Genomic DNA, 144,179 nt, shown 5'->3' with positions numbered 1-144,179 from the left:
GAAGACATACAGAGCTGTTGTAAGTGTTCAGTGAGATACTATATGTGAAAATGCTTCATACAGACTCTGATATAGTAGGTGCTCAACAAATATAAGTTCAATGTAAAGATGATTGGTGAGCACAGAGATAACGCCAAATTAAAGAGTCGAGGGGTCGATATAGGAGGAAGCTGAAACTGGAGGTAAAAACTAAAGTGACCTACTGTCCCATCCCAGTTTGCCAGGGACTGTCCTAGTTTTTGCACTTAAAGTCCCGTTTTGGGAAAACTCTTCAGTCCTGGGAAAACTGGCATGGTTGGTCACCCTAACTCAGAATCCAGAATAGGTGTGCAAATGGCAAGGGTATGGACTGCAAGAAAAAAAACAGTGGTGAGAACACAGACACAGTCCGGGAACATTAGGAAGAATGGTGCTGAGATTGACCAATATTTCTCAGGCAGATGGCAAATCAGGCTCAGCATGTGAGTAGGGAAAAGCCCACAGGTGGAATGTGTCAGTAGATACACTTGACTCAATTGAGGGAAACTCAAGGTCCTATTCAAGTAGCGCCATACAAGAGAAATTTGACACAACTAATTTCTACAGTGAACAATAAAGAAGAGATAGTCTCTTCGATGAATAATGCCAGAACAATTGTTATCTACGGGAAAAAAGAAAACAAATTCGCAACCTCACACAATACACAAAAGTTAGCAACATAGAAGCCTAAATATGTAAATCAAAACTTTAAACATTCTAGAAGAAAATAAAGGAGAAAAGCTTGCAAAAGGATTTCTTAAGCTGTAAAAAGGGTAAGATAGATAAAGTTGATTACATTAAAAAGAAAGGATCCTATGAACATAGTGAAGAGCCGAGCCATAAACTGGGGAACAATATTTGCAGTGCATTAAACCTACAAAGTACTTATATCAAGAGTATGTAAAGAACCCCAAGAATTCGGTAAGGAATGTGCTAGTAATCCAATAGACACATGTGAGGTATAGGCAATTCACAGTAGAAACTTGGGTGGTAAAAACATATTTTTTAAGAAGCTCAGTTTTACTACTAATCAGGGAGATGCAAATTGAATATAAAAGTATATACCTGAGCACTACTTTCTTGGCATTCAGACTTACAGAAACTCTCAAACGTGTGCACAAGGGGTCAAATATGAGTGTTCACTGTAGCATGGTTTAAAAGAGCAAGGCACTGGAAACAACCCAAATGTCCATCAATTGTAACATAAATAAATTGTGCTATAATTTAGTCAATGGATTACTACCACACAGCAGTTAAAATAAATGACTAGAGCTAATGATCCACACAAATAAATCTGAAAAGCATAATATTGAAACAGAAAGAGCAAGCTGCAAGGATTTATACAGTATGGTATTATTTATATCAAGCATAAAAAGTGCAATATTATAAATTTTACAGGTACATAAATATGTAATAAAAAATGTAAAAACAGTCACAGAAATAGTAAACCAGATAGTGGTTACTTCTGAGGAGAAAAAGATGAAAATGAGTCAGGAGAGAGAGTTCACAGGGCATCAAATGTGTCTATTATGTTTTACTTTTAAGCTATCTGAAGCAAATACAGCAAAATACCAAAATTGGGTGATAGATCCATGAGTGTTATTTTATTCTCTATACAATACTTCTCTCTGTGCTTTGAGATTTTTTTATGAAAGTAAAAACAATGTTATCGACACTTAAATTCAGATTATTTCAAAATTACTCTAAAATGTAAAAAAGAATGAAAACAAAACTATGCTTTTAAGAGTTGGTCAAGCCAAGTTTAACATTATTTCCAAAGAATAAGTTAAAGCTACAGTGTCCTTATACATATTTCACTGCCACTTAACCAACACTAGATGTCACTTTACTTCATTCATTTAGTTTAATGTGAGTGCTTTTAGTTGAAATTAGATGAACTTGAGTATGTCTTATACATTTTTTTCCTCCAGTTGATATAGAGAACAAGGAAAACTGAGAGTGTCTTCTGCTCTATATCCATCCTGGAAGGTGAGGGACATGTCTGTTTTGGTTCATCGTTTTTATCCTCAACATCTGCACATAATACATTTGCAAAAATATTGTTAGCTGAACAAAGGATATAAGAGACTTTAACAGAAGAAATGTTTAAATATTACCAAAATCTATAACATTACATTTAGAACAGTTTTTCTTGCAAATGGCAGCTAGGTATTTGAAGGGTTTTCCAGGGAAAGTTTGTGGTCAACGGGGATGGGACATCATTTCAAATCTTTCTTTTTTTTTTTTTGGCCGTGCCGTGAGGCTTGCAAGATCATATTTCCCTGACCAGGGACTGAACCTGGGCCCTGGCAGTGAAAGCGCCGAGCCCTAACCACTGGACCACCAGGGAATTCTCATTTCACATCTTTTAATCCAAAGTTGTATTGCATTTTTGTTTTGTTTTGTTGTTGTTTTGGGGGGTTTTTTAAATTAATTTTTATTGGAGTATAATGGCTTTACAATGTTGTGTTAGTTTCTGCTGTACAGCAAAGTGAATCAGTTATACGTATACATATATCCCCTCTTTTTTAGATTTCTTTCCCATTTAGGTCGCCACAGAGCACTGAGTAGAGTTCCCTGTGCTACACAGTAGATTCTCATTAGTTATCTATTTATACATAGTAATGTATACATGTCAATCCCAATCTTGTGTTGCATTTTATTGGAGTGCTGGATCTTCCATGAACAAAGACTCCTTAAATCAATAATTGTTACCTTTTTAGGGGGATAATGACCTTTGATAATAACGAAAACCATGGACTCTCTAAAAATTTTCATATCAACACATAAAAATTTTTCATGCAGTTTCTGCAGATTTGCAGACCTTGGCTCATTAAAGCTCATGCATGGGCCCCAGATTGAGATCCCCTGCTTGAGATAGGCAAAAGCACTTGCCTAGGTGCTTTTCCCAAGGCTCTTAAACTGCTTTCACTCTGGCAATAACCAGAATGTGCGTCTGAGGCCTGCACATATGATGGGGGCTTAACGATTTGATCATGTGAATGAAAGGTATAGAAACAAACCCCATAAATTCAGGTATTAACCAATCATGGGCAATATCTACTTTGGAAATATTTGGCTTATAGATACGAATCAAAGTATTTGCATATATATATGTTTTTTCCTATCAAAATATTTAAGAAAAGAAAAAATGTAATATTTATTTGCTAAGATATTTATTGAAAGATTGCTCTTCCCTGAGGAGCAAACTAAATCCCAGGAATTGCTCCACAAATTAAAAATATTTCCTGTGCCCCCTTGTCCAACTCTTTTCATTTTATGCATTCTAAATGGAAAGAACTATTTTAATTTTTTATTATTGATTTTCTTGCATCATAAATAGTTCAAAAGTAATCTTTAGCTCAAACTAGGTGATAGTAGTTGATTTTATGAATTCAAGTTAATGAAATTTCACTACATAGTGTAAAGATACTCAAAATCAAATAAGTCTGAAACCTCTTTATCTTCTTTGTTTCAAATTCTTCCCTTATTCAAAAGGCCCCCTCTCTTTCTAGGAACTCTCAGTTCTGTTAGTCATTCTCAATCTACCAATATCAGGTGTTGAAAGGCAAAGAGGATTCTTCTTTAACACGCCAATTCTTTTTATTTAAACAACTTAGGCCATAGTTAACAATAGATATATTGGGCCAGTTTTTTAAAATTGTGGTTTTACTCAATAGAGATTATGTTAATGCCATGAGAATTGCACCAGACTTTATTTTCCTCCTATTATGCAACCCTACTACATGTGCAAGGTCATGGTAAAATAAACTAAGAGTATTTTAGAGTCCTGATTTGGTGCAATGACTCCGTATAGAACTATCAGGTTATAGCACCCATTGTGAAATTACATGTAGAAAATGGAAGCTGCTATAAGAGAACAGAATCTGTCTTGGGTTCTCATTATTTGTCCACCAAAAACTTTCACAACCCTAATAGATAGAGAAGAACATATGGCCTTTATCAGTGGTACAAAAGGCTGCATTGCAGCTGTTTTATTTGGGCAATTAAAAATTCAGAGCTGGGGCTTCCCTGGTGGCGCAGTGGTTGAGAATCTGCCTGCCAATGCAGGGGACACGGGTTCGAGTCCTGGTCTGGGAAGATCCCACATGCCACGGAGCAACTAGGCCTGTGAGCCACAACTACTGAGCCTGCGCGTCTGGAGCCTGTGCTCCGCAACAAGAGAGGCCGTGAGACTGAGAGGCCCGCGCACTGCGATGAAGAGTGGCCCCCGCTCGCCGCAACTAGAGAAAGCCCTCGCACAGAAACGAAGACCCAACACAGCCATAAATAAATAAATTAATTAATTAAAAAAAAAAAAAAGATGTTAGCTGTCATTAAAAAAAAAAAAAAAATTCAGAGCTCTGTTTCCTTAAAGCAAAGACCTGAATTCTGATCCTTCTTTATAATTGACAATGCCCCTAAGATGTTTTCTTAAAGAAAATGATCAATATAAACTTTTTAACTCTATGGAGAAAAACATATTTTCACAGCTAAATATTTAATCATTTACCCAATAAAATCTCTAAATTTCCAGTTATTGATTTAACTATTTCTCTCTGGCCTTAGAATTTAGAAACATTTGAACTTTTCTTCATAAAAACTATTAGCATAAGTGCTTAATTGAAAGACCAATCTTTTCCTTGGAGAAAATCATGAAGACTCGTATCATAGACTCGTATTTCTAGTTCTATAGCCAAAATCTTGTAATAACATTTGATCATTTTGCTTTTTGCTTTTATATTTTGCTTTTATATGATAATACCATATACTAAATTTGAGTGTTTATTTTACCATAATTATTGACACTTTAAAAATTATTAGCATGTTTTAAGGTTTAGAATTTCCCAGTTTGGGGAGTTCAGTGAGGACTGTTGGGAGATAGCATCAGACCCAGGCGTTCCTAAAAGCTGGCTCCACCTCCTCATGCTGCTCCTTGGAAAAAGAGACTTTCTTTCTGTTTCAAGTTATGCCTCCTTTTCCTTGAGTTGTAAGCGTATCTCAAGGTCTTACAGTCTTTTCTCCTTCTTATTAACATAATAGAAGTAATTGGGGGCAGATGGGACTCCAATGAAGTATAATTTTGGCCAAACAGAAAACATGTTACACTCCTGATTAAATCCCACCTGTATTCCTCACCCCCAAAGAATGTTAAACGTCACAAGAGCAGAAATCTGGTCTGTGTTATCTCCCACAGAATCCCCAGTGACTGAAAGAATGGCTGGCACATCGAGAGAACTGTCAGTATTGACTGAATGAATGAGTGAGCAAATCCAGTGTTTCGGATTGTGTGACTCTGGCTTTGGGATAAGAAGCCTCAGTCCTCGCAGTCTCCACTCGCCAAGCAGCATCATGATTTTTAAAGATTACCAAGAAGAACTCTTAACTTTAAACATTCTTCAAATTCACAGAGAAAGTTCTGCCTCTGAAGTGATCTTTATAAAATGCTCTTTATATATTTTCTGGTATCCTGAGTCACTAGGTTGTCTAAAGACTTTCACAAGTTAATAAATCAACTACATTTATTTTTGCATACAGAATCACTAGATTTTGTCGACTTAGATTCATTTTATATATTTTAAGAGAATTTTTAAAAAATCATAGACACCATTGGTTTTGGTATCAAACAAATACTAGGTAACTATAATTTGTGACGACTTTAACTCACTTATACGGAAGGTCCCCGATTTATGATGGCTGGACCTACGATTTTTTGACCTTACAGCAGTGTAAAAGCGATTCACATATAGTAGAAACTGTACTTTGAATTTTGAATTTTGATCTTTTCCTGGGCTAGTGATATGTGGTACAGTTTCTCATGATGCTGGGCAGCGGCAGTGAGCTGCAGCTCCCAGTCAGCCACACAATAATGCGGGTAAACAGCTGATACACTTAACAACCATCCTGCTTTTCACTTTCAGCACAGTATTCAGTAAAGTACATGAAATATTCAACACTTTATTATAAAATAGGCTTTGTGTTAGATGATTTTGCCCAACTGTAGGCTAATGGAAGTGTTCTGAGCACGTTTAAGGTAGGCTGGGCTAAACTATGATGTTCGGTAGGTTGAATGCTTTTTCAACTTATGATATCTTCAGTTTACAATGGGTTTATAAGACTATAATCCCATCGTAAGTCAAGGAAGACCTGCACTCAAATCCTTAGAGTTCCACAGTGTTCTTTGCTTGAAATCTGAATTTTTATGAGGCGAATCTATATCACAAATAATGCTGAAATATAAGAAAAATTTTAGAAGCTTCTCAACCTCATGTCTAATCATTTGAGCTGGCCAACAGTGGAAGGGCCATATACCCTGGAAAAGGGTAAACACCTGGCTAGAGTGTGGACTCTGCAGCCAGACCATCTGTATGAGGATCTTGGATCATCCACTCACCAGCAACGTGACCTGAGGCGAATCACCTATCTTCTCCTTGCCTCACTTCCTCATCTGTAAAGTAGGGATGAGGAACATACCTTGGTCATAGGGCTGTTATGAGACCACTTGAGTTAATGTCTGTGAACTCTTCAGAGCAGTACCTGGAGCATAATTAGTGTTTGCTAAACAAACAAGAAACATGTAACAGTAGATGTTAAATGGCTATCATCCAGAGATGTTATAAAAGAGATTTTTGCACGTTCAGAAAGATGACATCTAAGCTCCCTTCCAGGCTAAATTCTATTATTCTACTCATCTCTGTGTACCCTGCTCCTATGACACGCCTACCCAGTGTATCCCAAACATTCCTTATTCACTTTAAACCTTCACTCCTGCCTTTGGAGAATGTCTTCCCTGCCCTTCTTTAGCATATCCAAATCTTAGCTGCTCTTCTTCTTCTTCTCCTTCTCCTTCCTCTTCCTCTTCCACCTTTTCCCCTTCTCCCTTCTCCCTTCTCCCTTCTTCCTTCACCCTTCTCCTTCCTCTTCTTGGCATACCAGTCTCTGGTGTGTTTTATTGCTTTATATCATTCTCTCTTTGTTTTACGTGCAATTATTGTATTCTCAATCAGACGTAAGCCTCTTGAGAACAGTCTTATGCTTCACTTATGTTTCCCAGCACATAAATAAATATGTATTAAATGAATAAATTGTAGGGGGAAAGCAAATCAAAAATCAATTCTTCAGTGATAATTAAATGCAATTAAAGTGGATTATATATCCAGTGTTTATATTATATATTATATATATATATATAATATATATCCAATAAGCAGTTCTTATTCCTAAAGAAATGTTGGCTCATAACTCCTCCTTCACTTTTTTGTGGTCTGATCTACTGTTGGTGAAACATTTGTAGATTAGCTGGTTTCCCTTCATTCCTTCTCTTCTGAAATGTGTGGTAAAGTAAAAATGCCTAGAGCAATAATTTGTGGATAAAAAACAGCTGCACATGAAAAATAATTGATGTGGTTTTAAAATTACCCTGAGATGGAAATTAAAATGCCTTTTCAACCTATGCTCTAAAAAGAGTGCTGAAACTAATTCCTTGTTAATCATGAAATGGAAGCAGAGGAAGACACAAGCTTTTGAATGGTCAATTGATTTTGGATAAGTAGAGGTTTTAAATTTTGTTACATTGTATTTTAAAATCTTCAGTTCTATGAAAGGACATAGCTGTAGTTATGTATTCTTATCTATACTGTTAGTAATGTGAGTAAATTGTTTTCCATAATTATAAATAAGAAAGCTGATCACTCTGACTTCTTTATAAGTTAATTTTTAAAAAATTTTTTTGTAGTTTTAATTCTTTTTCCTATTATGCCTCTGATATTTTCCAGGAAGTGAACCAAATGGCAAATGTACTTTATTCATCTTTTTTCCAAGGGGAGGTTATCAGTGTGTGCTGCCTTCATGCCACCTATACCTGGTATGCAGGTATGTGAAAGATGCCAGACTTTGGGACAAGACTGGAGAATTCACAAAATAATATTCTATTAACATGACAAAGACATTTGACTGACTTTTTAAACTCTAGATCTACATAGACCTATCCTTTCTAAACTCATAAAAATACTTTTTTTCTATTCACTTTTTCCTTCATCTGAAATTCTTAGCTCTAGAAGATACACCTGTTAAGAGAATTCTAATTTCCTGGCTTTCTTTATATAGAGAATGCCTGAGAAATATTTAAAAACAATACTTTCCTTTAGAAAGAAATTAAGCAGGAAATAGAAAAGGTTTTAGTCATTATTATTTAAATTGCTGTATCTCTTAGCTAATTCACACAGGAAGCCTAAAAATTAAGCAGCATTAAAATGGGATGCAGGGCTTCCCTGGTGGCGCAGTGGTTAAGAATCCACCTGCCAATGCAGGGGACACGGGTTCGAGCCCTGTTCTGGGAGGGCTAGGTGGATGGACCTAGAGACCTAGAGTCTGTCATACAGAGTGAAGTAAGTCAGAAAGAGGAAAACAAATACCGTATGCTAACACATATATATGGAATCTAAAAAAACAAAAAGGTTCTGAAGTACGTAGGGGCAGGACAGGAATAAAGATGCAGACGTAGAGAATGGACTCGAGGACACAGGGTGGGGGAAGGGTAAGCTGGGACGAAGTGAGAGAGTGGCATGGACATATATATACTACCAAATGTAAAATAGATAGCTAGTGGGAAGCAGCCGCATAGCACAGGGAGATCAGCTCAGTGCTTTGTGACCACCTAGAGGGGTGGGATATGGAGGGTGGGAGGGAGACGCAAGAGGAGGAGATTTGGGGATATATGTATATGTATAGCTGATTCACTTTGTTATAAAGCAGAAACTAACACACCATTGTAAAGCAATTATACTCCAATAAAGATGTTTAAAAAAAATTACATAAACAAGTTTAAACCTAAGCATGGGTTTTAGGAAAAGTAACAGGCTAAGACAGTAAAAGGCAACTACTCTGAACTAAGTATCTAAGGATTAAAATAGAATTAAAGCAATAATTACAATATACTAAAATTAGACAGATAGAAAGGCTTGAATTTCAACCACATATTAAATATATTTTAGGCATTTAGAGTAGGGGAATTTGAATGTTTTCCTATGGACACTTTGCTGATACATTTTTAAAAATCCATTGACAAAATACATTTTTCAACTATATGGAAAAAGCATAAAAGAAATAATAACTCACGTAAGTGCAGACTATGTGCAAGGCATATTCCTAGAACTTTACTTGTAATGACTCATTTAATCCTCATAACAAGTTTATGACGTAGATACTATTACTATCCTAATTTACAGATGAGGAAACTGAGGTAAACAGAGGGTAGATAATTTGCCCAAAGTCACTCTGCTAGTGAGTGGAAGATCTGGGATTCTTCTAGAGTTAGAATGCCAGAGTCTGGTCTCTAAGCATCTCACTATTCTGCCTTTGCAACATGATCAATAATCTTTTAATTCATTTTTGTTAAAGCAATATGAATTCATGGTTAAAATCGTAAGTTAAGGTATGTTGTATTACAACATGAATATCCACATAAGTTCTATAGAATTTTAAAAAATATGAGTACATGCTAGAAATCACATTCTTGGGCTACAGGAACTGAAAACATGTAGTGATATTGTAATTTTTTTGTAGAAAAAAAATTAGAAAAAACAATCCACTGCCCCGATAGGAAGAAAATAAATAATAGTTAACTCTTATTAAATGCTTTCTATGTGCCAAGCATTATTCTCAGTGCTTTAATTAACTTATTCAATCCTATGGAAACCTACAAAATACATGTTATTATTTAGTCCCATTTTATGAATGAGGTTAAGCGGGCAGTAAAATGCTCACTGTCCCCTCCCACCTCTATTCTTTACTCCTGGAGATTTCTGGATCTTTGGTGTTTTCTTGTTTTATATTGTTAGGTAATTAGAAATGTTTAGGTGGCTTTTTCTGGTGAGGAAGGTTGGAATCATTGATTGAGTTGAAGGATAATGCTGCTTAATGACAGAATAGGGAAAAAACCCATGACAACTTTAAGGCATTTTGCTTTCTACCTGCCATGTAACTACTGCATAATCTAGTTTAGCAGAATGGTAATAGCCACAGGCTCTGGAGTCCAATTTTTCAAATCCTGGCTCTGTCTCTTCTTAGGTGATCTTGGGCAAGTTACTTCACTTCCAAAGATAGTGCTCCTGAGTGGATTACAGGGAAACATCCCTGCCTCGTAGGGTAGGGATGGAAGAGGGCAAGGGGAATAGCAGAAGTCAACATGTGAAAAGGAATGAAAGAAAGGAGGTTATAAATTATCTAGAAATGTCTCCTCCTATCATCATTCAACATTTTCCATTACCTATTTGATGTTTCCTATTTATTTAATGATGAAATCTGTTCAATTTCTGTTAGCGTCCTCTTAGTCATATGAGAACTTTCTAGAATGAATGTGCTTGTATGAGAACTGACCTACCAGGCCCACCCATGCTGCTTACAGTGAGATCACTTTTTTGCAGCTTGTTCTCAGTCTGTTTGCCATCTTTCCTGATGTGTCACCAATGCTGGCTGAACCACACCCACAAAAACAACTCAGAAACAGATTTTCTTTAGCCACATGTGACATTTGTGAGTTGGGATATTTTATTTTGTTTTATTAATTTATTAATTTATTTATTTTTGGTTGCATTGGTCTTTGTTGCTGGGCATGGGCTTTCTCTAGTTGCGGCGAGCAGGGGCTACTCTTCGTTGTGGTGCCCCAGCTTCTCATTACGGTGGCTTCTCTTATTGTGGAGCATGGGCTCTAGGCGTGCAGGCTTTAGTAGTTGTGGCATGCAGGCTCAGTAGTTGCGGCTCGCGGGCTCTAGAGCACAGTCTCAGTAGTTGTGGCACATGCTCCGCGGCATGTGGGATCTTCCCGGACTAGGGCTTGAACCTGTGTCCCCTGCATTGGCAGGCAGATTCTTAACCACTGCACCACCAGGGAAGTCCCAGAATATTTTAAATTAGGTCACATAGGTATCTAATTGATCATCCTTTTTCTGTTTTCAACAAGTATTTATTGAGAACTTATTCTGTGCCTGGCACTGGTGATATAAGGATGAAGTAATACAGTTGATGTCCCTGGCCACCTCATATTAGTGACAAGCCTAATATACCTTATACATTGCCAGGGCAGACTGTTCTTATTTTTTTCATTTAAGTTGCTTTCCAACTTTTGACTATTCATAACTTTTTCATATAACCTGTGGTCTCTATTTTAGCCCTCTGCTTAGCTTCTATGCTAGCATCATTATTTGCAAATGTGTCCAAGCATCCAAACTTTATCCTTTTCTATCAAGGTCATGACTGATCTACACTCCTCTTTTGGCTCCATCCAGTGCTTTTTTTCTGATAGCGCAAGCTGGTTGCATGCGCTTACTTTGCACCCAGCACATATTATTCCCTTTGTGGTATTACCCCCTGTGAGGTCTAAAACTGTGCTATCCAATACTGAATGAATGAGTGAGTGAAATATATATATAACTTGAAACTGCATATGTACAGCTATAAAGATGAATTGGCTACAATCTTTGCCCTTTTTAGTCTATAACTAAAGACCTGCCTTTCTAAAGAGAACTTTATGGGTTCAGTCAGATAAAATTAACTTTGACATTGCTTGGGCACGAGATGAGAGTTCAAAAAGTTGAGAATCTGGTGTCATTGTATGTTTGGCATACATCGTTAACACTGACATTTCTTAGTGAGAAAGTAGCAGCTATGCTATATAATCCTCTCTCTTTCTCTCTCTCTCAAGAACTTTTTATGGCAGAAACTAAGCCACAATGCAGTTTAAATTTGGAACTAAGCCAAAGTCTACAAATAACAAATGCTGGAGAGGGTGTGGAGAAAAGGGAACCCTCCTACACTTTTGGTGGGAATGTAAGTCAGTGCAGCCACTATGGAAAACAGTGTGGATGTTCCTCAGAAAACTAAAAATAGAATTACCGTATGATCTAGCAATCCCACTCCTGGGCATAGACCAGAAAAAACTATAATTCAAAAAGATACATGCATCCCTATGTTCATAGTAGCACTATTCACAATAGCCACAACATGGAAACAACCTAAATGTCCATTGACAGATAAATGGATAAAGAAGATGTGGTACATATATATATACAGTGGAATACTACTCAGTCATGAAAAAGAACAAAATAATGCCATTTGCAGCAACATGGATGCAACTAGAGATTATCATACTAAGTGAAGTAAGTCAGAAAGAGAAAGACAAATACCATATGATATCACTTATATGTGGAACCTAAAATATGGCACAAATGAACCTATCTACAAAACAGGAACAGACCCACAGACATAGAGAACAGACGTGTGGTTGCAAGGGGGCTGGGGGGTGGGGGGAGGGAAAGACTGGGAGTTTGGGATTAGCAGATGTAAACTATTATATATAGGATGGATAAACAACAAGGTCCTACTGTATAGCAGAGGGAACTATATTCAATATCCTGCGATCAACCATAATGGATAAGAATATGAAAAAAAGTATCTATATGCGTATGACTGAGTCACTTTGCTATACAGCAGAGATTGGCACAGCATTGTAAATCAACTATAACTTCAATAAAAAAAAGGGAACTAAACCAAACAACTACGATTCATTATTATCATTACCACCTTACCATTATCTAATCACAAATATTATTATTACTACTAGTGAGATTTGTAATTTATTAGTTTTATGTTGACTTTCCCCCAAGCAATTCACCCAACTTTCCATTTTTTTACCTCATCCGAATTGTGTGTTTATATAAACGGAAGTGGCAATTTACTTAATCACATAATACTAAAGTTAAAGAACACTGAATCAATACTGATTTGGGGTGGAAGAAGAGGCTACCTAACTAAAGCTGTATTATAGTAACCTATCTCCTAGACATAGTATTTTTCTGCTTGCAGCCAAAGAATCTTTTTGAAACACATTTATGGTTATTTTTGGAGCCAGACATTTGCAGATTATCACTACTTGCTTGAGAGAGAACCCACAGTCCTAATTACAGAAAAGTGAAACACACAGGCAAGGCCACTACAACAGCCTTGCAGGTTGTGCACTGCAAATTTCAGGAAATGCCATTCACAGAGACAGTGATGTGAATGGTGCCTCTGATGTTGTGCAACAAAGCAAGCTGCACATTTGGAAGTACTGGAAATATTGTAGGAAGATATAAAGAACACTTCATTAATGTGCTAGGTAGACCCATGGTCATCTCATTGTCTTTGAAAGTACTTTCATTTTTTAATTAAGTTTTTCCTGGAAGCCATGAATATTAAGAAGTAATTTGAATGTAAAGAGAAAGATAATTTCTCAATAGGTTATTGATTTCACAATCAATATTCAATTTCAAAAAAAAATACACCATTGGAAATGAGAAAAATGATTTTAAAACAAGGACTTAGAAAGTGTATAAAGAGCAATTCACCTAGTAGAAAAGGAAGGTAAGGGTATGGGAAATGATTAAGGTAGGATATGACTCTAGCAATAGGGCAGATTAGACAACTTGATTTCTCTCAGTACAAAACACCTAGTGCTGGGTTAAAAATAATCTTTTAAACACATTGCTTACCTCACAAAATAATAAGGGAAATCACCGGTCTTCCAGTATTGTGACTATTCAAAATGTACTAAGTGTTCTAGCCAGCATAATTAGCAAAGAAAAACAAAAGTTTTAAGGTTTGGAAGTAAACCATGTGTATACACATATGATATGATTGTTTATACAGAAAAATCCAAAAAGTAAAAATATCAGAATTATGAATTTAGTAAGGTTGCTAGATATAAGATCAATACACAAAAAATCAGTTATGTACCAATATACCAACAACAACGATTTTTAAAATATTATTTTTAAAAAGATATGTATAAAAATAACCAAAAATAGTGTCTAGGAATGTCTGATTAAAGATTGACAAGATTTTTATGAAGAAAAGTATAAAACTATTGAAATGTCTTAAAGAAGACTTAAATACATGGAGAGTTATACCATACCCATAAAAATGTAAATTCAATTTCCTAAAAAAGTAAATACTCCTAAAATTAACTTTTAATGTAATACAATTCCAATTCAACCCAACTCAACAGATGTGAGTAGTGGAATAGAATTGAGCTTCTGGTATTTGAAGTGAATCTGGAATTCTCTGGGGAGCCTAATATAATTAACGGTACCTCTGATAGAAAAAAAAAAAAAATCCCTGTAAAGTTTGTTATCAGAAAGATGAATGCTCAGATATATGTATACTGCAAAGAGAAAAGCTGTCTTATATATCAAGAACTGGATCGTAATGTCAACATTAGGAAGTTAGGAATGTGATTTCTTGGCAAAGGAATTGCTATCTCAATTGCAAGATGGCATTTTTCATCTATGACTCAGAAGGGAAGTCTGGAATACCAGCCCAGTGCCTAAGATACAGACTCTAGGTTTCCAGATCTAGAGAGGAGAATGTTTTAGCAAGTGTACCCTGCCACACATGAGAGCATCCAAAGCATCCAGAGGTATCTGAATGACTATACCTCACCCAAAGGCCACTTGTTAAACTATAACAGACATGCCACCTGTTCCTTCAGAGGCCAATAAGTGATCTTTGAACAGGGTTGGAGTTAAAAAGTAAACCTATGGTTCACGTTTTTGGATTGCTATAACTAAAATGCAACAACTGACTTGATATAAGTATGCAGTCAGTGTTTGCTTCTAAGATTGGCTCAGTGTTTACATTTTAAAGGAAGAACACATATATTTTGAAAGAGGTTTTCCAAATAGTCTGATTGCTTCTGAAGGAGCTCTTAAAACTATAATACTATGTAATCAGTCAAACTTTCTGTACTACAGTTACCTTTACAACTCTATAACTGTGATTTTCTGGTATTTTACAGTGAAAACAGGGTCAGTTCAAAATATGAGATTATAGATGTTTTTAAGAGTTATTACTTTTTAATTAAAAATTATGAATTCTCAAGAAGACAAAGATAAAATAAGCTTTTTTTTTTTCAATAGGCGTGAAACCATCATTTAGAATATGGAGAAATCTCAGACTAGTGACGTGATTGGTGTTTCCTTTCAACATTTTCTTCTGTGTTTCTGGCTTACCCTCTCACCCAGCTTTTCCTCTCATACATCCTCTTCATTGTTAGAAAGAGGTAATAGGCAAAAATGAAATACTTCATGAAAAGCATGCATGGAAATCTGTTTCCTCCATTATAAACTTTAAGTGTAATTAAGTTTTTTAATTTACTTTTCTCTTCTGTTGTTTTGTTCACTAGTTGTAAAAAGTGAGTATAGGGGCTTCCCTGGTGGCGCAGTGGTTAAGAATCCGCCTGCCAGTGCAGGGGACGCGGGTTCGAGCCCTGGTCCGGGAAGATCCCTCATGCCGTGGAGCAACTCAGCCCGTGCGCCACAACTACTGAGCCTGCGCTCTAGAGCCCACGTGCCACAACTACTGAAGCCCACGCACCTAGAGTCTGCTCTGCAACAAGAGAAGCCACCGTAGTGAGAAGCCCACGCACCACAATGAAGAGTAGTCCCTGCTCGCTGCAACTAGAGAAAGCCCGCGCACGGCAACAAAGACCCAACGCAGCCAAAAATAAATAAATTTAAAAAAATAAATAAATTAAAAAAAAAAAAAAGTGAGTATAGGACTTCCCTGGTGGCACAGTGGTTAAGAATCCGCCTGCCAATGCAGGGGACATGGATTTGAGCCCTGGTCCGCGAGGATCCCACATGCTGTGGGGCAACTAAGCCCGTGTGCCACAACTACTGAGACTGCGCTCTAGAATCCGCATGCCACAACTACTGAAGCCCTTGTGCCTAGAGCCCGTGCTCCGAAACAAGAGAAGCCACAGCAATGAGAAGCCCGCGCACCACAACGAAGAGTAGCCCCCACTCACCGCAATTAGAGAAAGCCCGTACACAGCAATGAAGACCCAACGCAGCCAAAAATAATAAATAAATAAATAAATAAATAAATAAATAAATAAATAAATAAATAAATAAATGTATTATTTTTTTTAAAGTGAGTATAATTTTTAAAAGGTGAAAACAGTAAGGGTATAGATGACCTGAACAGATCAGTCAATTTGATCGAGTTGACATTTACAGAATACTCCATCCAACACCAGCAGACTCACAAGAAGCATACACCAAGATAGACCATATTCTGGGTCGTAAGACACACGTTAAGAAACTTGAAAGAATAGAAATCAAACATGGTATGTTCTCAGACCACAATGAATTAAAGTAGAAACAAATAACAGAAAGATAACTGGAAAATCCCCAAATATCTGGAAATTAAACAACGTATCTCTAAGTAACTCATGAGCCAAAGAAGAAATCTCAAGAGAAATTTTAAAATATTTTGAATTAAAGAAAAATAAAAGTACAACTTATCAAAATTTGTGGGACACAGCAAAATCAACTTGCTTAGAGGAAAATTTATAGCATTAAATGCATATGTCAGAAAAAAAGAACTAAAAACAATAATCTAAGCTTCCACCCTAGGAATCCAGTGAAAAGGGTAAAATAAAACTGAATAGCAAGCATAGAAAAAAATGTTCAATTTTGCATATAATCCAGTAAAAGAAAAGCAAATAAAAAATCACTTTTCGGGTGGGAGGGAGGGAGATGCAAGAGGGAAGAGATATGGGAACATATGCATATGTATAACTGATTCACTTTGTTGTACAGCAGAAACTAACACACCATTGTAAAGCAATTATACTCCAATAAGATGTTTAAAAAATAAAATCACTTTTCACATACTGAACTAGGAAATTTATATTTCTAAAGTATAATACCCAATGCTGGTATGGGTGGGGTGAAATAGGCACCATATTAGTGGTAGTTGTACAGATTGATGTAACCTTTTTGGAAAACAAATTTGGCAACGTGACCTTAAATGTATTTAACGTGGCCTTTAAATGTATGTATTTGACCTGGTGTTTCCATTTTAATGATTATAAACAAATAATCCCAGATTAAGAAAATATTTAATTCACATAAATAGCTATAAAAGTATTATTTATAGCAAAAATCTGAAAATAGCCCAAGTGTCCAAATAAGTGTGGCATTAAGTTGAACAAGGAATATCCAATCACTGGAATAGTTAATGGTCATGAAAATTGATAATTTGAAATAATTTCTAATAAGTTAATAATAATAAGTGAAAGTATGGAACAAAAATTGTATGGATAGAAATACAATCAGAAAGAAATATACCAAAATGAAAACTGGTTTCTTGGTATGATGGGTTTGCTCTTTTTGCCGCTCTTCCATATTTTCCAAAGACCCATGATGGACACAGTGGCTTTGGAGAACAGTGGTTTGGATTACGGTCTCAGCTCTGCTGTGCGAGTCTCAGTTCTCATTTGTAAAGTGAGGATGATGATTGAAGGTCTCTCCCTAGTGTGACTGTGAGGACTGAAGGTGATAATGTGTGTCACGTGTTTAGCACAGGGCCTGCCATGCTTTAAGTCCCCAGTAAACACTAGCTATTGTTACTGGTTATAATAGTTTAAAAAACAATGTCCCATCCAGAGTAAGCACATTAGGACAGGTTCATCCAAATTTGCATAGGAATTTTTCTTTCTATTTACTGATCCCTTTGGATTACATGCATATTCAAGATATTTGTTTACTGATTGCAGGATATTTTGAGTCTATAGAGGGGCAATTAAATATCCTTTTGTATACAAAAAAGAAGTACATACTAGAAAACCACAAATGTATTTGACTCTCTTCGTGTATTTAAAAGTATGCATATAGCTGATTCACTTTGTTATATAGCAGAAACTACCACTACATTGTAAAGCAATTGTTCTCCAATAAAGATCTTAAAAAAATAAATTAAAAATAAATAAATAAACAAAAGAAGCATCAAAGCATCATGGGAAAAAATAAAGTACTATACCCAGGACCACACCAGTGAGACTGAGAAAAGAATTCAAAGCTACTGTTTAGCTATGTATTACTTCAAGTCTGCAGGTTTTGATTTTTCTTTTTTTCCAGAGTAAGAGATAGTAATCTGTACCTCTTTCTTTTCCCCTGTTGGGTCGGTAGGAAGCCAGAGAATATGATAATTTAACAGAGCAAACTTCCTATAGGGTCATTAGTAGACTGAGAAATCTCCTACTGCTTCAGGATTGTTTTTAATATAAATTCTAATACTGCTTGAAAAGTGTTAATATAATTCTATATGCTTTCATTACCAAAAGCAGAGTTCTGCCCGTAATAGGGATATCATGTATTCTAACAATAATCAATCATTTTAAAAGAGGATTCCTTCTTTTCTGTTTGTAATAAAACCTGCCTTCATTCAAACATTCTTCTTTTTTTTTTATAATTTGTTTAATTTATTTATTTTTGGCTGCGTTGGGTCTTCATTGCTGGCACAAGCTTTTTTTTCATGTGGCAATCAGGGGCTACTCTTTGTTGCAGTGTGCAGGTTTCTCCTTGCAGTGGCTTCTGTTGTTGCAGAGCACAGGCTGTAGGCGCACGGGCTTCAGTAGTTGAGGCACGCGGGCTCAGTAGTTGTGGCTTATGGGCTCTAGAGCACGGCCTCAGTAGTTGTGGCGCACGGGCTTAGTTGTTCTGCGGCATGTGGGATCTTCCCAGACCAGGGCTCAAACCCGTGTCCCCTGCATTGGCAGGCAGATTCTTAACCACTGCGCCACCAGGGAACTCCATTCAAACATTCTTGAAGGAAGGAAGAAGGTGGGAAAATGATGTACTATTCCTTTATGATGAAGGAATCTTCTACAGTTATGTTAGAGAGACTAACTGCATACATGAAAAAGTGCTTAGACTTCACCAGAGCAATGACTATTTTCATATTAATTTTGTATTAACTTTGGCTTTAAGGCCTTTATTCCTCAAGTTTAATAGGCACTATTTCTGTGAGTAAATAGCATTTATAAGTAGAGAAGGTTTAAAGTAGAACATTGGAGGTGCTATTTTGAATTTTGCAGAAACATAAATGAAATTATTTTTACTGTAACCTTGAGTGGCTATGGCCTTCCAATTTCTTTTACTGCTCAGTTTATAGGCTTTCGAAATGTATTAATACCCTGAAGCTGTTACCTTGAGCTCTGAGGATGGTGTTATGGTTCGACATTATTTAATGAGGTTCTCTGATGTTCCTGGTAACTGAATCTCTCTTCTACAATGAGGTCCATTATACTGAACTTAGGGTTAAAGCAAATTATGTCACCATTTTGCCCTGTAAATTGCATTGTAATCTTGTGAGATTTGAAATAAAAACATACAGAAAAGTGCTCGTGTTTGAAATCGCAGCCCAAGTTTAGTATTAAAAAATATCCGGTGAAATTAAGATCTATAGGTAAAACTTAATTAGAAGCATACCTAGCTTAATTAGCAGCTTGAATACATTGTCCTATATTATTTATCTTGAATCACACTTGCAGACAAAGTTGTTTTTTTTTTAATTGCTGCTTCAGGATGCAAACTATTATATATACAATGGAGGTATATATAAATAACAAGGTCCTACTGTATAGCACAGGGAACTCTATTCAATATCCTGTGATAAATCATAATGGAAAGGAATATGAAAAAGAATGTATATATATATGTATAACTCAATCCCTTTGCTGTACAGCAGAAATTAACACAACATTGTAAATCAGCTATACTTGAATAAAATAAATTTTTTAAAAATTGCTGCTTTAGGAGACTATGGGCTCTTTAAAATCAACTTTCTAATTTTTGGACACTAGTTTATTTGATTTTAAGCTAAATAGCTAGAAAAATTGAGTAGGAACTTTGTGCTCTAGATTGCTGATTTAGGAGTACTAGGCACAGAGAAGGCTCAAGCCCAGCTTAGTCACTGGTCCTAACTAACTGTGTAACCTTGAGTGGACTGGGGCCCATGGAATAATAGATTTTAATGTATAATTTCAGCAGACCTCAGCTTTCTCATGTCAAAAAAAGGAGGTTGGCCTAATAACATCCAAAGTCTTTTCCTATGCCAATGTTTTGTCATGATAATTATGAATTAGGTAGTTACAATACTGATGGAAAATGTTCTTAAATTATCCACTTTTCTTGGGGATTTCAATTTATGGTTTATTGCTTATTGTTTCATCTGTATCTTTTTTTTCTGGCCACGTGGTGTGGCTTGGGGAATCTTAGTTCCCCGACCAGGGGTTGAACCCAGGGCCTTGGCAGTGAAAGCAGCAAGTCCTAACCACTGGACCGCCAGGGAAGTCCCTCAACTGTATCTTTATGTAAATCATTCCTAAACCTGTATCTGGACACTTGACTGCTCTGCCATTCTCTCTAGTTCAACCTGTTCAAGGCCATCTTCTATTGCCCCACCTCCTAAACCAACTAAATTTCCTGATTCTCCTATTCTTGCTAAATAAACTATTATTTTTTTCAACTAACCAGATTCAGAGTCACCAAGTCATTTTAACTTCTTCTTCCATCAATCCCATGATCAATTACAAAATCCTGTCAATTCCTTAGTTTTTTTGTTTTTTCTTCAACCCCTCTCTCTCTTTCCATTTTCCCTATCATCATCTTGGTTTATATCCAAGCCTCCTCATAAAGTAGCTCTCAACACTCCTTCTAGGTCTTCCTTTTTCTAATCTATTATATTATATGCCACATCTAGATAATAACAGCTGTAATCATGAAACTTTCCAACACAGATCAGCTGGATTCACCAAAGCATTTACTGTTTGGCCCTAGTCTATTTTTTCTCCTCATCTCCTACTGACCCTATAAATCCCCTCTCCTATTAGACTCCACCCACTCTCCCAGAAGGCACTTTGTGTATTTACACCTGACCATTACAAGCAAGGCTCACCCACACTGGCCACCACGTCCGTCCAAACCAGTCCAATTGTTAAGAGCTCAACTATGTCCATATCCTCCATGTAGCATTTCTAACCTCCTGGGCCCACAGCGTTCCACCTGCTGCTAATCACCTATTTATATGTCACTAATCAGGTATCACTTTATCATATTCTGCCTTAAGTTGTTACAACTTTAGGGACTTCCCTGGCAGTCCAATAGTTAAGACTTCGCCTTCCAATGCAGGGGTGCAGGTTCGATCCCTGGTCAGGAAGCTAAGATCTCACATGCCTGGCAGCCAAAAAACCAAAAACATAAAACAGATTGTAACAAATTCAATAAAGACTTTAAAAATGGTCCACATCAAAAAAAATCTTTTAAAAAAATTTGTTGTAATTTTAAAATAAAAATGTGATCATAACAATTATATGGTATTGCTGAACGTTTCGAAGCTAGAGAAACATTCATCTCTAGTATTTTTGATACATTCCGTGCCTTTTTCATATGGATGTTTCCCATAGTTCTAACTAAAGCATAAATATAATTTTGCTTCCTGTTTTCCCCCACTTAATATATAAGAAAAAAACTATAATTGAGGATAATGAAGTGATCCATGGGATGATAGAGGGGGCAACTAACCCTGTTGGAAGAGGAGAGAGCAAGAGAGAAATGTGTCATGGTAGTTATTGTCTGAACTGAATTTCCGAGGACCTGCCAGAATTAGCCAGAAGGAGAAGAGAAGAGGAGGCAAAGGAAGGGAGAGAGTATGCAGAAACAAGAGGCATGAAGCCCGTTACCCACTCAGAGACTGCAGGAAGTTCACTCTGGGTGGAGCCAGAGACCCTGTGGCAGGAACTGGTACATCATAGCAGGTTTGGGTGCCAAGCAGCATGAATTCCATCTGTCAACGATGTGGAGCCATGAAATATGTGAATAGGTGCTTGGGCCAGATACACTAGTGAAATTACTAACATTTGATGACATACACAATATGTCTACTTGACATTCAATCTCCTCTTCCTTTGAATAGAAGAAGTCTGATTTTTTAAGGGTGGCAATGTGCCCAGTTAAAATATTCACCTCTTCAGACTTCCTCAGGGTCTGGAAAGGCCACATAACCCAGTTCAGGAAATTAGATATAAGCAGGTGGGTGGGGCTGCTGGGGAAGCTTTTTAAGACTCAGATGGCATACATCTTTTTTCCTTTTCTCTTTTCCATTTCTCTTGCCTAGAAGGGGGATACAAGTCCTGGAGGTGGAACAGCCATCTTGCGACCATGAGGAAGAAAACCACGCAAGTCCTGATGACTTCCTTGAGCAGCTGCACTTGTTCTGGACTGTCTACCTCCTGACTTCCTGTCATGGGAAGAAAATCAATCTCAATTTGGTTAAGCTAGTGAGTTGAGTCCACGCAACTGAATGCAATCCTATGTAATATAATGTTATGTCCATTTCTTAAAGATTTGCAATGAACTTAGCATATGAAAGATGCTGAGAAGTCCTATTTAATTTTGTTTAACCTAATATTGATATCATTTGACAATAGAACTGTTTGTCCTCAGAACACTTAGTATATCTCACCGAGCATGAGTATTCTGCAGAAGCTTGGAAAATACTACTCATTTGTGTTGATCCAGTAGATGGATAGTTGTGATCTTCTACTAAGATAGGAAACACAGGAGGAGTAACCTGCTAGGGGAGAAAGATAGTGAGTTTGAATTTGAGATGTCTAAGTGGAGCTGTCCATTGACAGCCCTGAGGCCCACGAGTGACGTTAGAGAGTAAACAAGGTAGGTGGTAGTTAAATCCATGGCTCAATGGGTTCAACTGTAATTGTTAAGGTAGAAAATATTCTATGAGTGTTTTTACCAATGAGGAAATTGGCAATCTAGTCTCACACCCTTTCTTTTTTTTTTTTTTTTTTTTTTTTTTTTAAAGATTTATTTATTGATTGATTGATTGATTGCTATGTTGGGCCTTCGTTTCTGTGCTAGGGCTTTCTCTAGTTGCGGCAAGCGGGGGCCACTCTTCATCGCAGTGCGTGGGCCTCTCACTATCGCGGCCTCTCTTGTTGCGGAGCACAGGCTCCAGACGCGCAGGCTCAGTAGCTGTGGCTCATGGGCCTAGTTGCTCTGCAGCATGTGGGATCCTCCCAGACCAGGGCTCGAACCCGTGTCCCCTGCATTAGCAGGCAGATTCTCAACCACCGTGCCACCAGGGAAGCCCTCACACCCTTTCTTTAACTGCCTTGCTATGCCACCTCTCTTGAAAGAGGAAACGGAAAGAATACTGTGCTTAAAGTCAGACACACTGGGGGTTCAAATCCTGCATTGTCGGTTTACTTAGCTGTTTGACCTTGGCTCAGATATTTAACTTCTATGAGCTTCAGTTTTCTCATCAAGTGGTTGACAACCTAACCATATAAAGTTGCTGTGAGAATTATGAAGTATTCAACATTGTGCCTGGTAAATTGCAGCTGCTCCATCAGTGCCAATCCCTCTTTCCCTCTAGTTAAAAAAGATTTGTTGCTTCATACTTTCATCTCCTGTGCAGTGCCTTTTATACAGCTAAAACAGCATTTAAAATTAAGCCAGGGCAACGATTTCATTTCTGCCTATTAAATATCCATATATAACTTGAAGATGGAATTCTAGGGCAGGTCAAAAGAGATTGTATGTACTTGATGGATGTGTACTTTACTGTATTACGTATTTAACAAAACTTAAAGTGCTTCCAATGTGTCTTGCTCTTTTCTACCATTTCATAAATATAAACTCATTTAATATTCATAATTAATTAGATTCTGTTATTATTTCCATACAGCAAATAAGGAAATGGTTGCACCAAGAGGTTAAATAACTTGCCCACACTCACACAGCTAGCAGGTGGCAGAGCCAGGCTTAAAATATGGGGAGTCAGACCCCATAGTCCATGCTCCTAATTACTATATTGCTATATAAAAGATATAAATAAGAGAAATTACCCATATTGCTTACTGTTCTTTCATCCTCATGAGGCCTTTGGTAGACTGTTTCTTTATCTATTTCCCTACGTTTAAAAAAGTAGTTATTTCTCTCTGAGCATCTTTTCATTAATGTCAGAAATAGCAATATGTATAGAAAGTTTTAGCTAAGAGCTATTTTGAAGAGAAAATGTTTAAAATTTGTGTCAATACAGTGTTGTCCAGAGTAGCTATCTCTGTAACAACAACAGAACTGTTCTTGTTTGTTTGAGCTTTCTAGACTCCATATAATTAATTTGAACATGAGAGAGCATGTGTGCATTTTTTTTTTTTTTAAGGAAAGTACTGCTTACCTTCCTGGAAGAGCACATGTATTTTCAAAGGCTCTTACTCCCTTCCTAGGAATGAGCAGCTGTAGCCAGGAAGCAGATGAAATAAGAAACACAGTGCCAGTGGCAGGAGGCTTAGATTAAAGCTTAAGGAAATTCCCAGGACGGTGTTTTTAAAGGGCATTTGAAGGGCATAGACCAGGTAGAAAACAAAATATAGGATTATTTCGATGGAAACAATTCTCCATTTCATTTTCTCCTAAAAGTCTTCTAGTTCAAAAAGAGAAGATTGTACTCATGGAAAACTGATGGATAAGCAATGATTAAAACAAACAAACAAACAAATCTGGAAACCCATGTCCTATCTCTGGTGTATATTTATTGGATGATCTTAATTTGGCATTTATATCTTTCACATCATTTTCTCTCTCTGAAAATGTGCAAAATTATACCTGTTCCTTCCCACACATTGATGCTTCCAGGATAAATGAGATAATGTTTATAGTTCCATGGAGGAAAGATAATAAGTATACTAAAAATATCACTATTTCAAAGTCCCTCCTTTCCTTGGAAATGTATAGTAATACCAATGTATACTGTGTTATTGAATCAAATTTTCCATAGAAGTGATGATTTTTTCAGAAAATAGATACTTATCCCATTCAGGAGTAACAGTTTCCTTTTAAAAATTTAACCATTTTTCAAATTCAGCATTTTGAATTTGTTGCTTTTTTTCCTTAATATTTATTGAATGCTTGCTATCTGCAATGTATTTTAGTGGAACTCTTTCCTTCTGTTAAACAAAACATGTTTTATGTTTTATTAATGACTCTTTAAGACATCAATATATAAAAAGGGGATTTTAGTTTGCTTCAAGCATAATATCAGCTGACATCATAAAGCTTCTAATACATTTTTAGGCTAATGAAATATAAGCCCTAGACCTAAGTTAAAGGAACTACTAGTTCAGTTTTATTCTACACCGATTCAGACAAACCTGGAGTTGAGTTCTAGGTGCACAGTATAAAAGCAACATTGACAAACTGTAGTATATCTGAAAAGGGGTGAATAAGATGGTTAAAGGTTTGGAAATCATGCTACATGGGCAATTAAACACTTGAAGAAGAGAATAGTTAGGAGGAGCAATAAAACTTGACTTCAAATCTTCAAATACCTATTAGAAAAGAGATTGGACCTATTCTGTATTGTTGCAGACAACTAAACTGTAAACATAGGTAGAATTTTAAGAAGAAAGATGTCACAGTTAAACAAAATAGTACCAAAAATGAAAAGGGCTGCTTCTGAGGCTTTTGTTTACTGAGGTTTCTAGAACAGAAACTGGATGACCATTGGACAGAGATTTTGTGGAGAGGATTCATGATGGGGTAAGAAGTTGGCCTCAAAGACCCCTAAGGTTCCTTTTGATGCTAAATAATCCCATGATCCATTAGAAACCTCATTTACTGTACTAAGTTATACTAGAGTGATACCTTTGCAGCCTTTTGGTGCTTTGCGTCTAAACTAAAATTCTTCAGATGGCTGTGGGGTTTTTGGTCCTTATGGCTACTTTTTTCTTACCACTTTGCAACTCATTCCTTGTTTTAACAGGATTCTGCTTCATTCTACTTTGTTACTTCTAATATGCTATGGTCTAGGATAACAGCATAACCAAACTTATTAACATTGCATGAATAATTTAAGTGAAGACCTAAAGAGCTCTCCTGTGAATAATGTATTTGGTGCATGGACTTTTTGCCACCTATTTTAGTTCTTAAAGGCCCTTTTATCTTTCTTTCAAGTTCTCAGGAGTAGTCTAGATTTGTCAATTATGTGGCTTCTGAAAACTGGTTATCAAATTCCATGCTAAGCTTCCTACTAATTCATAATTTTTAAAAAAAATTCTAAACTAATTACTAAAATTTTCAAAAACACTTAATCATAGGCAATATATGCTTATCACTGAACAAGATTTTCCTTAGGTAGGTAAACATTTCCTGTATAGTTTCTTCAAAATGAAAATAGAAAAAAAGAAAAAAGAAAAAAAAATTTTTTTTAATGAAAGTAGAATTTATAACTAAATTAGACTATACAACCAAATGAAATTTATTAGAATGCTAATTACTTTTCTCTCCTGAGCTGCTTCATCTTGGTATAAACGTACAGATTTCTTTAGAATATGGAGAATCATTCTGATTTCACTGGTTTTCTTCTTAATCCCTGCTCTTAGTATATAGTAATAGTTTTAACATTACTCAGTCAAAAACATTTAATGAAAATTTATTATATATCTAGCAGGTGTTCTCAGTTAAGAATAAAAGAAAAACATAATAATGTTTTATATAGACTAAGTATAAAGACTGCTTGACCATTAAGGCACTTACTCTCTTGTTAAAGGAAACAGGAACCAGTTACAGAGCAATCAAGGAAGTATATTATCAGGCAGGATTGGTGCAGATATTATGCCCCTAACACTTGTAATGAGAAATGGAGTTCTGCCTCAATATAGTAGAATCAGAAGTTAGTAATAAAAGTGCATTTTCTTTCTTTTTTTTAAGATTTGCTTTGTTAATTAGGTTAATACTGGTGCTAAGAGCCTTTGGTTGTTATAATTTCCTATCATTTATTTGGTAAGAAGAATAATTTGGAGACGTGTTTCACTGACTTCATTGGGAGCATGTCTATAAGATATGAAGAAAGCCCTAACATTGCCAATATTTGAAAAATTCAGAGGGTTTATTTTCTAAAGTGTTACATAAATGGCTGTTCCACACCTTTTGCCACTTCCCAGTGTTGGCCAGAATAATTTTAATGTCTCCCCAATGGATGACGCTGACCTTGCCCCAGTCCCTCCTGGGAGATATAAACGTCTTACATGTCCCCAGCTGAGTCATAAATAATATCTACATATGCCCCAAAGCCCTGAATTGTCATCATCAGTAATACACACAACTGAATGGTATCTATAAAGTAGATAATTTTCTGGAAAATATTTAAAGGCACAAAATGAACACTGCAATAAAAAACTGCTTTCTACTTAACTTCAACCAATTTCCCTGGATGTATACGTAGAATTATATCTTCATAGAACTCGCAAAAGTCCCAGACTCAAGGGCTGTGTAATCGTCTTCCATAAGCAGCAGCCCTGAGCAATCCTATCCACAATTAGCTGCTTGTCGTCGCTACTAAATTGTTCCCCATACATTATTACACAACATTATTGTTTCGCAGCACAACTGGAGTGAGAGTGCTTGGAAGGACCAAAGAGGTTGTCTTTGTCGTGCCCCTGCCCCTAGACAAGGATGTTCTTAAACTGGGCACTAGCTAATCCTGTGACCCTTTTCTTTTAGCACCTTGAGTTTGAATTCGGGAACACGTTTTACATCAAAACGGATACACCTCGGATAAAGTAAGCATTGATTGTTTAGCCAAGATGCCCTCCCCCACCCCCGGAAAGTCAGCAGAGAAGCGGCGAATGCCACTTAGCACTTAATGAGCTCTCCCTTGCCCTTGACCCCGGACTGGATGAGGGGTTCCATCCCTGGGTCGTTAGACTCTGGGAGAAGGGGTGGCGGGAGAAGAGGAGGGCTTGTTTTTGTTGGGGGATGTGGGAAGTAAGAGCTAGCCTGTTTCGCGGTTTTTTAAGCCCCTTGGCATGCCCTGACCTGATCAAGAGGGAGTCAACTGCTCTCTGGAATGTTCCGGGAGAAGGTGGGAGACTGCTTCCAGAGGAGGCCTGTGGGTGCTGGAGGGCACCGGGGGGGTCACCCAGGGAGATGCAGGGCAAGAGACGGGAGGGGCACGAGGGAAGCTGGGGTGCGAGGTGACGGACGCGCGCGGGGGCTGAGGCGGGCGGGTGCAGCTGGCAGCGAGGCAGCGGGGGCGGCTGGTCGGGCGAGAGGATCCCTCCCCGGGCGGCGGCGGCGGCGACACGACCGCGCGGGCTACTGCGCCCAGGCTGTCAAGCGAGCGCGGGGGGCGGGCGGGAGGAAGGGGTGGAGGTGCGAGGGGAGGAGGGCTGGCACCGGAGCGCCGCGGTGTCGGTGCAATAAAAATGCATCCCATGGAACTGCCCATGGAGAAGGACGGGACCGAGACGCAGCAGCAAGAGGACGTGGTAAAAGCGGAGGAGGACGCCCAGGAGGCGGTGGCGGCGGCGGCGGCGGAGGCGGCCGGGAAGTGAAAGGTCTCGCAAAGTTCAGCGGTTGCTGCGGGCGCTGAGCCCCGGGCTAGCGGCGGAGGAGCCCGCAGGACCGCTCCGCGGGGCAGCGCGGCCAGGCGGGCTATGGTGCCGGGGCTCCCGCCGCCCCCGAGGTGCCCGCGCCCCTCCAGGCCGGTGCGCGAGGGTCACGCCACCACCCGGCGCGGCCCCAGCCCGCAGCTCCCCGCCGCCGGCGCCCACTGACCGAGCCTGGCGCCCCAGGAGGAGGAAGAAATAAAGAGCCACGGTTCCTCCCGAGGACTGCTGGCGCTTCATCCCGCAGCCGCGAGGGCTCGACTCCCTCCCGCACCCGCCCGGCCCGGGTCCTCCCGGCTCCTCCCGGCCATGGGGAGCTGCGCGCGGCTGCTGCTGCTCTGGGGCTGCTCCGCGGTGGCCGCAGGTGGGTGGTGACGCTGCCGGGCCCCCAACCCCCTTCCTTCGCCCCTTGTGTTCCCCACCTCGGGACTCGGGGGTGCAGGCGAGTGCAGGCTGAGAGCGCCGAGCTCAGCTCCCAAGGATGAAATGAGTGGCCATGTTCCGCCTCCTTTCCCCGGGTCTCAGCAGTTTAAAATACTGATTTTTTTTTTTTTTTTTTTTGCAACTGCGATACACATGCCTTTGGATAACCCGATATCCTGGGTGCGCCCTGCCGGAGATAGCGCGACCTTGGTTTTTTTCTCGGTTTGGACTTGTAAAAAACTGCCTTTCCATTTTGTGAGGGAACAAAGGACCAAGCTCGCCATCCCCCGGCACTTCATGGCCTGAGGAATGATGGGGAGGGGTGGCCCAGCGACCCTGGGCGCGCGTGGGCCGGGGCCGCCCTCTTGTTGAGAGCGATCGCCGTCGTCCCCGACCTCATGCTGCGTACTAGGGAGCCAGGTAGGGACACCTGGGGCGGGGTGAGTGGCCTCTCCCTGGGCAGTGGCTAGAACTCAGTGAGACCCCGGGCTGGGACGATAGGTAGTGATCGCCCCGGGTTGCAAGGAGCCGGCTTGCCGCCCTTGGGGAATTGGTACCCTGGCCGAGGCTCCGCGGGAGGTCGGAGGCGGGTCTGCTTCCTGTCTCGGTAACTGGACGACCGGTAGAGGCGTCGTCAGATGCGCTCTCCCTCCCACTCCCATCCCGGCTGCCTTGGGCTGCCCTTGGCCACCCGTTCCTAGCTTGCCGTTTCTAAATTCGGGAACCCCTTTTGCTCCTCTCCCTCCTCTTGCAGGTCACCTGGTTTCCAGTTAGGCGTAAGTGCGGTTCAGGGTGTAAGGGGGAAAGAAAGTGAGGGACTCTTTGGCCACTTGGTCTCTCAAACGCATCTCGCTTGCTCCAGAAAGGGGAGTGTGGGCTGGAGGGACGGACTGGTGGAGAGAGAGCATTGGCACACTTCTCCCTTCCCTTCGGTTTCATCCACTCAGCCCCCAGAGACGCTAGCATGAAGTAAAAGCCAGGCTTTAGAGTCTGCATCCCGAACGCGTCGGACTCCTAGGAGCATCCTTGCTACACTTGGATGGTCACTTCTTTAGGGATCTCTAAGTATTGTGTCCACCGATTACTCATCTGGCTCGTCTTTTCTGGATTTCTTCCTAGTTTGTGGGGAGGGGCATCTAAAATTATTCAGTACTTTTCCCGAGGAGCCGTTAAAGGTCTAAGCTTTTACTTTAATTCTTGCTACTTATGCACCCCTGCATGCACTTGTGCATGCTCCCCCAACCACAAAGTGAACTTTAATAAACCTTTCCCTTTTCAAACCGTGTTATGGCAAAAACATGCAAGCAATCAAGAGGTTGTAAATAAATATCACAAGGCAAGTGTTTCAAGTCAAAAATACTTGTACGGGCAGTATATGATTTTCCCTGAAATGCTTTACAGGTGAGTCATAGCACACTGTGTGTTTGGGTGATCCTGGCCACAAGCAACTGTTGCCCCAGCTAATCAGAAAAGTGGCAAACAGAGTCCAGGCATAACACACACTTGAATTTGACATTTAAAAAATATGCCTAAGGAAGCCCTTTCTTATGGTTGCAAAGAACCGTAAGGCTCGTGAGGCTCGTGATAGTCAGTGAGTGTGTGAAATGTCTCTCTTTTAGTCTAAGCTGTCATTTGGCTTCTCCAACAGTATAGTGATAACAATTCAGAGATGCTCCCTCTTAAGAAGCAGAAACGTGCAATTAGCCGGAATTTGGGGTTTGACTTCTTTTTCCTTTTTTTCCCTCTCTGTTTTAACTTTTAAAATAGATAATTTTGCTTCAGGTATTCATAATTAAAATGACAAGCCCAAATTAAGGATTATATTATGTAGTCAGGATGTTAGTAGGTGTATAATGTTTATCATTTTAAGTAATTTTGAAACATTAAAGTCCGTTGGACCTTTGTTTGGGTGGAAGCGCATGTTTCTTTAGGAGGGTGTTTTAGTTCACAGATTATGTTTAAAGGTCCTGTTAGTGGCTGCCAGACTGTAAACATTCTCCTGTTAAGCAAACAGGTAACTACTATAGAACCTGTCATAGGTAGAAGCACTCAAGAGGCAGAGAGCATGTCAAATAAGCTTTTCTGTCATTTGGCAGTTCAGAGGGTTTTTTCTTAGTTACATTTACTTAATATTAAAAATAGATATTGCACATCTTGGCTCCAATGGTCTCTAGCTTTGTCTCCCTAAATGAGATCCCATTGTATACCAATATCTCATATTGATTTTCTTAGGGAATTGGTCCTTTCATGTTTTCGTCTTAAAAATATAGTAGAATTCTACATTTCCTCCTTAATGCATTCTCATAAACATGTTAGATAATGCTAAAGACTCAAATTATATTTGAAAGACTAAATTGAGTGATCTTAAAAACATTGTTGGTTTTTGGTATTATGTCATGACTTCAAAAGCAAATGAGTGTATTTCAAAAATAGAGACTGTTAGAAAGCAGTCCCATTATCTTTAGGCCCATTATCTTTACCCAATGTTTCCACTTTCCTTCCTCTCGCCCATTACCCAAAGTGATTTTATTTTCTTCTATGTGAATTTTACATGAAACGGGCACGCAGGCACACACTCACACACACACATGCACATTCACACACTTGCATATGCAAATAGTATAAATGCAGAACAGTATTCATGCTCAAGTTTGGTAGCATTTCCTCTTTACTGAAAGCCTTGGGGCAATATGGGGATAACTCGACTGTTGAAGATGACTAGGTGGCCAAAAGAGGTTTCCAGATGGGTTTGTCTTGAATAACATATGCTGTCCCATCTCTAGGACTGAGTGGAGTGGCTGGAGTGAGTTCCCGCTGTGAAAAAGCCTGTAACCCTCGCATGGGAAATTTGGCTTTAGGAAGAAAACTCTGGGCAGACACCACCTGTGGTCAGAACACCACTGAACTGTACTGCTTCTATAGCGAGAACACTGATCTGACTTGTCAGCAGCCCAAATGTGATAAATGCAATGCTGCCCAGCCTCACCTGGCTCACCTGCCAGCTGCCATGGCAGACTCATCCTTCAGGTTTCCTCGCACGTGGTGGCAGTCTGCTGAGGATGTGCACAGAGAAAAGATCCAGTTAGACCTGGAAGCTGAATTCTACTTCACTCATCTGATTATGGTGTTCAAGTCCCCCAGGCCGGCAGCCATGGTGCTGGACCGGTCCCAGGACTTTGGGAAGACATGGAAGCCTTACAAGTACTTTGCAACTAACTGCTCGGCTACATTTGGCCTGGAAGATGATATTGTCAAGAAGGGAGCTATTTGCACTTCTAGATACTCCAATCCTTTCCCGTGCACTGGAGGAGAGGTAAGGGCACATGTTTAACTCTACACTGTAAGTAAGGTAGAAAAATGTTACCAGCCCACATTTTTTTTAAAGCATGAAGGTATACTTGTAGCAACATGAATGAAATTAGAATTTTTCATGAGCTTTATTTGTCATAAATTATTTCTCACCCTTAGACATGGATGTGTAGTCATTTTCAAGCAGGTTGCCCACTGGCTAGGTTTAAGTCAGATTTCTAAGATTTTAATTTTTTTCATTTTAAGAAAGAGTAAATATGCAACATTATCATTTTACCTTAGAGGTTTAAAAGGCTACTGATTTCTTCAGTTAGCAGGACTGCTTACTGTGCTTCTGAAGAGGCAAGAGTTACTGAGACAGCCTATTCCTGGAGCCCATGCTGGTATCTTCCTGAAACTTTTACCGTAAATAGGAAGTAAATAAAAACAAAGCCAAGGGAGAAAAAAATATGTTTGTCAGAAGGATACTTTTATATAACAGAGGAGTTTTACTGTTAAGATTGCAAGAGTGCATAGCAAACAAATGAAGGTAGTTTCTTTTAAGATGCAGAAATTCTTTTTGGACACACATACACATCAGTTGCAGCTTAGGGTCTTGGGTCTATCCTGGGCGCAAGACCATCTCAATATCATTCTGCAAAACAGCCTCCTTAGCTACTAGTCCAATTTCTGTATGGAATGTTTACTCTTTGTTTCATATTTCCCCTCTCCTAAGGGGGAAACATGTCTTTTTTAACTTGCACAGATGTACCTAGAAAGCCCTCCCCCACTGAGATATGTGAAAACATGGAATTTAGAGGCAATTGAGAGAAAGCAGATTAAAAGAATAAAATACCTCCAACGTGTAGGTCAAGAAATATCAATGCAGAAAAAAAGAGAAGAGAGAGTATAGTATTTCTAATTCTAGTACATGACACAAACACACAGAGTAGATAAGTGGTCCTCAACAAGGAGTGATTTTGTTACCCCCCCATCACGAGGGGGACATTTTTGCTGGGGTGAGGGACACTGTTGGCATCTAGTGGATGGAGGCCAGAGATGCCACTAAGCCTCCTACAGTGGGCAAGATAGCATCCCTCCCACTACTGTTCCCAACAAAGAATTATTAGCTCAAAATGTCAATAGTGTCAAAGTTGAGAAAGCCTGGACCAGGTGTTAAGCATATATCCAATGCATGTATTACAATGGCTACAGAGACTAAGATAATCATTCTTCTAGCAGTCATTTATATTACTATTCACAGACTTCCCAGATGATTATATTTAGTAAACATTCACTGAGCCCCTACTATGTGTGTCAGGCATCGTACTCAGTGCTGCTAATTCTGTCTTTGGTTTGGGGGACAGGGGTGCTTGCCGGGGACTTGATGGAAGGACTGGTGTGGAAACTTCTTCTCCCTCCTACCATAGACCCATATGGACTTTTGCCGTTGTTACCCAGCTACTTCTTCTTCTGTGTACACTCCTCAGACCAGGAACAGAGCTGCTGGCACCAGAGCCAAGCAGGATGTGGTACAAGCAGCACACAGACTATTTTCCATTCTTAGTCTTCTTTCCATTCTTCTCTAAAGTTGGCTTAATATTGTAAAGCTGCATGCACCCTGTCATGATGGACATTTTTAAAGATACCAGGACAGGAAAGAGACAGATAAGTTAGACTCATTGTTTTCTTCTGTGGAGAACACTTTGTGTTGCAAACAAATGAATGGCTTGAACTCTCAAATTGCTTTGGAATTGATCCACAGGCTCCTATCAGTTCCCTACATCTCAGTGCTACTGTGCCATGTGTACCTATGAAGTAGCAAAAATAGAGTTTCAGTAACCAGATGGCAGGCATGCTTGCTTAGCAAATATCATATTGAATGTATTACAATGGCCCAGCAATTACTTAGAGATGACTAAAGTAACATTTATTTAACCTATAGCAGAGCAAAATCTTGTCTTCTTTAAAGCCAAACTACTTATTGTCATCAATGCTTACATCAAATTTCAAGCAGAGACTAAAATTTACATTAGATAGATCTTTCAATGTGCAGTCATCTTTTATATCCAGTTAAAAAATTTTTGTTTACTGTAGCTGTTATTTCAGCAAACATATTTCAATGGCAAGAAAAACATCAAGTGCTACCTAGTTCTCTCTAGAGCATTATTTGCAAGTGTACATTAAACCATCATAGAATTTCTTCCCTTCAGAGACAGGTTTGGGAACGAATCTTTCCCTCCTGAGTTAGAGAGTAGAAGAGAGTCTTCCTCAAAGGTAAGGACCAGAGGAAGCCCCCTAGGGAATGATTATTATCTACCTCTCGTATGTTGCTTTGGAATATAAATTAGTGCTGAGCTACAAATTAATTTTTCAGTACAACCCTGTATCCTCAATCACTCTCTTTGAAAATTGAGTGATCAGAAAAATAAGCCAATTAATCTAGCATCAAATAAGTAGTCTCAAATTTCATTTACTCCTTATTTATACTACTATAGACCTGTATCTTCCTCCATTCTTTTTTTTTTTTAATTTATTTTATTTATATTTATTTTTGGCCGCGTTGGGTCTTCGTTGCGGTGCGCGGGCTTCTCATTGCAGTGGCTTCTCTTATTGCGGAGCACGGCGCGCAGGCTTCAGTAGTTGTGGCACACGGGCTTAGTTGCTCCGCGGCATGTGGGATCTGCCCGGGCCAGGGCTCGAACCCATGTCCCCTGCATTGGCAGGCGGATTCTTAACCACTGCACCACCAGGGAAGCCCTTCCTCCATTCTATATAAGACTTCTCAGGCTTTCTCTAGGTATTATCCTACTACTCAGACTAATATAAATATATCCCAGACTTAATTTGTTTCCATTGTTCATTCTAAAATATTTCTTTGGGCTTTTAGGGCCCTAGAGAGTCCTGTAGTTTCATGTCTAAGAAATCAGATACGCCCATCTTCAGAGTGGAAGGCACCAGTCATCTGAAAGAGGACTTTAAAAATATAGGCCTGGGGGCTTCCCGGGGCTTCCCTGGTGGCGCAGTGGTTGAGAATCTGCCTGCCAATGCAGGGGACACGGGTTCGAGCCCTGGTCTGGGAAGATCCCACATGCCGCGGAGCAGCTAGGCCCGTGAGCCACAATTACTGAGCCTGCGCGTCTGGAGCCTGTGCTCCGCAACAAGGGAGGCCGCGATAGTGAGAGGCCCGCGCACCGCCATGAAGAGTGGCCCCCGCTTGCCACAACCAGAGAAAGCCCTCACACAGAAACGAAGACCCAACACAGCCATAAATAAATAAATAAATAAATTAAAAAAAAAAAAAAAAAAAAATATAGGCCTGAAAAATCCACCCAGAAGAATACTTTTTAAATCCAAGAATAATTTTTAAATTTAAATACTTTTTAAATCCAAGTCAAATCTACTACACAGAAACTTTCTAAACTGGTCAGCAGTTTCAAAGAATAGGATATGGTTATCCTAAAATGTGTCTCCTTTACAGGAGAGGAGATTGAGGCTCAGAGGTAGGGCGATTTGCCCAATGACATACAGTTAGTTAGTTATGTGACAGCGCTAGGACTAAATCAAAGTCTTCTGACTTTAAGTATAGTATTTGTTTCATAAAACCATGTTCTCTCTCCATTCCCTCTAAGAATTGCTAGCAAAGAGCTATCTGCCTTTCTCCTCGCTCACTCTCTCACATTTGCTATTCATTTGTATGTGACATGAAGGTAAGAAAGAATTTGCCAGATGGCTTTCTCCTGAGCAGGAATGTCCTCTGAGATGTCAGTGGTGTTCTGGGAATAAAAGTTTCCATGGCCAAACCAGATTGGGAAACACTGACTGGGTTTAACAAAATTAGACATTTATAAGTATTTTATAAGACATTTATAAGACATTTATAAATATTCTCATTATGTGTCCTCTGTCTCCAATAGGGTGGGACATTCCCAAACTTATTTGCCCATGCAACCCTCTTTTTGCAGAACTCCGATTACTATCTTTCAGAACTCTAGAGATCCTCAGAGCACAACTTGGGAAATGCTGGGGTGGAGGTATTAAGTGCTCCCAAAATCCTGGTAAAAGGCACAGATGGGGGGAGATGTTGTTCAAGGGGAGGTTTCAGTTATGCAAGATGAACAAGTTCTGGAGATCTAATGTACAACAGTATGACTATAATTAACAATATTGTGTACTTGAAATTTGCTAGGAGGGTGGATCTTGAGTGTTCTCACCACACATACCGAAAAGTGGTGACTATCTGAGGTGATGGAAATGTTAGCCTGAATGTGGTGATTATTTCACAATATTTATGTATATCAAATCATCAAATTGTATACCTTAAATATATACAATTCTTAATTTTCAAATATACCTCCATTTTTTTTAAAAAAAGGCACAGGCAGACGTGGTGCTTGGCATGGTACTGGGAATGGGGGTGGGGAAGGGAGAGATAGAGAACAAATAACTAAGTAAAATATACAGTATGCCAGAGTGTGATAAGTAGTAAGGAGAAAATAAAACAGGGTAGGGAATGGGGAATGCTGGCAGGGGAGGGCTTGCTGTTTTTAAAACAGGTTGAAGGATTTGTGTTTGATGGAACAGACAGTGACAAGAACTCTGAGTTCCTGGCAAGTTTTCATGAATGAACAAAATCTATACTTAAGGGTTCCATTTCTTTCAACCTGTTGATATGGAAAAATGAAGTTGTGTATTAAAATGACAAACACTGGTAAAAATCCCTCTTGCTAGTGTTTCTTAAAATGAGAGCATTTGAAAAGGAACCTGAATGTCATTGATGGAAAAGCACATGACTGATGAGTAATCTGAAGCCTGAAGAGAGTTAAGTGACTTGTCTACAATTACTCAGCTGAAATTCGTGTTTCCTGACTTCTAGCCCAGTGCTGTTTCCACTCTACTAGTTTGAAATTCCTTTGTACCAAGCTGTGTAGTGTGAAAGATACAAAAACTATATACATTCCTTTCCTTCGTAATCCTTACAGTCCAGTGGGTAAGAGATTAAATGTGATAATTTATGGACTGATTGATTAAATAATATGAGGTAGTGCATGATTAATTCCCCAAGTATGTTGTGAAAATAATATGCTTTGCAAGATCTGAGTATCTGTTTGTCTCTTTAGGCCATTGAAAAGGATTATATTTTAGTACCTTGTGATAAAGTCAGTATGGAACAAATGTGCAGAAAATGATAAATTAATCAGGTTTTTACAGGTATTTATATGTATAATGTCCTAAACAATATTTAGGATTTTTAAACTGAAAAGATAAAACAAAGTAATACATGAGTAGAAATGCCTTCTAAACACTATTCTTTGGTTAGCTACTTGTTTTCTTCAATCATTGAAATGTGCTCATGCCTATTTTTTCAGCAGCATCAGTCATGAGTCACAGTGGCAGCTCTTATCTACTGAAGCTTTCCCATCTGCCAGGCATTCTGTAGAGTCCTCTGCATCCCTTATTTTCACAAGAACCCTGTTAGTTGGGTACCAGTATTGACCCCATTTTACGGACAAAGTACCTGAGACTTAGTGAGTCAGAGTAACTTGGTCAGAGTAAGTAAGTAATGAGCTAACTTGTGCCAGAGCTGGGATGATTAGCTTGCCTTAAAATTATTTATATGATTAGGTTTTATTATAACTCCAAAATTAAAAACAAAACAAAACTAAAACTAAATTGCTCTGGTAATTATTAAACTGTAAAACTTACAGTTTTATTGATAATTTGTAATATGGGTATGTGAACTTTGCATAATAAAGTCAATTTTTTTTACATTAGATAGAAAAATAACAAGTAAAGATTCTTTGCACTTAATGTTACCCAAGATCATTTAAAATAAACTATATGGGAATGAGTATTACAGTCCTTCAGTACCATTTAGCATACTTTTTATTTGATTGATTTGTTTGTTGGGTGGAAGGGAAATACTTTTTATCTAGTTGGTAACCGCTTTAAGTAATTCTTCTAAGTTATTAATGTTATGCTTTGAAGCATATTCTCAGCTCTAATTTTGTTGAACTTTTTTGAAACTAAAATGTTGTATATATTTGTTTAGAGTGTTTCAATTATCCACACCCTGGGGCTACTCCCTTCCTGTAGGGGTGGGGCTAGAGACTTATAACAGCACATTTTAAAAAATGGCTTTAGTTTAAGGAAAACCCACAGGATGGTTATCAAGTAAAATTATTCAAAGGAGCTGCATTAAAAATTTGAACAAACCCAGAGATTAAATCAATAAACTTTGATTTATTGATTTCAATGGGTGAATACCCCCCCCACCAAATACCTTCTTTCTGGCTATTAAAAAAAATCTGTTTAGCATCTGCTTGCTTCCTATTTGTTCTATTTGATGGTTTAACTTTGCCAGTATTTGGTTGTAATTTTCTGGAAACTTTGAGAGATCAGATTGCAAAATGCTGAGTTAGTAACTGATGATTCATATTGAAAAATTAAGGCCAGACAGTGAGGAACAGACACCTGAAGGTCAGGTATAACTGGGCATACAAGGTAACTTCCTACCAAGGAGTGGAGAACACAAACCAGACTGGGAGTATTAGAGGCTGGGGGCTCTGGAAGATGAGGAAAATGAATCATGCCAGAGAATATGGAAGTTGCTGCTTCTGATCAGTAATCAGAATTGTCTGAAAAGTCACTGAATGTAATCTCTCTCTCGTCTGCACTCCCATGCCCTCTGGTCACTCACATGTAACTATAATATCATGTCCCCCATCTCTTCTATTCCTACAGTGTTCACTTCTTGAGGAACTTTGTCTCCTCTCTCGCTGTATTCACTCTGTGGCTCCCAGACCCCCAACCTCTGCACCTAGCACAGATCCCCACAAGGCATAAATGTCCAGAGTACATTTGGAGAATACTTCAGGACAGTGAGGAGGCTGGTGCTGAATTGAATTATATGAAAATAACAGTAAAATGATAATACTGTTTACTAATTGTGTTGGATGTTACACAACTCCTAAGTATCCTTTCAAACTAGTCATCATTCGTTCATTCTTCTTACAAATATTTATATAGTGTCTCCTATGTGCCAACTATTTTAGGAGTTGGGGACACACAGCAAAAAGTCAAAAACTGCTGCCCCTGAGTTTACATTCTAAATGTAAGGTGCTAAACAAGTTAAGTAAGTAAAATATATGGAATGTTAGATAGTATCAATAATAAGTGTAAATTAAGAAAGAAAAAAAAAGCAGGGAAGGGGGCTAGGAAGTAGGAAGGGGGTTTTAAATGTTTAGACAGAGCTCCCAGGGAAAGCCTCACTGTGACTTTTAAATAAGGACCTGAAGGGAAGCAGAAATGAGTCATGGGCATGTCTAGGGGAAGAGCAAAGGCCCTGAGGAAGTCTGCCTCCTACTGATAGGACAGTGAAGAGGCTGGTGCTGAAGCAGAGGGGTTGAGGTGTAGTATAACAGGTGAGGTCAGAGGTCAGAGGGATAATGGGGAGGTGTGGGAGATTATGTGGGCCTCATAAGTAGGTGCCCAGGATGGCCCGAATTTACACCTAGATCACTTAAATCCTGTTAATTATTTGTAGCATCCCCTTTCACTCTCCAAGAGATCCCAGTTTGGACAATAAGTTATTATACAGTCATTGAGTTTTACTCTGAATGATATTGGAAGCCACTGGAGTCTTGAGCAGAGGGGCAATATGATCAATTTATTTTTAATAGGATTTCTCTGGTTTGTGTGTTAAGGAAAGACCAAAGGGGGAAGCAGGGAGACCAGCTAGAATGCTATTGCAATAATTCAGGCTAGATCTGATGGTGCATGGACAGAAGGTAGCAGTGGAAATGGTAAAAAGCTGTTGAGTTCTGGATCAGTTTTATGGATAAAAGCCAACAGCATTTGCTGACAGGTTGGATGCAGGGTATGAGAGAAAGAGAGAAGTAAGTATGTTTTTAGCCTGAGCACCTGGAAGAATGCGATAGCCAATTACTCAGATGAAGAAGACTCTAGAGGGAACAGATTTGGGGAGGAATGCCAGGAGCTTATATGTGGACACGTTAGGTATGAGTTGCCTGTGAGACATCCAAGTGGAAATACCGAGTAGGCAGTTGGATCTGTGAGTTTAAAGTTCAGAGGAGAGGTCTGGACTAAATATATAAACTTGGGAGTCATCAGTGCAGAGATGATATTTAAAGCCATGAAACTGGATGAGATCATCAAGGGAGTGGGTGTGGATAGAAAAGAGGAAAGTCCAAGAATTGAGCCCAGGAGAGGATCAAAGTTAGTCCACTGACGCTGCCATTACCAAAAACGCTTGGAACTGCCCAGGCTTATACAAGAACCAGTCTTACCAATCTGCGGGTTCAATGGTTGTTTAATTAAGCAACAACATGAATTCGAATAACATTGACTTGCTACAGTCGAAACAGAGGGTACAAATTCTAAAATGAAAAGTCAGAGGCAAGGCATGAGAACTGCAACTTTAGGTTTTCAAAAGATGAACCGAAACAAATAGGGAGAAGGGAAAGCACTGATCAGATAATGAATGATGATAGAAAAGGGAGAGGGAACAGTATTGAAGGAGAATGATAACCCTTGAAAATATCATGCTGAAAGAGAAATGTTGATTTTAGGTGCTTTCAGATTTTAAGGGCCTCACATTCCATTTTATCTTGACTCATCCAACTTTTAATCTTTTTTTGACCCAAAATTCCAGCTATAGGAGCAATTTTTTGGAATGATTTTTTTAAAAAGGCATTTTTTAAATGCCCCTGAGCTATTACAGTATTGGAAATGAAATTAAAATATAGCATTGTACACATTTTTTCTGCTTAGTGGGCTGTGAAATTTAATTTGCAAAATGTGATGGAGAACATCTACCTAAGGCAAGGGTGCTGTGCAATTAATCCCATTTATGTAGAAGTATTTACATTTTCACAATCTTAAAAAATATTAATGTTTTTATTAATGCTTATGTATTAATGTTTAGTTGTTCTATTAAGGAGGAGAAGAGAAAAGCATCATTTAGAGATCCCAGTATAATGTGCCAGTTTCTATTATGTTGGGCATTTTGTATACATCTCACTTTATCATCTCTAAGAAACAAGCTCTTTTTCTGGATAGTTTGTCCTGTTAACAAACAAACAAAAACAAAACACCAACCCTCTTTCTATGTCATATTTCACTTGTCTTCCTAACTTTCCTGTAACTGACAGGAGCAGAAGTCTTTCAAGGCATCAGCTATGTTTGCCGATGTTACTTTACACTTCATAATCACAGTTCCTAAAACAAAACAAAAAAAGTATGAAAAACATTCAGATGCTTTCTGCGTGACATCATTTGTGCTAACACTCTATCTTTCAGCAGCTACTGAAACAGGTTTCAGTGTTTTAAAATTAAATCAAAGAGAGAAAATTTAATCACTCCCTTATACTGTTTAATCTCCATTAAGAATTTGTGTTTCTTTTTATTTCAGCCAACCTGACCTTGCTGAGGTCTTTGAGGCTTTCCATCAGTTCCTTTTGTAATTGATGCCTACATTTTTCTCATATCCTGTGTCCCAATGAATAAGGTTCTCTGACTCCACTCCCACCTCCAAATAAAAAGCAAAAGTAAATGGAGGCCACATCAACCACTTCTCTGTCAGAAGAACTAGGCACCTCAGTCTCCAACAACCCATGTTCACCATCCCAACACACCCAAAGGGGTAGGACACTACACTCACCCTGTTGTAACAATAGCTGTCTCTCTGATGATTACCAAAGTTCAGAAGAACATAGGCCCACTGGGGAATCCTTTCTGGGGCAGGGGACATAGTGAAGAGGTATAGTTTGCAACAACAGAAAGGTAATTGTCAACTCCTGCTCCCAAACCTGACTACCTTCCTGCCCACATGCTCTATCAATCCTGTTTGTTACTTTTGGCCATTTTTCTTTCTAATTTTTATTTCTTCTCTTTAATAATTTAGTTATGTCACATTAGACCACTTCTTTTATCTCTTCTCTGGCCCCCAAATATCTATTTGTCTGCAAAAATGGACATGATACCTAGCCTGCTCCCATGATTTTCTCTCTGGAATCTTCTGTCAGTTCTCTCAACTCCATTGCCCCCTTGTCTGTCCATCACATCCCCATTCTAGATCAATTCTACTGTTCGCCTTCTTGCTCCTTCAGCTAAATAGCTGAACTGTAATGGGAAAAATAATAACACAATTGTGCTGAGAGATACCTCTACAAATTTATGTTTTCCAGCCTGAATTTGGCCCTCAAACTTCCCTGGAAATCCTTTTTCCCTCAGCTCCCTTTCACTCCTGCAATGACTCTTTCAAAGTGTCTTCTCCTCTCCCTAAGACCCCTTCTCACACCCATTGCTTGCTCTCAGCCAAAGAGTTTGTCTCTTACCTCACTGAGAAAATAAAAACCTAAACAAATAGCATTACTGTCTAACCCAGAAAGACCCATCAAGGCGAAAACTGAGATTCATTCTCGATTCTTTTCTCTCTTTCACCCAGCCTGTCATTCACCAGGGCCTGTCCCATTCTGCTACTTCAGTGTCTCTTGAGTACGTATGCTTCTCTCCATCCCCACAGCTACAAATGGTGGTGCAAATCATTTCTATGTATTATTGCAATGTTCTCCTGAAGGTTCTCTCTCTTCTGTCTTGCTTGCTTCCCAATCTGTTCTCTATACCACACTCTGAAGGATCTTTATGAAATCTAAAATGTCACTTCTCTGCTTAAAACCCTTCACCGACTCTCCAGCTTCCTCATAACGTAGTCCACGTTGTTTAATGGGGCATGCTAGGCCCTTTCTGAATACCCGCTGCCTCATCCTCATCACTGCCTCTTACACCCCAGCCTCCAGCTCTGTCTATTGAACTATTTGTATTACCCCAAGGTGCCATGCTCTTTCTCATCCTCTGACCCTTGCACACATGCTTTCTTTTCCTGAGATGCTCCTCTCTTCTGCTCCTTTCCCCAAGCCCTACCTCTCATCCACTTAGCTAAGTTGTCACTCAAATATTTTTGGATGGATGGATGAAAGGATAGATAATTCCTATTCATCCTTAAGGACTTTCCTTAAACTTCACCTCTTTCCAAACTTCTGGGTTAGGTGCACTATGTATGTGCCTTACACCTGTGCACCCTTACCACACGCTCACCTCTGTCATGGCGTTTATCACATTGTTCTGTGAGCTCCTTAAGGTAGTCCAGACCACACTTCGAGAAACACTGCCCTTGCATCTAACATGTTGCCTGCTAAATAGCTGTTTATCAAATATATGAACTCTGAGGCATTATTATTGTTAATATTATCTATAATAACTATTTGTTACCTTTTGTTGTTTAAAGCATCTTTATGGCAGAGTACCTGGTCTGCAGGCACACTAAACAGTATGTTTGAGAGATGACTTGCTAAATGTCTGTTAAGTTAGCCATTTAGGATGACAGATCCTAAGGCAGATAGTTAATTAGTACAATTTCTCAACAAGAACAATGTCGTAGCCTCCATCCCTTTGCAAACCCAAACCACAGGCTCTATTTCTAATCTGCAAAGGCCTGGTACAAAGGGTTGCAGTTTAGACGGAAAGGTACAAATCTATCAACACCTGTTGGAAAACAGCAGAAGGTGCATGTAAAGGTTAACTGGGGGATTTTGTTCAGTTTTTCATTGATATCATTGGAAATGATTGAATAGAGGGCCTCATGCTTCTGCTCCTGCAGTGCTTCCAGCTGGGCTTCTTTTCACAATGCTGTGTTAGGTGCAAAGGTGGGTTTTTTTGTGATTCTGGAAGACAGTCACCTTATGACACGGCCTCTGGACAAACCTGTGCAGCTATCTGGTTCACTCAGATAAACTGCCAAAGTTGTTACTCCCTATCCCTAAGAAATATTATTTCAAGTAAGCCAAACCCCACTCACCTGCATTTCTAGAGTTGGGAGGAGAAACTAGCTTTGAAGAAAGAGGTTTAAATATTCTTTTCTTTGAAAAATCAAACCAAAAAAACTTAAAAATATAAAACTTGTAAGTTATGTCTCTTTCTTATTATCTGAACTTCACTGTAGTATATTCCTGCCTTCAGGGAGTTCACGGTCTGATTGGGACTTTTAAATTGCTGTCTCTTAAAGTATAAAAAAATAATTGAAAGGTGGAGAAGGAAATTCCATGGAAAAGTGCACATGTGTGAAGAAGGTCAATGCTCAGAATGGTTGGAGAGTATGGAGTGGTGGGGAATGGAGAAGAGAGAGGGATGAGGGAAGATGAGGCTAACCCTGAAGGCTCAGTTCAGATTATACAGGGTCTAGTGTGCAAAGTATTTTGGACTTGATCCTGTGGGTAGTGGAGATCAATCAGTAGCTCTTCTGGGTAAGGACAACATAATCAGAACTGTTTAAGAAAGACAACTCAGGGAACGGTGTGAAAGATTCTTGAGCAAAACTTATGAGATTAAACTTAATAGTGATAAATTCCTCTTTTCAAAAATCAGCTGTAATACCACCAAAGAGGTGTGACTTATCAGCCATTCATGTGAAAAAGACCTGAGGGTTTCGTTTGACTGTAATCTCAATGTGAGTCAACAATACATCATGACTGCCAAAAAAGCTAATGCAGTCTTAGGCTGCATTAATAGAAAAATAATGCTCCAAACAAAAGAGAATAGTCCTTTTGTTGTGTTCTCTAGTCAAAGCATAGCTAGAATATTATGTTCAGGTCAAGATATTCCTATTTAGAGAAAGCTGAGCAGAACTGGTGAGATCAATTAGAAACCTCATTATATCATGAACAATTAACTTGGGATATTTCGCCTATGAGAGAGGATTTATGGATGTTCAGGAATTGCTAGCATTCTTCAGATGTTTGAAGGGGGATTAAATGGACTCTGATGCTTTCAGAAAGCAAGAGTTTGACCAAAGAAAGACTTTTAAAAAAAACAGATGTATCCAAAAGACAAAGTGAGATCCATTGAGTTTCTCATCCCATGAAATATTTCAGCAAAGGCTGAGTGAGCCTCTATGAGAGATGTTACAGAGAGGATTTGTGTACAGATTTGAAGATTTGTCTCAGGACCCCTTAATGTCTCATCCACCTCTGAATACATGGATTATGCCATAGAATGAGTAAATGACTTAAGAAAATTCTTTATATCCAAACTACTCCAATAGCAGGGGTCTTGGGCTGGATACTGCTTAGCTAGTCACATCAGTCTTCCTGCTAGCTAGGCAGGAGCCCTCAATTTTGGTGTAATCTTTTTGGGGAGATCTCATTTCTTTCAAGGTGAATGGGTCCTTCTTCTTAACCACTGAACATAAGGAAGTCACTTAACTGCTAAAGAAATGAGTTCCTACTCTCTCTGAGTCTCTATTTTGTATGAATAGATGATATTTTATCTATAGCTTATATTTCTAGATGCAATGTGGTAGCATAAGTGGAGGAGTTGGAGGCCCATATCAGGTCCATCACCAGGTTTCTGGTGGTTCTATCTCTAATTCGTTCTCACCTCCACTGTTACCACTTTAATTCAAGTTCCTCATCTCACACCCAATCCTCTCAAGTAGCTTAAATGGCTCTCTCTTTAATTTAGGGGTCTTAGACTCTTCATTTGTAAATTGAATCAATGTGAGAAAGGACAAAATAAGGCACATATAAATGTGTTTTATAAATGGCTAAGTACTCTATAAATGCTAATTATTATTGATAATAATATAGTTCAATTACATTATTAGTGAAGTGCACTTTTTAGGTCACTTCATCCAGTCAATCAGCAAATATTTGGATGCCCACTATGTGTCTAGCACTATCTCAGGCTCTGGGGATACAGTAGTAAACAAAAATAGACATAAAATGCATTCTAAAGCCCAGGCAACTGACTTACAAATAAATTTTTAGAACACAAACCACTTGAAAGTTAGGGACATCCTGTACTAACATTGGTTAACTGTCAATGTTTTTCAAGGGCATCAAGGGTCTACATTTTTGCTTAGTGCTTTTGGACAGATATTTAGAGAACACATCAGTCTTGGTCATTTCATAGTAGATAGAGTGAATATAAAGAATTATATACTTTTTACTAAAGCAGTAGCCCAGTCATCTTCACAAACAGGCAAAAATAGACTAGAAGGAGTTAGATTTAGAGAAAAATGAACAAATCAGATGTACAAAGAACAATTCATGTCTCTTCATTCCATATTTAGTTCTACATATCTATTGTGACTCTACAAATTCTTTTCAAACTATATTATGAATGTCAAGCACAAGATAAAGAACTAAGTTTTAAAAGATATTTTTAGATGGCAAAGTTATGTTAAGAGATAAGTATGAGCTTAAAGTAAAACTTCTTATCAAAACTGAAAAAAAATGTATCCACCTACACCTTGCTGGTATTTCAGACTCAAGGAGGAATTTCCAAGTGATTCTAGTAAGAGGTTGCTCTGTAGGGAACTCAGAGTGAGTGAGCAAAGTTCAGTTCCTGACCCTGGTCTGGATTCCCTATTTGGACTTGTCTTTATTCTTTTGTTAAGAATAGATACTCTTCATGACTTTGTATGGTAGGTTTGTTGTTAAAATTAATGGTCTTTTAAAACAATATGCTTGAAAAAGTCTCTCTTGAAGGCCTGTTCAAGTTAGTCAGGGAGTTATAACATGTTTAAAAGATTATCAATTTGAAATACGGTAACCAGAACAGGTGGGAAACACCTGTATTCCAAGAACTTTATAAAATATGCACCAGGCGCACATGGAAATTCATGGGCCAAGAGTTCAGTGATGTATTATTGCTGTTCCTTTTTAGTTCTCCTTTTTAAAAAGCCCACTTGAGAAAGCATTTAGCTACTTCTGGATGTTCTAGCAGGTGCCGTAAGTGTAACCAGGAGGATATGTTACTTGTGGAGCTGGCCCCTGGTACTTTCATCCTCAGAGGCCATTTTAATCTCCTGGTCAGTTTCAACCAGTCACCTTCATCCCTTCAGCTGCTTATGGGGACAGGGGGAACCAATTCTGTTCATATGTACCTACTGAATATTTAGACTGCTGTGGCCACCCCCAACCCCCCTTTGTTACGTCAGCCTTACCTGCCAGTTTGCCTATCAGTTTAGTTGGTGTGTAACCAGAAATATTATTTTCTCATGAACTAAATAATACAATGACAGATACTATGGAAATATGCAGATAATATTACGACATTCTATTCAGATATAGAAGTGACTCCTTCCTTCCCTTCCCCACCTCCCAAAATAATGACACTGGAACGGCAATCTTGCCTCCCTGTTTTACCGTGATTGTAGGTGAGTGCTCAGGAGGCTACATAAATAATATTCTCATGGTGAATTCATTTTTTTTTTTACTTTCATACCACTGTCCCTACTCATCAACTCCATTTCTTCCCAATTAGCTGTATTGAAATACTATAGGTGTTTTAAAATCTGAATATTCCTTAGGTTACAGAAAAACCTTTGAAATGCATTTGGATTGAAAAAGAATTGGAAAAAAGTGTTCAGCGGTAGAGTTTAGAATTTGTTTGACATCTTAGAGGGGGAAATGTGAGGAAAATAGTGTCATTGGTAGCTTACATATATAAATAAAACAGAGGTCATTTGCTACCTAGCCAGAGTGGTAAATGGTCTAAAAACTACATGATATGAGACACTGTAGATATTTTACCTGGAAAATGAAAGTGAAGTTGGTGGCTGCCCTTAAATATTTGAAGGACTTGCTTGTTGAAGGTAAAATAGACTTATTTTGTGTAGCTTCAAGATCAGTATTAGAAGTTGCAGAGGACAGATCTAGCTTAACACAGAGGAACTTTTTGATAATTAGAATCGTCAAAAAATGAAATATGCTGCCTGATGAGGGTGTGGGATCTAATAGAGAACAGATGGGTATCAGCCATTCTAGAGGAACTTCCAGCATTGAGAAATTTGGTTAAATGGCCTTATGTACTCTTCTGATTTAAAAAAATAATATTTTGAGCTGTTTTCTTACACCGCTTTTAACAGAGCTCACTCAATTTTCAAGAATTAGGGAACAACTGAAATCCTACGCATGACTGATTTTTCTTATTCAGTTTTGTATCCAGAGTACCTAGCACAGTGCCTGATACAAAGTATCTCCTCAATAAATAATGGTTGAATGAATAAATAAATGCTTCTTTTATTAAAAGGCTTAATGTCATATAGACCTGGAATTTTATCTTTAATCACGGCTCTGTCATCACTCAGAAATGACACTGCTGATAAGAGACACAATTAGGATTTATATTAGCCAAGCTTGCAATCCATCCAGGTTGGAAATGTCTTTTTCTTATCTAAAGTATGAGAAAAAAACATTTTTAGAAACTGAAATGAGATTTAATTTGTTTCTCTTTGGAGGTCAGGATTTCTATTATTGGCTTCATGCTCTGTAAGCTCAATGGCTTAAACATCCTGAAATTTCTGTACTTCCAGTTCTTCTCTATAAATCTCTACTCTGGAGCGGAAGGAAACAGACTAATTTTATAGTATTTATTGTTTTCTATCTTTTTTAAAATTTTTATTTATTTATTTTTGGCTACGTTGGGTCTTCATTGTTGTGTGCGGACTTTCTCTAGTTGTGGCGAGTGGGGGCTACTCTTCCTTGCAGTGCGCAAGCTTCTCTTCTTGTTGTGGAGCATGGGCTCTAGGCGTGCGGGCTCAGTAGTTGTGGCTCGTGGGCTCTAGAGCACAGGCTCAGTAGTTGTGGCGCACGGGCTTAGTTGCTCTGTGGCATGTGGGATCTTCCTGGACCAGGGCTCGAACCCGTGTCCCCTGCATCGGCAGGCGGATTCTTAACCACTGCACCACCAGGGAAGTCCCTTGTTTTCTATCTCTACAAACATATAAATTAGGGATACCAGTCTTTCAGTTGAACTGATTGTACTTCATTACATGTAGGTCAAAGTAGAGAAAATAATATCTACTTTTTATCTTTTAAGCCAGTTTATTGGCTTTTATTTCTGCAAGTTTCTCCTTCTAATTAGCTTTCAGCTCTCTTCTTTAATTAATCTCTTGCAATTAATCCTCGTATGTCAGACTAGAACTTAATGGGAAAAGGTATATGAGATTTATCTCTACTGGGAAAACTTTTCATGGTGGCGATCAACACCTATCTTCAAGGTCTCCTACAAGTGAAGGACAAAGTGACCCTATGCTACCTATTACCATAGTAATAGCAAATATTTGTCTATGGTTTAGAGAAAGTCAAGAGGTCCCTTTGAAGTCTATTTGTTTTGTAGCCAGGATCTCCCCTCCAGAGTAACAGTGTTTAAAGTTTGATATATTTTTTAAACCTTAAGCAGTACATTTTGGTTGCTCCTGATTAAGTCTCTTGAATGAAAAGTTGAAAGCACATTCTAGCGGAGGTTTGCATTATGGAAATCCTCCAATAGGCACACAAATGTTCAATAAGAAAGTTAGTTTTAAAGTCAAACTAATTGGGACTTCCCTGGTGGCACAGTGGTTAAGAATCCACCTGCCAATGCAGGGCACATGGGTTCGAGTCCTGGTCCAGGAAGATCCCACATGCTGTGGAGCAACTAAGCCCATGCGCCACAACTACTGAACCTGCACTCTAGAGCATGTGAGCCACAACTGCTGAGCCCACGTGCCACAACTACTGAAGACTGCGCGCTTAGAGCCTGTGCTCTGCAGCAAGAGAAGCCACCGCAATGAGAAGCCCGTGCACTGCAACAAAGAGTAGCCCCCGCATGCCTCAACTAGAGGAAAGCCCACGTGCAGCAACAAAGACCCAATGCAGACAGATAAATAAGTAAATAAATAAATTTATATTAAAAAATAATAAAATAAAGTCAAACTCATTGCCATCTGTGGTTTTCTATGGTACATAGAAAGTGTTAGGGAAAGTGTTTGTTTTTAACTTATATGTATATATGCATTTTTATAAGGAAGATTAATTGAGGGGATAAACAGAGGGGAATAAAAATTTTAAAGCCTTTAACATGAAAAAATGGCTGAAAATTTTTGCCACAATGGACAATTTTACTGGCATTCAGTCTTGTTAGTGTTTGAGAGTTGTCTTACTCTTAAAGAGGAGGATAAAAGAAAAGAACTATGTATTTGTAGAAATGTAGATATAGTAGACTTAGAGAATTCTTCTGGGTGTTAACAGCTAAGTGTTCATGGTTTATCTTTTTTCAATGTGGGTAGGTTTTGTAAGTAAACTGGAGATCCAAGGATGACTCTTTTAGGGCACTTCATTTAAAGGGATATCTCAATTGCTGTGCTGCAGGAAAATTCACTTTTCCATGTGCACAATTTTACATTCTGCATTAAAGTATCTTGATATTACAGTTAAGCAACTGAGGCATAGAAAAGGGTAAAGAGCTTTGTTTTGATCGTGTTGAATGACAGCAGGGCCAAAGTGAAACCCTAGGAACTTTTAATTCAGTAAGTGAAATAGCTACCCAGAGCTATTGTAATATCATCTACTTTGAAAAAAAAAAAAAGGGATATCTGCAACACTATGGTTTCTGCTCCGTAAATACTGAGTACACCTCCAAATACAACAAATTATAGAAAGCAATTTCATTTGCAAGTTTCATTTGCTCAAGGGAAAGATCTCAGGTAGAATCCTCTACCCTTTAGGGAGGAAGGGGAGGTGGATAGGGAAGGAATAAGAAAGAATAATTACATTTCAGTATTCAAAGTGATCTCCTTAAAATCAGTTAGGTTTTCCCTTTTGTCTCGTTTCTGACACTCAAGAAGTTGCAACATCTTAAAAGTTAGCAGTTTGAAATGGGATTTCTGCTGCTGCTTGTGAAGGATTAACTGCTGTAGGAATTACCTTTCCACATTAAAAAACTAGAAAACCAGGAAAAAAATATGTGATACAATTATTTCAGACTGGCCAACAGGCAGCACAAGACTGATCTCTGAGAGGGGAAACAAATATGACAAGCCCTGTGACTGTCCAGCTTATTGATGGGGCATTTCTAAGGCATGGCATAGGAAGGGGAACCCAGAGTCCAGTGATCTCACTGACTTGAGGAGATCAGTGCTCAAGGAGGCCAAGGCAGCTAGAATTTGTGGGGAAGAATACTGGAAAAGAGGAAGCTGCAGAAAGAGGGAAGTCCAAAGATCTGTCCAAAGGTCCCCTCAAATCTTTGGCTGAATACTGAGCTGCTTATGTGTGAACTAAAACTCTATGAGAGTGGGAAAAGAACTGATAGAATGCAGAGGCTAGCTGAACAATTCCTAGTATTCCCAGAAGGCTGAGAATAGTTCATGTTCCTACCACCCAAAGTGGAAAGACCTCATAATTCACAGGCACTGGGAAGGGTTCTCAGAAGGGTCCTCAGATGGCCTTACTAGTGGGGTTAAATTAGCTCTAGAATAAAGACTAGACTGGATTCGCCCTAACGAAAATTAAAAACAACGCTCAAAACAATTTGACCCCAAGTAAATTAACTGCAGAACAAAGTCTAACCCTACTTAGAGAGATGCATCAAAATCCAGCAACCAACAACATAATATTTACAAATGTCTAATGTTTAATCAAAATTAACAACCATGACACACTACTATATACAAAATAGGTAACTAATAAGGACCTACTATATAGCACAGGGAACTCTTCTCAATACTCTGTAATGACCAAATGGGAAAAGAATCTAAAAAAGATTGGATATATGTATGTGTATAACTGATTCACTTTTCTGTACAGCAGAAACTAACACAACACTGTAAATTAACTATACTCCAATAAAAATTTAAAATAAAATAACATAAAAGATCAAAAAAAAAAATTAACAACCATGAGAATATGACTCCTGACCAGAAGAAAAGTCAATTAATAGAAACATACCCAGAAATGACACAGCTGATAGAATGAGCAAACAAAGGCAATTAAAGCAGCTATTATAAATATACTCCATATGTTAAAGAAAACACAAACACTTTGAAGATAGAAATAGTAAATATTAAAAAAAATCCAAAAAAAAAAAAAAAAAGATCCAAATGGAGCTTCTAAAGATGAAGAATGCAATATCTGAAATGAAAATATACTGCAAGGGATTAACAGCAGATTAGATAGTGCAGAAGAAAAGACTGGTGAACCCGACAACATAGCAATGGAAACTATAAATTAATGAAGCACATAGAGAAAAGGGAATTAAATGAAAAGAGTATTAGTGAACTGTGGGACAATATTAAGTGATCTGACATTCATGTAGTTGGAATCTAAAAGGAGAAGCAGAGGACAAAAAAAATTTTTTTTAAGGAATAACAGGCAAATCTTTTCTAAACTTGATGGAAACTATAAATCCACAGATCTAATAAGATCAATAAACTTCAAGCAAAAGAAACATGAAGAAAACTATACCAAACAAAGCTGTCAAGGTGATTCAGTGAAGAAAAGGTAGTCTTTTCAACAAACAGTGCTGGAATAATTGGATATCCACATGCAAAAAAAAAGAAGAAGAAGAAGAAGAAGAAGAAGAAAGAAACAAAAAGAAAAGAAAGAACTTAGTTCTCAGCACATCACACCATATAGAAAAATTAACTTGAAATGGACTGTATATCTAAATGTAAGAGCTAAAACTATAAAACTTCTAGAAGAAAACATAGGAGAAAATATTTATGACCTTGAGTTAGGCAAAAATTTCTTAGCTGGGACACAAAAAGCACAAATCATAAAAGGAAAATATTTATAATTGAATTTCATAAAAATTAAAAACTTTTGCTTTTAAGACACTATTAAGAAAATGAAAAAGACCACAGACTGGAAGAAAGTATTTGCCAATCATATATCTGAATATATATTTACATATCAGGGCTTATAAAGAACTCATAACTCAACAAGAAGAAAAACAACAAGAATAAAAATGGCAAAAGATTTGAACAGATACTTTACCAAAGAAGATGTATGTCAAATAAACACATGAAAAGATGCTCAACACCATTAGTCAACAGGGAAATGCACATTAAAACCACAATGAGAGACTGTTCACATTCACTATCAAGGCTAAAATTAAGAAGACTGACAATACCAAGTGCTGGTGAGAATGTGTAGCAACTAAAACTTTCATCATACATTGCTAGGAGAAATGCAAAATAGTACAATTACCTTAGAAAACAGACTTGCAATTCCCAATAAAGTTAAACACGCTCTTATCAAACCACCTAGAAATTCCTCTAAGTACCCATGAAAAATAACTTAGGTTCTCCCCATGACTTCTATGTGAATGTCCTTAGCACTTTTATTCATAACATCCAAAATCTGTAAACAACCCAAGTGTCTATCAATGGATGAATGAATAAACAAACTGCCAAAATTCTTCAATCGCTTCTTTTTTGCTTCCTTTACTTTGTCCCTTATTCTTTCTTGAAACCTTTACAAACCGTTCCTTATTCCATCTAGGCTCTCAAAAGTCTTCTGTGAGCCAGCCAACCCCTCCCCCATTTTTCTCCTCAGTCTTCTTTCTTGCCTCCTGAATTGAATTTGCCATTAATAACTACATTTTCTTTCTTTGCATTCTCACTTCCTTTGGCTTTTAGGAAAATGAATTTTCATTATTTTCCTACATTGCTCACTGATCCTTCTTTTGTATTATTTCTGGCTCATCTCTTTTCTTCTGACCTCTAACTATGAGTGGCCCCTAAAACTTAGCCTTTAGTTCTTAGTTTTTGTTCTAATATTCATTTTTTTGCCTCTCACCTATGGGTGTTCTGCCCCACCCTTCCCCCCACTGCCTCCACCATGGTTCAAGCTCTTCTCTTTGCCAGATTTATTCTCCTGAAGAGAAGCTCCAATTATTTCTATCCCCTGATCACCTGCCTTAGACTTTTAATTATTCTATAACCAAACAAAATTAGTTGTGATGTAATGGTAATAACACTGAACTTGGACTCCAACAACCTGGGTTCAAGTACTAGCTCTGTCACTTCCTAGGTAGGTGAGTTTGGACATGTCAACTAACACCTTCTCAGGGTTTCTATAGCTGAAAAATGGAAATGAATAATAACCACACCATAGGTTTACTGTAAGGATGAAATGAGATAAATAAAGGTGAACGCAGTTTGTGACATGTAAATCCTTATCAAGCATGAGTATCATCTTTCCACAAATATGTGTTAACTCTTCTATGTGCCAAGCATTCTCTATACACTAGTAGGCAAGCAAACAAGGCCCTCTGCACTCATGGGGCTCACAGTCTAGAGAGGAATATAAGCAATTAAAGTAGACATGGTTAAGTTTTAAGTCTGAAAGAAATAACAGGTGCTTGAAGTAGCACATTGGAAGAACATCTTGTCTAGGCTTGCAGTGGAGAGGAATGGTGAAGAAAGTGACATCTAAGATGACACCTAGGGGCTTCCCTGGTGGCGCAGTGGTTGAGAATCTGCCTGCCAATGCAGGGGACACGGGTTCGAGCCCTGGTCTGGGAAGATCCCACATGCCGCGGAGCGACTAGGCCCGTGAACCACAATTGCTGAGCCTGCGCGTCTGGAGCCTGTGCTCCGCAACAAGAGAGGCCGCGATAGTGACAGGCCCGCACACCGCGATGAAGAGTGGCCCCCGCTTGCCACAATTAGAGAAAGCCCTCGCACAGAAACGAAGACCCAACACAGCCATAAATATATAACTAAATAAATAAAATTAAAAAAAAAAATTTGTGGACTCCCATATGCCTATGTAATAATCCACGAGCTCATTCTAAAAAATAATAATAATAATAATAATAATTTAAGATGACACCTAAAAGATAGGTAATGAGTTGGCCAAGGGGGTCAAGCAGTGGGTGACAGTGGCAAAGAGGTGTGAAAAGTATTCCAGGCAGTAGAATTTTATGGGCAAAAGTTGGGAAGGGAAGGGAGAGAGACCATGGAGCTTTCAAGGAACAGAAAGGAGTTCAGTATGACTGGAGTATATAAAGTTGAGTACAAAGAGAGGGAGCAAGAATTGGAAAGGACAGGCAGTGAAAGCAGAGAGATCATGCATGCAATTTCCAGCATCGGTGAGGCAAACAGAAGGTATCAATGATCCAAGATGAAGCAGAGGGTATTCCAGACTGTAGGCCGAACATGGTTCTAGGAAACAGAAGGTAAATGCTGAGAAGTTACTCAGGTTGACATACAATCCACATCTGAAGGGCCCGTCAATGAATCCTAGCCACTGGGCTGCATTTACTGATAGGGCTCAGTCCCAAAGAAGAGAGACTGGCAAAAACAAGGCAGGTCCCTAATAAAAAGCTATTCACCAATCAATTTTATTTATAAAGAGCAGTAATTTTTCAAGGTGTTTCTATGTCTGATATCTTTTTAAAAATCTTCACTGTATCCCTGTGAGCCAAACAAGAGTAGGTATCGTTACTTTTATGAAGGGTACAGTTATTCACATCCATTAATAAAATAAAGGTGGCAGGCACAGTTAGTCCCATCCATTATTAAGATGACAAGTGGAAGTGGGATAAATCATATATAATATTTTCCTTAATCCTCCACTTTAAACTTAACTTTAATTCAGGAATGGCTAGCTGCCAAACAAGTATAAAGTGGGATATAATGGAAAAATCATTAGATTGGAGGTCAGGAAACTGGGTGCTAGTCTTACCTCTGTCACAAGCCTATGGATTGACCTTTGGCAAATCACTTTAAGCACTCTGCGCCTCAGTTTCCACAGTCGGACTAGATCATCAGTTGCTAAGGACTGTTTTGACACTCAAATCCTATGACTCCAAGTGCTGAGGGCAAAAGAAAAGCTAGGATTCCAAATGTATTGAAAAATGTTGTAAAATTTATTTTTAGCTCCAATCTTTATTTTTATTTTGGTCTTCTGTCTTGTTTCTTGTTCCTCCTTGCAGTTCTGTCATTTCCCTTCCCCCTGAAGATATTTAAGAAGCTGCCTTTTCATCATTTTAAAACTGTAAATATGCCCTTGAAACATGCAAAGAGGCTTTTGTGTACTTACAAATCGAGGTTATTATAGTACAAGTAAGTCACTTGAGTGCACTGCATTCCTCAGCTTGCTCCATTGAGAGCTTTATTAGCTTATATTGTCCTATCTTAGAAGAACTAGTTGAGTAGATAAGACTCTCCCACTTTAAAAGGTGGGCTATCAGATGAAAAAGGGTGCTTAATGCTCTAGGGTGTAAGCAAAAGGATTTTGGCACTGCCCAAAGACAGACACACTTCTCTAAGACAAGTAGGTGCTCCACTTAAAGTGGCACAGACAAGGACAAATGTTCTAAAATTAAACCAACCAGCTGCTCCGCCACAGACGCCCACCTGTTAATTATGCTATCTTTTCCTCGTGCAGCCTTCTCTCTCCATGAAACCGGAACTCTCCACTCACGGCAACCCTTAAAAAGCCTGAAACTTCACATACTTTCCCAAAGGTTACCTACCCAGGAAAGCAGAAAGCTGGTTTCAAAAACATATTAGGGTACATGTACTCAAAGAATCTGTGCTCTTTGAGCTTTTCATCTCAAATTCCTAAAACTTCAACTTCAGTGGTGCCAGCAACTAACTTCAGAAGTCAAGTGACATAAAGCCATCTTTGTTTGTGTGGTGACAATATAAAACTAGAGTGTGTGAATCCCACTAAATTTTAGGAACTTTTTAAGTATGGGAATTTGCAGTTTTGAGATAGCTTGATAAACAGTAGAAATGAAGACAAATATATCAGTTTCTATGTTTAGGTCTTAGGTGTGTCATCAACCTAACAATAAACAGAACAGTTGTCAATGTGTAGTAGTTATGAGATTCAAATGAATTTATCAGATGCTATTTGTAAACAACTAGTAAACAACCACATAAAACAAATGATGGCTTTATAATGTAATTGGAAATATTTCTTTTTTTTTCTTTTTCCATTGAAAAAGAGGTAAATACATTTTTATATTTAACATAATTTTTAAAAGGGAATAAAACATATATATATATTTGCAAAAGAAACACTGGAAGGAAAACTAAGAACAAATAAAATGCACTGCCTTCAGAGGAGGGAGAGGACATCAATAATATGAGACTTTTCTAGATAGACTCTATATTATAGTTTTGCCTATGGAAGCAAAAATGTTTTACATATTTTTTAAAAATGAAATCAAGAAGAAAAAAGGCATCTGTAAAGGAAATATTTCTTAATACAGATGTTATTCTAACCAGGCTTAAGTAGAGTAGGGAAGAAGTGTGGTTATTCTTCTAATATAGGGTTAGTTATTACTGTAGATTATATTAGGCAGAAGTACCAGGGATTCCTCTCTAAATGGGTTGTCATCCTGGCAGTTGGTGTAAATTTATTACTGAAAATACATTATTCAAATTTGGCACTCAAAAAGTATTTTCATATTGACTAATAGTAAATCCATTTTTTTCAATAAAGTAAAATTTTTAAGTAAAACTTTTAAGTGGTATAAGATTAGCAAACAACTAAGATACTTTTGAGATGATAAAGTTTCTTGTGAAGTACTATGTGCCTAGTATATTCTCTTATGAATAAAATTCACATTATATAATTAAAATTTTATTATATTTATATTATTATTATTTTGGGGGTGGCCATGCCATGCGGCATGTGGGATTTTAGTTCCCTGACCAGGGGTCAAACCCGTGCCCTCTTCAGTGGAAGCGCAGATTCCTAACCACTGGACTGCAAGGGAATTCCCATATTATTATTCTTGTATCAGAAAATAAAAATAAATCTGTCTTAACATGATTCTATATTGACTCAGTCTTTCAATATGTATCGTTGAGAATCTATCAGACAGTAGTACATGGGAATACAAAGATGCATCGCAGCATAGCATAAACATAAAAATATAAAGTAGAAGATTATAATATCATAAATTATAAAGAAAGTTATAGTGAAGGTTTACCTGTCTATTAAAATATACAAATTACCAAAATTGAATTATCGAATAAACTTATAAAGTTTAAATGCTTATGTTTTCAATTATTTTTCCTATTTCTTAGTTTGATAAGCCCCATAAGAAAACTCATTTGTTCTTCATGCCTTTTTATCTGCTGAATGGAACCACACTTCTAGCTTTATTATGAAAATTTCAATATGTCATTTCTATGATATTTTTATACAAAAATAAGGGCTTAGTCCAATTACAGTTTTATAAATTGTATTTTATACAATTAAGCTCTCTTGGTTCTTTAGACTTCAGCTCACAGCCAAGATGCAATAATGAGAACCAAACTAACCCTACTGCCTGAAACAACTTAAAAAAAAAATGGACAAAATATATGAAACATGTTTTCAGGTGTTGCATATCAGGCAGCAGAGGACAGTGATCCCTGAGAGAGAAAAAGCAAATGAGGTGAACCCTATGATTGCCCCAGCTTATTGCCTGGAGTTTCCAGGCTGGAGTACAGGGAGGAGGAACCTAGGAGGAGCCTAATGGATTTCCTGAATTAAAGAGCTGAGAGTCTGGGAAAGCCAAGGTGGCTAGAGTTTGCAGGGCAGAGTACCAGAGAAGAAACAGCTGCACTGGTAGAGGCTTCCAGAGATCTACAGATGGTCCCCCTCAAGTCTGCAACTGAGTACTGATCAACACGTGTTTAAGAAAACTACCTGACGCCAGAAAAAGAACCACCCTAAAGGACAGAGGGGGAAAATCCTCAGAGGTCATATAGGACCAGGACTAGTCAGCCAGAGTGGAAAACCTTATAATTCAACCTTGTAATGCATCAATAGAGTAATTAGAAGGGTATTGCCTGAGTAAAAGTGCAGAGCCAACCCAATACTAATGAATGCATCGGCCCCACCTAACAAAACTTAAAAGCAAGCCTCAAAAGGAGCGAGCTATTTCCAAGTAACTGCACCCCAGAAAAGAGCTCAAGAGTACAAAAATATCCCAGCAATCAACAAGGTAAAATTCACAGGCTTCCCTGGTGGTGGCCCGGGTTTGATCCCTGGTCAGGGAACTAAGATCCCACAAGCTGCGTGGCACAGCCAAAAAAAAAAAAAAAAAACATGGAATGGGATTAGTAGGTTAGACACTACAGAAGCGAAGATTTGTGAAGTTCAATATATAGCAATAGAAATATGATCCAATATGAAACACAGGGAGAAAAAAATGCAGAAAAATAAATAAATAAATCAGCAATTTAAATAAATAAATCAGTGAACTGTGGAACAACTTCAAGCAATCTAATATATGTGTAGTTGGAGTCCATGAAGGAGAGAAGAGAGAGGAGGGGAACAGAAAATTTAAGAAATAATGGCTGAAATTTTTCTAAATTTGACTGTAACTATAAATCCACAGATCCAAGAAGTACAACAAACCTTCAACACATGAAACAGGAAGAAAAATACCCCAAAGCACATCATAATCAAATAGTTTAACAACCAATAATAAAGAGAAAACCTTGAAGCAGCAAGAGGGGGGAAAAAATAACACATTATGTACAAAAGAACAAATACAAGAATGGCAGCTTTTGTACAAAAACAATGCAAGCCAAAAGACAGTGGGGCAGAATCCTGAAAGCAAAGAAAATTGTTAACCTAGACTTCTATACCTGCCAAAAATAGCTTTCAAAAATGAAGAAGAAGGGACTTCCCTGGTGGCACAGTGGTTGAGAATCTGCTTGCCAATGCAGGGGACACGGGTTCGAGTCCTGGTCTGGGAAGATCCCACATGCCGTGGAGCAACTAAGGCCGTGCGCCACAACTACTGAGCCCACACACCGCCACTACTGAAGCCCATGTGCCTAGAGCCTGTGCTCCGCAACAAGAGAAGCCACTGCAATGAGAAGCCCGCGCACCACAACAGGGGGTAGCCCCCCGCTCACCGCGACTAGAGAGAGCCTGTGCGCAGCAGCAACGAAGACCCAATGAAGCCAAAAATAAATAAATAAATAAATATTTTTTAAAATGAAGAAATAAATAATTTTTCAGGCATAAAACAAACAAACAAACAAAATACCAGCAGAGCTGCACTACAGGAAATGTTAAAAAAAAGTCCTTCAGGCAGAAGAAAAATGATACCAGATGGATATCTAGATCTGTGCAAAGGCATGAAGATCATCAAAAAGGGAAAATAGGTGGCTACATGTAAAATAATTGTCTTCTTATTTTTAAAATCTCTTTAAAAGATAATTGACTTTTTAGAGAAAAAATATTAACAATGTGTTATGGACTTTATATATAGAAGTCAAATGCATGAAAACAACACAGATTGAGGGGAGGAAATGGGAGTACACTGCTGTAAGTGTCTTAAAGTATATGTGAAGTGGTAAACATTATTTAAAGATAGACTGTGCTAAGTTAAAGATGTATACTATAAATCCTAAAGCGATCACTAGTTTTTATAAAAGAGCTATAACTAATAAACAAAAACAGAAGTAAAAAGGACCCTAAAATGTTCAATTCAACAGAAGAGAGAAAAAGAAGGGGACAGAATATAAAACAAAAAGCAAGATGGTAGATTAAACACAACCATATCAGCAATCACATTAAATTTAAAAGGTCTAAACACTCCAATTAAAGGCAGAGATTATCAAATTGAATAAAAATTTTTAAAAGACACAATTATGCTGCTTATAAGAAATCCACTTTAAATATTAAGACATAAGTAAGTTAAAAGGAGAAGAATGGAAAAAGATATACCATGCTAACACTAATCAAAAGCTTTTGATAGTGGCTATATTATTATCAGACAAAGTAGATTTTAGATAAGAGAATATTACCAGGGATAAAGAGGGACATTTCATACTGATCAAGAGCCAATTAATGAAGAGAATATAACAACCTTACATGTTTATGCACCTAATAACAAGGCTTCAAAGTGCATGAAGCAAGAACTGCAAGAAGGAATAGATAAATTGATAATTATAGTTGGAGATTTCAACAACTTTCTCTCTGAAATTGATGGAACAAGTAGAGAAAATCAGTGAGGATATAGATGATTTGAATAACACTGTCAACCAACTTGATCTAATTAACATTTATATAACACTTCACCAGCAACAGTAGTATATACAATCTTTTCAAGGGCATGGGAGCATTTATCAAGATAGACCATATTCTGGGCCATAAAACAAGTACCAATAAATGTAAAAGGATTCAAATCATACAAAGTATATTCCCTGACCACAAAGGAATTACTTAGAAATCAATAATAGGAAGGTATCTGGGAAATCCCCAAGTATTTGGAAATTAAATAACATATTTTTGAATAACCCATGGGTCAAAGAAGACATCAAAAGGAAAATTAGAAAGCATTTGAAGTGAATTAAAAATGAAAACACAACATAGAAAAATTTATGAGCTGCAGCTAAAGAAGCACTTAGGGGAAAAGAAGGTCTCAAATCAATGATCTACAGTTCCATTTTAAGAAACTAGTAAAAGAAAAGAAAATTAAACCCAAAGGAAGCAGAAGAAAGTAATAAAGATAAAAGCAAAAATGAAATAGAAAAATAGAGAAAATCACTGAAACCAAAAGCTGCTGTTTCGAGAATATGAAGATGTCTAGGGTTTCAAAAACCATTAAATAACAGTTGCAGTTATGATCCTGAAGCTTCTATTTTTGGTAACTAAGAAAACTAGACCAGAAACCATGGGAAATATCTAGTATTTGTATGTGTTTGGGTGCTTGCTCATGCCTGCCTGATTTGTTTTCTGAAGAACATGAAAGATCTTGTGTGCTACTGAAGAGAAAGAATCCATAAAGCCATTTGAAATGTATTACCTATTTTTACATAGGTATTTATACAAATCTGTGTGTTCACATACTCCTCATCAAGAATGCAGAACTGGTGGTAAGACCATCTTGCTTTCTTTAATTTTTCTAAACCCTATTCCCTATTTGGCTTCTCCTTTTAAAAAATGCTATTTGGAGAAATCATTCATTCATTTATTCATTCAACATAATTATGAAATGCTACAATATGCCAAAGACTGTGGGACATGCTGGGGGACACAGCTGTTAACCAGACAAACAAGATGCCTGCCCACTGAGCAGAGTCTAATGTGAGATACAGACAAGTAAATAGGCAATAACAATGTACTAGTGTAAAAATGCTGTCATGGAAAGAGCAAGTGCCAGGGGAGTCCATGGGATGGGTAATCAACTTGGACCTGAAATATTCCTCAAGCTAGCAGCTGAAAAGTTTTTTTTAATGTGATAACTTAAGTTTCTCAAATTATTATGATTCAACACAGGCAATAAAATTTTAGGTACAAAGCAATATATCAGGTATGAGTTCAATACTGAAAGAATTCCTTGATTATTATGTACCAAATACTCTACTTCTTATTCTGTTCACACTGTGTTAATACTCTGTTGAAATTTATATCTCAGAGTATAAATAACACATATAGAATACAATTTTTACTAATTCTCAGTATTATTGAGAATTTTTTGTAAGTATTCTAGAAAAGAAAGAACATATAGGTGATTCTAACCTGTTCAGAACTTCTTAAAGATCTCTTTGTTTTAGTGGGGCATAAGAAATGGCAGAACCTGAGCCAAGAATCGAGATCCTTAGGCAAAGTTTGAGGGATTCCAGGATTAGAGAAGTGAGGCAAGACCAGAGAAATGTGAAGATTCCAAAGAGTATGTAGGAAAGGGTCCATGATTCATTCAAGAAACTCAGATAGCTTTTTTTTTTTAAAGTCTTTATTGAATTTGTTACAATATTGCTTCTGTTTTATGTTTTGGTTTTTTGGCCATGAGGCATGTGGGATCTTAGCTCCCCCACCAGGGATCGAACCCGCACCCCCTGCATTGGAAGGTGAAGTCTTAACCACTGGACCGCCAGGGATGTCCCTCAAATAGCTTTTAAAACTATGCATTCCTTTAACTCTTGATTTTCTCATTTGGAAATGTGTCAGGATATTATTATAAACTTCCATATTCTAGCTACAAGATTGTACATTGTAATGTTATACTGAAAAGTTGGAAACAACTTAGATGATTAACAGTAGCAGTCTGGCTGAATAAATTATGTCATATCCACACAATGGAATTCTAACCAGGTTTTAAATTATATAGCAGTGTTTCTCAAAATTTATTGTGCATCAGAATCACTTGGAAGGCTTGTTGAAGCACAGATTTCTGGGCCCCATCTCCAGAATTTTTGATTTGTCAGTCTGGTGTAGGGCCCAAGAATTTACATTTCTAACAAGTTCCCAGGTTGATACTGATGATATTAGTCTGGGGGCCACACTTTGAGAACTACTGATGTAGAGTTATTTTTAATGATTTGGAAGAATATTTACAAGGTATTGCTAAGTTGAAACAAAGTTGTTTACATTATATTCTATATGTATACATATAGAAGTTTAGATGGAAAAATATTATCAAGCTGGTATCCCTGGTTGCCTTTAGGATGGATTGAATTGTAGTTGTCTAATGTCTTCTACATTTTGAGTGACAGATTTTTCTGTAATGAGCATAGTATTAATCACTAAAACATAATCAAATTTCTTAGTTAAAAAAATAAGATCATGAAATCCTGGCCAATGGCACTAAAAAGCTGGAAACATCAAAGTGGGCTTGATCCTAATCCCCCTCTGGCTTTTTAACTATGTCTTGTTAGGAGTGCATCTTCAGAAGCAATCACAGTCAGAGGAACAGTGATGGGCCCATAGGTACATCCAGTTCCTGATGGGGACAAAAACAGAAGAGGCTGATATTATATGGAGGGCTTCTACACTTTTTCTTCCTTCATTTAAGTAGTGCCATACAGGCTTCTTCTGGGGATATTTGAAGAAAAACTGGGTGGGACCCAAAAGGCGACCTGCCAGAAGTTTGAAGCATCTGGATTGGCACACTCTTTGTTTCCTGACACAGGGTATATCCATTTCCCAGGGTATCAGATTAAGGCGTCTCCTTTCTGGAAAAAAGATTTCATGGTTTAAATTCCCATCCACTTTTGTGTCTGTGGCACTCCGCTGTCTCCTTTCCAGCACACAGCCTCAGGGGTCATGATGTCCGTTCCCTGCTGATATCAGCGTGCCAACTGTGGTGTCATGCACACCAAGCACAGAGCCGCCATTCAGCTTCCACAGTCTGGGTCCAGGAAGCAAAAGAGCTTCTAAGTTCCTACAAACCTTGACAGATCTTCCTGTAGTCTTGCATGTGCTGAACAATTCTCACGGGGAGGGAGAGAGAGGGAACTAGGGTAAATGTCAAGGGTAAATATGTGCCAGGAGCAGAGAGAGCAAACAGTTGCCACCAATGGTCAAGAAAAGGATGGGTGGGTGACAGTGTAGTATGCAATAGACTTTTCAGTGGAATACTTATTTAGTTAGCACTTGTTACCTTTTTCCATGTCCTTGCACCACTGTGGTTGATAAATTGGAAGGTAGCCACATCACTGATCTTATTTAGAGCAAGAGTTCTTCACAAATGTCTCACATAATGCCGGTGTTTGAGAGTCATATGGAAAATAAACCCCATGTAAAGCTCACAATGTATTCAATGCTTTTTAAAAAAATTTTTTTAATGATTCAAAATATGAAATCATGTTCTGATTTAGGCTGTTGTTAAAAAAAAAAGACATTAATTCTATATTGACTTTCAAATAGGTGACATATTGTTTGTTGGAAAATTTTATTCCATAATATGTTGCTTTCTACCACTTTCCATGTGAATAAATGGTGCAGAATATTGTTTAAGATACAACTTTTTTAAGTTTTGCAAGTTCAAAATTAGCTACATATGCAGATACTGGTTAATAATTCATTATTTGTAACTATTGCAACTTCTTACCTGTCCCCTTCTGGTGCTATGACATGAATTCAGTATGTGAATCTGTTTAGGACCCTGTAAAAGGAAGTTATTTGAAATTCTCACCTATTATTTGAATGCCAAGACAATGTTATAATTAATCAATTCATTTACCAAAAATTTATTGAATACCTATTCTGTGCCAGGCACTGTCCTGGGATACACCAGTGACTCCGCTCAAGAAGTTTACGTTCTAGGGACTTCCCTGGTGGTGAAGTGGTTAAAACTGTACTTCCACTGCAGGGGACACCAGTTCTATCCCTGGTCTGGGAACTAAGATTCCGCATGCCACGTGGCCAAAAGAAAAAAAAATCAAGTTTACATTCTAGATGGGGAAGACAGTAAACCATTAAGCAACTACAACTAAAATGTGCAGGTGGTAATAGCACTAAGAAAAAAAATAAAGCAGGGCCATTATAAGGACTTTGTATTTTTTTCTGAGAGAAATGGGGGGTCTTTAGGTGCGTGTAGATCTAAGCAAGGACATGGTCCAATTTCTGTTAATAGAGAATCACTCTGGCTGCTGGATGGAGAATTGGCTATAGGAGGCCTAGTGCTGATTATCACCTTCCCTTAAGTTATATTTCACTGAGGACAGTTCTGTACCAATAGACCTGGAGAGGTGATCCTACAGAGTAGGTTCTTGCCTTTTCATACTTTCCGTGCAAAAGCAATTTGTAAAATGAAATTTTTCTATCCAAAGTATTCCTTAAAGAAAAAATTTTTTTTTCTGGAAAATTACTTTTAGATACATTCTCTCTAAATGGGAGTTTATCCAAAGCTTACTTTTTAATAATTACTTTACTTTCATACTACAGTCAGCCCTCTGTATCCACAGGCCCCACATCTGCAGATATGGAGGGCCAACTAAGGGACTTGAGCATTCACAAAATTTGGTATCCACGGGGGCCTGGAACCGATCCCCCATGGATACCAAGGGACGACTGTATGTGGTTATCAAAATATTTCTGTTTTTTTGTAAATAGGGTTTTTTTGACATATTTTTAAAAAGCCAAGAGATGCTTAAGAATTTTTCAGAGGACCTTTGTGTTTCTTACTATATAAGTCAACAAGACTGATTGAGGTTTTTTTTTTTAACTGCATAATGAGGTGTAACTTAGTGTTGCCCTCCTTATAATAATGCTTCATGTTACATTATATTTATATTCATTGGTTTCCATGGGCAGTGATTTCCCTTTCCACTAACCTCTACTCCTCCAAAGTAACAGGTCCACTAGAGAATTTGCACCACCCCACCCCAAGGCCCATTTTATTGCCCCTGTATAATGTATAGACTCACAGACATGTCCAAAGTCTGCCCCTTCTGAGCCTTCCTCCCTCTGGTTTCCTCCTCACAACTAAAGCCTTAAGTTGCCTATAGAGTCTGTCTATAACCTGCACAATAAAAAGTCTCATTACTTAGTTACACCTTGCATTTAACCAAAAGTGCTGTTAACTGACTTGATCAGGTACGTTACTCACTGCATTGGATTCGAGTGACTTCTGACTAATTTTAGAAATCACATCCACCCTCAAAGGGTTGTATATTTATTTCCAGTAAAAATATTCCAAATATATGCCACAAGGCAGATCCAGAAAAGTAGAACCAAAAATACTCATAGCGAAAGTGGTCCCAATTAGTAACTGATGAGTCTTTGAAAGGGTCATACCGCATTTAGAAATATAAGTGCCTGGATCTTTATTTTGCAATCAGTTCCTAACTGGTCTTCCTGCTTCTATTCTTTACCCTTTATAATCCATTCTCCTCGCAGAAGCAAGAGAGAGTTACCTTTTTTAAAAATGCAAATCAGATCACATCACTTCTCTGCCTATTACCTTCCAGTGGCTTCCCACTAGTTAGGATAACTCTACCACGGCCTTTAAAGGGTTCTCTGTTCATGATCTGTCATACGTGGCCTCTGTCCTCTCCACTGTCCCCTTGTCCCCTGAACTCTAGTCACACTGGTCTTGTTCTTCCTTGGATAAGCCAAGCTTGATTCCACTTCAAGGCCTTTAAACTGGCTGTTCCTTCTGCCCAGAATGCTCTTCCCCCAAGATCTTTGTATGGCTGCCTTCATCCCAAGAGTCAGATTTCTGCTGATTTCTCAATTTATACTTCTTCTGCATCCAAACAGGCAGCACATCTGTTCCTTGGAATAACAGGGCAGCTCTTCCCCAGGTGTGATCAAGGTCTGAAAACCTCTTGTTATCTTATCACTTGCAGATGATAAAAGGTATAAATCAAACCAGGACTACACGGGGCAAATAGTTCAGGGTTTGCACACAGTCCTATATATGCACAGCATTTTCTTTTTCTTTACAGGTTATTTTCAGAGCTTTGTCACCACCGTATGATGTGGAGAACCCTTACAGTGCCAAACTGCAGGAGCAGCTAAAGATCACCAACCTCCGTGTGCAGCTGCTAAAACGACAGTCTTGTCCCTGTCAGAGAAACAACCTGAATGCAAAGCCTCAACATTTTACGCACTATGCAATCTATGATTTCATTGTCAAGGGCAGCTGCTTCTGTAATGGCCACGCTGATCAGTGTATACCTGTTGATGGCTTCAGACCTGTCAAGGCCCCTGGAGCATTCCACGTGGTATGTAAAACAAGTCCTCACTTACGAAAAAAAATCATTTGGTAGTCTAAGTTCCCTTAGAGTGAGTCTGTGCTTACATGGTTCTTCTTCTTTCTTCCTCTGCTGATTCACTCCTCCGACTCCACACCCATCCTATAAAGTGCCTATTAACTTGTTTTTTAATCTTCCATTTTAGAATTATAAATAGTCAAGTATGATAACCAGATTCCTTGGAAAACATCCATGCCAGTTTTTAGTACCATGACTTCCAGATATAAAGTGTAAGGTGAGCAGTAGGAGAGGTTGGCATAATCATATTTGTGGCATTATCACATAGAAACCAGCTTTGACAGTAAATGGGTACCATTGTTAAGTAGATTTTAGAGTGGAAAAAATAAGAACTTCAATTTAATGCCCAGTATCTTTTGCTGGCCAGCCAGTAGAATGAACAATAATTTTCCTCTGTAAAGAGTAGCCTCTCACCCTAAGGCAGACTTAAATGCTCTTTCCTCTAGGCTCACACTTCTCATTGCGCCTTCCTCTGAACTTTTACTTGTTTGCATCTCCCAGGAGATCACGAACTTCCTGAGGACAGGGACTGGGTGATCTTCATATCCTCAGGACCGAGTGTATTACCTGAGCCAGAAGAAGGTGTTCAGTAGGTGTTTGGTTGAATGATAGCAACATAGGAATAGGGAGATGATGACAATTACTGTCATTGTCCTCACCTCATCTTCTTCCAAAAAGGATACAAGTGGCTCACACAGCAAGTACCTTGTTGGGATGCATCCAGAGCTATGAATGAGGATTAGGCAAGTAAGAGAGCACTCTAATTCTTTCATTTTATATTTTGCTCTGATACTTCTAATCAAACCAAACCAAAAATAAGTAAATAAAACTTAAAAGGCCTCAGAATATCCTTACTTCATTACCTAAAGAGTAGACTTACACATTTGTCTTCTTTCTCCCAGCCCTGATATAGATAGGGCCGTGAGGGACCATGAACCAGTTAGCCAGCAGGATAGTCTGTGTTAGCTGGGCTGAGTTGCTGGGGTGCAGAATAGCATTGGGGTAACTGAAATGCCTAGGACAGTAGCCAGGAAGTTACAAAAATAGAAACAATGCTATTACTTCTAGAAGTGAAGCTGGGGCTTCCAAGTTGAAGGAAGTGCAATACTCATTCAACAAACATCTACTAGTTTCTACTCATTAATGGATTTTTGAACCAATATTGTTTCAAATAAAGGATGGAATAATTTGTTATACCTAAGTTAACTGGGTTCAGGTATTATTCAAATAGAAAATAACCTAGATATTCTAGATACATGTCAACCAACTAGACTGAAAACAAGAAAATTTGCATGAGGTAAGATGCTAATAAATTTCTGCCATTATATTTAAGTGCATTAGCGAAGGAGAGCCTTCAGGCTGCAATGTACTGAATGTTTGTGTCCCCACCCCCAAATTTGTATGTTGAGACCCTAATCCCAATGTGATGGTGTATGGAGGTGGAGCCTTTGGGAAGTAATTAGGTCATGAGAATGGGGCCCACATGAATGGGATTAGTGCTCTTAAAAGAAGAGGCCAGACAGCTAGCTAACTCTGTTTCTGCCACTGTGAGGACACAGTGAGAAGTCTGCAGTCTACAACCTGGAAGAACGCTTTTACCAGTACCTGACCATGCTGACACCCTGATCTCAGACTTCTAGCCTCCAAAACTGTGAGCAATAAATTTCTGTTATTTATCATCCAGCCAGTCTATGGTACTTTGTTCTAGCAGCCCAAATGGACCACGACACTGGCCTTTTGTTTCCTCAACTATCTTTGTAATCCAAGCCTTATAGGATTATTTCAGGGTAGAGTCCTGAGCAAAAGGACAGATACAAGCTTAGAGGACCCCGAAACATGGCCCAGAATAAATAAAGGATGGAATAATTTGTTATACCTAAGTTAACTGGGTTCAGGTATTATTCAAATAGAAAATAACCTAGATATTCTAGATACATGTCAACCAACTAGACTGAAAACAAGAAAATTTGCATGAGGTAAGATGCTAATAAATTTCTGCCATTATATTTAAGTGCATTAGCGAAGGAGAGCCTTCAGGCTGCAATGTACTGAATGTTTGTGTCCCCACCCCCAAATTTGTATGTTGAGACCCTAATCCCAATGTGATGGTGTATGGAGGTGGAGCCTTTGGGAAGTAATTAGGTCATGAGAATGGGGCCCACATGAATGGGATTAGTGCTCTTAAAAGAAGAGGCCAGACAGCTAGCTAACTCTGTTTCTGCCACTGTGAGGACACAGTGAGAAGTCTGCAGTCTACAACCTGGAAGAACGCTTTTACCAGTACCTGACCATGCTGACACCCTGATCTCAGACTTCTAGCCTCCAAAACTGTGAGCAATAAATTTCTGTTATTTATCATCCAGCCAGTCTATGGTACTTTGTTCTAGCAGCCCAAATGGACCACGACACTGGCCTTTTGTTTCCTCAACTATCTTTGTAATCCAAGCCTTATAGGATTATTTCAGGGTAGAGTCCTGAGCAAAAGGACAGATACAAGCTTAGAGGACCCCGAAACATGGCCCAGAATAAGCCATATTTGATTTGTCTAATGACCTATGAGACAACCTGAATGGCTCTGGTCAACCAAACTAAATTACCAGAGTTCTCAAGAGCCTTATAAAGCATTCATGAGTATGCATTTAAAAGCAATAGTTTTGAGACTTCCCTGGTGGTCCAGTGGTTAAGACTCCACGCTTCCACTGCAGGGGGCATGGTTTCGATCCCTGGTCGGGGAAATAAGATCGTGCATGCCACATGGCCAAAAAAAAACAAAGCAGGGCTTCCCTGGGGGCGCAGTGGTTGAGAGTCTGCCTGCTAATGCAGGGGACACGGGTTCGAGCCCTGGTCTGGGAGGATCCCGCATGCCGCGGAGCAACTGGGCCCGTGAGCCACAACTGCTGAGCCTGCGCGTCTGGAGCCTGTGCTCCGCAACGGGAGAGGCCGCGATAGTGAGAGGCCCGCACACCGCAATGAGGAGTGGCCTCCACTTGCCGCAACTAGAGAAAGCCCTCACAGAAACGAAGACCCAACATAGCTAAGAATAAATAAATAAATAAATAAATAAATAAATAAATAAATAAATAAATAAATAAATTTAAAATATGGAACTCACCATCTTCTCAATTAAAAAAAAAAAAAAGCAGTGGTTTCTTTTTTTTTTTTTTTTTAAACTAAATCCTCTGAATGTAAACTTTCAAAGAGTTAGCAACACTTTCTTAGGCTGAAGAGAAAATTCTGGAAGTTTTTATTATATACTCTGGGTGTATGCAAATACACTGTCCAGGGTGAGAGCCACTGTGAGTGGGTATCTTGCATCTGCTTCTCACCCAGTAGCAGCAATCCCATCATCGTCTCCTGTGCCCGGGACAAGCTGGTCAAAGTATGGAACCTGGAATACTGCAAACTGAAGTCCAACCATATCAGCCCCCCGGGCCAGCTGAACACTGTGACTGTCTCTCCAGATGGATCCCTCTGTGCTTCTGAAGGCAACGGTGGCCAGGCCATGCTGTGGCACCTCAATAAAAGCAAGCACCTTTATATGCCAGATGGTGGGGACATCATCAATTCCCTGTGCTTCAGCCTCAACCACTGCTGGCTCTGTGCCACCATGGGCCCCAACACCCAGCTCTGGGACTTGGAGGGCAAGGTCATCGTAAATGAACTGAAGCAAGAAGTTATCAGTACCAGCAGCAAAGCAGAGCCACCCCAGTACACCTCTCTGACCTGGTCTGCTGATGGCAAAAGTCTTAAAATACAACTGTTCTCTACAATCTTCTGCCAGCCCACCAAGGCTTGGACAGTGGTGATGGTAACATGGATGTCTGGGCTGTGCACCACTTCATTCAAGAGGGCATTAATGTTTGTCTCTGCCAATCCTATGCCAAGAACATGGGCTTACATGGTGAGCATGTGGGAGACTTCATTGTGGTCCTACAAAGATGCTGATAAAGCCAAAAGGGTGGAGTCACATTTGAAGATCTTGATCCATCCCTTGTATTCTCAATGGAGCCCTGACTGCCTTAACCATTGTGACCAGCCTGGATTTGCAAAAACAACGGTTGCAAGAAGTGAAAGGCATGGCCGACTGTGTCATTAGATTCGGATTCAGCTTGTCTCCAGCCTCAAGAAAGAGGGCTTCTCCCACAATGGGCAGCACATCGCTGACCAAATTGGCATGTTTTATTTCACAGGGCTAATGCCTGAACAGGTGGAGTGGCTGACCAAGGAATTCTCCATCTACATGACAAAGGTCAGCCACATCTCTGTGGCAGGGGACACAGACAACTGGGCTACCTTGCTCATGACATCCACCAGGTCACCAAGTGAGTTCCCTGATGAGAGGGAACAGAGACAACCTTCCTGTCTTCAGCCTCTGCAGTTGTGAGATTCACACGGAGGATGAGGGAGGGTGAATCATTTTTTTCAACCACAGTGCTTTACACTCAGCAATGTGTTTCTCAGAAAAGAACATGTAGTGAAATGGGGCAGAAACATCCGTGGCTGGTGTCTGGAACTTTGTGGCTCTAAACTAAATCTTCCCCATCCTTATATTTCCAGCTTTTCTGTAAGAATTTACATGTGCAAGGAAGTCAGAGCCCCCCAAAACCTGCCAATCACTCCATTGTAACATGTCAGAAGCTTTAACTGAAGCGTCCTGCAGTGTCGGGGGTTCCTCTGTGGATCCAGCATGTGAAATAGCCCCTGTCCGAGGCTTCGTGAGAAGACCTAGCTCTGACATTAACGGTCAGCCTGTTTGTTCTCCAGTGGTTGAGGAGCCTTGTCAACAGACCATATTACAGAAATCGTGTTCTGTGAAAACCAGCAAGTCTGCTGCCACTGCAACAAGAAAAAGAAAAGATGCCGTCTCCTGTCTTATATAAGTGAAAAGAAAGAAGGCTCTCCTTTTTAATACTTGCAGGCTTTTTTTAAAAATTATTTATTTATTTATTTATTTATTTTTGGCTGTGTTGGGTCCTCGTTTCTGCGCGAGGGCTTTCTCTAGTTGCGGCAAGCGGGGGCCACTCTTCATCGCGGTGCGTGGGCCTCTCACTGTCGCGGCCTCTCTTGTTGCGGAGCACAGGCTCCAGACACGCAGGCTCAGTAGTTGTGGCTCACGGGCCCAGTTGCTCCGCAGCATGTGGGATCTTCCCAGACCAGGGCTCAAACCCGTGTCCCCTGCATTGGCAGGCAGAGTCTCAACCACTGCACCACCAGGGAAGCCCCTTGCAGGCATTTTTAATGTTCCTCTCTTTTCCCTTATCACTGCTGTTCTTTTCCTTAGAAAGATCTAGAACTAGCCTAGATTTTCATCCTGTTCTACTACTTAAATGACCATCCACCCCATCCTATCAGGATTTACTTACTTGAAGAATGAAGAACATCATTTCCTGCTCATCCCATACCCTCACCTCTCTCAGCAGGAGTAGTGGAGAGTAGGTAACTGCACTTTATTTCAGCAACCTCTTCAGTGATTATCTCCTGTCGGGATGTTGCCTCTGGCCAGTCGGACCTCATACTTTCATTCAGCGTGGTTGTGCAGTCACTCATTTCATATCATGAGTAGGCCAATGCAGTGTTGTACCAGAAAAGAGAATTCCCTGGGCTTTGGTGTTCATCTTTGTGTGCTGCCAGCTAGGCTTAGGCTTTACCCTTTGGAAAGGTAACCTTCATCTGCTCTAATCATGTAGACTTATTGCAGCTTGGTTTCTCTGTTACACTAAAGTTACTGTAGTCCCTGCCCCCCGCCACCCAAATAGATAACTATCAACCTAAAAAGAGGATCTGGATAACCAAGTAAAGGGGATTGTATAGTAAGTGTTTTTCCATTTCAAAAGGATGTTAGAATGAGAAGTCTCCATCCTAGAAGACCCTATGGGATGGAAACCTCATTTCCTTACTCATCTCAGGCTCCTTTGAAATTGGAAGCCATTTCTTCTTAAAATAATACTCATCTTGTGACATCCTACTCCCCAGCTTTCATACTGATTTCAGCTTCTGCAGCAATGGTGGTAGCCCCCAGTGCTGTAACTATAGCATGTACCAAAACCAGACAAGACCAAGTCACACGTGGAGCTAGGGCCAGGTAAGGGGTGAGAAACAGGTAAGTGGCCAAGGCCATGATGGCTTGCAGGTATCTGGTTCCAGAAGAATTCCTGCTGTCTCTACTCTCTTTAAAAAAAAAAAAAAAAAAAGCCATAGGCAATTGGACCAGCAGAGGCTTATGACTGGAAATGTGAATGGTTCTGGTTTCAGATTTTTCCCATCCCTAAGCTTAGGTGCATTTTATTTTCATGTATATTTTTTTCTGGATTATAAAGAGTTGGTATTAAATTTGGACATAGTTGCCTGTTTTGAATGTGATATTCTTATCCCTATGATTGCTTAGCTGAGCAAATTCCACATTAAAAGCATAGTCTTTTGCTTTATTAAGAGCATGGTCATAAGGTCAATTGTCCTCCCACATTTGTGTATCTGTGAACACCATTCATTATACATATGCAGCTGTAAATAACCAGATTCATAAATTGTGCCTGCAGAACAGAAGGTAGCCTCTTAAGAGAGTATTCTTTTACTAGTCAGCTTGTCATAGGTATGTGTGTATAAATCTGACTTTCTTTAGCACAGTTTTTCTTTATATCAGTCATTCTCAAAGTGTGGTCTCTGCACCAGCAGCATCAGGATTACCTGAGAACTTGTTATAATTGCAAATATGTATCCAGTCCTACTGAATCAGAACTTCTAAAAATGGGGCTCAGGAATCTGTGTTTAACAAGCCCTCAGGTGATTCCAGTGCTTGCTAAAGTTTGAGAGCTGTTGCTTTATAGACTATGCCAAATCCCCTGCAGCCAATGTTGTGAGGATGAGTAATTAGTTAATGAAATCTGGTTTTATGGGCTAGAATTTTTGAGGGCTGATGATGGAGAACTAGGGAAGTTAATGGAAATGATACTTAGTCTGTTTCTTAAGCTATATAAGATTTTAGGGCCATTTTCCTTCTTTGGAAGAGGGGGGTAGGAAAAGGCATGAAGTGGGGTACCAGTTCGCAGCCTCATTTACCTTTAAACACTCCTCCTGTGTCTTTTAAAGTAGTACCACCTTTTCCATGTTTCCCCTTCTTCCCAATCCATTCCATTTAGCCTTCACCAGTTCAATTTTTCCTTATCTGTTCATGTCACTGGAAGGCAGAACAGCACAGTGTTTAAGACCCTAGCATTGGAGTCAAATAGACCTGGATTTGACTCACCACAGCATTTACTAAATTAATGTCTCACTGAACCTCAGTTCCCTAAGAAAATGAGAACAATGTCTACCTTATATAGTTATTGTGAGGCTTAAAAATATGATAGCCAGTGCCTGGCATATGGTAGCCTCTATCTACATTGCTGTTGTTATCTTGTATTATCTCAGCCTTTTCTACCACATTTCTCACAGACACTTTCTCCCCAGTAGCGACAGGAATAAATCATAGTGTATGTGCTTTTTGACATGTTTACAAGGCTAGAGGTTTTGTGTCAAGGAAAACTATACTTTGATTCCAGCCTGCTGGGATCCCAGAAATTATGTGAAGAGGAGATCTTAAGCTTTTTCTCCTTGCAGCTGGGGAGAACTGATGTAGTTCTCTTTTTCCCAGCAGCTGGTGATTTTACAGCTGTTGGATGATGGATGGTAATAAGAAGGAACATGGAATGTTTCATTGTTTTACTACAATATCATTCACTGGATAACAAGAGGCCATAGAATGCCATGGAGAATTGTTTAAATGCCTTGAGTTACACTAAGGTTAAGGTGGATTTTTCTTTTATAACCAGAAACGCATTATAAAAGAGTGTCAACATTTTGACTAATGTGTTCTAAATCTAAAAGAAAACATCGAAACCTATGGAACCATAATGTGGGGTTTGAGGAAAATATTACTTAGCTACCTAGCTGTGTAAGGCAAGTTTCAGAATCATTCATATAGTTTCATTACAAAAATTTTTCTAATCTGAATCTGAATACATTTATTCATGTATTTATATTTGCACATCTTATATGTCAGGTTTTATAAATTCAGGACAGATTTAAGACCATAGTTTTCTTTTTAAAAATTCTTTATTGTACTGTGAATAAGCCAAATATATAATAATAATTAGAAAGCTCTTGGCTCTTCAAGGTATTAAGGAAAAGAGCAGAGTGTTTAAAAACAATCAATAAAGTTATTAAATGAGATTATTAAATCAGAACTTTAAAATATTTTCATATAGCAAACATGCATGTATATTTGGAAATGAACATCTATAAATTAGTGTCAGGTCTTCTCAGCAGAGAAAAAATAATTATCATGGATTATAAATACTGCTGATGATAGTTACAACTTATTAAATGCTTATGGTGTGCCAGGTCTTGTGCTGTCATGTTACAAATGTTATTGAATTTAATCTTCACAACAACTGCATGAAGTATCATCATCACTTTCTTTCATAGATGAGGAACTGAGGCCTGAGGCTTGGGAATGCTAACTGATTTCCCAAAAGTTAATAAAAAGTAGAGCTCAGGTTAAATTCACCACCCATTCTCTTTTTGTTGTTGTTGTTGTGTTGTTAAAAACTTAATCTGTACTTAATCTATACTTGATATTATGCCAAGAACAGAGTAAAAAAGAGGGGAGAAAGCACAGGAGGGCAAGTGAGGTAGGGGTGGGCTCAAGCGATTGATTATCATCATGGATCATGGAATCTAAACTGAGCAAAGGGAATTCCCTGGTGGTCCAGTGGTTAGCTTTCACTGCCGAGGGCATGGGTCTGTGCGACCCAGCCAAAAAATAAATAAATAAATAGAAAATAAACTGAGCAAAGAGGGAAGTGAGGACACGAGAGAGCAAACACTATTCCCACAACCAAAGTTTCCTTGTTTTATATTTTATAAAGCCCTTTCCCATGCATTATTTTACTTGATCCTTACTACAGTCCTAGAAGATAAGCATTTTTGTCTCTATTCTGCAGATAAGGGGAACTGAGGTACAGAGAGATTAATTTACCTGCTTGTAGTCACAGTGATAGAGAGCAAGTTCTCACATTCAGAGTTCTTACTACCATACCCTACCTCCACCACCAATATGGTACCAAGAAAAAAACTCTCATTAAAAAGACTATTTTTATAGGAATAGGTAATCTATCCAAGTCATCTAATTTCTGTTGAACCAGAAATTATCATTGATTCTCTCTTCTCTTCTATTCATTACTGAAATGGCCCAAAGGGAAGAAAGAAAGAGTAAAAGCAATAAGTTTGGAAAATCTACAAAGAAAATAATTTAGAAGGGACTATCTTTTGGGGGTTATGAATCATCTTTGATCAGTATCTTTGGTTTTATTAGGAAGAGGGATTTCTGGATCTACCATTCTTTACTTCCATCTCTAGCCACAAATCATTTTCACTGAATGAAAGGCAGCAGCAATCCCAAGCAGTTCACTTGTCACATTAGACCAGGAGGAATGGGTAATCCTATCACCAAGGGGCATGCAATGTTGTATTCCTAATATTAACAAAATAGAAACTGTCAGCTTGATACAGTTAGTGTGAGACTATTCTCAATTCATTTCAAGGTCTTAGAGTTCTTCTTTCAGTATTCCTATGTTAGTATAGTATAACTTTGCCAGTAGTCCCTTGGCAGTGAATAACTACATAGAAGGTGTACAGAGTGTTCTTTATATTTCATTTACTACCTTGTGTTTCCTAGTAGCAGGGCAAGTCAGTAAAACATGTTCATGGCTGCAAATTGTTAGTGTTTTGACTATAAGACTGCAAATGAATCTAGCCTTATTTTCCCTCTAAACAGTAAGACACACTCTCTTTTAATGGCAAAAGTTGCCTGAGATTACTCTTTTTATTTGATGATTAGGAAACCAGAAGACTTTAAACCTAGAGGCGTTACAAAATAATTTTTGCACTCAGGAAAGGAATTCCCTGTGGGGTTCCTTTCAAGGGTTCCCCCAGAACATTTAAGTATTTGTTTATAGGCTTTTGACTACTTCACAGAGAGGTTGAAGGATAAAAATACCAGAAAGCTAAAATGTTAGTGTGAGAGCTGACACCTCTGAAAGTAAAATATAAGCCAATAGGAAAGTAAGGTTGATTCTCCAAATAGTATAATATTTGTACATTCAACTTTTCATGAACATGCTTTACAGAAAGTGAATCATGTGTATTTTTAGGCCAAAATTTGGGCACTGTAAGGGTACAAAAATGAGTTTCTTTAACAGGTTTAAGCTGCTAGTTCTATAAATTGGGAAACAGCAACTTAAATTTGACATTTTTCCTACTGTAAAATACTCCTCAGATATTCAAGGCATATCTCACTTTGCAGATTTTCTTATGAATATTTCCTTTTCAGACCAGTAGCATTTGGGGGTCCATCCTGTGGATAGCTGGGAGCCTAGAGTCAGATCTCTGGATCTGGAAAGCCTAGTCTCCCTGTTTAATTGCTAAGATAATGGAGTGAGTGGAAGGTGAAGCTACATGGAAAGAGAAAAGCTGAGGTTACAGATATCTGACTTCTGGTTCACAACCCCAGGTCTCGTATCTCTGTGGTATTTCATTTGTGTCTTGCCAATTTTGTAAGAGCTGGAAATGTACTTCAATTTGTCTTTAAACAATTACATTCAGTAGAAGATAAGTTGTAATTTAAGTCCTGTCCCCTCTTATGAGGGGAATTTCAGTTACCAGACACATAAGGCTAAAATACACACACACACAGACACACACACATACAGACAAGTATATAGATATATATAATAATTATTCCACAAGATGGAGAAACCTCACAGCCATTTCAAATAGTGAGGAAGACAAGGTCTCTTAATCTTGGCATTCAAAACCTTAATACTATAATTGGAGCTAGAGTCATCTTAGCAATGTAAATATTTAATGGAATAAAATAGTACATGTGTGGGGATACAGAAGTAGTATGGTATTTGTTAATTCTTAATAATATTTTTTTAATCATATGGAATTCTGATACTTTTTTAACTCTCTCGAGCTCTTTAGATAGAAAAAGCAGAGAAAATTATGGTTTCAAAAACTACAATATATTGTATATGGAAATGGAAAAATGATTACTTTTTCCTACTATTAAATATGTTATATATACAAACAATTAGGAAATTTGTAAAAGTAAACACTGATCAAGTGTCTTTGTCCTTCAATTTTGGCATCTCTAAGGGCACCAGTACCAGGCATGTAACTTAGCTGGCTCAGTCAGCTCTCAGAATTCCTGAAGGGCAATGGTTTCATTGTTTCCCAGATAAGCCCCTAGTAGGCATTAAAATTAAAGGAAACATGGAATTGTAGTACTTCCATATGCTGAATAGAGGCTAAAGATCATAACTGTAGTATATTTATCTTCTAATTCTCATTTGTAATTTAATTCAATGCTCATAGGTAATAAAAAGGGAATTACACTTTGGCACCTAACTTCACTAACATGCAAAGCAAAGAATTACAGCCTATTTTATCAAACAAGTAGGTTATTACTTGTTATGACACAAAGCCCCAATCATTTCTCAGACCTCCAAGAGTCCGCTGTACTTATCACGATTAAAATATTTACTTCACTGTATTATTTGCTTACATATCCAGCTTTCCCTACCTGCTAAACTATCTGATTTTTTAATGGCAGATACTGGGATAGTCACAATGTCTAACATATAGTGGGTTCAAAAAATCCCCAGTCAATATATGAATGAATTAATCAATGGCATTGAAAAAATAGGAGATCCATTTCAGATAATAATGTTAAAAATATCAATAATAATGACTGTTCTTGATTGTGTCACACATCTACATACATTTTCTCTTTTAATCCTCAATTACATGGAGCCAGTACTATTATCCTTATTTTATAGGTAGGAAACTATGTCTTGTTATTAAGGAATTTACCCAAGATTACTGAGAGCAGGGATTGGAAACCCCATGTATCTAATTCCAAAATTTATTCTCTTTATGTCACATTTATCCCCATAATGCTAAGAAAAGAACCCAATTTAAAAATGGGCAAAGGTTTAAATAGGTATTTTTCCAAAGAAGACATGCAAATGTCCAATAAGCCCATGAAAAGATGCTTGACAGTCTTAGGCATTAGGGAAATGCAAATCAAAACCACAATGAGATACTTCTTCACATCCACTAGAATGACTATAACCAAAAAGACAGATAATAACAAGTGTTAATGAGGATGTAGAGAAATTAGAACCCTCATACATTGCTGGCAGGAATGTAAAATGGTGCTGCTGCTGTCTGGTAGGTCCTCAAAAAGTTTAACATAGACTTATTATAAGATCCAGCGATTCTACTCCTCAGTATCTGCCCAAGTGAATTGAAAACATATGTCTACACAAAACCTTTTACATGAATGTTCATAGCAGCATTATTCATAGGAGCCAAAAAGTGGAAACAACCCAGTGTCCATCAACTGATGAATGAATAAACAAAATGCGGTATATCCATACAATGGAGTATTATCCAACCATAAAAAGGAATGCAGTACTGATACATGCTACAACGTAAATGAACCTTGAAAACAGTATGCTAAGTGAGAGAAGCCAGACACAAAAGGCCACATATTGTATTATTCCTTTTCTATGAAGTGTCCAGAAAAAGCAAATCCATAAAGACAAAGTAGGTTAGTGGTTGCCAGGAGCTGGAGCTCAGGGAGGAATGGGGAGTGACTGCTTAACAGGCACAAGTTTTCTTTTTGGGGTGATGGAAATTCTCTGGAATTAGATGATGGCAATGACTGCACAATTTTTTGGATATTCTAAAACCCACTGAATTGCATGCTTTAAAATTGTTAAAATGATGAATTTTATGCTATGTGAATATAATCTCAATAAGAAAAAATCAAAAGCTAAAAAACAAACCAACCAACCCATGGCTGGTTACAAAGGAACTTTACAAAATGAATATATTTCTTTTCAAGTCCCAGTCATTAAGCCAACTGTTTTAAAAAGCAGTAGCTTTGGATGGATGGGTATTGAAGAAAACCAATTCTTTCAGTAGCTGTGGTTGTTGTTTCTGGACATATTCAAATGATCACAGATGTGGTAATGACTGCTTTCTGATAGAGTTGCCAAACAAGCATAAGTTTTTAATATCAGTACTTCCACCTTAATCTTTCATATGAGCATACTCAATAATGAAGACTATGTTTTACAAGATTCACCTGGAAACAAGCAATTTTCCAATATGAAAAGAAGCACCTGAATGAATTAATTCAACAACAAAAGACTATGGAAGAAAACATGCCCTAGCAACTGGCTTCTTGTACTATAATCAGGGGCTCATTTATCTTAAGTCAACTTTTATAACACCCTCTGCACTGTATAGAATACTGAGTGACAGTTAAACAGAACTGTCAAGAAAAAAGGAAAACAGTGGGAAATGTGGACTAGAATGAATTTAAAAAAAAAAAAGAAAGAAAGAAAAAACTTTGTATAAGAATGCAAAATAGTCGGTGACAAGGAATTTTCCTTTAAAATAACCAAAAGCTATGTGAATACATTGAGCAAGTGAATGTCAATGGGGTGAAAAGTACTTAATAATCCCCCACAGCATTTCTAATAGAATTTACCTGGTCCCCAACTAATTACAAAAACCCATCTAAATCCTCAAAGACATTGAACAAAACCCCACAAGACCTTCCTTCTTTCTTGCATCAAATGCTGCTTGACAGATAAGTTGCTTACAAAATGAGTTCTAGTTTTTCCCTTCACTTAGTTTCTCAGGTTCTTGTCTGATAGTTTTAACAGCATAGGAGAAGTTATATATTGTTAATTCTACTTTTGCTATTTCTTTCTAAAATTATTCAAATTAAATAGATACTAAAAAATTGAAATTGATATGATCCCTTTTTCCCTCCAGAGATTTTATCATAAGAAGTTATTTTAGGTGTTTGTGGGAAGGAAAAAAAAAAAATCTTCCTGATGACATCACTGTTCTAAGATGGAAGCCTCTAATGTTTTAGGGCTCTCTCGGGAGTTCTGTTCCCTGTTTTGCCACTGATTTGTGTTGTGACCTTGGAAAAGTTTAAATATAAAAAGACAAGTGCAAAGTGAACTTATGAAAACAAGACTTAACTGAGATCAAATGAAGAGCAGAGATGGAGTGGGTCACATGGCTATGTATTATAGCAACTGTCCCAGTGACTCAACACAGTAACGCAGGTAGTAATCGGGCTTGAAAGAAATTTCAGATGCCTTAGCTGTATACTAAGATAGTTTCTTATATAGTATTCTAGGAAAGTCAAAGTCTGCCTATAAAAAAGAACTGCAGCAAGACTCTAATGATATTTGTCAATCTTCTCTTGTTCTATATCTTGAAGAAATTGTAGCTGTTACAGAGGAGAAAAGGAGCTAATTTGATATTATGAGGCAATTCCTTAGATACACTGAAATAAATGTCTTAAAATCAGAGTACCTTACTTTATTGCCATTGTACACATGCAAATCTGAAACCAAATTATGCATGTAACCTAACTATTCATTTGTAGGATTTATCCAAATAAATATACCTGTTGGACAGACATCATTTTTAAAAGCCCAGTAGTCAGAAATAATTCTTAAAACCCATTGGAAACAAAAAGCAAATAAGAAATAGTTCTATGTAAGGAAGTAATGATAGAAAAGAATCACATAAATTGGTAATAGTATGATCTTATCTGAATGTAACCTTCATAAGCTTCCTGAGCATCACAATTTTTAGTTTAATGCTATTTTCACTTTTATGGCAGAAATATTTGTTACAGTCCCCACAGGAAAGATAAAGTGCCTGAGGAAACTGAAAAAAAGAAGCTAGTAGAATTAATCTTGTAAAAATACGAGACATTCAAAACCCATTTAGCTATATAAAGCGTGTTGAAATTCCACTTTTAGAAGTATATCCTCAAGTAGTCTAGACAGAAGAACTTTAGGTAACATGTGGAGGATAAGAAATGGCAGTGTTAAAGGATACGTTTTTTTTTAACTTATTTATTTAAATTTATTTATTTATTTTTGGCTGTGTTGGGTCTTAATTGCTGCATGCAGGCTTTCTCTAGTTGCAGCGAGCAGGGGCTACTCTTCGTTGTGGTGCGCGGGCTTCTCATTGCGGTGGCTTCTCTTGTTGCGGAGCACAGGCTCTAGGCACGCGGGCTTCAGTAGTTGTGGCACGTGGGCTAAGTAGTTGTGGCCCACGGGCTCAGTAGTTGTGGCACACGGGCTTAGTTGCTCCGTGGCATGTAGGATCTTCCCAGACCAGGGCTCGAACCCATATCCCCTGCATTGGCAGGCGGATTCTTAACCACTGTGCCACCAGGGAAGTCCCAAGGATACATTTTTAAAGAGTAAAGCCATGACTGTCACACAGATATAAAATAAACATGTGTCAACCGTTTTACTTAACTCAGTAATTAATGAGGGACCAGTAAGACCTTATAACTGCTTCAAAGGAAAATTCGAAGAACCACACATACACTGGCAAATGAAGAAATATACAAAGAGGTGCAAAATAGGTCAATGTGAAGGGCAATGATCAATTGCATTGTCAGACACAACTGATTTGCATTTCTATGGACAAGAGTTATTTGAATTATTATTAATTTTCTACAACTTACAGAGTTGTAAAATGGTTCAGTGATAATAAAATGCAAAGATGGGCAGAAGACCTAAGTAGACATTCTCCAAAGAAGACATACAGGTGGCCAACAGGCATGTGAAAAGATGCTCAGCATCACTAATTATTAGAGAAATGCAAATCAAAACTACAAGGAAGTATCACCTCACACCAGTCAGAATGGCCATCATTAAAAACTCTACAAATAATAAATGCTGAAGAGGGTGTGGAGAAAAGGGAACCCTCTTGCACTGTTGGTGGGAATGTAAATTGATACAGCCACTATGAGAACAGTATGGAGGTTCCTTAAAAAACTAAAAATAGAACTACCATACGACCCAGTGATCCCACTACTGGGCATATACCCTGAGAAAACCATAATTCAAAAAGAGTCATGTACCACAATGTTCATTGCAGCTCTATATACAATAGCCAGGACATGAAGCAACCTAAGTGTCCATTGACAGATGAATGGATGAAGAAGATGTGGCACATATATACAATGGAATATTACTCAGCCATAAAAAGAAACAAAATTGAGTTATTTGTAGTGAGGTGGATGGACCTAGAGTCTGTCATACAGAGTGCAGTAAGTCAGAAAGAGAAAAACAAATACCGTATGCTAACACATACATATGGAATCTAAAAAAAAAAAAAGGTTCTGAAGAACCTAGGGACAGGACAGGAATAAAGACGCAGATGTAGAGAATGGACTTGAGGACACGGGGAGGGGGAAGGGTAAGCTGGGACAAAGTGAGAGAGTGGCATGGACATATATACACTACCAAATGTAAAACAGATAGCTAGTGGGAAGCAGCCGCATAGCACAGGGAGATCAGCTCCATGCTTTGTGACCACCTAGAGGGGTGGGATAGGGAGGGTGGGAGGGAGGTGCAAGAGGGAGGGGATATGGGGATATATGTATCCCTATATATGTATACATATATACATATGTATACATATGTATACATATGTATATGTATATATGTATATGTATAGCTGATTCACTTTGTTATAAAGCAGAAACTAACACACCATTGTAAGGCAATTATACTCCAATAAAGATGTTAAAAAAACAAACAAAAAAAACTGAATCACTTTGCTGTACACCTGAAACTAACACAACATTGTAAATCAACTATGCTTCAGTTACAAAAAAAAAAAAAAAAAGGCAGAGATAACCCACAAAAGTATGCTAGCCAGAACACTTAGTCTTTTTTTTTTTTTGGCGTGGGGTTGGGGGGGGCAGCATTTCAAAGTTTATCTGAATTTTACCAAACAAAAAGAACATTATTTGTTAATTAGGGAAATATGCAAAGAAAAGTATTCTGATAATGTTGATAATGTGGTTTCCCAAAACTTGCTACATTTGAAACTTTTAAGCCCATTTTTATAAATAAAAGTAGTCCCTATACCTGGACTCACAAAGAGAGAGAGATTTTCTTTATTCTAGGAAATCATCACTCTGAAGGGTAAGAGAGAATCCTACCTAAAATTTACTGAAGAACCCAAAATTTAAACTAAAGTGCTCACTTTAAAACCATTGTTGAGCTAATAGTATATTTTAAAACAATGGGAATATTTTAAAACCTTCTTTCATGTGGCTTTTAAATAAGGTTACGTTATTAACAATATTTTTTAACTCAAAAGTGTTTTGAAATTTATTTGGAAAGCCCAAAATGCTTTTCTCTGTCCTGGAGCAGTTTCTGCCTTCCTTTCTGCAGGGAAGTTGGTTTGGAAAGTTTGTTTTTGCTTTGTTTTGTTTTTGGTTTTGACCAATCATCTAATTTCACAGAAAGTGCCATGATGTATGTTGAAAGATAAACCACAAAACTTGGTTTTAGTTCTTAGTTCTAGCTGTAATACTACAAAACAGAGGTCTGCTGAAACACATCTTTACGAAATCTTAAAATTAATGTCCACAATTTGGAGTACACAGATTTAGTAGCATTTGGAAATTTTGTGTGTGTGGATTCATGCTTCTGAATACTACTTCAACTCCTGATTTCATATGATAAATAGCATGCACAGTGGCACAGAAAAACTGCCATTTAGATATATAAATAAAAGCTTTGGGGCATACAAAGTTTTGTACGTGAAAAAATGGAAATAAGCCAGCAACCTGAATCTAAAAATCGACCTGAATCATTAGGCTATGCACAGTGTTCTCACTTACCATTCTTTATAAATTAAAACTAACTGTTTAAAAGCCATCACACTACATAATATTACTATCTATCCCTACCAAATCATATCTAATAGGGAGAGCCCATAACAAAAGGGAGGCTATTCACAAAGAGCAAATCTTTAATTAGAATTCATTTACATTCCTGTTATCTCCATTTGCAAATTTATTCAGGGGAGTTTCTGATAAGTTAAGAGTTGTTAACACTTGCAGTGGCCCAGAAATACCCCTAGGAGGCATCAGAATTTTCAGTGTACAGACAGATTTTACACTAAACCAATGAGAATCTAAAAGTATTCTTTACCAGTACATGCCCTGAACTTATTCATGCCAGGTATGGGAAATGGGGGCCAATCTTCCTATATTCACCCATCTTGAAAACTGCTAGGTTCCTCCCAGAGGAATAGGACAAATAATCCATTCAAGAACTTAATACCCTTGAAATGGCTCACTTTGAGTCCAAATCAGCCTTTGTCCCAAGGAGCTCTTCAAGGACAAACTGGTTTGAAACATACCAATATTATTTAAGTAACACACTGAAGACATCTAGCCAAAGTAGATCCCTCAAAAATCCTACTCCCCAGGGTCTTTAGAATAGTATAGTTTAAGGGTTAAGTTGGTGGCTCTGGAGTCAGACTGCTAGAATTCAAATAGCTCCACCACTTACTGGCTTTGTGACCTTGGGCAAATTACTTAAACTCTTTGGGCTTCAGTTTCCTCATTTATGAAATGGAAGTAATAATTATACCTACCTTATTCTTGTGTAAATCAAATGAATTAATATTTATACAATGCCTAGAACAGTGCCTGGTACCTAGTAAGTGCTAATCAATATTAACTACTACTATTATTGTTATTATTTATCATCATCATCATCATCTTCTTCTTCATCTTTACTGTTCCCATTTCCCTCCCTGACTACTCCATGTTCCTTGGGCCTACAGTAGTTCTCCCATAGCAACTATAGACGACCACCCTATGTAACACCATATTTACCAATATTCCTTGACCAGAAGCACTCTGGACAAAGCTGAATGTCTTTCAATCCTACTCTGCCCAAAATCCTGCTCTGTGACAAACAAAAGTATCCTATTCCCACTTCAAATGATTAATTAGCACCCTGCTTTCTTGGGAAGTTTTTAAAGTGGAACTAAATTCAATAACTAAGGTTCTCAATGCTCCTTTGAATATACATTGGCTGAATAAAAAAAAAAAAAAAATTAACACATATTGATTGAAAACCTATTAGATGCCAGGTACTGGGGATTCAAAGAAATTTAAGCCACAGTTTCTTCCCTGCAAGAGTTTACAATCTAGTGGAGAGAGGTATATAAACACGATTACCGTACAGTGTACTTACATGCAGTTTTCCTAGGAAATTTGTATCGGCTCCATGCATGTTTTTTGTTTTTGTTTTTTTTCCAGGTTTGTCAGCCAGAGCAAGGTTCTTGGCAAAATAGTGAAGTAGGCACAGTTTGTCTTTGGCTCCTTCCCTCTCCCCTTTAGACATTCCCTTTCCTTCCACCAGGAAACTACTTCCTCCTTTAAGCAACTCTGAGTACAGTTTTAGGATTGAAAACAGATGGTTATAATCCCTGCTGATATGTTTGTTGCTAATAATTTAAGGATTTACGCCTCCTGAGCTTAAGTACATTTTTGTAGGGAGCTCTTGAGCCTAAAGCACCATTCAGAAGCTAAAGGAATGAGTCCCAATAGGAAGAATTTCAGGCAACAGGCTGACGGGGAAGCCTCTCGTGGCTGATTTTCATTCTTTACTCATAATTGTTTCTGCTCTATACCTCTTTATTTTTTTGCCCATGCTTTCTTACAAGACCCGTTTTCTCTAGTGTTAAAGTGTAGACCAAGGAATAGATTGTAGAGCTTTTCAACTTCTTACATTCTTGCTATACATATTATTGGGCAAGTGTTTGGAATACTCGGGCTTCAGCCTATTTTATCCCATTCTGACAGTATGTTTCAAGCCCCCTTTTACCAAACTCAATTATTATGCTTCATATTCACCATAGAACTCCCACTTCTTCTGTGAAATTAAAACATGCAAACCTTTAATAGGGGTAGAGGAATATTTTATTTGTAATGAAAAGACATGTTTTCCTCACAATGCTTTCTATTCAAAGGTTTATGCTGTAGCATTGTTGTGCCTGTTTTTCCCTGCTTATGAGGAGCAGGTTCTAACAGGCTAGCCCATTATTAGAATTCATCTCTTTTCATGCATAAGAAGTTCATTCTTTTAGAAGTTAATCCTTTTCTCTAAAAGGGACATACTATCTCTTTAGAAATTAAATCAGTTTTTTGCCTTTACATTTTGTCTTAAGGTGCTACAAAGCATTGTTCCACTTTCTAAATCATTTGTCATAGCTAAATGGAGGTCCGTGAATTGCCACAGCTGCCTTTAAGTGGGCATTTTTCTTAGGTTCATAGAATAGGCACTGTTTGTATCCTTTTTTCACAAACATTTTTTAAAGTTCCAATGATGGTATGAAAGAATATTCATTTCCCATTGGAATTCAAAGAATGAAAATAAAATCATGTATATGTAAACAATAATGACACAAGAGCTCAAGGAAATTAGTCAATTGATGAAATTCAGGAATTTCTGAATATTTAGCTGTAAAATCTTTTTTTCCACTAACTTTCATTATAAAGTTTAGTAGGACATGAACAATAGTTGGTCCTTTCTTTCTTGGAAAGCAGTTGGGAAGTAAATTTTATCAGACATTCACAAAGCAATTCAGTTAATTTGAGTCCTTCAAAGCTTTAACCAGATTGATTATTCGCTTTGGTAATTCCATTATGGTGAATGTCTGGTGAGCATCACTAGATGATGAAATATACCTTTATTTGGAAGGCAGGTGCTAGAATGACAGCCTACAATTACTTTAGTCACAAGCAATGGGGAAAATGCAGTTCAGAAGGAGGAAAACAGTAGAAGAAAAATCAGAAAGAATACAATTTAGTTTAGGTATAGTCATTATTGACAAATGCAAATCAATCTTCAGAGACTATTAACATTTATTTTTCATTTGTGCCACATCAGGTAGTGCCTGCAAAAAAGAAGAGATATTCTCCTAGCTCTCCCTTGTTTGACTTTCACATCATTTGGAAACATGCTGCACTGGAGAGATGCCAACAGGACCCAGCCATATGACATTTAAGTCTTATCTGGTAGCTCAGAAAGGATTATGGGTAGTTGCCTACAACCAGGCAGTATTCACAATACAGAGTAGCAGGGCTTAGAATCATAGAACCTTAAGACTAGAAGGACCTTACAAGTCATCAAAGCCAATCTTCCATCTAATATTTAAATATTCTACAACATCTTGATAAGTGATTGTCCTACCCATATGCTTGACATGGCAAACAACCAGATTCTCACAACCTCCTGCCATGGCCAATTTCCTCAACTCTATGTTTGTTGACTTCTAGAAGGCCTTCTGCCCCAAAGAGAACAATTAAAAAGCAGCTTTTTGGGCTTCCCTGGTGGCACAGTGGTTAAGAATCTGCCTGCCAATGCAGGGGACACGGGTTCGAGCCCTGGTCCGGGAAGATCCCACATACTGCAGAACAACTAAGCCTGTGTGCCACAACTACTGAGCCTGCGCTCTAGAACCCGCGAGCCACAACTACTGAAGCCCGCGTGCCTAGAGCCCGTGCTCCGCAACAAAAGAAGCCACCGCAATGAGAAGTCTTCACACCTCAACAAAGAGTAGCCCCTGCTCACCACAACTAGAGAAAGCTCGCACGCAGCAACGAAGACCCAACAGAGACAAAAATAAATAAATTTTAAAAAATAATTTTAAAAAAGCAGCTTTTCTAAGCAAGATGTGTATCTTCCAATGACGGATTTGAAAAAATCGTTTCCTCATTTTGCCCCCACCTAGATTCTTACTTATATAGCCTTACATATGAAGGAGTGGTATTTTCTCTTCTATGTCTATTTGCCTCTAATATATAATATTTGTCAAAGTGCGCAGGTGTTAATGAGCAAGCTGTTCCAGTAATTCCTTAAATTACTGGTTCAAAGTTTGTATGATTCCCTCCCTGTAAGATAAATATGCTAAAAATGACTTGCAAGTAGGTTAATATTAGTAACAAATAAATACTATTAGACATGAGGCTGAAAACTTGGCCTCTGTGCACTGGTGCTGAATCAAATCTTGAAGACAGAGTTTTGGGTGAAATAGAAAAGAACAGCTTTATTGCTTTGCCAGGCAAAGAGGGACACAGCGGGCTCGTGCCTCTCAAAAGTGTGTGTCCCAACCTGGGAGGATTTGGTGAGGAGTTTTATAGCAATGGTTCAAGGGCGGAATTGTTGATAAGGGTCAGGGTGTGTGCAGGGCCTGCACTCCTTTAATCTGACCACAGGTGGTCTCCTAATGAGCTTCTCTGGTTCCTTTAATCTGGCCCAGGTAGTCTCTTGATAAGCTTCTCTGGAATGAAGAATGCTAACATCTTCCATTTGTTGGGAATTTTAGTTCTGTAAAGAGCTTAAAGGTATTGTTATGTGTGTCCCTTGGGGCAGAAGCAGGACCCTGCCCCAAGGCTGCACTACTGTTTCTTGGCTGCTCCTCCCTTATCTTTGCATACCCTCCATTCCTTGATTAGCAACTGTTTGGACCTGCCCTTTGGAACTCAGGGAAGGTCATGGAGGCTGAAGGCTATTCCCTGCAAACAAAAAACGGGGGACACAGAAAGGCTTTCATGCCCAGGAGTCCCACAGGGTCTTTCTTGGTTTCAGATATAGGTAGGAAAACTTTTGACATCAACAGAGAAACATACTCTCAGTATAGCAGAGGAGTTTATGAAATTCATAGAATATCCAAAATGCCAAGGTATACCTCTTAGATAATTAGGAGTTGTAGATTTTTTGTTGAAATAGATTTCTCATTTTCCAATTATAAAGCCAGACACCACTCTTCCTCAACTAAGCCTTAAATACATACTCCCATTTTCCTGCTCTTTATCTAGCTTATGTTTGTGTACCAAATAAGAGCTATGTTTAACTTGTTACTAAATTTTCCTTTTTCTGTTTTGTTTTGTTTTTTCAATGAAGACCTAGTTTTACTTGCACATTTTTCACGAGCATCAAATAGTGGGTGATCTTTCAAGCTTGAACTGTAACAGCTGTATTGCTGAGGAAGGATTTCTTGTTTCAGATGGTCTAGGTAATGATTTACAGCTATTTTTGGTAATTCTCAAAATGACAGCTCCTTGAATTTTTCTGTGTGCAGAAATATTTGCTGGGCTGGCATCTTTCAGACCCTGGGAGGTTCATCCCAATCCTTGGCATGCAGGAATGAGGGAATGCTCTGAAATCCTTACTCCAGAGGGAACTGACCTGTCCACATTATCTTGTGATACATGTGAATGTTTGATGAGGTTTCCCTAAATGTCTGTGGCCTCCTGAGGCCTGGAATTTGTGGGCCAGGACTAAGCTATGAGTTAGGTGAAATTACATATAGGCCTTGGGCATTCCAAGACCAAACCAGATAAACTGACTTATAATGATAGTTTAATTCCTCTAAAGAAAAGTAGCAATAATTTGCAGCATCTATGTTTATATAGTATTGAATAAATGGTTGTTTTAAAAGTAGGAAGGATACAAAAAAGCAATAAAATAAAAATTAACAACCTTTTAAAATTCTAAACATTATCAGAAAATATATTTGACTGCCATTGGCTGTTGGAAGGTATAAGCTGGGGTAAAAAATTTTGGAAAAGAAATAATAAAGGAGGGGGAAGAAACAACATAACAGACAAGATAGGAGATAAAAGGAAATCTTTTAAAAGAGAAGAAAATAAAGTATATTTAATATAACTTTCAATCACTTCCTTACTCAAAAATCTTCAATGGATCTTAAGTATTACAGGATAAATTCATCATTCTTAAGCTATTTAATGTATTCCGTGGTCTAGATAGAACCTACTTATTCAACACATGTCCTCTGGTTTACTTACTGACTATTCAGAATATTCCTTTGGGGTTATCTTCTTGTCTTTGCTCCTTAAGGAAAATCCTATGTACTCTTCAAGACACAACCTCAGGGACCGCACTTAGAGTTTTATACAGATAGCAATTATTGACCTTGGTCTCTACTATATTTACTTTGGACTTCTTAACATTGTTTCAAATGCCCTCCTCAGATAGTATTCCATATAATCTCCTTAACAGCAATGATGAATTAGGGATGGTTTATTCTAGGAATTTTGACTCTAATTCTATCAAATATTTGTATCCTGGGTGTTTTGTATGTAGTGGTTTGTTTTTTATTTTTTCACAGGTTATTATAGAATTTAGACAGTTACAAAACTGCTTTTTCTGCTAATCTTCATTATGCTACTAACTTGTGCCAGCTATATAAGTATGCCTTCGCTTCACTAAATTCCTCAACTTTGGAAGATTTTTCTTATTCATTTTTTCAAAAGACTCCATTTTGTTTGAAATCAGGATCTAGTACAAGTAAACAAAGAATCATCCATCTTTTACTGAGAGCCTTTAAAGAATCTTACCATGCAAATCTAGAATATGACACAAATGAACTTATCTGCGAAACAGAAACAGACTCACAGACATAGAGAACAGACTTGTGATTAGCAAGGGGGAGGGGGGTTGAAGAGGGAAGAAGTTGGAGTTTGAGGTTAGCAGATGCAAACTATTAGATATAGAATGGATAAACAAGGTCTTACTGTATAGCACAGTGAACTATATTCAATATCCTGTGATAAACCATAATGGAAAATATGAAAAAGAATATATATATATGCACATAACTGAATCACTTTGCTGTACAGTAGAAATTAACACATTGTAAATCAACTATATTTCAATTAAAAAAGAATCTTACCATGCAGAAGTTATTTGATAGAATTTCTATTTTTTTCATTATGATAAGGAATGTTGAATTTAAAATATTTAATAAAAAGCAGTTGGACTGGAGCATTTCTACCAGAATATATGAAAAATTAGATATCCAGGAGCTAGGATGAAAAGACTTCATTCTTACAGAGCAGTAGAAATTGAATTCCTGCAGATCTCCAAATTTAAGTGCAAATTTGTCTTTAGCTCTTGCCTGGACATGTGAATAGTGATGTATAGTAGACTATTACAACTCCATGGGACTTTATGTATAAACAGCTCCTAGCAGGCATAGTCACAAAGAGAAGCCCAAGAAAATAGGTAACTATAACTCACCTTACACTTGGGCATTCCAAGAGCAAAACCAATAAGTTGAATCTATAATATTAGCTGGGTTTCTATAAAGAAAATCAACAAAAGTTTTTGCAACAACATTGTACTCTGAGTCAATTCTATCATTTAAAAAATCTATATCCTGGCTAATCCCTAAGAATGAAAAGGACAGCTATAATTAATTTTCATTAAGCACAAAAACCTTACTTTACAATACATAGAAATTAAATTTAGCAAGATGGCCACCAAAATTATTATTTATGAAATTTCCCAGATTATAACTCTTAGTCCTCATGTGATTCATTTACAAGTAGCCTGTGGTCCTCCAAGCCCTGAATAAATCCTGCACTTGAACTTTATGTGTGCATAAAGGTCTACAGTAGTCATGTAACACACTTGGATAATGCATATGCTATTTTCAGAGTGCCTCTACCGGTAGAACCAAAGACATATATACCAAGGAAATGAAAAGAGAAAGGGGATCCTGGATAAGATAACACAACTTACTCAAGTGTTAAATTCGGTCCAGCAGTAGTACATCAATGTACTGGTTTTGGTTATTTCCACATTTGTTGAACTCTAAGATTCATTTTGTTTCGGGCCACTCTAAGTACATGTTGTTTTTAGTAGTTCCTTTATCATCACAGTCAGAATATTTTGGATGTATTAAAATAAACTTTGTTCACAGATTTTCCCTAGCCTCCTGGCACCACAGCTTGGTTAATTTTGTTTCTTCTTCCTGGAAAGTCTCTTCCCGTGTTCCTGTCAGAAATACTGCCCAACTTCAAGAACCATCTCAAAACCCAGTCCCTCTCATAAACAACTGCTAATCTATGGTGATTTCTGCATCTTTTGAATTCCAACATCATTTTGTTTCTTAGGTATTTATTTATTGTCTTGTTTATCTGTAATTTTTTTCTATGTAAATTTTTTTTTCTCCAGCTACATTATACTTTGCTTAAAGACAGAAATCATGTTTTGTAATGCTTTGTGTACCAAACATTGCCTAACATAGCAACTCTCTCTTGTAGATATTCATTAAGTAATTGTTGACTGGTTGATATAATTTATCACCTTTATGCTGATTTACCTCTTATACTGTTTCTCAAGAAAACAACAACAATACCTCATAGATCCAAATTTGGGAATCCCATTCTGAGCTGCTTTACAAAACGTTCATTTGTACAGTCATGACATCATGTGGCAATAAATGCATTTTGCTACTGGAATTCAGGGCAATACTTAGTTATTAGGAAGTATTCCAGATGATCCCAAATATTAATTTTTAGAAATTATTTAGGACTTTATGAGAGGGATTGGGTTTTGAGATGGTTCTTGAAGTTGGGCAGTATTTCTGACAGGCAGAAGGGAAGAGGGAAGAGAGTTTCCAGGAAGAGGAAACAAAATTAACCAAGCTGTGGTGCTAGGAGGCTAGGGGAAATCTGTGAATGTGTGGGGACTTCCCTGGTGGCGCAGTGGTTAAGAATCCGCCTGCCAATGCAGGGGACACGGGTTCTATCCCTGGTCTGGGAGGATCCCACATGCCGCAGAGCAATTAAGCCCATGCACCACAACTACTGAGCCTGCGCTCTAGAGCCCGTGAGCCACAACTACTGAGCCCGTGAGCCACAACTACTGAAGCCCACGCACCTAGAGCCTGTGCTCCGCAACAAGAGAGGCCACTGCAATGAGAAGCCTGAGCACCACAATGAAGAGTAGCCCCCACTCGCCGCAACTAGAGAAAGCCCGTGTGCAGCAATGAAGACCCAATGCAGCCAAATAAATAAATAAATAAAATTTTTAAAAAAGAAATTATTGGTGAGATAATACAAAAAATATTAAAATTCTCATAAAACTCTCAGATCCCAGATAATTCCACTAAAGTATTCCTCCCTGTGAAAAATACTATTTTAAAAACCCTCAACTACTCTGAATTGTGGGATTAAAAGAAAATGCCCAGTCATTATGACAAAATGTGTTCAAAGCCTTAAAAATATACAAATGTTGACTGTTCAATTTTACCTCTAGAAAACACAGTCCTAATAAAGATGTACACAAATTGTTAGCTACAAGGATATTCATTATAGAATTAAAATATAGTATGTAAAAATATTTTAAAGCCTAAATGACCAAAAATAGGGGATTGGTCAAATAAATTTTACATCATACAAGGGAGCCATTAAAATGTGTGTTGTACAAGAATATTTAATGACATGAAATGATGATCTCAATCCAAAAAAGAAGTTTTAAATATAATTGTGTTTTTAAAAACCTTATTAAATATAATTTTATTTTTAAAGTACCTCAAATATATGCTTCAAATATTGATAATGATGTCACTTTGTGATGGGATTACAGATTTCTAAGTTTTCTATATTGAAGATGTATTACTTTTGTGTAAAGAATAAAATAATTTAAAGGTATTAAAAATTTAAGTAGGGCTTCCCTGGTGGTGCAGTGGTTAAGAATCCGCCTGCCAGTGCAGGGGACACGGGTTTGAGCCCTGGACCGGGAAGATCCCACATGCCACGGAGCAACTAAGCCCATGCACCACAACTACTGAGCCTGCGCTCTAGAGCCTGCGAGCCACAACTACTGAGCCCACGTGCCACAACTACTGAAGCCCATGCGCCTAGAGCCCGTGCTCCGCAACAAGAGAAGCCACTGCAATGAGAAGCCCGCGCACTGCAACGAAGACCCAATGCAGCCAAAAATAAATAAATAATTAAAAAAACAAAAACAAAATACAAAAAGCAAAACAAAAAAAATTTAAGTAAATGCCTAGCCAGTAATCTCAGAATTGCTCATTAGGTTCACATATCCTACAGCCAAGGATATGAATTAACAACAAGACAAACTAAAGAAAGGATCTTTCATCTTGATGACCAACTTCTTCACAAAAATGAATGAATGTCATATGGCTAAAGCCAACCAATGAGATGAGGTTGTGGGAAGAGTGTTCTTTCCTAGCATTGTTTGTGCTCATAGTGCTTACTTATTTTTGTTTGCAGGTCCATGGAAAGTGTATGTGTAAGCACAACACAGCAGGCACCCACTGCCAACATTGTGCACCTTTATACAATGACCGCCCCTGGGAGGCAGCTGATGGCAAAACAGGGTCTCCAAAAGAGTGCAGAAGTAAGTACCAAACACACAGACTCAAAGCCTTCTTTGTAAAGTAAACATCTATGGACTCCTTGTTGTCTCTTGTCTCTAGAAACACAATATAAAGTAGTAGCCCATATCAAACATAGACCATATCACTGCCCACTGTAACTTCAGCCATTTGGAAACAATTACTGCTTGCAAAATCACCGATATACTATTTTGCCAAGAATGTGTTGCCCATTTGCTGGGACACTATGTGGGACCTAAGCACCCTCCCTGAGACTTTGACATAATAAAACATGGCTAGACGCAAGAGCAACTGAGGATTAGAATGTGCAGTTACCATCATAGCTGAGATATTGAATTATAATCATGAAAATAGCTATCTTGAATTCAGTTCACAAAACAACCCTATAAAGTAGGTGGTGTTAATCCCATTTTAGAGATCAGGAAACTGAGGCTCAATAAGATTAAGTAACTTGCTAAAGTTAGTAAATGATAGAGTCAGGACTTGATCCCTAGTCTTCAGACTCCAAATTAAATGTCTTTTTTCTGTAATACCATAATGCCTTTCTTTTCACTTACGATACTTGTAGTGACAAATTAGATTTAAAACTAAGCCAGTTCATCAAGAATGAGACTAACATTGCCATGGCTAACTTTGGGTTTGAGGTTGGAAATTAGATAGAAGGGTAAAAAATATGGGAACATGAATCATTTTTTTTCTTTGCAATTCAAAATGAAATATACATGAAATAGAAATACACATGCACAGAGAAATACACATGCCCGTAACAACCTTTACACTCACAGACTTCAGTTTTACTAGGATTTAAAGGCAAGTACAGTGGGTAAAATTGTGAGAAGTCTCTTCCCTTACATAATTTGGAATCATAACTGATTTATTTTAGTTTCTAGGAAATGTAAAGGATTTCCTCTAAGCATAAATCTTAAATTATCTTCCAATATGCTTTTTAAAGACTATGAGTCTGGTCAAAATATCATAACACATCAAGGAAACAATGAAAAACAATAGCACAAACATTTTCAAATGCAGTTGACCTCCAGAAAAAAGTCTGGATCCTTATTCAAATCACTCACCAAGAGAATCTAAAGAATTTCTCCTAAATTCCTAGAGTGCCATTCTGGCCCTTTCCACCGAAACCAGCTGCATATCTAAATACATATAGAACACAGAGACTTGTCACTTGGCGCTATTGACTGATAATCTTAGAAATGTCTTTGAGAAATTGTTATATAAGAAACTCTGCAAGCCTCTTCTATAAGAAAATTAAGGCTTCTATAGGAGACTACCTCGTACTCACCAGTACAGCAATAGCTGAGGAATAGTACTTCATGAAAGGTAAATCAATCTATCTGCCAAGTTACTAACCTCTGCCCACCAGAAGGTTCCTTCTAGGCTCGGAGGAAGGAGGGAGGGAAGGAAGGGAGAAAGAGAAGGAAGGAAGGAAGAAAGGAAAGCAGCTACTGAAGGCCAGAGGAAACAGGGTGAAAGAGTTCTTAATGTATAAATGTTTTTATACTGTTTTGAATCTTGTACTGTGAAAATGTATACTATTCAAAAAACTAAATTTTTTTTAATGGAAGTATAGTTGATTTACAATGTTGTGTTAATTTCTGCTGTACAGCAAAGTGATTCAGATATACATACATATAGATGTATGTACATATATATACATTCTTTTAAAAATATTATTTTCCATTATGGTTTATCACAGGATATTGAATATAGTTCCCTGTGCTGTACAGTAAGACCTTGTTGTTTATCCATTCTATATATAATTGTTTGCATCTGCTAACCCCGAACTGCCACTCCATCCCTCCCCCATCTCCCCTCCCCCTTGGCAACCACAAGTCTGTTCTCTATGTCTCTGAGTGTGAAAAAACTAAATTTTTAAAAATTAGGAATCAGCTTACCCTACTTTTAACTGCCTGAATATTAGAGAACCTGTCATTTTATTTTTAATTCTTTGTTTTCCTCCCATGCTTCTTTTTCCCAGCCTGCAAGTGCAATGGACATGCTGATGCCTGTCACTTTGACATTAATGTGTGGGAAGCATCAGGGAATCGTAGTGGTGGCGTCTGCAATGACTGTCAGCACAACACAGAAGGTCAGCATTGCCAACGATGTAAGCCAGGCTTCTACCGGGACCTCCGAAGACCTTTCTCTGCCCCAGATGCTTGCAAATGTAAGTGAATTAATGGTTACTGGGGAAAAAAAAAGGTTGATTTGTACAAAAGAGATGACTCTCCATCCTTCATTTGCTCACGCACGGGAGAGAGGTCATGAAATTCTCAGACAATCCACTCACACACATCAGTTAACTTCATTGATAAGGGGTAAGAATTTTCAATCTGTTAGGTAGAAACAGTACAATATTCATAAAAACAATGTCCTTTCTCACTCTCCATGAAGTAAAATTGTTTCCTATAGCACCACATTTTGGAAAACAAGATGACTAATAAAAGAGAAAAAAGAATGATGAAGAGGGAGATATATTTAAGATCATCTTAAGACCAAACATATGAGTAAGACACAGACAATAATGGACTCAAATAGACGAAAAAAAAGTGGTTATCTGCACTTGGGTCATTCTAGTGTTCATCTCTGCAGTGAATTTGAACACCTGAAAAATGACAGGTTTTGGTTTCATTGTGAATGCAATTTGGTTGACTCTGCTCTAATGTAGCAATGTATCATAAATGAATTTAGAACATAACAATAATTCCCTACTCTCCCCCCAAATACTAAACTGTTACAGAATGGTTCTGCTTTTTTGTTGGCATAACTCCAAGAAGAGGTTTATTTGAAAAAAGAGTAGAATTTTCAAAGATCTGCTCAATTAATGAGACATGACCTGAAACATGACTGTGAAAGATGTATGCAGAGCTTAAGTGAAAGTCCAGTGTGGATGAATAGTCATTTAACTACATGAGCATTTCCACGTCTGTCAACTCAGAAATTATTAGATAACAGAAACCACTCAAGACTGTTAATGGAGATGAATGATCATGCCCTTCCTTTCCCCGCCAAGGACTCCATGTTCTAGATGAAAAACAGTGACAGGAAAGGAGCAATACAATGGGAAACAATCATTTAAAATCTTGGGTTTGTTTTTAATTTAAAGGAAAAATTCTATTGCTCTTGAAAATACAGTTTTAACCTCAGGCAGGAGATATCTACATGAAATATGAGTGGTCTTACTTGTTACAAGCTTTCTCTCTTAGACTGTGGAAGATAGAATGTGGAACAGCTCCCTTTCAACCTTGAGCCCCACATTTGGATTTATGTCATAATATTTCTCCAAGAATTCTGTTTTACTCCTGCTCCTTGCTATACTCAGACTTTCATCTTAATAGGTTTCAAACAGATCTAGAGTAGAAGCTTTCCCTGCCCCTTATGGCTGTGTAATCCTATGCCAGCTGTTGAAGCTCTTTGGACTTCGATTTCCTTCTCCCAACAGGGTTGTAATGAGAACTACATAAGCTAAAGTATGTGGAGTGTTTAGCGCATTGCCTGTCATATAGTTAGCCCCCAAGAAATGAAAACTAGTATTATAATAACTGTTGTCCTATAAGGTAGACAGTGGGAAATAATACTATAGAGTTTCTACTCTTTATTGACTAAAAATACCTTATGTCAAAGATAATTACTTCTTTAAAATCCATAGTACCTTAGGGACTAAAATGTAGTTTCCTTAACTCCATGTGCTGACTGAAGGGTCGGCTTATGAAATTGTTTCAGTCTAGAATATATTCAGCCCTAACACCGATTGTACAGGATATATTTAAATAGATATGTGTATGTGTGTATTCCACATCCTCAGACCACTAGTAGAAATGTCTAAAAATAAGAATGTATGGACTAACAAGCAGATAAAACAGGAAAGGAAATTAATTTGTCATTGAGTAACTTAGATACTTGTAACTGTCTTGTATAGCAACAGGCAACATTTTCAAAAAGATACTGTTATATAGCACTGACTTGAAACAGTATGTTGTACAATGTACCTAACGTAGTCATTCCTTCATTCATTCATTCATTCATTCAGTGGATATACATTGAGTGCCTACTATGTGCCAAGGGCTTAGGATGTGTTCAGGAACAAAACAAAGACCCCTGCACTCAAGGAGTTTATATTCTAGAAGAGAAGACACACAATAAATATAAGTAATAAGTGAAATATATAGTATGTTAGAAGGTGATAAGTGCTTTTATCACCAAAACAAGTTAAGAAGGATCCAAGGTGCCAGAGATTTGGAATGAGGAGTGACAAGATGCAGTATTTTTTTTTTATTTTCCCCTAGTTTTATTGAGAAATAATTGGCATATAGCACTGTATAAGTTTAAGGTGTACAACATAATCATTTAGTATATGTATAATGGTGAAATGATCACCACAGTAAGTTTAGTTAACATCTATCACCTCACATAGTTACAGTTTTTTTCCTTGTGATGAGAACTTTTATGATCTACTCTCTTAGCAATTTTCACATATACAGTATGGTATTAACTATAGTTATCAGGTTGTACATTACAACGCCAAATCTTATTTATCTTGTAACTGGAAGTTTGTGGGGTTTTCTGGTTTTTTTAACTTTAGTTGAAGTTAACAAGCAAACCAGTGATCCTCAAAGTGTGGTTGCGGAGCCATCAGCAACAGCGTCACGTGGGAAATGTGTTAGAAATGCAAATTCTCAGACTCCAGCCCAGACCAACTGAATCAAAAATTCTTTGGGTGGAGCCCAGAAATCTGAGTTTTCCCAGCCCTCCAGGTGTTTCTGATGCAAGCTGAAGTTTGAGAAACACTGGTCTAGTTGAAGGCCCCCCCAATTTTACTTACATTGGTTAAAACAAACCCAGTTTCTAATATCTAACTAACATTCAAGTATCTCCTCTGTTCTGGTATAGCAAATGGCTGGTCACTTTCATTAGAGTAACAAGTAGAAGAGCTACAAGAATAGTGAAAGAAAACTTTGAAACATTGATTAGGGCTAGATTTTAGAGAGTCTTGTATGCTATCCTAAAAATTTTAGTATTTATTCCCTAGGGTACTGGGAGCCATTGTAGTGATTTAATTAGGAAAGTTTCATATATTTCCAATATATTTTACTGATATAATGTTCAGATTAATTTGAAAGCATTGCATATTATTCACTGCATTTTACTTTACTAATCAAATTTTAAATTCTGCAGCTTTACAAAATTGTAAGATGAGTAAATGTACAAAACATTAAAACAGTGACTTTTTTAAAAAAATGTCTGTGTCTTACCAATAAAAAGAGAAATGGAAAGGTTTATTGGCAGACTTGGAGCCAAGATAAATACCCTGTGTTTTGTTTTGTTTTGCTTTGTTTTGTTACTGTTCTATGTTCAAGCTACTGCTCATATTCTTACAAAACATAAAAAGGTTGCCAGCTCTAACTATTTAAATCCTAGAGGGCTCATGGCTTCAGAGTAAAAAGAGCATGAAAGAGGAGATTATTTTAAAAGTTACCTCACTACTTATATAGCTCTTCTAGGGACTTGTGCCGAAAAGGCTTTATAGGTTTTTGGTCCCCAAACTACAGTTCTATAAAAACATAAGCAAAATTTGAGAAGGTAGCTAAAACTAACAAAACACATAACTTCTTATTATTTTTTAGCCTGTGAAAATGTCAATAGAGACAATATTTTCCATATTATAGTGTTTGATTTCCAAAGTCAAGAGACTTGAGCAAAATTAGGACATTTTAAACTTATTCTTTCGTACAACAAATTCTTATTGAACACTACTGTGTGCTAATTCTTGGGAATTATAACAGTGAGCAAGAGAGACACAATCTTTTTAAAGAGCTTGTGTGTGTGTGTGTGTGTGTGTGTGTGTGTGTGCATATAAATGTATATATGTATGTATATATATATGTGTGTGTGTGTGTGTGTGTGTATATAGGCAACTAGTGGTATATACGTGTGTGTGTTAGATCACACAAGTATGACCAGTATTGTTTAGAGAGTGTACAGGGCAGCTCATAGGAGGGGCAATGAACAAGAGTTAATTTTTTGACTTAAGGAGACCTGAAGTTTAATAGGAATCAACATAACATGGGTAGGAATATTCCCAGCAGAGAGAACAACCAGTGCTAAAAAGGAACAGAAGGAAGAAAGACTATAGCATGTTCAAAGAACTGAAAAAATTTCAGAATGGTTATAGAGGCAAAAAAAGAGGGGGAGGACAATAAAGGAGTATGAGGATGAGAGAAATAGAGAAGATGGGTGGTTGGATGGAGGTGCCCTCATCTTGGACGCCTCAGTCAGTGAGATGGCGTGGATTGAACTATCCACAAGTAGATGATAATCAGTCAATAGGTACCTTTAGTATAATTACCTGGACCCTACCAATTGATATTTATAGGCAATATCCAAATGTCAGAAGACCAAAGGTATCAAAGCTATTTTTGTTTTGTTTTGTTTTGTTTTTTTAAAATTTTTTGTTTATTTATTTATTTTTAGCTGTGTTGGGTCTTCGTTTCTGTGCGAGGGCTTTCTCTAGCTGTGGCAAGTGGGGGCCACTCTTCATTGCGGTGCGCGGGCCTTTCACTGTCGCGGCCTCTCTTGTTGCGGAGCACGGGCTCCAGACGCACAGGCTCAGCAGCTGTGGCTCACGGGCCCAGTTGCTCCGCGGCATGTGGGATCTTCCCAGCCCAGGGCTCGAACCCGTGTCCCCTGCATTGGCAGGCAGATTCTCAACCACTGCACCACCAGGGAAGCCCTCAAAGCTATTTTAATGAAAACTCCATGAAGAGCACATTAATATATTTAAAAGAAAGAAGGAAAGGAAGAAAGAAAGAAGGAAAGAAAGAAAGAAAGAAAGAAAGAAAGAAAGAAAGAAAGAAAGAAAGAAAGAAAGAAAGAAAGGAAGGAAGGAAGAAAGAAAGAAAGGAGGGAGGGAGGGAGGAAGGAAGGAAGAAAACATTATAACACAATTGTAACATACTTGTCTGGATTAGTTTCTCAACCCCTTAAATTATCATAGAATTCCCCTGCATCTGGGGTACTGAAAGACTTCAAGCTAGAAACTACTACCAATAATTCATATTGCTAATCACTCCTAGTTAAAAACATTTACACAATACTTGCACCAAGTAGGGGGATTATGAAAATACCTGGTACCAATTTAGTCCTTTTAGCATAATTTGTAGGAGGTGGATGGGTTAGTATGGAAGATCTGTATTTCCTTTTTTCCTTTTCTAGACATACCCTTGATCCTGGGTAGGATGACTGAGGAAGGCGTATCTCCATTCACTTTATGACTATTCCAGCATATGTTTGGGGCAGAGATGCCTGTGTCCACTTCCCTAGCATGGGTTTTCTTACTGGCACCTTCTTCCAGAACATTATTCTGGTTCTTCCCTTCCCTTTTCTGAGCCAGGGGTAAATTCCACCACTTATTAGCGCATTCAATTTTTTTCTCTTTCTAGTATTTTCCATACTATACTGTTTGATTGGCAATGTTTGGCAACATTTTCATTTTTATTTAGTAATATTTTCTTATCATTAACTCCCTCCTTAGCAGATGTGTCTCTATATCACCTTTAGAATTACCAAGGCTGATAATAAAGTTTATGACAAATAGGTTAATGTACTTAACAGTTATTAAGTACCTACAGTACACCACATTTCATGCTAAGTGCTGATAGAAATATCGCTAGAGCTAAAACTTTTCTGCCCATTGGGTCCCACTTTACTTTTATGAGAAAGGTAGTATCAAGAAAACAAGTGGATATCTCTCAAAATTTAAACTATCTCAGTGTGTGGCTCCATCAACAACATGTACAATGTTATTCAAAGTAACAATTTTATTATATTTACACTACTCTGCTTACCAAGGCAGAAAAGTAACCTGATACTCAGTGTGTGGTCCAAAGACCAGCTGCACTGGCATCATCCAGTTGCTGATTAGAAGTTGCAGAACCTCTGATCCCACCCCAGACCTACTGAATCAAACATGTGCTTTACCAAAATTCTCAGGTGGTTGTGTTATATTAAAGTTTGAGAATGCTGCAGAGTACTTTTCATCAAGGGTTAAATGCAGTTAGCATTTACTCTACAGTTAATTTTTAAAAATTAGTTAGCCAGACAGAATATCCCACTATTCCCTTAGCATCCAAATTAACCAGAGTTTGCATCTGCTTGTATGCACATAGACTTAGATTTTTTTAATGAATTACATAGAGATTTATTGAGGGAAAAAATGGAAATCTAGATAAATGTGTTTCTATGATATAGCATTTTCCAAAGTTTGATTCATGGAACACTAACTCCGTAAGATGTTAATAGGAATTAGATATGGGGAAATTTTTCTACAGCCTTCAGATTCAGGAAGTGGTGAATTAGTCAAAGGTTTCTATTCTTCGGGATTTCTCATAGCTTTTAATATGCTAGTGTTCATGATAAACCTCCTATAGAGCTCTGAAGTCTGTCTCCAAAATTTAATCAGAGAATGCTTTTCTTAACAGAGTATCTTTTAGGACCAGCATTCTACAGAATGCACGGGAAATATTGCTATTGTCTTGTGGCCATATCTATGTGAAGAGTCACAAAGCTATATCCTAGAAGATTCCTTCTGTATGTTTGTTCCTCATTTCCAAGTGCTAGAGCCTACAACTGTATATCAAGGAAATAATAAACTTTATATTTCTATCAGTGAAATAATCACAAACATAATATTAAATAGGCCTGGACAATTATTGGATTATCAGCGACGATGTATCAAAACCCTTCTCACCCTTATTTCCTAGTTTATGTCTTCTCAGGAGTTGGAACTATTGAAAACCTGAAACAGCAGGTCAAAGTTTACTAGAAGTTTATAAATCATAGCTCAATTTAGCCAAAGAAACACTTATTGGAAAAACATCTCCTCTATGGCAGGCACTGCAGTAAGCACTAGATCTGTAAAGATGAAAAGGTCTTCCCTAAAGGATCTTACATTCTAGATGGGGAGAAATTTATAGTAACAGATCATTTCAATCATTTCAATGTGGTGATGGTAATGATATAATAGTAATAGCTGACATTTATTGAGTGCCTACTCTTTTCTGTTCACTGTTCAAAGGGCTGTATATTTAGTAACTCACTTAACTTTCACAATAGCACAAAAGTATTAATGTCCCCCATTATATGAGGAAAATGCAATGAAAGTGATACACGAAGTGCCTCAAGGAGAGTTTGGGGGTGGTGTGAGGGCAATTAAGGGGAGGCTTCCTTAAAAAGATGCCCTCGATACTTCCTTGGTGGCTGTTTTTATTTTTTCCTTTTAAAGAGCTGAAATACAAAGTTTGTCCTACTTTCTAATCGATGATTGCCTTTGTTGCCTTTAATGAGATAATCTAGAAAAGGGAATGAATTGATGTTTATTCTTCCTCACAGAATCTATATACTATACGTTTAATAGAATACTTACCTGGGCACATTAATTCATTCAACAAATATTGGTGACATTATTCTTGGGACTCTATTCACAGTTAGGTAGCTAGTTCCCTGCCAAATAAGCCAAGGACTTATTGGCCCCATGGATGTTCTAGGCTATTTTTTTCCTCCTGACAAACATCATGCTAAATACTATGGTCCTTATGTGTACACTTTTAGTTAATGGCCATAAGTTCACCAAAGCTGAATAAACAGGGCCCTGAACCAAATCTACTAGCCAATAGATTTATTCCTGTGAGAAATTAAATCATCTCTGTTCTCACTTTCTCTTTATTTTAACCTTAACTAGAGTCAACTGTGGTCCCAAACAATCAACTACACATTTTCATAGTCAAGAAATTACTTCTGAGGATTTTAGAGATGTTGTTTGTTTTTTTTTTAAGACTAGTGAAGATCATTGAAACTGAATTTATTTCTACAACTCAGAAAAAAAAATTTTTTTAAGGACAGTGCATTTAACGTCTATAAACACAAGAGACAACGTGAATCTCTCCAGCTGAATCTAGGGCTGAGAGCAGAATGGAGGTGCAAACTGGTTGTTAAGGTACATGAGAAATATAACTATCACTGTGTACTGAGACACTTGGAGGAATACTGTCTCTTTGTTCTAAAAGAGAAGTCTCTTCTACACAGATGTAGAGAACAAACGTATGGACACCAAGGGGGGAAAGTGGCGGGTGTGTGTGGGGTGGGGGTTGAGGGGGATGAACTGGGAGATTGGGATTGACATATATACACTAATATGTATAAAATGGATAACTAATAAGAACCTGCTGTATAAAAAAATAAATTAAATAAATAAATAAGAGAAGCTTCTTCTAGAGTAGCTCACTTGAAATCTTTAAAGTCACTTATGTGCCTTTAGTAGCCTATAACCTAAGTAGATTTTCCTATGGCAAGCATATTAAAAATAGAATAATCCTACTGGACGTGGCACGCTGGCTTTCTAGCGGGGAGAAAGCCCTGATTTGTAGCACTGGTCAATTTCTATGGTTTAAATATTCCTACCATGGGGACTTCCCTGGTGGTCCAGGGTTAAGACTCCACACTCCCAATGCAGGGGACCCAGGTTCGATCCCTGGTCAGGGAACTAGGTCCTACATGCATGCCACAACTAAGAGTTAGCATGCTGCAACTAAAGATCCCACATGCCACAACTAAAAGATCCTGAATGCCGCAACAAAGACCCCACACGTGGCAATGAAGATCCCACGTGCCGCAACTAAGACCCGGCGCAGCCAAATAAATAAATAAATAATAAATATTATAAATAAATAAATATTCCCACGTGGCCTATTTCAAGCTACCATATATATATTTTTAATATCAGGAACTCAGACTCTAAACCAAAAGTGGGATGGTTTCTCTCCTTTGAACAAAGTCTGGCTTCCACTTTCACAGCCCCCTCATCTGATCTCAAGCACTGTCGCTATCTAGTCACTGGTTCCCAAACCTGTATGTGGATCAGAATCGCTTGGAAAAACTTGCTGAAATATGAAATCTCAGAGCCCTGCCCTAGATCTGCTGAATCAGAATCTCCAACAGGGATGGAGACAGAAATATGTATTTTATTTTAAAAAGCATCATTGGTGATTCTGACTCAGCCTTTTGGTCTCCAGACTAGCATGTGAGAACCACTACACATACTATTCCTGTTTCTAGTGTGAACTCTGTTCACTTTCATCCTTGGATCAAAGATTTTGAGCTAATTATCATCTATAACTTAATCCACTCCCTGAATTAGCCATATCTCTGGTGGAAAATCCTAAAGGATTACTAAAACTCTGGCTAGACATGTTTTTCCTGACTCAGTGATAGATATAAATGCTGGTAAGCATTCATTCAATTATCTTCTCCCACGTAAGACTGTCTAACTCAGAACCACTGCTTTTCTCCAAGAAAATTTCTGGAAGAATTCTAGGATGTCTGTTTTTCATGTAACAGTTTCAAAATAAATACCAAGCAATTCCATTCAGAGGACTCCCTTATTCATAGTATACAGATTTATTTACCATAAATACCTCATACTTTAAGGTGAATTATTATAATGAGATTGGAATTTATAATAAAATTAGCTTATCACTACATTGACAATTTACTTTTACTTCCATGTTTATATTCCAGAACATAGCATTAAACTAGTATAAGTATGTTATGTTGGTATTTAAATAAATATTGAATCCAGTACTTCATGAAGTCCCATCCTCCCCCGCTTCACTATTCTTTTAACACCAAAGGATATGTTAAATGTTCAACGGGTGGGAAATTGATTGGGTATGGAATATTGACAGCTAATCCATGACATTTTTCTATAGAAAATGTCCCTTCCTTTAGTGGGACACGTGGATTGAAACAGATGTTTGAAGAAATGCTTTGTAGAACAGAATTAGTTCTCTTTTTGGGAAATAGCCAGTTAGTTACTTTACAACAAATGAATTGACTTTTATGTCAAGACATATTTTTAACTATTGCATAGTCTCTTTCTACATCTAAAGAAAAATCAGCAAATGGAAAAGAAAGTATCATTCATTCTCTGTCAGAGTAAACAACCTCTTGAAGAACTGACATGCCCTTCCTTCTTCCCTGGTGGGACAAAATAAATGTAGTCAACTGCCTTTTAGCAGAGAGTGAATAAAAATAAACTTATTCCCTCTGCCCTAAAACCTAAGCCAAATGTTTACCAAGATACTGTCTGGTTACTTGGTTACCATTACCCTAAGTAGCAAGCTATCTCTGTAAAGAAAGAGTTCTGTCATCCATTCAAATCTCTCTTGTGTTCCTTCTTGCTTTTTATTTCTTCTTTCTTCTTTCTGGCTTAGATGAAAACTGTTCAACTGATGGAAATACAAGTGCCTTGAATGGGTGACTATCTTGCCGCAGACCATCTTTCCATCCCTCACAGTCTACTCAGATATCACCTTCTCAACATGGTCCCAAGAAGAATCACTGTCTCTCTCTGCTTGTACCTCTATTTAACAATTATTTCATTCTACCTTTAGCATGGTTATTCTTTACCTTCAAATTGTCTTTGAAGTAAAATTGTTAAATTAATCAAATCCAGAATACCTTATCACAATATCACCTTCCATTTTTCATTCTTGTGCCTGTATTCCAGTCCATCTCAGAAAAGAATTGTTCCCCAAGGGTCATTGACATTTCTTCCAGTAGTAGCTCAGTGGGCTTTTTCTTTCAAATTGTAGTTTTAGCAAATCCACATGAATTCATCTTATGTCATATAAACAACATAGACATCTTTGTTTTATTTTGGAAGCAACTGTGAATGATTCCAGCATAGAACCAATATGAAGTAAATGTTTTTGAAAAGCAAACTTTAAATAGAACAGTGACTTGGCAATAAGAGTTGGGAAACTTTAATCTCGGTTTTAAAAGAATCTAGGATGTAAAACCAGAAGGTTAAGAAGTGAAAGAGCTAGGTAAAATACACATTATCATAATGTAATAATCATATTAGGACTATCCTTTAAAAAGATTAAGTAACATTAAAATTCACCACAAAAAGGAGACATTTTATGAACTGATGAATAATAAAAGTCAGTCAAATTTGGGAAGAGAAGTGGGAGAGGTCATGGAATTCTCTAAAATGTCTCCAGAACAGTTCACTGAATAAATCAATAATATGCTATTCTGCATTTGATGAGAAGAAGCACTAAATAATCAAGCAAATAATTATAAAATATCTAAACTCTCAGAAACCCTAGACAAAACTAGATGGGGTATACAGAAGAGAACGAGCATTTGTTGAGTGGCTATTATAGGTCAGACACTGTGCTGGGCAATTTACATAAGTTATCTCATTTAGCAATCTTTACGAGTTAGGTGGTGTCTTTTGTATTTTATAAATGAGGACACCAAGGCTTAAATTGACTACATAATTTGTCCAAGTTCGCACAGCTGGTCAGAGGCAGAGATTTGAACCCAGATTTGACTGAGGCCAGAAGACCATCAGTCATTAAGAAATATCTATTAACTGGCTATAATTAATCCATTTTTAAAAAACTCAACACAGATTTACTTAGTACCTATCATGTGGCAGCCCTATCCTATTCACGGTATATATACAACAAAACAGTCCCTAACCCCATGGGAACAAACTATAAATAAATTTACCCAAGTAAATATGTAAATTAAAAACTGCATCCAAAGACCCCAAAGACTTTGATCCAAAGACCTATAAAGATCCGAAGAACTTGATTCCATACTGTGACCTAACTGATGAAAACAAAATGAGTAAACAAAGGCAGAAATAATTGGAAATTTTATATATATATATATACATAAATATATATATATACATAAATATATATACACACACACACACACACACACACACACACACACTTGTATTCTTGGATCTTAAGAACTGTATTTATCTTAAGGAATCTTAGTAAAAGAAAGGTGGAGGTAAATGGAGAGTGCTTCAAATAGACCAACAAAACAATCAGGAAAAGAGAGATGCTAATGAATAAATATGAAAGAAGATAAATATTCTCAGATCAACTAGTAAACTGCTCAGGGAGAATACAACAACTTTTTACATATACTTGAAAGGTATAAGGGGACATAGGGAGGGGCAAAGAATAATTTAACTTTCCTAGAACAAAGAGTCATAATTAGATATAATTGGATGAAAGTGAGGAAAGGAATTTCAGATTGATTAATGTGAAAAAAAATGTTTTGCTGCCAGTGACAGGCATTTATGGGTAGGGAATGTCTCCCACAGAGTTAGAATAAAGAACTTTTCTTACAAATAATAAATAATAATACTTGACTGAGTGTAGCATTAAATGTAGGAAACAGTCTTGCACTCATGCAGGGAACAGTCTTGCACTGGGAAGATTCAGAATATTCTGTTCTGTTTGACCATTTCAGTTTTTTATGAATTTGCTGTGTTTCTTCTGTTTCTAATATCTTAGTGTTGCAATGCTATGATGCTAAGATACTAAAAACCTGTAAAAGAAATAGTATGAGCCTTTTAGGAGGTTCATCAAAACATAAAATCATTTCCTGGTTGTTGCTCATTGAGAGGCACATTCATTCAACAGAGATTAAGTTCTGAAAATGGGTCAGTCATGGTCCTAGGTTTTGGGGATACAGAGATGAAAAGACATGGCCCCTACCTTCTAGGCCTTCACAATGTACTATAGAGACAGCAATGAGGCGAAAAATCATAACAAAGTTACATTGGAGGCCAGAAGACCATCAGTCATTAAGAAATATCTATTAACTGGCTATAATTAATCCATTTTTAAAAAACTCAACACAGATTTACTCAGTGCCTATCATGTGGCAGCCCTATCCTATTCACGGTATATACAACAAAACAGTCCCTAACCCCATGGGAACAAACTATAAATAAATTTACCCAAGTAAATATGTAAATTAAAAACTGCATTAAGTATTAAGAAGAAAAGGGTACCATGACAGAATCTAGCAGCGGCTAACCCATCAGTTCCATGCAGATAAATGGAGTCAATAGGAATTCTTTCTCCAAAGGAAAAAGGAGTTAGAGATGACCCCAGTTTCTCACTAGATGCCTAGCTAGGAACTAGGCACCTGAGTGGTACCTGAGTGGCCTGGGACTATAGAAGGCTGTCTTCAACAAAAAGATAATGGTGTATGATCAAACCAAATTCTCCAAAGCAAAATACATTGTCCAAAATTATACTAAAAAGTTTTCCCATAGTAAAATTTGTCTGTACACTCAAAAGTACTTTCTTCAATTTTAACTAAAGTAGCAACCCAGGAATATAAAATCGGCTATTTAGCTTGCTAAGATCTCTTAGATATACTCAGAAATAACTGGCTCAGTTACAACTAGTAAACAGGAAAGGAATAATACAGAAATCAAATTGAGGGTCTGAGCAGTGGTCACATAGTAAAGCATTAAAAATAAAGGGCATTGGGACGTCCCTGGTGGTCCAGTGCTTAAGACTGTGTGCTTCCACTGCAGAGGGCACGGTTTGATCCCTGGTAGGGGAACTAAGATTCTGCATGCTGCGTGGTGTGGCCAAAAATAAGTAAATAAATAAAATAAAAATTCAGTGGGAATACATCCAAACAATTGAATTTAAAAAAATTTTTTAAAGGGCATGACTTTTGTATTTATTTGCATTACCCATTTAAAAGCTTATAGAAGACAGATAGGAAATACAGTTATATACCTCATATTTATTTTTAAAAAGCATTCAATAGAGGCAAGAATGAATAGATCTCATGCATAAATGGATCGCTTTCTTTTGTGTGGGATGTACAGTTCAGGAGACATTGCATTTCAGTAACTGATAGGCAAATCCTAATTTAGATTATTTTCTTATTAAATTTATTCTAGTGTATTTTTTTTTTTGAAATTAACATATACCTTGAATATTGTGGAACTAGCTATCTTTGAATACAATGTATATAACATTTAAAGGATGAATAGAAAGATGCTCCTTAGGAGAGTAAAGGGGTAAACCATATTGTCTTTGAGTAAAGTTCATTTACAGTTTTTTCTTTATTATTTGTAGCTATCCATCCACTAGCAAAAAAAAAAAAAAAAAAAAAAAACAGTTGATAGTAGAAGGAGAAAATAATGCCAAAAAAAGGTAGAAGACTTCATTTTATCTAACATTTAACTTCACACTTAATATAGTAATGACAGTTCATACTGTCTCCTTCTGTTTGGAGCTACATCTCAAAGTCATCTTCTGTTCCTTCTAAGAACCTCGGCAGGAAGCTGGACAGCTTTCAAAATGGCTTTGATATTAAAAATTCTCCATCAGAAATTCTGTAGGGCCTTGGCCTTTGCAGGAGAAAACAATGTTGGGAGGCTGGGAGGCGCAGCTGAAGGAGTGGCCGCTGAGCAGTGGTGAAAGGGCTTGACGAGCAGCTTCTTTCCCAGCTGAGGGCCTTGAACTTCGAGTTCTGTTTTTAGAAAAGATAAATCAGGAGCAAATACTTTCAGGGTATTTTGCTCCAAGTATAGCTTTTACTAATAAAATGGCAAAAGCTAGAGCCATCAGGTAATACTAATGAGTTCTGGCAATTTAAAAAAGGTGAGATGCTAAACTCAGCAGGCTGTTTCTGCTGCACACTTGGCACTGTGGATCACTCTCTGAGTGAAAGATGTGCAGACTCATAGAGCTCAAGTGAAGGTGGGAATAAAGATGAAAAGGCAGCAGTGGTCTCCTGCAACTCTACCACCAAAGGCTTTAGCAACCCCATCAAAATAAAGGAAGCCATAACTCTTCCATTATGTTCCTAGCCATTTTGTACCTATGTTTACATGCTTATTATGTTCATGTAGATTGACAGCTGTGACTTTTGTCCTACATTCCATGGCAGGGTATATCCCTATAAGCAGCAGGATCATAGATAATATCCTACTTTTTCTCAACATACTGTGATCCAAAAAATGAGAGTAATAGCCGATTAATTTTTTTTTTAAGCAGAGAAAGGAACATGTAACAAGAGAGTAACCTAATTCTATAGGATTTAGATTAGTCAAGAGAGCTGTTTGCCACCAATTCCTCACAGGTGCAAAGCAAGGAATTTCAGCCTATTTTGAAAGCCAGTTAGATCATTAATTTCCTTAAAAAACAACCCATATCTATAATGAGGCAGTTATTATTCTTTCCTCTGTGTTTCCATGCACCCTGGTCTACCTCTGTTTTAACATTTACTGCCCTGTAATTATTTATTTGCATATCTCTCTTCCCTCTCTGAAGAGATATGACTGTATTTGTCTTTGTATCTTCAGCCCCTAGCATAATTCATGTTAACACTAAAGCTCAAGAACTCTTTGGTAAAGGTATAATGAATGAATGAATGAATGATGGGCATTTTAAAACCAATATGTTTCATCCAGATAACAATAATAGTTATTATCTAAGCATATGGTACCACTAAATGCCTGAAACATTGCTACACATATACACTATCTCATTTAGTCCTCACACAAACAACTCTATAGCCTAGGTATTTTTACTCTTCCTTCATGAATGAGAAAACTGAGACTTGAGGGGGTTAATTTCACAGTCATATAAGGAGTAAGCCTCATAACCAGAATTGAACTCTTCTAGTCTGACTCTTAAGTTTGTGCCCTTACCAACACTATTACATTGCCTTTGTTTTATTTTGTCTTCCTGAGATATTACAGGTACTTTCCAGACAGCTGTATTTGTTGTCAGCCTCTGCGATTGAAACAATTATTAGTTTAGAGCCTTACAGATACACAAGGTTATTTAAAAATGTGTTCATCCATTGTTTCATTAATAGTTATGTTTCCTAGGAGAAAAGCAGCTCATGTCCTCTTTTCTGTGCATGCTCTATGGAGGTACAATACTTCACAAAATAGATGTAATTACAAATATATATCTGTAATATATATCTGTAAAATTTGTACAACATTTAGCAATTATCTAAATTCATTATTTGAAGGAAAATTGTTGTGAAATCTTTTGTTAAGTACCCATTTCCTCTATCTCATCTGTTCTGGAAGTTTTGTATTACTATGTCATGTTTTCTTATAACAGAACATACTGTTTAAAATAAGGTGTTTTCATTATTAAAGAAATCTTGTGACAATAGTGAGGAATTAAAATGACATTTTTAATAATTTTGCTTTGCCAATATGATTATGTGAGAGCAGCCTAGGGAAAATTTTCTTTTGAGGGGTAGTGGTAATAATTACTCCAGTAATGATTTGCTACCTAGGTAAGCCACATAGTTTCTAAACATATCTGGTTACCAGGCAATTTTTGGCTGTCAAGAACAATTTACCACAGCTGAATACACCAAAAGTGGTAATGAAACAAATAATTAAGTTTAGAATAATAGTATATGATGTTAGTTCGATCTTTACTACTGGGTTTTATGTCTAACAAGGAAAAGACAGAGCTGAAGTCAAGGATTTATGTTACTGCAGTTGGGTTCTAATTTGACGTTCATCATAATGAATGCATAAAAAGTAAGTGCTTGGGTTGCATTTTAGAATCAACAACTGGTAAGAAGTATATGTTGGAGGATCAGAACCTGAACCAGAATCGAAGAAGAACCTTTTTTTTCCCCCCAAGCAAGAAGAAAATATATTTCCATTTTGGAAGAAAATAAGAAATGTAGGTTATGTGTGTCAGATATTGCCTGCCATACAAACTTCAAGCGATAGGTATGCAAGGCAAGCCTCTGTGTGCAGTCCGAAAAAGTATGCCATGAAAGGTGTCAGGGCCTTCTGCCTGAAGCTAGTTCTGCATAGTTTCCAACTGGTATTTTTATCTTGTAATTATGTGAAAAGTCACATTGACAGAAATCAACTAGCACATGTGATAGAATCACATTCTTCTCTGGCAATTCCTGAAATGTGTGTAGGTTTTAAAATATATGGCAGGGCTTCCCTTGTGACGCAGTGGTTGAGAATCCACCTGCCAACACAGGGGAAACGGGTTCGAGCCCTGGTCCAGGAAGATCCCACATGCCGCGGAGCAACTAAGCCCGTGCGCCACAACTACTGAGCCTGCGCTCTAGAACCCGTGAGATACAACTACTGAAGCCTGTGCACCTAGAACCCATGCTCCGCAACAAGAGAAGCCACTTCAATGAGAAGCCTGCACACCGCAACGAAGAGTGGCCCCTGCTCACCGCAGCTAGAGAAAGCCTGCTCGCAGCAATGAAGACCCAACGCAGCCAAAAATAAAATAAATAAATTTATTTTAAAAATAAATAAATAAAATAAAATACATGGCAGTACAGAGAGGTCAAATCCTAGAAAGGATTGGATCTTCTATTAGAGTAAAAGATAATGGTGGTGGTGGTGGAATACCATATAATAATAGATGAGAGTCCTACATTGTCTTTCTTCTGGCTCCCTGTCTGCTGTCAAGAACCAAGTTGACTTAACTGAGGGATACAGTAACTATTGGTTTAGTCACCATCAAAATGATGAAATGTTTATACTGGATTATGGGATTTAATTTAAAGTCATAGCATTTTGATACATTCATGTTACATATTATATAATACCTCCAAATTATTTAATTAAAAACAAATGAAAAATCAAAAGTGCTTTGCTATCTTAAGAGAAAATGCCTAATGTTTTCATAATGAGGCCCAACCAAAAGAAAAAAATCAGAGGATTTAATGTGGAAATAGCGATCACTGTAACTGTATGAATTAAAATAAAACTGGTCTCCTGAGAAATTCAGTGTTTTAGAAGCAAAATGTTTACTTCTCTCTTGCATTAGGTAAGGTTTTTTTTAATCTTGTAATAATTATTCTTCTAAATTATGAATCTCTTTAAGAACCAAGACTGTCTTATCCCTAGGAGTTTGTTCAGTATTTAGCACATAGTAGATGCTCATTAAATGTCTGTTGAGTAAGTGAATAGATAAATAAATGCTGCCTTAAACAAACACACACATTGTTATCCTTTCAAACAAAATTTATTATGGTGTTTTCCTCCTCTGCCCTTTGTAAGTACTTTTTTTTTTATCACTGCCTTTTAATTCAATTAAACAGTCTGTTTTAGAACAGTAATCCAATAGAAAATAGGGAAAGATCAAGAAGACAGACTTCACAGAAGAGGAATAAGAATAAAAACAAACAAAAACAGTCTTTTTTTGAGCAGCCATAATTTGCTATTTGCTAATTGCCTGTTAAGTGCTAGGGACATACATTATGTCTCATTTAACTCTCAGTACCACCTGGTAAAATAGAAATGCGGGGCTCATAAAGGTAAAAATTTAGCTAGGAGTTGAACCCAAGTCTACCTCCACTAAACCCTTCAGGGGATAGGTGAGACCCATGCTCACCTTCAAGGAATTTACATACCGGTTTGACAGAGAAAAGTAAACATCTGACTGTCTGAAATGCAAAGTAGAAGTGACCAGAGCTATAAGAAGAAATGTTATTTTTAAAACACTAGAGGGTTTCAAAGAAAGGATGAAATCATATTCAACTGTGCTGAAATAAGGAATGACTTCTAAAAGAAGGTAAACTTGCCCATTAGATGGGTAACTGGAATGGCTGCTTTGGGCTTCATACCTGGTGAGGTGGGAAAGGGTAGCAGAGGGAAGGGTGCTGCATCTTTTTTCTGAATATCACTGAATATCAGTTTTGAAGCTCTGTCTTTACAAGAAAGGTGCAAACAGAGCTGCTACCTTGAGCACTTCCACTACTCCAAATGGTTGACTCGCTTTGACCACACCCTTCCAGCGACAACTTTAGGGGTGACACTTGAATAGATCTTAAAGGACGTGTAGAATTTTGAAAGATAGATATAGGAGAAAAGATTTCCCTATTGAAATTAATAAAGGTACAGAACAGGAAAGATTGGGGTTTCATTTAATTAGAATAAAGGCTATCTGCAAGAATTCATCCCATTCGATTAGAATAAGGGCTATAGGCAAGAGAGTAATGAAAAGTAAGACTGGAAAAGTGGGCTAGGGCCATAGTATGAAGGATCTTAAATGTTTGATTAAGGGGCAGTTGTGTTTTGTAAACTACAAATGCTTCGTAAACATTAGAATTATTAACTAACACATGTTGGTTGAGTAAGCAAATAAATGAATATTCCCAAGAAGATAATTTATACCTTTTGCTTAAAAAAAAAAAAAAAAAGGCAATATTCCATGCCCTTACTGTAGTGGTTCTCAACCAAGGAGAGCATAAGGGAGGAGAGGAAGGGTGTGTTTCACATATGTAAGATGTAAAGAACTTTTGCAGACTTCTCACATTTCTGCTGGTTTGAGAACCACTGCTCTAATGATTATAAGCTTAACAAAATTAAAGAGATCTAAACAGAGTACTACACCATCAATACCTGCATTTCTTCAGCTTCTGTTCTCACAAGTCACCAACACCCTCCTGTTTGACAGCATTACTGTCCTATTATAAATCTTATGTGACTTATTCTGTGTTGTCTTACATTGTTAATCACTTGAAACTTTCTCATCCTTTGGTTTCCATAGCAACACCTACTTGATTCTTTTCACTCTCTATCTGGTCCTTATCTGCTTTACAAGTTACTGCTCTTCTAACTGCCTGGACCAGTGTTCCACCCTTGGTTGCCTTCTCACTCTATATACTATCCCTGGGAAATCTCATCCATCCCTCCTAGTTTCAATTCCCATCTGCTGACAACTCTCAACACTGTATTTGTGACCCCATCCTTCTTCTACACTTCAGATTATTATTTCCAGTTGCATATTATAACTTATTAGTGCATCCTTCAGACATTTCAAACTTAACATGTCTAACCCTGAACTCACCATCTTCTCCCTCCCTTCCCTATCTCCACCCCGACATGGATTCACCTATCCCAACCTGCTCTAGTCATTCACTTTCATAAACTAGAAACCTTAAAATTTTCCTCAGTTTCTGTTTGTCCCTCAACAGTGCATTCTTCCTCCTCATCCAGATGGCCTCTGAACCCTATCAATTCACTATTAAGAAAAAAATGATTTGTCACATCCAACCTTTTCTCCCGTTCCTTCATCTGCTGTCTTAGTCGAGTTCCTTGTTCTCTCTCATTTCTTTGGTTTCTCTGCCATCAGTCTCTCCCTACTGCAGTCTATTTCACACAATGACGCCAAAGTAACTGTCAAAATTAAATTATAACCATGTCATAATTCTGCTTTTTTAACATTTTACTTCCTATGATTCTTTATACCCATAAGACGAAATTCAACTTCTTGGGTTAGGCCCTGCCTCAATCTGGCTCCAAACATAACTCTATAGCTTTTTCTTCAGCCTCACCAGCTCCAACTGCTTTCCACTCAACATACACTCTAGACACACTAACCTTCTCACAGTCCCCAAATAGGCCCTTTCACATATGACTCCTACAGCCTGGAAGGTCCTTCAGGTCAATTCCGTAAATTCTTATTTGGGCATCTACTATGTACCAGACTCTGTTCTGGGGCATAGAAAGCAAAAATAAGAAGATAAAGATCCTTCTGTCAATGAGTTCAGAGTCCAGTAATAAGGGAGACAGGCACATAAATAATAATGCACTGTGATACACACAAAATAGAAATATATACAAAGAACAGAGGCAGCATAGAAGAGAGGGTGGTTAATTGTCTGGAAGGCGTGGGACAAGGAAGGGTAAAGGTAAAGGCAATGCAGGCACAGCCAGGGGCACTGAGGCATGAAAGAGTTTCACGTTTTCAGGAAGCAGGAAGAGCTTCCACATATAATGCAGAAACATAAAATGCATTGAGGATGAACCATACACTTAAAAATGGTTAAGATGGTAAATTTTATGGTATGTGTTTTTTACCACAATTAAAAAATTTTTTAAATTATTTAAAAGAAACGCAATGGGGAGAGAATCTAAAGACAGGCTGAAATAAGCAACTGCCTATCTTCCCCTCCTTTTCACCTTGCAAACTCCTACTCATCTTTTAGGATCAACTCAGATGTCTAAATGACCCCTCCTTTGTGGATCCTATGTGAGACCCTCAGCCTGTGCACTCTTCCTCTGTGCTCTTATAGAGCTCTATTAGAGTGCTAATCACAGATTATGGAAATGTTTTATTTATTCCTCTGTTTCCCCCACACGGATATGAGTTCCTTGACTCACATTCGTGAGTCACCATAACTTATACAGGCATAGACTCTACACTTCTACAAGAATTATCTAATGAATTCATTAGTTATTTAATTCAGTATTAATTAACCATATGCTACATACTATACTAAGTGCTTTATATACATGATCTCCTTTCACCCTTACAACTGTATGAGGGTAGATATTGTTCTCTTTTCCATTTTATAGAAGAGAAAACAGAAAACGAGAGGCTAGGTATCTTGCCAGTAGTCACACAGTTAGTAGTTGATGTGAAGCCAGATTGAAGCCAGAGCTTTTAATGACAAAGAAAGTAATCAATAGAGTAAGTTTCCAAGGGGATAAAGGAGGGAGTGGGACCTAGAAAGTTAATTGAGAAGATTCAGAAGGAAGAGCTGGCCCGGCAGGTGTCTGACTCTGTGCTATGCACCTTGCTGAAGTAATTTCATTTATAATAGTTTCATCCTCATCAAATCTCCGTGTAATGTAGATACCCAAATGAAGAAACCGACATTCACAAAAGTTAAATTTTTTGCCCAAAATCACAGAGCTTGTGAGAGACAAGGCCATAAAGCAAGATCTCTTCCAGCTTTCTCATTTGATTCTTAGAGAAAAGCGTGGAAAGTTGAAGATAAAGAGATTTTGAGGTGGAGAAAAGATTACCTGAGGACCTTATCAGTGGATCAGAATCTTCAGACCAAGTGGTTAGTGTGAATTAAAAAGCCTGGAGAAATTTTGGGACACCCACTGTGAGGAATTTTATTTAAAAAAAATAGGCAGGGACAATTGAATAAATAGGGCTAATGAGCATCAGTTAGGGGGCCCTACTGAGGTTAGGGTACACAAATTTGTGATAAACCCAACAAGCACATTTTTTTTTTACTTTGTTCAGCTACTTTTGCTAGCCCATGAACAAAGAAGGTGTTGGGGACTGTCAAACTGAGCAGTAGGCAATCGCAGGAGTTGGGAGAGGGCTGAGAGGAAGGACTTTTGATTAATAGAAAGGACTTGCAGAAGTGGCTGATTATAGATTCTAGTCTGAGGAGCTGTCTTAGCCCATACAGGCTGCTATAACAAAATACCATAGACTAGGTGGCTTAAAAGATAAACGTTCATTTCCCACAGTTGGAGAAATAACTGGAGGTTGAAGTCCGCAATATGGTGCCAGCATGGTCCAGTTCTGGTGAGAGCTCTCTTCTGGGTTGCAGACTGCCAACCTCTGTTGTTGCTTCACATCCTTCACAAAGAAGAGAGCTCTGCATTCTTCATCCCCTTATAAGGGCACCAATCTCATCTCCCCCAAATTGTATCCAAACCTCCTAAAGGCCCCCCACCTCTAAATACCATCACATTGGGGATTAGGCTTCAACATAAAAATTTGAAGGGGGGGACACAAACATTCAACAAATCAAATTAAGCTTTCTTCCTATACCAAACCTGAACTCTCCCAGTTGTATAGCGGTGGAGAAACAACCTATCATTTTATCTGGGGTCACTATAAATTGATGACTACTAACCTCAAAAGGTGGCCTTTATGCTGCTGGCAATTATATTTCACTTCCTAAGTGTCTCATTCACTCTCCCACTCCCATTCTTCATCATCTCTCTCACCTGATGACCTTGCTTTCTATTTCATCCAGAAAATACAAGCAATCAGGGGGCTTCCCTGGTGGTGCAGTGGTTGAGAATCTGCCTGCCAATGCAGGGGACACGTGTTCAATCCCTGGTCCGGGAAGATCCCACATTGCTGCGGGGCAACTAAGCCCATGCGCCACAACTACTGAGCCCATGCACTGCAACTATTGAGCCCATGCACCACAACTACTGAAGCCCGCATGCTCTAGAGCCCTCACGCTGCAACTACTGAGCCCACGTGCCGCAACTACTGGAGCCTGTGCTCCACAACAAGAAGCCACCGCAATGAGAAGCCCACACACCGCAACGAAGAGTAGCCCCTGCTTGCTGCAACTAGAGAAGGCCCAGGCACAGCAACGAAGACCCACCACAGCCAAAAAAGAAAAGAAAATACAAGCAATCAGAAGAAAAATCCCACCAGCTCCCACCACTGCATTTATTCACTTCCCTGCATTTGTATCCATATGCTCTGCCTTCTATCCTATTACTATGAACTAATCATGCTCCTACCCAAGTCCAACACCTCCTCCTCTACACCAAATCCCATCCTTTTTTTCCTCTCTCAAGTATTCCTTTAAAAATTCTCCCATCTCTCTTCTACTTGTCAATTTTTCCCTTTCTACTGGATCATTTCCATCAACATCAAACATGCTGTAATTTCCCCCATCTTAAAACAATCAAAACAGACAAAAACTCAAACCTTTACTTCAGTTCATATATCCATTCGGTATTAGCTACCACCACATTTCTGTGCCCTTATAGAAAAGCTCACAACACAGTTGTCTGTTCTCATGCTCAGATTACTCTATTCCCATTCTCTCCTGAGTTTTCTTCAGTGAGGTTCGCCACTCACTGTTACACTGAAACTGTTCCTGTCAAGGACACCGGTGGTCTTCATGCTGTCAAGTACAATGATCCATTCCTGGTCCTCATCTTCTTGGACCTGTCAGCATTTAACACAGTTGATGTCGTCCACCTCCTTGAAACTTTGGCTTCCAGGACACCATGAGCTCATGATTTTTTTCCTTTCTCACTAACTGCTCCTTCTTTGTTGATTCATTCTCATCACCCCAAACAAAAGCCATTCATATTTAATACCTTTAATTTTAGGATAAATTAGGTGGTTTAGCAGCAGATGTGCTTTTCTGATGACATCTTCTTATCTGTCATTAATTAGCTTTCATTCATTGAGCATACACCAAGTGGGTACAGGAGGAGCCTCAGAGATACGCTGTGTGGTGAAGGGAAGCCAGTTTGGGATGGCTGGGCCTAATCTCCACAGATAATCTGGTCACTCATTGGTCCTCGTGTGTCCTCTCTGTTGTAGTGTGTTCCTGTCATCCAGTTGGATCAGCTGTCCTTCCTTTCAGCTCAGTGACCTTCTGTGACCCCAGCAACGGTGACTGCCCTTGCAAGCCTGGGGTGGCAGGGCCACATTGCGACAGGTGTATGGTGGGATACTGGGGCTTCGGAGACTATGGCTGCAGGCCTTGTGACTGTGCCGGGAGCTGCGACCCTCTCACAGGAGACTGCACCAGCAGGTGAATGTGCATGGCTCTTTCTCTCACCTCTGTGTCTTTCAGATTCTTTTGAAGATCTGGTAGTGATTTGGAAAACGTTGCATGCTGCTAGTGGAGCAAAGATGTATTTGCACATCTCTTTAAAAATTTTTTGTCAAATTGCAGAGTCAAGTAATTTGTTCTTGCAAGATTCTAGAGATGGCCTTGTTCATTTTGCAAAATAAATTATTCTTTTTAACAATAAGCCCTTTACAACACTATTTATTTCTGAAAAGTGAAAGGATGGGAAGGTAGCTAATAAGGTTTAAATCTCTAGAAATATATTCATTTCATTCAAGTTCTAAGAAATTCCTTAATAAGTTCTTCATCATTTTTTATTTTATTAGCAGCACAGACATAGACTGGCATCATGAAATTCCTAACTTCCATTCCATGCACAATAAGAGTGAACCAACCTGGGAGTGGGAAGATGAGCAAGGATTTTCTGCACTTCGACATTCAGGTGAGACAATAGATATTACTGGGTCTAGTCATATTTCCGGGTCTGGTCTTGAGTAACAGTGATTCATGACGAACCAGAGAACAGATTTTGGATCTAATAAGGGGAACTCTAGTTCTAAGGTTAACAAAGTAGTGACCCTCATAAGTATAAAACTCTTAAACATAGCTAAATGGTATTTAACAAGCTTTTGTTTATTTTCTGATTGTTAGAAAAACATGTAATTAGTACAGAAAATTTGGAAAATGCAGAATATCACAGTAAAAAAAACCCCCAAATCTCACTATCTCACTGTTAATGGGTGTGTTTCCCTCTCTCTAAGATTTTTTTTTTTTTTTTTTTTTTTGCTGTGGACCATTTTTAAAGTCTTTATTGAATTTGTTACAACATTGCTTCGGTTTTATGTTTTGGTTTTTTGGCAGCAATGCATGTGGGATCTTAGCTCCCTGACGAGGGATCAAACCTGCGCCCCCTGCATTGGAAGCCGAAATCTTAACCACTGGATGGCCAGGGAAGTCCCTTCCTCTCTCTAAAACATACTGTTTTACACAGTTGAGAGCTAACTCAATGGAAATGTACAGATTCATTTAAAGGAAAAACATTCTTACAGACCTAGTGTAACTCAGTATGTACAAAGCAAAAGCTAGCTGTGAACTCCTTATGTTTAAAGTTTTATCCAACTATAAAACAAAAATAATTTTACAAACTAAATATAAGCCAAATAAAATGAATAAAATTCAAATTAACATTGAATATGAAAAATGATTTTTACTGAAGCCAAAACACTGTTTACTACATAAATATGATTCCTTGAGTTTATCAAGTCTATATTACTCTTTATTCTGATTTAATTTTCCTATGATGTTTACCTGTTCTGTCATTTGAGGAGCATGCTGTGATACTGGCGGGAACACATAATTTCTGTGTTCATCCTATCTCTATTCTTTTCTCATAGAAACTCAAGTGGTTCTGTTTAGCATCAACTTAAATCATATCACAAATACAAATGTGGACAAGAAATCTTGTTGTCAGCATTTGGTTGTAAAGTGCTCACCAAATCATCCAAATAAAACTTAAAATAACATATTAAAATATTTGTTATTATTAAACATGACAAACACCAAAAATGTGATATGAACACCCATATGAACACCTTCTAGTGTTATCAAATCTTAATTTTGCCATAATTGCCTCATATTTTCATTTAAATTATACAGATGCATTTGAAGCCCCTGATATACCAATCTACAAATAGACTAGCCTTCCTTACTCCACAGAATAACCACTAACCTGAATTTTGGTGTTCATCATCCACTTTCACATTTTTACTATTTTACTATATGTATATTAAATAGTATATAATTAATATATTTATGTAATGTTTTAAAAATCTCATGTACATGATAACTTACCTACCCTTAAAATTTTTTTTTTTTAGTTAAATGTGTACTTTTTTTAGACTTATTCATTCTATTATATGAATACAACACTCTGTATTCTCCCGTTGTTTGCCATTTAGGTTATTTCCAATTTCCAATTTTCCACTATTATATATAATGCTACCATGAATGTTCTCTTATATGTGTTATATTGTGTACTTGAGAAGCAGTTTCACTAGATCAGGGGCTGGCAAACTACAGCCCTCAGGCCAAATGTGGCCTGCCATCTACTTTTCTACAGGCTAAGCTGCCTGCTCTAAGGTTTAAATGGTTACTTTAAATGGTTATATAAGTACCTACATAAAATCTTTAATTTTTCCCCATGGCCACAAAGCCTAAAATATTTATTATCTGTTCCATTATAGAAAATGTTTGCTGACCCTTGTTCTAGGGTACAATCTAGATACTGTTGGGTCACAGTGTGCTTATTGTCAAATTTACCATTTATTGCCAAATAGCTCTCTCAAGTGGTTGCATAAATTTGCATTCCACCAGCAAAGTATGACACCCTGTTGTTCCACATCCTCACAAATAAGTACTTTGTACTTATTTAACAAATGTCTATATAGCACATACAAGGGGCCAAGCAGTATGCTAACTCGTTAACTCAGGCACAGTTTAACTCATTCAATATTTTTTGGACTTCTAAAACTGATGTTATCAAACCTCTAAATTTTTGCCAATCTGATGGGTGTGAAATGGGATCTTGCCATTTTAATTGCATTTTCCTGATTAGTAATTTTTTTTTTTAATTTTTATTTATTTATTTTTGATTTATGGCTGTGTTGGGTCTTCGTTTCTGTGCGAGGGCTTTCTCTAGTTGTGGCAAGTGGGGGCCACTCTTCATCGCGGTGCGCGGGCCTCTCATTATCGCGGCCTCTCCTGTTGCGGAGCACAGGCTCCAGACGCACAGGCTCAGTAATTGTGGCTCACGGGCCTAGTTGCTCTGCAGCATGTGGGATCTTCCCAGACCAGGGCTCGAACCCGTGTCCCCTGCATTGGCAGGCAGATTCTCAACCACTGCGCCACCAGGGAAGCCCCTGATTAGTAATTTTTCATGGTTTCTTGGACTTTCAGGTTTCTTTTCCTGTGAATTTCCTATTTGTAGTTTTCTTACTAATTTGTAGGAGTTCTTTATAGACTCATTCATTTAACAAATATTTGTTGAATACTCATACTATGTGCTAGTGCTGTAAATCTAGTAATTGAACAGACAAAAATCTCAGTGTCCAAGGAGTTCACATTCATGCAGAGGAAGACAGCTAATAAACAAGTAAAATATTTAATGATGTTTAATATAATAGAGAAATAAAGCAGGGATGTGGGATAAGAAATACTTGAGAGGGACATACTTTTAAATGGGGTGATCAGAAAAGTCCTATGAAAGGACTTTTGAGAAAAAAACCTGAAGAAGGTAAGAGAGTGAGCTATACAGATAACAGAGGAAAGAGAGTTTAGGCAGAAGATACAGCAAGTACAGAAACCCTGAGGTGAGACTAGGCCTGGCTTATTTAGGAAACAGCAAGGAGGCCAGTGTGGCTGAAGCAGAGTAAGAAACCACAGTTTTAATACATTCTCATAGAGAATTTATGGGCCTTTCAAGAATCAAGAACTCAAATTATAGAAACACTTGGTATCTGCAATTCCATATCATGGGTTTTTTTTCACTTAACATAATCTTATGATCATTTTCCTAATTGGTTTCATTTTAATTCACAACAGGAAAGAAGGTGGGAAAGATAAGGTAATACGAAGTTGTCATATTTATCTTTTTTAGCATTTGAAAAGGAAAAATCTTTCCCATTAATTTTGTGCCTTAATGCTACGTAGTCTGAATTCTATGATGTTAACTTTAATAACCACTTTTGAAAGATTTCTTCTCTTTTTCTAACACAGTGGTTTTCAGAATTCTCCAACTTTGTCTGCCAAGCCAAATCTGTAAAAATCAAGGTTCTAGTGCCATAAGACGTTAAGCCAATTATCATGTTACTAGGGAGGGAGCTGGCAGCACACTAATGAAGCACATAACGGTGCTGGCATCAGACTAACTCCAGACTCTCATGTCCACAACAGCTGTTAGGTCTCTGATGTCCCCAGAGAGTCTCTGAAATTCATCCAGATGAGCTCCGGATTGAGGAAGAGACTGTTCAGTCTCCTGCTACAGCAATATTCCCAATGGGTATAAAATAGTGCCCCTGGGCACCTTTTTCAACAGAAACGTGATAATCAGTTTTCTAAGCACTGTGGTTCATTTTCAAATCTATTTGCCTACCTACCTATTTACCTGCCATAAGTTTCCATAACTAGGAATATAATGCACTATACCAAGATACTCTTCATTTCTACCACTTCTTGTGGGGTAGAGCATCAGATGTAAAATTTCACTTCCTGTCCAACAAAACTGGCTTTAACTAGTACCAGAGAACTGTAAACAATACTTTTTTTTTGAAACGTTCTAACAACCCAGTATAACTAAATAGGTTTTCCTCTTCTTCCAAATTTCTTTTAAGAAAACACATCTGGGCTGAAGCCTAATCAAAAACAGATTTATTCAAAAGCAAATTTTAATGTCTGATTTCTTAACATATGAAAAGGGAGTACTGGAAAGCAGCCAAGGAAAGGTCTTCAAGTAACAGACTTATTCATGTTCTTTTTATTAAATTTTTTTTTCTTTTTTCTTTTTTCTTTTCTTATACAATTTTTAAAGGTTACTTTCCATTTACAGTTATTAGTATATTCACTATAAATATTCCCTATATTCCCCATGTTGTACAATACATCCTTGAGCCTATTTTATACCCAATAGTTTGTACCTCCCACTCCCCCACCCCAATATTGTCCCTCCCTACTCATGTTCTTATAGGCTCAAGGACTAAAGAGAAGAGCATTATGTTGAGGAGTAAGATATGCATGGTAGTTACCATACTCTCTTGCTTTGGTGGAATCATCAAAGGCCGTGGGCTGTCCACTCAGGTTGCTACAATTTCTGAATGAGCAATCCTCTGCTTTGTTTAGATGATAAGCAATATTATTTAACAAATCACAACAGCTCATTTTAAGCATCTTTATCTTTCCCACTATTTAATTCCACTGTGATTTTCTACGTGCAGATCTCGTTCTGGTTTCTCAAGAAACTTTAGCTAGAGCCAGTATGTCAATATTTTCCATTTTCCATATCTACCTACCCAATCTCACCAGAATCACACTCTCATTTCCACTTGTATGTCTGTCAGCATCTCTAATTCATTATATTCTCCTCGTACTAGACCTCTGTTGTTTTTTGCCTGACCAGATCCATTTCCCCTTCTTTCTTGCTATTTCTGTGGTAGCTCAACCCAGTTTTTCTTTGGGGAACCACTCTTCCGCCATTTAATACAGTTTTAGAGAGGCCAATCAGATGTTCTGTCCCTAGAATTTAAATCTTGAGCTGAAAGTGACAAATTCTGAAAATGATTAGAGTTCATGATTCCAATGGCAAAGTCATAAAGAGACTGCCCAATAGATCTCTGGAGCTCTCTTGTTTCTTGTCCTTTCAGAGTTCTGGTTCTTAGGCTTTTTCTCCTTTCTATGAGCTACTCAATAAACTTTCAATAATTAAATTAGACTATTGATTACTACAAAAAAAAAACAACTTAATACACTCCTAAAATGCTCTCCTTCTCCTAACTTCCCTATTTCTGTTAGTGAAACTACAATCCTCTCTGTCACCTTGGCTGAAAATTTCAAGTACATTTTTATGTTTCCTCATAAAATTGGATGCTTGTCCTCATCCAATCCAGTGACAGGATTTGTAGACCTGTAGACCCTAACTCTGCAGCATCCCTTGATATTTCTTCCTATCTACACCCATGGCCACCTCTCAGACCCACATCCCATCTGCCTTAGAAAGACAGTACAATGGAAAGATCGGGGGCTTCAGATTCTCCCCAACCCAGGCTTAAAATCTGGCTTTTCTACTTGTTAGCTATACGCTGCCTTGAACAAGCTAATTAACCTCTCTGAGCCTTTCTTTTTTCATTTGTTAATAGTACCTCTCTCATAACCTTATTGTAAATATTAAATAAGATCATATGGATAAAATTCCTTATAAACTTTATGGCTTATAGTTGGTACTCAATTTAGTTACTGTTGTGTGTTACCAATTTCACTAGTTTCTAACTGGTCCCTGTCTTCATTTTTTCTCCATTCCAATAGTTTTGATACGGTAATGCCAGATTAATTTTCATATATATATTTTTAAATTCATGTAACTTCTTTAAGCTGATAGCTTTGAAAATTCCCCTTTATCTAACAAATTAAATTCAGGCCCTAACTGCATATCAATCAAGGTCCTCCATGATACCTTCTATTATTCTCAACTCAATCTGTACCCAGGATAAACAGAACAACTGGTTCTTCCATGAACACTCTCTCCCCTTTCTCTCTTACATTTCTTTGCTCATCCTTTTATCTCTGTATTCCTGTCAAATTTCTATTTGTTAGAATCTTAGATGAGTAAATAAATGTAAAAGACTTAAAATAGTGTCTGGCATGTAGTAAGTGCTCCCCAGCAAATGTTACCTGCTGTTATGCCACTCAGTGCCTATAAAATGCAATGTGTGAGGGTAGGAGGGGAGGGGTTAGGGAAGAGGTAGAATTATACCTAATTGTTAAATCAGTAAGAATGAAAATCCTGGGGAATTTCCTGGTGGTCCAGTGGTTAGGACTCTGCTCTCACTGCCGAGGGCCCGCGTTTGATCCCTGGCCGGGGAACTAAAATCCCACAAGCTGAGCGGCATGGCCAAAAAAAAAAAAGAATGAAAATCCTATCCATTCTGGGCTTTAAGAATATAAAGATGAATAATAAGACATAACCATTGTCCTCAAGGATCACAGTCTAGAGAGGGAACAGGTACATAAATAAGTATAAGAATGCTATTATAGACTATGTACAAAGGCATTTTGAAAGTCTTCCAAAGATTTCTTCTGGCAAATCTTTCATACATCATAATTGTAATACACAATTTTAACTGTTGGGAGAAAATAACCTAGTTATTCTTCAAAGTCCACTTCAAATCGTTCTTCAGCCATGAAGCCTTTTTCCATCTTCCCAAACATGTGGCCTTCCCATCCAAGCATATTGTACCTGACCTAGAACACTTATTACTGTTTACACACTTACTTTATTCACCTTACTGAATTATAAGCCTTAAGGCAAGAATTGTATCTTGCTCATCTTTATATACTCTGAAGTATGTAGCATCATGTCCTGCACATGATAGGTGCTTAATAAATATTTTAAAAATTGGATAGCATTACCTTCAAAGGATTTCTCAATGATTTGATTTGATTTGATTTTTATTGTGGTGAACATTAATTGTAAGAAAACAGTTGTCTTTCTTATAGGTTAACCATTCAGTTGTTCCATTCCATTAGCATGGAATATTAATCCAGACTATATTTAGCATAACATCAATTACAAGCATTAAAATATATCATTGTTTCTACATTTCTATATTTCTCTTAGGTCAATACTTTATTGGATGATAACTAATTCAAAAAATGACTCTATTTCTTTTGAGTGACTTTTCATGGTTTCTTATGGATTATATCGTATGAATCACTCAAGCCTTAAAGAGTTATGCCACTTGGATTTACTTGCGATTGTTTTTTGTTTTGTTTTTTTTTACTTTTTTTCTAAATAACTAACACCATTTTCATTTACTTTCTGTAGGTAAATGTGAGTGTAAGGAACAGGGGTTAAGAAACTCCAAGGCATTCTGTGGAATGAAATATTCATACGGTGAGTTTGAAGTGCTTGAATGCTTCTAAGGATCTATTCAAACTAAGTACAAAGAGTTCTTAAGGAAATGGGTGGCCTGGTTTATGACATTCACAGTAAATCAAAGCACTAGTCTTATATAATAATAGTAAACATAGTAGTCTGGCCTTGACCTAGATTTTCCTAATAGAGATGGTGTTGAATGTAATGGTGAGAGCAGGAGGCTTTTAGAGCAAAAGCAGGGTTATCCTGCTATGTGGAAAAGAGGCAAAGAAGAAAAAGAAAAAAATCTTGACACGTAATCCTTTCTTATAAATGCTTCTTGTATTAGTAATCTAAAAGGGAAGCCTCTAGCCACTTAAATGATTTCTCAGCCAGTTTATCCTGTAGTACTACTAGGCAGAAATCAGTTTAAAGCAGTATATTTCACAGTGATTAAAAGCTCAGGCTTTGGGCTCAGACCTACATGGGTTTTATTTGTGGTTTGTTGGGTGGGTAACTTAACGTCTCCAGACTTCCTCATCTGTAAAATAGGGATGACGCCACCTTCCCCATGAAATGAGATTTTTGAAAAGCACACAGCACATTACCTTGCACATACTAGATGCTCAGTCAGTGTTAGGGAGGAGGAAGGGGAAATATAGTGGGGAGGCCTTGAGACGAGCTCTCTGCCTGAGTCTCTTCCCTGCCCTCTCAGTATACTCTAGACTCCTCTACCTTTCAAATGTCAGGAAAATACAGTGTATGGACAAAGGAAAATGCCATTGCCCTAAGTAAAAACTGTTACTATCTTCAAATTCTAAATGGCTTTATGTTTATTATTAAGTATATTAAAGATGCCTTATCTTGCCAACATATCATTGACTAGTGTCTGAATCTTTTTATTATTCCATAATGTATACAGCATTATTTATTACTTATGCATTACAATGAAGAGAAAATTTTAAGTCATGATTTCTGAAACAAAACGTTTAGGTTCTTGATAACATTGTATTTAACCTCATAAAAGATAAAAACATAAATGTTAAAAACCTCAAAGATCTTATCTAAAATTATGTGCATATTTCCCTCCTTTCACCTGCCAACTTAGTTAAATAATAGAAGCAAACTTTTGAAATGCATAGTGCCCAGTAAAGAAAAGTCAGTTTAGAGGGAAAGGTATTTACTATTAAAAGCGAAAAAACATGACAATTTAGTCCAAAGTCATTCAGTTCAATAGAAATATCAACTGGTTTTCATTATCACATAGATTCAGTAGCTCTATGACTGAATTTACAAATAACCACATTGGTATCTTTTAATACAACTGTATTATTTTCTGCTTAAGAGAACTTGAATGCTTTTAATGATGTCATAAAGTATCTTGGTCTTATTAAGTGCAATATAACTATAGACTTGGGGAAAAATGGTCTCCCCCTCCCCATTCTCTGACTTAATAGAAAAAATACTCGATTCATTTTGTTTATTCTTTTAGCAAATATTTATTGAGTTATAATAGTGAGTCGATAAGGTTACTGCTCTCTTTGAGCTTACAGTCTAGTAGAAAAATAATAGTGAACTTTTATTGAGCATTGGCCAAGTGCGAGGGGCTACTACAATATGTACCCTTCATGCATTTATCTTACGAGGGTTCTAGTCCAAAGTCTACCTCTAATCAATCAGTCATACACGTTTGAGCAGTTTACTTAATTACTTAAAACTTGCTTTCTCATACATAAAACAAGACTAGATGAGCTCTTAAGAGCCCTTAGACGTCTAAAATTTGGTGAATCTATAATTTGGTGAATTTGGTGAATCTACAAAGAAAACATGGCCGTCTGACAGCCATATTCTCAGGATATGGTACCAGCCAAGATAGGGTTCTTTTATTACACACAATCTTCCATCATCTTCCAAGATATAGATGAGCCAGTAAGAACTCTCCTAATAATACAGAACATTGCATTCAGTGTTCCTTAGGTCTATGTTTTTCCCCACCCCAATTTATCCCATTACTTGATCCCTATCCACATCCATTTCATAGATGGAAGAACATAATAGAATCAGGAGTCATATCGAAAACTGGAGCTCTGCCATCACGTAGGACAGCTTCCTAATCCCAGTCAGCTTGCATTTTACACCAGGGAAGAAAATTAAGTAATCAATAATATTATTTAATCTCTTTAGAATACACAAAATATGTCCTGGCAGTAACATTTTGCTTTTTGTCATAACATTACACAAAGCTAGCTATAAGAGTATAATATAGTCAGAATCTAAATAAAAACCAGGATAACAATTCTACTTCCTGTGCATCTTTTTTCTATTTAGATTTGATAGCTGAATGTGTTTAAAATTTATTTGCAGTAGGCAAATGGCTGATATTCTCTTAGCATAGTGATATGGACAGAAGTAGCAGTTGAAAAATGTAAGAAAGAAGAGGATAGTTAATATAGATAAATGAGATGAAGTCAGTGCAAAATCAATGAGCCTAATGATTTTCTTTCTTTTTATTGAGGTGTATACAGTTAATGTACAATATTATATGTTTCAGGTGTACAACTAACGATTTACAATTTTTAAAGGTTATATTCCATTTACAGTTATTATAAAATATTGGCTATATTCCCTGTGTTGTACAATACAATATATTCTTGTAGCTTATCTATTTTATACATAGTAGTTTGTACCTCTTAATCCCTAATGATTTTTAAAGCAAATTTCCACATTATCATCATTGGTTCACTTTTCCATTATACTCTGAAATGCATATTTAAGTTGTTCAAAGTTCAAAGGATAGTATGAAATTCTATGCATTTTGACTTTTGGAATTGTGTTGTTACAGTGCTAAAAATAAAGATTTTATCAGCTCATGATAAAGGATCTCATGCTGAGGTCAATGTGAAGATTAAAAAAGTCTTAAAATCCACCAAATTGAAAATTTTACGAGGAAAACGAACATTATATCCAGAATCATGGACTAACAGAGGCTGCACTTGTCCAATCCTCAACCCTGGTGAGCATTAGTCTCTTCTAGCTTGTTACCTACCGTGTTTCTGCTGATTTGCTGCTAGTCCTACATTCTCTGAACCACAACCTAAATAAACTCAGCAAGAGTATCTCTCCTTTTCACCATCTGATCTAGGGAAAATCCAAATGGAATTCTTTGAACTGACATCAAAAATTTTTTCTCTTTCACATGCTCTATAAAAGTAAAATATTCTAAAATCCAGCAATATAATATTTTCTGTCCTGAAAGAGAAGTCTCAGATTGGTTCCAGGTATCAGTAGCAAGGAAAGCACTTTCATGAATTTATCTGCCAATAATACTGTATTGGAAAGCTAGGTCCTATTATGATGCCCTGGTTAGAGCTTGCTCCCAAAAGGGAGTTCAAATGCAAAATTCCATCTGTGCAAATAATATCTAATTCATTTTTACTGTTGCATGAGAAGCATCTGTTTCTCCTGGATAGAAAACAACTCTCAAGTTCTCATCATCTTCTTTTTCATTAAATGATCATTTTGGTTTCAAATTAGAAACAGCAAAAATAAACAAACAACAACAAAACTACAGAATCTTAGAGAAACTTGCAGTGGAGGGAAATTTGCACTTTAAAACATTGTGGCAGACATAGAGGCAAGCAAGTAAGCACGGGATTCATACCTGTTCACTCTACAAGTACACTCCTCATACTGTGTCATAAGCTGCTTATTTCTGTCTCCCTCATTAAATTTGAGAATGGGATTTAGATTTTTGACCATACTATCTCCAGGGCCTACCATTAGTACCCAAACAATAGTAACAAAGTACCCACAGAGTAAGTTCTAGTAAAACAAATAATATATTTTTTAATCTTCTGTATTTCCCTGTTTACGAAGTTGCCAGCTGTGTCTTAATGGCACTGCTGAAACAGGTGTGTAATTTGTGTTCTGGATCTAATTCTTTTCAAATTTAAGTCCAGGAAACCACAGTTATGTTAAGAAGTCATTTATGGTCTTTGGTTAATAAATTTGAGAGAAATAGATAACTGAGTGAGAGAAAGAGAAAGAGAGAGAAAAACTATCAATAAAATACTCCCCGCAACCTAAACGATCTACACAGTGATATAAATCTCTTGACTTTTGACTATTGGCTAATCTCTCACACCCTTTTATACCTCTTCATATTTTATTTAAATTAATCTAAATTTTAATAAGGAAAATTTTAAAGACATTTTAAAATAAATATGTTTACAAAGAACAAATGAATTAATCAGAATCTTGGATTTTGAATACCGGAGACTAGGAGTCATCAATTTAAGTTCTGTTTCCCGGGGCTCTTTCTATAAGCACTTTCTACTATCTTGGCAAAAAAAAAGAAAGAAAGAAAGAAATACACTCAGTTTTTTAGTAAGACATTATAAACAAAAGCTTTGACAATCTGAGCCACCCTCCAGGAAGTGAACTATACTTCCTAATCAGATTTCTGCCAAATAGAGTAAAAGAATCAACTGAGTTCATCACAATTGAAAACATAAGCACAATTATTCAAAGAATTCTTGAAAACATGTTTATTCACTTTGATGAAAAGACTAGAACCTGCCAAAGCAAAACCAGACACTCTTTCATTTCACTTTGTTTTTCCATTTTACAAGTTCAATAGCTAAGGCCAAAGAGAGCTGATAAGAAAACTCTGAAACTTTAAACGCCAACATTTCCTTTGCTACTTTTGAAAAGGAGTAATCTAATTGGCATCCCTGCAAATTCATTCATTCCTCCATTCATACATACATACACTTACTCATTCATCAATCATATATTTTAGATTACCAAGACTAGCAGTAAAGTATTATATTTTCTTTCTCTATGGTTACAAAGTAAACTTTGCGCCCTCAAACTTACAGCAAGGTTGGGACTTCCCTGGTGGCGCAGTGGTTAAGAATCCGCCTACCAATGCAGGGGACACAGGTTTGAGCCCTAGGCCAGGAAGATCCCACATACCGCAGAGCAACTAAGCCCATGTGCCACAACTACTGAGCCTGTGCTCTAGAGCCCGTGAGCCACAACTACTGAGCCTGCGTGGCACAACTACTGCAGCCCGTGTGCCTAGAGCCTGTGCTCCGCAACAAAGAGAAGCCACCACAATGAGAAGCCCGCTCACCGCAACGAAGAGTAGCCCCCGCTCACCGCAACTAGAGAAAGCCCGCGCACAGCAACAATGACCCAACGCAGCCAAAAAATAAAAATAAATAAATAAATAAAAACTTATAGCAAGGTAGATGTCAAAAGCATAGAGATAGGAAAATAAAATGTAAATGCTAATAAGTAATACAACAGGTAACATTGTTTTCCATGCTAACTTTTGGCATGATGCTGTTCCATAATTTATGGATTTATTCAGCATCATTTTTATTAGTTTAATTTATATTTATACTTCAAAGTAATGTCAAACTCCTATAATATTTGTTCTATTTATAGTTTCAAAGTAAATTCATTTAAACTACTAGACTTAGGGCTTCCCTGGTGGTGCAGTGGTTGGGAATCTGCCTGCCAATGCAGGGGACACTGGTTCCAGCCCTGGTCTGGGAAGATCCCACATGCCGCGGAGCAACTAGGCCCGTGAGCCACAACTACTGAGCCTCCGCGTCTGGAGCCTGTGCTCCGCAACAAGAGAGGCCGCAATAGTGAGAGGCCCACGCACCGCGATGAAGAGTGGCCCCCGCTCGCCGCAACTAGAGAAAGCCCTCGCACAGAAACGAAGACCCAACACAGCCAAAAATAAATAAATAAATAATAATTTTAAAAACTTCCTTATAAAAAATAATAATAATTTAAAAAATAAAATAAAATACTAGACTTAACACTGAAAGTTTCCTAAAAATTGTTTATCGTATTTTTAAATGAGGATTTTATTATTTTAGAGATGATACAAACAATATCAAGACGATTATGTTTTAACTAGTCTGTTAATTAAATATTGGGATTCTTTTTCATGAAGAAGCTAAGGTTACCCTTTAAAGAATTTAAATACCTTATAATCCATCTTACATATATATATATGTATATATTTTAACAAAAATGAAATCATAAGTATATGCTTCATTCTGCAACCTACTTTATTCAGTTATTATCTTTACCTTCAGTTTTAATTTTCATATACTCTAATACTCAGATCATATTCCAATTTCCCAATTGATCCCAAAATGTTCTTTAGACGTGGTTTGTCCTTGCCAGTATTCAATCCAGAATCACACATTGTATCTAGTTTTTAAGTCCCTCAAGTATCTTTTATTCATGCAGAGTTTCTTTTTAGTATTGAAGAAATTATTGTTGTTGAAGAAACCAGGCCAGGTGTCCTGTAGATTATCCTGCCTTCTATATTTGTCTGGTTGGTTCTTTGTGGTGTCATTTAGCTTGTCTCTCTACTTCCTATATTTCTTGTAATCATAAAGAAAAGCTTGATAGACTCAAGATAAACATTTTGTCTAGAATTCATCATAGCTATTGTTGTGTGCTTCATGTTAAATCACATCACAAGATATATAGTACCTGGATGACCCACCGTCAGGGTTGCTAAACTTGACTCGGGTTGGAGTGATTACAGTCTGATCTCTCCATTGGGTTCCCTTTTGAGACTAGAAAACAATGAGTATGAGTTACTTAGTCACTAAGCAAACATCCAGTTCCCCATTAACTATTCAATTTAATGATTTTATCACCAATTGGCAATCCCTTCCTCAATGAATAATTTCATTAGAATTTGAGAAATGATGTTTTTCTAATTTCACCTAATTCCCTTCATTTATCAATTAACATTATTCTGTAAGAGGACTTTCTCTCCCAAGCTGGGCTATTAGGTTACCATGAAATATAGTTCCTATTATAAAAGCAGGATAAATGCTAAATTCTTTCCTTTAATTTCCAATTTCCAAAGTAAGGAATGGTTTTAACAACTGTCTCAAGATGACAAGTTAATTTTTCTCTGGATTTCTCTTTTTTGAGTATCACTTTGGAATTATGGATTTTTGTTGATTCAGTATGTTAACACACACAATTATTACATTCTTGGTGCTCAAATTATCACAACTTTGGCGAGTTATAACCCTCTCTTGCTGGTTCCTGTATCCTTTTAAAATGATTCCCATTAACCTTTGAAAGCTTCCTTGCTTTTTTTAGCACAATAAGAAATCCCATGCTTACCTTGTATCTTCCTGCCCTGGACCTAAAAAAAGCATTTCTTCAAGAAGCCTTGTTTAGTTTTGTTTTGTCTTTAGTGAGACCTGTTATTAGAGACATTATGTTTGTTACAGGTGTTCATTACCACTGGAATGACATTTTTAAAGCCATTTTAGTGCATGAACAAGACTGTATATATTAAACCATGAGTTTAAATTGATATTTTCAATTGAATTTTAACATCTCATGTTTTCCCTTAACTTGAGTTTTAAAGTATATGTCTCTTTATCTTATATAGGAAAGTTTTATTTTATAAATGTAATTACTTATTTGCTCTACCCTATAATATTAAAGAAAATTGTTTCAAAATACTAATATTGATATTACTACAGACATGTACTGAGGGAGATTATCACACTTCTTTTTATTAATGTATAGATAATGAGATTGTCCTTTTGGATTTTTATGTTTGTTAGCCAAAATTTTTACTTGAAGCCTGAAAAGAATTTTGAATTATAAAGTCAGCACTAGTCAAGTCTCATCTTTTTTTAAAGTATGACAAACAAACATTCTATATTCCAAAAACACATCGACTTTATATAGGAGACATGTGTTATTTTGTATAATCCATAGCTCTCTTCCAATACGTTTTCCCAAATGATTGTTTCACTTTTATAAAATCCTCCTTAATATACACTACCATACATAGTTAGTCTCCAAGAAATATTGAACTGTAGCAGCATGTTAAGTACCCACAGAATCCTCACTTCTTCACCATAGAGGGAAAGAGTAAAAATTCAACAATCAGACAGGCCTGAGCTTGAGTCAGGGTGCACTGCTTACTGGGAAACACTGTTTCTCAATCTTGCCAAGCCTCGTTTCCTCATTTGTAAAACAAGGAAAGAAGAAAGATAATACCTACTTCATAGGGTTATTTTCAAGATTAAATGAGATAATACATTTAAAGCACTTAGCGCATAATAAATATTTACTAAGTGTCAGCTATTATTGCCTATGACTCCCTATTTCAACTATGAATTTATAAAACCGTGAACCATGTATATATAAAACTGCTAAAGTCACATCTCTCCCTTCAATAAACTATGATACTACATAGTCCCTAATTTTGTTCTCTTTCAGGTTTGGAGTACCTTGTAGCAGGACATGAGGATGTAAGAACAGGCAAACTAGTCGTGAATATGAAAAGTTTTGTCCAGCACTGGAAACCATCTCTTGGAAGAAAAGTCATGGATATTTTGAAAAGAGAGTGCAAGTAACAGAAAAGGTGTATAGCACATAATGGCAATTCTCTATGTACAAAACACAAACATAATGGAAAGGAGACCTCAAAGATGAAACTGGAATTTTTTTTAGTGCCAAAATATATAGAAATGTTCCAATGCATGGCCCTTGTCTACCCCATCTCTTTTGGGCCCATGTTTAAATACAGTTTGTTTCATAAAGTGGAATGAAAAAATCCAATACCGATACCTATTTTCTATGGGACTGATTCTGAAATTCATAACTATTAAGAATATTTTAATAGCAGTAAGATATTTAGCAGTAATCCATTAAGGGCAATGCACCTAACAAGGACTCCTCCCATCTTCAGATATGTTACTTACATTTGTGCTACTTGAAGTAATTAATGAGATTTTAAGGAATCCCCAACCCTAGTATCAGAAAAGGTGTTTCTTTAAAAGAGCCTTCTCTTGCGTGATGTGTGTGAACTTTGGTCTGTGGGGTGTTAAATGGAACCTCTCCACATGTATATAGTATTTCATTGTATAAAGCACTTTACTACCTACCACTTGTGTTGTGAAAGTTTGGAGACTGCCGTTGACAGAAAAAAAAAAAAAGAAAAGGGCATGTAAGAAAACCTGCTGAAACAGAAGCACTATCACTACGCGCGGAAAAAAAGTGACCACAAAATGGAAGTTGTACTCTTTAAACTTGAACACTTGAGAGTAACTATGTGAAGATGCAACCTGAAAGGAGAATATGTTTGCATGAAGTCTCAGCTTTGGGATAGAGGTTAGATTCCACAGATACCGGCCATGATGAAACTTTTAAAAAAACTGAACAAGAAGAGACTCTAAAATAAGAGAAAGGAGTCATAAGTGTAGAAAATGCTTGGATAAAGAGGAAATGGACTTTAAATTTTAAAAAGCCCATTTATTTGCAATGCACTTGTATACACTTCACAAATTATTGTAGACACAATTTGTTTTATTTTTGTGTTTAGTATTTAAACCTGAATATGGAAACAGTTTCCTCCTTGTCTTTATTAGCAGTATATGGTCATTCTATTCACTCATTTTTTGACTCAATGTATGTGATAGTTCACCAAATTACAGTTTTTCATTATTATTTCTCTTCTGTACTCATGCATAACCACTATACATATCGTTTCTTCTGTACTTGAATATATAAAACGTGAACCACAGTGCCATAAGATTAACTTCACATACAGAACATATTTTTCCTGAGGTCCTGTGGACTTGCAAAAAATATATATATATTGCTCTGTTAATTTTTTATATTTCATATATGTAATAAAGGAATATGATCTCCTGATTTTTGCCTCATTTCCTGATCAACTCTTTCACTGATGCTAAAGATTACCTTCTCTTAATGAGGGAACTCAAATATAATTCCTTAAATTAAGAAAATCAAATAAGGACCTGGTATTTCTACTCTTATATTCTGGGGTTTGGGGATGGAGTGGAAGCTAATTCAGATGGGTTTACTTTCTGTAGCTGTTGGACGTGAACTTTTTCATCAGCTGCATTGCATTTTTTTATATTACATTTACTTTTTAACTAATTTAAAAAGTAATAAAAGTTCACTGTTGAAAATACAGAAAACCATAATGAGAAAAAAAAATGCCTATATTCCAACAATCGTGATAATAGCTGTTAGCAGTTTAGTGTAGATGCTGCTAGACTACTTTCTATGCATATACATACCTCTTATAGAACTGGAATTATACTATACATACTCTTATGAAGTCTGCTTTTATAACCTGTAGCCTATCTCTTAGTTTCTTACCTATTCCTATCTTATCCTGATAGATGGAATGCTATCTAATAGACATCATTTACAAGCAACTTATAAAACATGGTGGTAAGTACATCATACCAAGAAAAATATTTTGAATATGTCAGATATAGGATTTCCTTAAGTTTCAAAATTGCCAGGTTGCCTTTTTTTCCATTTCATTTTATATAAAATAGCTATTACACATTAAAAAGAAGAATATAAATAATATCTATTTTTTAAAAGAGTAGAAAGATGCCCACAATATATTATTCAGTGAAAGAAAATGACAGAACAATACTTACAGTATTAGTTCCCACCCCCAAAACACATTTATAATATATATAGCATCTCAAAAGTTCTGAGAGATAGATTATAGTAGTATTTACCCCTGCAGGGGAAAGAGAATTCTCACCTTTTATTTTGCATATGTCTGCATTGCTTGACTTTCTTTCATTGGTCACGTACTGCTTTTGTAATTTATTTTTTAAACACTTAAAATTTAATCAACTGTTTTTAAAGTATGGTCAAGCAAAATCATAACTGAAAGTTTAATTTAGCTAGTTTACCAAATTGCTGGGGCCCTATATGGTTTTCCAGTCTTTTTGATTAGAATCTTCACTAGGTGCTCTTTCAACACCTTTTTTGGCAACATTCCAAAACACAGGTCACTGTTATAATCATTTTTTAATGTTTTGATTCTCAAATCATTTGCAGCCCTTTCACTGCAGTTTTAATTTCCTATGAGCATTATTGGCTTCCAAAGTGAAAAAAAAAGGAAAGAAAAAGAAAAATAGAAGAAACCTCATGTTCCTCTTTGTAAAAGTAAACAACAAAATGAAATGTGAGCAAGCCGCCCCGTGACCCCACTCCCATTCCATCATTCTGCCACACTTCTGTATACCTTCTCACCCTTGGCATCTTTCAAAATAACCATCACAGTACCAAGGCAACAGAATCACATAAAACTTCCATCTATGGCTTCAGATGAACATGAATACTTCCTTCACGAGCTAGTGGGAAAGTCTCTGCCCCCAGAGCTTTATTCTCTGTATTGTTGGGCTTTATTAGCCAGCAGATTAGTTGCATAATCTCCACATACCTATGTGTATAATTTGTCTGAGGTCAACCCAGTCTATGCCTTCTTATTACATCACTTTCCCCATAGAGGAATGTTACTAATATTTGGTATTTGATGCAATGGAAATTCTCAATCACAGGATAATCTTTTAATAGTGAGGTCAAATCTGTAGGGATATGATGGCGAGTCCAAAAAGCAGTGTGCATCTGGCTGTATTAAACAGAGAGCAAGGCCTGTTACGGGTAAACATAGATCTTTGGGATACTTTGGGTTCTTGCAGAACAAGTCCCTTTCTAAATGATTAGAGACTTATCAACTCTGAAGGGTGGGGAAAAAAACCCTTGAAAATTCCTTGTGCTGGCTGTCCCTTTGCCACTCCTCTGGAATGCCTGAGAACAAGGAGCGCGAACACCGCCTTGGCTGTTCAGAGTTTTGTCAGAGGCCCCAGGACTGAATTGCCTTTGTGTTCATTGTTTCAATGAGAAGCAGTCCCCTAACCTAACTTTATCAAAGAGCCAAATTACTCACGATTTATTTCCCACAGTTTGGAAGGAAAATATTTATGAACAACCTCAAGTTTGCAAGGGAGATTGGTATGATAAAAATGGAATAGAAGCAAAAGGGTGTGTGCCTTGCATGACGGATTTTTTTAAAAAGTCTCTCAGAGAATGATTTGTCTGAGAATACTTTTTGAAAAATGATGCCCTTGTTCCTGCTTTCCTACACTTGCGCCAAAGGTATTTAAACATTTCTCTACTTTTTGAGCATTACTGACTGTGTTTGAGACCTGCAATATTTTAAATGACAAATTCTCAGCTTTATTATTAGTCAACTCACATAGGGTGAATGACCCAAAAAAGCAGAATACTAGTGAGAGAGAAAGAAATATGCACTGGGCCAAATAGATAGTTCCAGAATTGAGAAGCATGTTCTGTTAAGAGAGAGTTTTAGTAAATGCTGAACACATCTCTAGTTTCTTACTATGTAGTCACAGGTGGGTGGCTGTGTTCCAAAGTGTGATCATTAATAATGAGTCAATTTAGAAATCCAAAGCTCTCCAAGATTTACTGGGGATGATCAAATCATAGTGCACTTATCTGAATAGAGGGGAATGGCAGCCAGGCAGGGAAACTTGCTTCCCAGAAAGAAAAATAACCACTGTCAGCAACTTTTCACAGTGTGAACAACATGGTCCACCCAGAGACTCCCTGGACACCCCCTCCTCAGCCAGGGTACCATCAAGGATTTCCAACTTGGTGAATAAAAAATAAGAAAGATAATATATCAGTAGCAATCAATAATTAAGAAGGCACTTTTCTAAATGTTTTACATGTGTTATTCTTATTTGATCCTCCTAAGCACATGTAAAGGACATGCTATTATTACCTCCATTTCCCAGATAAGGAAACTGAGGCACAGAGAGACTAAATTGTCCAAGGACACTCAGCTAATAATTGTGACACCTGGGTTTGAACCCAAGCATTCTAATTCCCAGAGTCCATATTTCAACCACTAAAAGGGGATCCTAGCATTCAGAAAGGAATTCATGTGAGATGATGCCAACTGCACCATTTTCTCCATTGGCCATTTCATTTATTTATTTATTATTTATTTATTTATTGAAGTATAGTTGATTTACAATGTTGTGTTAGTTTCTGATGTACAGTGAAGTGACTCAGTTATACATATATATACATTCTTTTTCATATTCTTTTCCCCTATGGTTTATTAGAGGATATTGAATATAGTTCCCTGTGCTATACAATAAGACCTTGTTGTTTATCCATTCTATGTATAATAGTTTGCATCTGCTAGTCCCATACTCCCAATCCGTCCCTCCCCCGCCCCCCTCCTCCTTGGCAACCACAAGTCTGTTCTCTGTGTCTGTGAGTCTGTTTCTGTTTCATAGATAAGTTCATTTGTGTCATATTTTAGACTCCACATGGCTGTTTCTTTTAGATCATAGTTGAGGGAAGAACACTGAAGGTCAGCATTTCTCCCAGTTTTCCTTCTCTATACTCCAGATTATAATGTATCCCATTATTCCACCTTGCAATTACATAATTTTCTACTATCTTTCTCATTATTACATTGACATTAGAGTAAAACTGTTTACCATAATTTATACTAAGATGAAATAATAAGAGTCCATTTTTATCTTTGCTCTTTTCCTCTTGATCTGATTTTCTGAGATCTATTTAGGCATAAGGTCCACTTTTGCATTTATCAGTAATGTCCTTGGATAAGCTACTATACAATTCAACAGCATTTCAATCAGTTCTCTCAGCTCTAAATTTTGCTGTGTAGAGCAATTCTGCTTGCAAGATAAATGAGAAGGAATTACACCAGAAAGACACAAGGAAACGGAAAAAAACAGAGAATGTAGGCACTTGTCAACCAAGGAGAGAGAGCAAGAGGCAAGAAAGAAGGGGTAAAGATATAAGAGAATAAAGGAAAGCAACAGCTGGAACAGGAGCCAGGTGATCTGTTCTAGTAAGAATATGCAAAATATTTTAAAGTAGAACATATTCAGTCAACCAATTCTTCCACTGGTTGACTGAAGTATGTTCATAGATACTTTACATAGATATCATGATTTATATGAGATCATTGCAAATATTTATTACAAAATTTTTCCATCCAACTCTTTTGCTATCAGCTATGTTTGAGGAGTCAGAAAAGCTAAAAAAGATAAAGCAACAGAGAAACCTCAGGTGATAGTAATTAGGAAATTAGGAAACCAATTGGTTTTACCATATACTGAAATAGAATTTTAAATTTACCTTTTACAAGGTACATAGTCATCAAAATATTTAATACCAGTAAGCATTGCCTAAGACTCATCTTAATAATGATTATCACTTTTGCCCTGATTAAGTGCCAGATGCTGTGCTAAATTTTATACAACTTATCTCCTCAGACCTCACTTAACAATCTTGTGAAGTTGGTACTGTTATTAGACAGAAACTGAGGGCCCGAGGGTTACTTGTCCAAGGTCACCAACAAGTAAGCAGCAAAGCTGAGATCTGAACCCTGATTTACCTAGCTTTAGAGCCCATACTTTTAACCCCTATGATCTACTGAAGCCTCCAAACCAATGATTCTCAAATAATGTCCATAAAAATCAACAGACATGTTTGTTAAAGTGCAGAGTCCCAGGCCCCTATCTCACAACATCTGTTTCAGAAGGTCTGGGTGGGGACCCGGGAGGGACAATTTAATAAGCACCAGTGGTGACTCAGATACAAGTGGTCTATAGAAAAGACTTGAGAAACACTGCTCTAGACACTTTTACAGAATAGTCTCAACAAAGTCAGAATTATCATTAGTTCTGCTTCTACAAATGTATCTCCCTCTGGTCATAAATCTACTTGGCCTTCATCACACATATTATTTTATGAATAACCGAATCATTAGTCCTGTTATGGTTACCCAAGAACTAAAATGGTGGAAAAAGGGAATTGAAAGGAGATTCCTCCAACTATTATATACCCTACTTCTTAACCTGGCCTGAAATGGAATTACGAAATGCCTAAATTTGTCTTTGATATCTTAGCTCCTT

General features: G+C 37.5%; 1 protein-coding gene and 1 pseudogene across 3 annotated transcripts; both read left to right on the top strand.

The window, feature by feature from the left end:
- Positions 1-28,056: 28,056 nt before the first annotated feature.
- NTN4 (netrin 4) lies at positions 28,057-139,074 on the top strand. Of its 2 annotated transcripts, none has more exons than XM_082349538.1 (10): positions 28,057-28,670; positions 31,513-32,042; positions 67,005-67,283; positions 95,359-95,485; positions 97,477-97,665; positions 121,472-121,685; positions 122,054-122,166; positions 129,316-129,384; positions 132,188-132,358; positions 137,638-139,074. In XM_082349538.1, exons 1-10 carry the CDS (start codon positions 28,616-28,618, stop codon positions 137,772-137,774), a joined length of 1,884 nt encoding a protein of 627 aa, XP_082205664.1. In that variant the 5' UTR covers positions 28,057-28,615; the 3' UTR covers positions 137,775-139,074. The 2 variants fall into 2 exon arrangements, with proteins under 2 accessions (XP_082205664.1, XP_082205663.1); XM_082349537.1 differs by having other exon boundaries at positions 122,051-122,166.
- On the top strand, positions 68,263-80,315 carry LOC309609648 (small ribosomal subunit protein RACK1 pseudogene; annotated as a pseudogene). Its single transcript has 2 exons — positions 68,263-68,286; positions 70,537-80,315. The product of its transcript is annotated as a small ribosomal subunit protein RACK1 pseudogene (transcript).
- Positions 139,075-144,179: the final 5,105 nt, after the last annotated feature.

This window comes from Balaenoptera borealis (genome assembly GCF_965194805.1).
Source record: "Balaenoptera borealis genome assembly, chromosome: 13".
NCBI lineage: Eukaryota > Metazoa > Chordata > Mammalia > Artiodactyla > Balaenopteridae > Balaenoptera > Balaenoptera borealis.
This window is presented reverse-complemented; position numbering and strand designations above follow the sequence as displayed.

Coding starts and splice junctions, on each gene's coding strand:
- NTN4 (XM_082349537.1), top strand. CDS start 28,616: ATGGGGAGCTGCGCGCGGCTGCTGCTGCTCTGGGGCTGCTCCGCGGTG. Junction 32,043..67,004: donor TCCCGTGCACTGGAGGAGAG/GTAAGGGCACAT, acceptor TTTTCTTTACAG/GTTATTTTCAGAGCTTTGTC. Junction 122,167..129,315: donor TTCTGCACTTCGACATTCAG/GTGAGACAATAG, acceptor TACTTTCTGTAG/GTAAATGTGAGTGTAAGGAA.